The sequence below is a fragment of the Musca domestica genome, unplaced genomic scaffold (genome assembly GCF_030504385.1).
Source record: "Musca domestica strain aabys unplaced genomic scaffold, Musca_domestica.polishedcontigs.V.1.1 4, whole genome shotgun sequence".
In the NCBI taxonomy this organism is placed as follows: Eukaryota; Metazoa; Arthropoda; class Insecta; order Diptera; family Muscidae; genus Musca; species Musca domestica.
Window position 1 is genome coordinate 26,215,015 of NW_026712328.1, and position 144,179 is coordinate 26,359,193.

Genomic DNA, 144,179 nt, shown 5'->3' on the forward strand with positions numbered 1-144,179 from the left:
TGTGATTATTTGTTTATGTGTGGCTGTGTGTGAGTTGTGTCAATGCCATACCTTTATTATACATCTGATGTCTATCTGGAAGCAAGAAGTTGAACATTAACGGCGTATTTAAGTTTGGTTTATTTGGTTTTCATAGAAAGGACATTTAAATTTTTGTGGTTATTCAAATTGTTCTCTCCATTATCTTTGGTGACATCAACCCTAGCCAATGTGCGCAGCTACTAAACTTTGGAAAAATGGACAGTGGGATAAATATTGTTGTTGGTTGCGTTACGATTTGTACAAAACATATTTCTATATTTGATGTGATTAGTTTAAATACATTTTTGGAAAAGGAAAATGTCCAAATTCTTTAACAAAGTGTGGCATCCATACATGAAGGGTATTACTAATAGATCGCAGCGAATCCACGTAAGACTAACAGCAGTAAATACACCGTGTTTTCGATAATATATGAATATTACTCTATGAGTGTTATTTTTATACCCTACTCTACATAGTGGTAACTGTCTTTGTGCATTTGTGTGTAACATGGAGAAGGAAACGAGATAGGCCCATAGTTCCTTTTCGTGATCAGCATAGCATCAGCATTGAGTCGATTTATGCATTTCCGTCCGTCTCTCCGATTGTCTGTGTATTTTTGTAAACAAAATGCAGGTCGCATTTATTATTCGCTTGAGATGAAATTTTCCAAATAACATTTGTTTGGCTCAAGGACGAACCCTATTGAAATTGGTGAAAATCGGACCAACTTTAGATATAGCTCCCATATATATCTACCACCGATTTCAGATTTATTTTGGCCCAAATGGTTAATATCAGTCCGAATGGAGTGAATTTTGGCATTTCCTTCCGAATTCAGCCTATAAGCATGTACTTCAAATTTGGTGAAAATCAGTTCAGATATAGCTATAGCTCCCATATATATGTTTTATCCGATTTGGTGCTCAAGTCCCTTACATTCGTAAAATGCACTCCACAAGACTGATATTTAGCACCAGATATCAGATACAGTCTAGCAATTCATGATTCAAATTCTATCAAGATCGGTTCAGATTTGGATAAAGCTCCCATATATATCTTCATACATTCAGTCAGACCAAATGGTGTGAATTTTGGCACTTCAGACTGAATTTAGTATATAAATATGTACTTTGAGTTTGGTGCAAATCGGCTCAGATATAGCTACATCTGCCATATATATTATTTATTCGATTTGGTGTTTAAGTCCCTCAAATTCGTAAAATGCACTATACAAGAATAATATTTGGTACAATATATCAAATAAAGCCAAGAAATACCTGTTTTGAATTTTGTAAAGATCGGTTCAGATTTGGATATAGCTCCCATATATATCATTATCCAATTTCAGGTTTATTGTGCACCAAATGCCTAATATTAGCCCAAATAGAGTGAATTTTCGCAATTCAATAGAGTTTAGCATAGAAGCAATAATTTCAAATTCGCTCCCATATATATGTTTTATCCGATTTGGTGTTTAAATCTCCAACTTTCGTAATATGAACCATATGAATATGATATTTTGTACCAGATATTTCATAGAGCTCACTATGCGATACAAACCCTAATTTTACGAGAGCTCTACGAAAAATGCATAGTGGTGTAGTGTATCATATAGTCGGCCCCGGCCGACTTTTGGTCTTTCCTTACTGGTTTATTCTATTATAAACTAATCTAAAAATGTTTTTAAGTAATTAAAAACAAAATAAATTAAAATCTATGGTTAGATTGAATGTGCCCGTTTTGGCGACTGACAGTCTATGTCCGATAAAGTACTTTTAGACCAAAAATTCCTCCATTTTAAGAATTTATTTTACTGTTTTTAAAAAAAGAATCTGAAAGTCTATCCGATAATATGCATTGGGATCTTAGAAAAAATGTACATCTGTTAGTACCCACTAGAGAGACAGATGGTCGAACTGTAACTTCGGCAAAAATATACGAAACTCACAAATATTCAAAAAGTCTAGTCTTTGTGTGATGGTACCAACAAGAGCGGTACCATATTGCTAGCTTCTACATCTGACTACTCGAAGGCTCCCTTTCCTAAATATAGGTATACGATTTTTCTTCTAACTAGTGGCTCTGATTTGTACGGGAATAAATACGTATATAGCAGTTAAGTTTGATGGTGCCTAATTTTTTATGCACTCCGCTATTAAGAAAAGAAATCAGTTTTGTCGAGACTCAGTATTGAACTTTTTATGGCAAATTTAAGAACTATATTACAGCAATATGATTCTTATTTCTTAAGAATTCAATAAAAAGTGCAGTGCAAACCATGAAATTTCAATATGGGCGGCTACCGACATAAGTTAGCTTATATAGCGAGCTCAAGATTCCGTTGAAAAGTATGATTTAAATAATCAAAATACCAAAAATTATAATTTACCTCTTTTAGGGGATATATGGAAACCTGACAATTTTCTGCCAGGAGAAGAAGAGCGTTATGTGGAAACGTGGGCCTCTATATAGAATTTTTTTGTTAAAAAAATTGGCACCCATTGTAACCTTCTAAGGTCATGGATGGTTTGGACTCCAGCGTTGTTACACCACTCTGATTATTAATATATGTGCAATACTGCCAAAAATTTAATGTAGCTGAAGCAAATAAGATTTTCATTACTTTCAAATTAGTAGTCACCTTTGGCGCGAATTATGGCCTTCAAACGGCCAATGACACTGTCACACGCTGCCCAAATGTTGATCTGCGGTATTTTGACCCATTCATTCCATTCAAGCGCTTGCTTGAGGTGATCGACACTTTAGTATTTTTTGTGGTGCCAACCTTGCTTTACAAAATACTCCAGACACAATAGTCCAACGAATTGGTATCCGGATATTTTGGTGGCCATTGTTGTTGTTGCTGAGTGCGATGATGCTGAGTCCGTTTTTGAATATCCAAGGTCTGCGGTCAAAATGTTTGCGTGCCCAAGGCTTTAATACAACCTCTAGAATATTTTCACGATAATATTGGGAATTTATTCTGATGCTACCGTTGATTAAAGCGGAGAGCGACCAACGGCTGTTATGGCGGCCCACACCATCACCATGGCCGGCGATTGAGTTCTGGTGGCCAGCCGAGGTACACATTTTCAGTTGACGGTTTTGGCAAGTAGACACCCGATCATTTTGCTTGATTACAAACTATTGGACAACGAATGTTTTTCATCGGAGAAAAACAAATTCGGCAGTTCACCACTTTCGGCCAAGCGAAGAAACTCTTTAGCTCTAAATGGTTGAGGTGTAAGTTCTTGCACTTTTTGGAATTTCAATGGCTTTACCCCGAGCTCATTTTTTTATATTTACCGAATGAAATATTGTGATATGTTCAGCTAATGAGCCATTTTTCGGCCACTGCGACGCGGGTTTCGATCAAGTCGCTTCTTTACTTTTCGAACCATTTCTGCTGATGTTGCTATTTTCTTCCGTCCACTTCCTTGACGTCGAGCTACGCTACCAGTATCACAGTAACGAGCAATGGTACGAAACACAAAATATTTGTTCACATTTGGATGCTGGAGTGCTGTAACGATAGCCACTTGTGGTTTTCCAGCCAAATATGAAGAAATCACACTATCACGCTTGAATTCTATCACGAATAGCTTTTTGTTTCTCACCAAAATGCTTTGGAGCGCTTGTAAACAATGAAATGACCTGTCACTGGAATAATTTTAACAGCTGTCGGACGAGTGGCTTGTAAATGACAGCAGTCTGAAGTTTGTTGCAGTTTTTTATCTCACCCTACATATATATAATTTTTGTCATAGGCTGAAGTACCCATTACGAACTTCAAATACAAAATTTTAAACAATTCCGGTGAATAGCGTCCTAAAGATAATCAAAATAGCGAATATAGGAAGGCGCCGTTATCTGAGGGATTTACCAAGACCTGGACATGTAGTACCTATTGGGAACTTCAAATTCGAGAAATGTCACTAAAATGATCAAAATACCGAATATAGGGAAGTACCGTTATACGGGGCTATACGAAGACGTGGACCTACATAGACAATATTCTGTCATAGACTAAAATTCCATTAGGAGCTTCAAATACAAAATTTTATACAATTACAATCAATTTTATGTCATAGATTGTAGAACCTATTAGGAACTTTAAATGCGAAATGCTGAAATTTTGAATGAGAGTCCCTGATGGAGTAACAAAAGGTTTTGGGATATTCGGTACTTCCAATATGGTACCATTTGGTACTATGTGGACTAAAATGAGAATCTATATTGGAAAGTTTAATGAGTGAACTATCCTAACTGGAAATTAATTTGGAACAGTTTGACATAGGATAAACTATTGAAGCTTGAATTCGGAAATTTTTTATTGGTCTTCCTGTTGTTAGTAGGTTTGTGACAAAAAATTGTTTTTAGATATGTGGATTAAAGTACACAAAAAGTACTAAATTGTACTACATTTGGTGCAATTTAGCATTGGTTCGCTATAGATGTGTAATCTGGACGTATAGAGTTAGTTTCAGAAATGTGAACTATAACTATAGAAAAACACTAAATGGTACTAAATATGGTATTGGTTTAAGGATCAGGGCTGGAATCCTAAAATTTGATTTTGAGTTCTCAGTTGATATTGGAGGTTGTGGCATGGAGATTGTTTTTTGGAAATAACTATACGAGGGTGAAGGAATAAAGATCATATCTTTGAATTTGATTTCAATATCAGATTTGGTATCTGTGGTTGAGAGAGATCTAATTTCGGATATGCGTACTATAATTGTACTTAATGGTAATAAATTTGTTAATGGGGGAAATTAATAAGCTGAAATCCTGTAATTTGATATTGTCTTCGTAATGTGTACTATAATTGTTCGAAAAGGAATGAAATATGTAATTCATTTGAGATATTCCCCGCATATAGTTTGTTGTCTCCAAAATAATTGTATTAATTAGTTAAAACAGAATGGATAACTTAATATTACCCACATGGACTTGTGAACGGTATACAACGGTATAGAGAGGTTAAAATTTGAAATTTGGACAAAATGTAGCTAAGGAATTCTAGGCTATTTCATAGGATATAAAATATTCATAATACAACCAAGCGTGCTATTGATGTGAATCAGACAAACCAATGATTATTTCTAACTCACTTTTTAAAAAGGAACGTATCTAAAACCCACTTCTTCAAACAGTAATAATTCTGGAAAATTCGTTTTTTGCTTCAGTACATATTTTCTGAAGTTGCTGTACTATTGTACACTAATTAAAGCACTGTACATTGTTATGTGTAATGATCTATAATAGAAATTAGGAAAGGCTAAGAGAGGTGACAGTATGAGTGCCCTTATGGATTTGCGTTAAACTCCTTGAAGCACTTTTCCAAGGTAAAGACAAACACAAATATGCCTCAAACATTAACAGATGCTGCCCCCGCACAACTGCACAAAGCTCCCAACACCTGCTGGCTGGGCACTTGTGCATAATACTGGCATAACTGTTTACACATAAGGAGGCCGGTATTAAAGCTAAATATAAAAATTTTATGGTACACATACATGCATACATAGAGTGTAAGACTGCACTAACACTCTGTAACAGAAATATTGACTCACACACTGTGGCCAATGTTGAGATATTGGCCTAACACCAACTGACTAACTGTATCTATACATGAGTACCAGGGCGAGGGGGTTACAGTAAATCTATTGGCAAATAGACACAAACATGATAGTACTCGTGCGTTTGCCTAGCCCATTGAATGGGCCCTTATGCGATGTGATGTTTGTTTATGTGTGTGCGAATGTCTATTTGAATGGGGTAAGTAGATGTGTGTCATCATCATTACTCTTGATGTGATGTTTTCTCTCTCCCCGATACAGACGAGTAGTATAACAAAAGTGACAAAGCAAATAGCAAAACATTCACAATGTTCGATGTTTGTTGTCTTGTCGGTTAGAATTTTACCTATAAACAACAGAATAAACCCTGATGACCACGCACACGTACACAATGCCGGCACAGCCACAGATAAATGTTACGTGCTTATTATATCTCTTCGTGGAGGCGTTTGAAAAGTGGTGAATTTTCAGCAGCTGCATTATACTAAACACACTTGTGATCATTTGAATATGGCTACGGAAATTTGACGAAGAGATTTTTTCGCTGTTATATACAAAGTGAATTTCTGGAGATCTGAAACCCTTTTGACTAGATAGAAGACTCTCTTAAGAAACATCCCATGCCTACCATATAGTAAAAGTACATGTTGACCATAATTGCTCTTATTTTGAAAAATCATTATAGATCTAAAACCATACTTTCCAGAAACATACAATATTTTAAAAGCATCGGTATTTCGCTCTTTCGGATAGTTGAGTTGTGCCATTACACGATAAATAGGACATGCAATTTTTGATCTATTAGAATTCTAAATTAGTAGATTAGTGTATATTCATTGAAAGTCATAAATACAACATTACAGTCGATTCGGTTACGAAATTTGTCACAAGAAGTTCAGTACCAAAATGAAAATAGAGAACAATGTCGAATTTTATTGGAAAAAGTGAATATGAATGAACGAGAAGTTGCCTTTGAAAAAAATAGATGGAAAAGTTTACAACAACGCAAACAGGGTCAGCTAATAATATACAAATTTTAAAAGCATTTATATACCCTCCACCATACATAGTATGGAGGGTATATTAAGTTCGTCATTCCGTTTGTAACTCATCGAAATAATAATTTTAGACCCAACAAAGTATATATATTCTTGATCAGCGTAAAATTCAAATACGATTTAGCCCCGTCCGTCCGTCTGTTGCAATCACGCTACAGTCGAAACGAATAAAGATAGGAAGCTCCTATATAACGGTACCCCTCGATATTCGGTATTTTGATGATTTTAGCCCCATATTTCAACGGAATTGTCTGATACCCTTGTCTTTACCCCCTGAATGAGAATTGTCTATATAGGTCAATGATATCGTATAGCCCCCATATAGCGGTACCACCGATATTCGGTACTTTGGTGATTTTACCCACATTTTCCAACTGAATTGTCTAAAATTTCACACAAGGAGTTCCTTGTGGGTATTTTACCCCCTGCAAGATAATTATCTATATAGGTCCACGATATCTTATAGCCACATATAACGGCACCCCCGATATTCGATATTTTGTTGATTTTACACACATTTTGTTGATTTTACACACATTTTTCCACGGAATTTTCTAAAATTCCACACAAGGAGTTCCTTGTGGGTATTTTACCCTCTGCAAGATAATTGTCTACAGTGGTCCACGATAAACTATAGCCCCCACATAACGGTACCCCCGATATTAGGTATTTTGATGATTTTAACCACATTTCTCGATGGAATTGTCTGAAATTCTACACAAGAAGTTCATTGTGGGTACTTTACCCCCAGACGTAGATTTGTCTGTATAGGTCCACAATATTGTATATCACTAAAATATATCGGCACCTTAGGATATTCAGTATTTTTTAGATTTTAACAGAATTGTTAATGGATATATCGGTGGCCATTGTGCGCTGGAAATAATAATATTCTGCATTTATTCTACTGCCACGGCCGATTAATACGAGCGGAGAGCGGCCATCGGCTGTTATGGCGGCCCACACCATCAACATGGCCGGCGCTTAAGTTCTGATGACCAAACGAAGGTGTACATTTTCAGCTGACCTCTTTGGCAAGTAAACACGATCATTTTTTTTTTTTTTTTTTTTTTTTTTGGTTTACAAAAATCTGGACAACGAATGTTTTGTCATCGGAAGAAACCAAATTCGGCAGTTCACAACTTTCGGCCAAGCGTAGCAACTCTTTAGCTCTTTTGAGTCTATTTTCTTTCCGTTGTGGTGTAAGTTCTTGCACTTTTTGGAATTTCAATGGCTTTATCCCGAGCTCATTTTTCAATATTTGCCGAATGGAATATTGCGATATGTTCAGCTCAAGCGCTATTTTTCGATCACTGCGACGCGGGTTTCGATCAAGTCGCTATTTTAATTTTCGAACCATTTATGCTGATGTTGCTGTTCTTCCGTCCACTTCCTTGACGTCGGTCTACGCTGCCAATACTACGGTAACGAGCGATGGTAAGAGACACAAATGATTTATTCAAATTTAAATGTTGGAGTGCTATAACTATAGCCACTTTTGGTTTTCCAGGCAAATATAAAGAAATGGTTTTCTCCGATGACAAAACATTCATTGTGCAGCTGTTTGTAAACCACTAAAAAAAATTATCGTGTTTACTTGCCAAAGAGGTCAGCTGAAAATGTGCACCTTCGGTTGGCCACCAGAACTAAAGCGGCGGCCATGGTGATGGTGTGGGCCGCCATAACAGCCGATGTTCGCTCTCTACTCGTATTAATCGACCGTGGCATCAGCATAAATACCGCATATTATCGCGAAAATATTTTGGAGAGTGTATTAAAGCCTTGGACACGCAAACATTCTGGTGCCAGTCCCTGGACATTCCAACAGGGCTCAGCACCATCGCACTCAGCACCCAAGTATGGTTACAAAATGAGGTTCCTCGCTTCATTTCCAGCGCACAATGGTATACTTATTCTAAAATTTGATGCTATTTCCAACATTTTTATACCCTCCACAATACATAGTACATTCCGATTGTAAGTTATAGAAATAATAATTTTAGACCCAAAAAAGTATATATATTCTTGATCAGCGTAAAATTCTAAGACTACTTAGCATAGTCCGCCCGTCCGTCTGTTGTAATTACACTACAGTCAAAACGAATTAAGAGAGGAAGCCAAAATTTTACACAGATCTGTCTTTTATCTGCAGGCAGGTCAAGTTCGAAGATTGGCTATATTGGTCCACGATATCGCATAGCCCCCATATAACGGTACCGGCCGATATTCGGTATTTTGATAATTTTAGCCACATTTTTCAACGGAATTGTCTGAAATTCCACAAAAGAAGTTCCTTGTGGGCATTTTACCCCCTCAAAAAGAATTGTCTATATAGGTCCACGATATCGTATATCCCCCATATAACTGTACCCCCCGATATTCGGTATTTTGATGATATTAGCCACAATTTTCAATGGAATTGTCTTAAAATCCACACTACTAGTTCCTTGTGAGTACTTTACCCCCTCAGAGAGAATTGTCTATACAGTTCCACGATATCGTATATCCCCCATATAACCGTACCCCCCGATATTTGGTATTTTGGTGATTTTACCTACATTTTTCAATGGAATTGTATGAAAATCCACACAAGGAGTTCCTTGTGGGTACTTTATACCTCGGCAGAGAATTATCTATATAGGTCCACGATATCGTATAGCCCCCATGTAACGGTACTCCCCTATATTCGGTATTTTGATGTTTTAGCCGCATTTTTCAACGGAATTGTCATTGTGAGTACTTTATCCTTTAAGATAATTGCCAATATAGGTGCACGGTATCGTATATCTCCAATATAACGGTACCGCCCGCTTACCTCTAATTTACTGCTTTTTTACTTGTTTGCTTTCATTCAATGATATTTAAAATTAAATTAAATTTAAAAAATATATAAATATACATATAAAAATAACGGCCTTTGACTTTGTTGCAGTTGTGTTTATCTCACCCTGTATTTTGAATTGCAAACATACCTTATCCTACTAACCGTACTATGGTGGAGTGTATACAAAATAACATATGCCGACCTAACAGAGGACCCGCCGTCACTTATGTATATCTCAAACGTGTTGCTTTTTAAATTGTGGAATCGTCCCTGCCAAACTTTAGTGCTTTTAATACCCTCCACCATACAATGGAGCTATGTTTAGCTATTTGGATTACTTTTTTATTTTAATTGATATTCTGATTTAACATACTCTATTTTTTTCTTCTTATTTTCTTATAAAAAGTTCGGCCGGCCGAGCTCAAAGCCCGTTTTATTTGTTTACTTTCAAACATAACACATTCAAAAAATGTAGTTATGAAGTAGGCGACCAAACTTTAAATATCGTTATATTCGTATTGAGCCCGGACCAAGTGATAAAAAGGATAAAAAAGATGTTCACTATATACAAGCATACATTCAGAGACCTCTCTAAAGTTGACTTTGTTAAAACGACATTTATGTCACATATGTAAACTTTCGCAGTGTTTAATACATAGACCACATTGGGGTATATACATATATTACACTATTAGAGGTTAGATTAATGTACGAACTACTATTTATAGACTTGGGCACGAGTGTGTAAACATATATGCAAGTGTTAATCGATTAAATTAAAGCATTTGCAAACACCAACCAATGGCTGACTGATGTAGGCCAAAGAACATAATAAAAAATATTAGGGTGAATAAAAAGCTGTTCAAGCACTTTTAGATTTGTAAAAAATGTGTCATGTAATTGAACAGCGATTTGGCCTGCTTTCCCTATGATTCTATAACGTTTCCATTTAAACTATAATTTGTTTTTTATTTTTTGATTTATCCATTAACCACCCTAGTGTTTAGGCCTATAAACATTCGAAGGCATATCGTGTTTACGATTTGAGAGCTGTTAATTTCAATTGATGCTTGACACTTTGCCCAATGATGATTTTTAGTGAAAGAGACAATGTGTGTAAAACCAAATAAACTGTAACGTCCGTCTATACAATGGAACGACCGACCATTGGTCGGTTTGCATGGGCTTCGATGAAGCTCTACTAGATATCATTAGAATTTTGTTGTAATTCCCACTGGTAACACATTAACATACATACATATATTATCTATTGTTGTAAGTTTTGTGCGTATGTGTACGCGTGTAGGTCAGTTAACCATCACGCTCACACGTATCACAAGTTGGGAAATTACTTTTTTTTTTTGCTTTTTCCAGTTTCATTTGGTTAATTTGCTTCCAGTAGACATGACACAACGGATGGCCACAACAGATGATATCGAGGGCAATTTTTAGAAGTAGCAGCATAATGTCAACAATGTCGGTCAAATATATTGACAGACTAATTTCGAAACATTGAATTGTGAACGCCAGCTGTGGTCACATAAATGCTGATAGATGCGGGAATAGATCGACACTCAAAAAGGCTACACCATTTTGATTTTCGACACTTTAGGTTATTGTTGGGCATTGTTAATGAAAAGAACTTTTGTTGAATTGAAGAGAACGAATTGCGATATTTTGGCCGTGGTGTGATATGTGTAACAAATATGTTGTTAGAACTGACACTGTTAAGTTTGTTGGCAGGAACATAAATTCAAATTGTTGGAGAATTTTTTATGTATGTTTAGGGCGAAAACAACAGACCTCGCAAACATTAGAATTTGCAAAGTTATTTGGATTATCATTTATCTTTCTGGGCATTAAAAAAAAAAAAAAATATATATATATATATATATATATATATATATATATATATATATATATATATATATATATATATATATATATATATATATATATATATATATATATATATATATATATATACTAGCTGGCCCGGTCCGCGTTGCCGGCCCGTAGTTTTTGTCTATTATGCATATATTCCCAAGCATAATTATTCACAGATATGACTGATATAAGTGTTCACGTACAGGTCGATTTAAAGTGTTTTAAAATACCTGTACCCATTTTTAACCAGTGGGCTTCAATATTTAAACCGTGGGCTTCAACTGTGTGGATGTGCTATACAAATCTATTAAAAAGTATATATCAATCTTATCGCCATATAAGGGATCAAATTAATTTTTAATATGGTAAAAATCGTAGCAAAATCTTCCAGTCAAATGAGCAGTAATTTGGAATTTGCTGTATTTTGTATACTACATAATTGAGGGCTGAATGATTTAAGAATAGCCAAAGTTAATTACTTTTTTAAACCCATTAGCAACTTAGATTGTGCATTAGAGTCCTCATAAGTCCCCCTAACCATGTCAGTCTGTTTGTCCGCCAAAACGTGGACTTGAGAGGGTATTATAACATGGATAAAAATTCTAAAATTTGTAGATATGTTGAAATTTTAGTGTAAGATTTTCACCCCCCTAATACGCATTATTAGCCAAATTCTTTGAAATGTGGTTAAATTAGGAGGTACCTTCTTTATATGGGCACTACTCCGAAACATCGACCTACATTGAAAACTTTCTTCTACCCCTTATAATCCAAGATGACAAATAGAGGCCAAATCAAATAAGTAAAAATAGTTTTATCCACCTCATAATTGAGGGCAGAATGATAAGATGGGAATTAATTTTATTTGCCATTTAAATTGTAAGTTGGAGACCCCTTAAAGTCCATATTTTCATCATAGGATAATTCAATGATGATTAAACAAATATTCGGTCCCGTGCTACTTTCTTATATTTGTAATTTGTTCATGTTTCCACAATTTATTTCATATGGATGCACATCCCAAATCTACGTTCCCAACCAATATTCTCTTGGGGGTTAAAAATTCAATAGAATACAAAATTTTCTTTTCTGACCACACATTAGATGTGAAAGTGGACTTGGGGATACTCCAATGTGGGGATTTTACTTAAATAAATTCCTATGTGGCAATTATCTGTATGATGGTTCCCTACCCCAGGGTGGCATAAATAAAATTTTTTAGCCAAATCAATTGATGAATGTGGTCAATACCAATATGGGCCCTACTCTGAAAATTTCAAATTTTATGCGAAGAGGTTATCTACCCCCTTAGAAACAAAAATGTCAAATAAGGGCCAAAAAATGAAAAAAGCCAAAAATAACTTAAATCATAGATGGTTATATAAATATGAAATCGGGTTGTTCCCTTATCCATGAGTTATGATCGATATAAAGACCTGCAAAAGTGATTTTAGGTATTTTGAATGTTTGGGAAGAATTTCTGGAAGGATATAAAACCTTTTCTTACTAAAAGTCCCATTCGCTCTACTATTTTGCACATTTTATTTCAATATTGGTATATTACTTATTATTCTCCCAAAGAATTTTGCATTTAGAGCTCTTATTGGACGGATCATTGTCACGCTTTGAAATGAGCCCCATTAAGCTTTTTCGGTCATTTTTGTTTGTTTAAACGTGTTCGCATCTTCCAGCTAACCCACGATGTAGGCCCTGGAGTTGAAAGGTAGATGTCAGTTAACATCCTATTTCGCACTTATTCAATTTTTTTAGTGAAAAATTATTCTTTATTTTGTTCACAAAAAAAATTGACAAAAAAAAAGAATAACAAATTGAAAAAGTCTTCAACTTTTTCGCTGATTTTTTACAGCAAATGTTTTAAGATCCTTCCTTACAAAGTTTGTCAATAGAATGTACTATTACTTTAAAATTCGATTCCATTGAAAATGTTTTTTTTTTTGATTTTTGCAATGAGATCTCTTTTTCGTGATTTTTCAGCGATTTAGAAAAAGTAATTATCTTTTAACTTTGGTGTGACCGCGTTAAATTATTTCGATATCATCTATTCCGTTTCGCCACCACATAATTCGCTACTACACTTCCATGTAACCCGCCATCAATTTCAGTTCTCAAGAAATCAAGTCAATTAAATAAATTGGTATAAATATTCGAATTCAAAAATAAAATATAAAAAAACACTACAAATGTACATTAGAAAAAAAGTAAGTCAAAATGGAAAAAAATCATGCAAAATAAAACATTACTATTGTACATTTGAAAAGTCAAAATGAAAATGTTAATATATCACATTTTTACGCGATTTTTTTGGATATTATCCTTTTCGGAGAGTAGACAACTCCGAATTTGTGTGAATCGTTAAAATTAATCCAGCGGTTCTTAAGTTATAAGCGTAGTAACTAACACAACTTACATTTATATATATAGATATATATATAAATGAAAATTTTGAATATATATATATTTGACTTTTGAAGTGTACAATAGTTATGTTTTATTTTGCATGATTTTTTTCCATTTTGGCCATACCACAACGGGAACCTCTGTGGACAATTTTATACATCAAGGATTGTCATCTATCAAACCTTCTAAAATACCAAATTTGAAACAATTATACGCGTAAATGTGTGGATTATAAACATACCCAATATAGGTAGGTATCGTTGTATGTGTTAGACAAATCCGAGGAGAAATGTGGCAAAAATCATCAAAATTCCGAATTTCGAGAGATACCGTTATATGGGGACTAAACCAAAACGTGAACCGATAGATCATTTGCAATACCAACCATCGTATACACATTTAAAATTTAAATTTTGATCCTATACGTCATATAATGTGGGCTGTATCGTAATTTAAACAAACAGACATACGGACGGACAAATCGGCTTAGAATTATATTATGTATATATATATGCATATTTAATGGGGTCTATGACCAACATTTAGTGATGATGATGATTTAGTGGTGATGATTTAGGATGATATAATAGCATTGAAGACAAAAATTACGGGACGACAACGGTATATATATATATATATATATATATATATATATATATATATATATATATATATATATATATATATATATATATATATATATATATATATATATATATATATATATATATATATATATATATATATATATATATATATATATATATATATATATATATATTGTTTACAAGCATACAAAAGAAAGTGAGAATTTTCCCGAAAAAGTTATTCTTGATGGGATGTAAGCGTGATAGTGTGATTTCTTTATATTTGGCTTGAAAATCACAAGTAGCTATCGTTTGAGAACTCCAGCATTGTTTCTCTTGCAATCGCTCGTTACAATGATTCTGGCAGCGTAAGAAAACAGCAACATCAGCTGAAATGGTTCGAAAAGTAAAGAAGCGACTTGATCGAAACCCGCGTCGCAGTGGCCGAAAAATGGCCGTCAGCTGAACATACCGCAATATTCCATTCGGCAAATATTGAAAGCCATTGAAATTCCAAAAAGTGAAAGAACTTACAGCGCAACAGAAAGAATTTAGACTCAAAAGAGCTAAAGAGTTGCTTCGCTTGGCCGTTAAACTGCCGCCACGATAGCCGATGGTCGCTCTCCGCTTGTATTAATCGACCGTGGCATCAGAATAAATGTCGCATATTATCGCGAAAATATTCTGAAGGGTGTATTAAAGCCTTGGGTTGAGTCCAACAGGACTCAGCAACATCGCACTCAGCCCGCGCCACTCAAGAATGGTTACAAAATGAGGTTTCTAACTTTATTTCCAGCGCATAATGGTCACTAAAATCTCCGGATACCAATCCGTTGGACTATTGTATCTGGAGTATTTTGGAAAGCAAGGTTGGCACTAAAAAATACCAAAGTGTCGATCACTCCAAGCAAGCGCTTCGCCAGGAATTGACCAAAATACCGCAGAGCAACATTCGGGCAGCGTGTGACGGTTTCATTGGCCTTTTGAAGGCCATAATTCGTGCCAAAGGTGATCAATTAGAACAAATCTAAACATATTCTAAAATTTGATGCTATTTCCGACATTTTTTTAATTCATTCGATAAAATTAAAAAAAAATGTAAAACTATGGCATTTGACTTTGTTGCAGTTTTTTTTATCTCACCCTGTACATACTTTGCTGGGTCTGACATGAATATTTCGAGTAGTTACAAAAGGTATGACAATGTTAAGCTATGTCTAAATTTGAACCAAAATTGCCAAACGTATTTCTGAACTGAACCTAGTCGTGGGTGCAAAAATTGATTTTATTCGGACTGATATTAAGCATTTGGAGCACACTACTTATGAAATCTGTATCCGATTATCACCAATTTCAATAGGGTTTGTCCTTGGGTCAAAAAATGATTTGTGGAAAATTTCATCTCAATCAGACAATAAATGCGACCTGTACTTTGTTTACAAAAATAAATGGACAGACGGACGCGCATGCATTTGTTTTTAACATACAGAGGAAAACCAAATTTACCCATAGTTCCATCTGATGATCTTCATAGATTTACATTCTGAGCGGATTTATGCCCGTCCGTCATTTACATGGAGGGTATAACAAATGGTGGAACCGATCTAATAAGAAATTCACTTTTTAAGAACTTGTTTGTTTTTTGGCAACAAGTTCTCTCAAGATAGTACAATACAAATTGACGTGGTTTCATTGAAACTCTCCGCTTTATAAGCAACCTTCGATTTAAGGGGTTTTCCAAAACGACATAGATAACGAAGACCAAATCATTTTTTATGATTTCATTTATAACACTTCTAAGACTACTTTGCAATCTCCATCTGGAACAATCTTCCTAAAAGATGTGTTTGAAGATTGGTCTTTGTTTATAGGAATTTTTTTAATTAACGTAGCCAAATTATGTATCTGGAAACGATTTAATACCACTCATGCTATTTTACAGCAAAAAACAATCTATCTTCCATGAGAATGTCTCTCCCCGCCTAATTCAAACCAAATATTTGACAATAACAGTTTCTCAACTAACACATGCAAACAATTTAATTTAGCCATTTCAAATATAAGTGTTAGAAATCATGTCCATAACGAAATTAAATACATGTCGTACAACATGTAGTACAACATCATCAAGACAACTGTTCGTTCGTTATTTGTTAATTTAACATTATTAAATCAAGTGGTCCACTCAGCCAATATGTTTCATTTGATTATCAGATTCGTTGTGCAGCAGAGACGCCGAACTGAGGCATTCTTTCGAACAAGTACACGTACGAACGCGTATGTCGTAACATCGCTCAATATGTGTAAAAACAGAATCATGCTCACATACGCATAGCACGCACACACCCACTCTCGTTTCGTAAATATACAAACTCGTTGGAGAATTCTCCAATGTCCTGTCATAAATATGTAAATGTTCAGGCAAGATTATCTGCTAAATATCATTACGGAAAACTACTGAAACATTTCTGAAACAAAACGACAAACAGAGAGCTTAAAATGGCGATGAGCAAACACAAATATCTGGCATTGGCAAAGAATAAAATGTACCGTTGTTATACAAGCCGACGCAAAACAAGGCGGATGTTTACACATGTCACCATTCTATAGTTTACAAATATTTTGTAGGTAAACATTTCCACTTCTCAATTGTTATATCATAGATGGCAGAATACGTCAATAGTTATAAAATACTCTTTAGGAACAGGGAAAGGCATAGAAATATGTAGGGCAGTACAGGGTGTAATAAAAAAACTACAACAAAATCAAACGCCATAATTTTTACACTTTTTTAAATTTTATATCGGAAATATCGGAATAGCATCAAATTTTAGAATAACTTTAGATTTGTTCACATTGTTCACTTTTGGGACGAATTATAGCCTTCAAACGGCCAATGAAACCATTACACGCTGCCCGAAATTTTGCTCTGCGGTATTTTGGCCCATTCCCGCGATTGCTTGAGGTGATCGACACTTTGGTATTTTTTAGTGCCAACCTTGATTTCCAAAATACTCCAGAAACAATAGTCCAATGGATTGGTTTCCGGAGATTTGGGTGGCCGTGCTGAGTGCGACGGTGCTGAGTCATGTTGGACTGTCCAAGGTCTGCGGCCAAAATGTATGCGTGCCCAAGGCTTTAATACAAACTCCAGAATATTTTCGCAATAATATTCAGTATTTAATCTGATGCCAAGGTCGGTTAATACGAGCGGAGAGCGACCATCAGCTGTTATTGTCAGCCAGCGCCAGCTTGAGTTCTGGTGGCCAACCGAAAGTCCACATTTTCAGCTGACCTCTTTGGCAAGTAAACCTGATCATTTTGTTTGTTTACAAAAAGCTGGACAACGAAAGTTATCTCATCGAAGGAAAGCAAATTCGGCATTTCACCTCTTTCGGCCAAGCGAAGCAACTCTATAGCTCTTTTAAGTCTATTTTCTTTCCGTTGCGGTGTAAGTTCTTGCACTTTTTGCAATTCCAATGGCTTTGCCTCGAGCTTATTTTTCAATATTTGCCGAATGGAATGTTTACGATATGTTCAACGAGCCATTTTTCGGCCACTGCGACGCGGGCTTCGATCACGTCGCTTCTTTACTTTCCGAGCCATTTCTGTTGTTGTTCCTGTTTTCTTCCGTCTACTTCCTTGACGTCGGGCTACGCTACCAGTATCACGGTAACGAGCTATGGAACGAGACACAAAAAATTTATTCACATTTAAATGCTGAAGTGCTCTAACAATAGTCACTTATTGTTTTCCAGCCAAATAAAAAGAAATCACACTATCACGCTTGAGTTCCATCATGAATAACTTTTTTCTGGAAAATTGTCATAAAAATGCTTTTGTAGGCTTGTAAACAATATAAAGATCTGTCATTGGGCTAATTTTAGCAGCTGTCGGACGAGGGGCTTAGAAATGACAGCAGTCTGAAGTTGGTTGCAGTTTTTTCATCTCATCCTGTATATACATATATTCTTGATAGTAAAAAATGCTATGTCTATATAGCGATGTCCGTCGGTCACTCTGTCTTTGGAAATCACTCTAGCTTCCGAACGAAATGAAGTAGGTTAATAAAATTTTACTTAGATGTATTTTTGTTCTGCAAGATTTTTATACCCTACAACACTATGTGTTAGGGGTATTTATAAGTTTGATTGGGCCAAAGATTATGTAACGCCTCGAAATATTGGTTTCCCATATAGGAATGTGTATATGGGTCTTCCTATCTCACCGAGCTGAGTTGATCTAGCTGTGTATGTCCGTCTGTCCATGTTAATTTGTAATCATTCTAGAGGTCGCAATTATGGTCCGATCTTCACGAAACTTAAAATGGAGTTCGGGCTAGAGCCACACTAGAACCCTATGTCTTTTGGAGATGATCGCATAATGAAAAATTTCCAGATTTTGGAATTGCTCTACAGGACGCAATTATGGACCAATCGAAGCGAAAGTTAGCATGGGGCTAGAGCTTCAGGCTGGACAGAAGCCTTCCAATTTTGGTGGTAATCGGGTAATATTTACTGGGTGAAATGGACCATAACATTTCAGTTAAAGTTTTCCATTAAAACGCGAATATTTTTAATCCCGGTGAAATAACAGTTAGGCGAACAGGTAAATTCTGACCATAACGTAGATGCCGATAGTAAATTTATCGGATATATAGCGAAATATATACAATGTGTATATACAAGAGAAGGATATGATAGCTAGAATGCTTATATCTCAAGAATGGCTGGACCGATTTTGACAAATTTTTTAAATTCAGAATGCCCTCTTGGCATAGAAAAAACAAATTAAAAAAAATCGCATAAAAATATGCCAACAATGATGTTTTGTGACATTTTTTTAAATTTTCATATTTTTTATCGCATGCGATTTTTTCAATTTGACTTATAATATTGAATTGTATATTTTGAAATATTTGTTCACCTTACAACACATGTTGGGGTTATTTATATATACAGATTGCAATTATATCCGATCCTCACCAAAATTTTCACGAGGGTAGGGTTAGGCTCAGAAGGGCTAGGCCCATTGTTTTCAAAGATGGCCGCAATATATTTAGGGGTTGAAATGGCCCAACAACTAAAAATGTTTCTGATTTTGCAGCCGTTATAAAGGTCATAAATAGAAACCAAAGGACATGGTACAATGATATCAAGGTAGGGCTATGACACCATATGATTTTAATTTTTATATTTTCTTGGCCTAATACGTCATCTTTTTTTGTTTATGTATGTGTTTTCTTTTCAATAACAAAAAAATTGTTCAGAAAACATTCAAATTCGGGTGTTTTCAAAATGTTCATTTCAACGGATGCATCGACAAAATCTAGAGTTTTTGTAGCGAAATAATCCTTTATAGATATATAGTACATGATTTTGAAAAGAAGTGTTGACCTTTCATTCAGTTATCGCGGTTTTCAATTATTTATTCAAAATAAATGCAACAAGTTGTTTGATTTTTTATTGTTTTGATACTAATTCTGACATTACAAGCCAAACAGGTAGACCTCTATACTTGCAATTTTTTCAAAGTTGACCTACCTTCCCTTCATTGTACCATGCCAAGGTACAATGAAGGTATTTTTGAAAAAATACCTACATTACTTACAGGCGACATCCGAAAGACACAAAAGGCGTACTTCTGGCTTTCGTATGCTGATTTCATATAGATGAGTCTAAATTTTGAGATACAGTGGGATCTCTTGCTTTTGTCCCTGGTCGAAAAGCTAAGGGTAATATCTGGGCAGTGCTCCGTGACATAATTTCAAAAGCGAAATCTTCCAAAATGGATTTGAACGTAAGGGGGCTTCTAACAAATTGTAGTGTTGTAGGGTATCACATGGTCGGCCCCGCACGACTATAGCCTTTGCTTACTTGTTGGTATTGAAAATGGTATATAGGTCCATATTTTAGTGTAGCCCCCATATAACTGTAACGACAGTCTTATTTTTATACCCTCCTCCAAAAAAAGTGTGGAGGGTATATTAAGTTCGTCATTCCGTTTGTAACTCATCGAAATAATCATTTTAGACCCAACAAAGTATATATATTCTTGATCAGCGTAAAATTCTAAGACGATGTAGCCCTGTCCGTCTGTTGTAATCACGCTACAGTCTAAACGAATTAAGATAGGAAGCTAATAAAGTATAGCCCCCATATAACGGCACCCCCCGATATTCGGTATTTTGATGACGTTAGCCACATTTTTGAATGGAATTGTCTGAAAATCCACACAAGTATCTCCTTGTGGGTACTTTATACCTCGGCAGAGAATTATCTATATAGGTCCACAATATCGTATAGCCTCCATATAACGGTACCCCCCGGTATTCGGCATTTTGATGATTTTAGCCACATTTTTCAATTGAATTGTCTGAAATTCCACAAAAGGAGTCCCTTGTGGGCATTTTACCCCCTCAAAAAGAATTGTCTATATAGGTCCACGATATCGTATATCCCCCATATAACTGTACCCCGCGATATTCGGTATTTTGATGATTTTAGCCACATTTTTCAACGCAAGGCGTTCTTTGTGAGCACTTTACCCCCTGACATAGAGTTCTCTATATAGGTTAACGATATCGTATAGCCCCCATATAACGGTACCCCCGTTATTCGGTATTTCGATGATTTTAGCTATATATTCCAATGGTATTCTCTGAAAATCCACACAAGGATTTCTTTGTGAGCACTTTAACCCCTGAAAGGTATTTGTCTATATAGGTCCACAATATCGTATATCCCCCATATAACGGTACCCCCGATATTCGGGATTTTGATGATTTTAGCCACATTTCCCAATGGAATTATCTGAAAATCCACACAAGAGTTCCTTGTGAGTACTTTACCCCCAGACATAGATTTGTCTGTATAGGTCCACAATAGCGTATATCCCCCCATATATCGGCACCTTCCGATACTAGGTATTTTAAAGATTTTAACAGAATTTTCAATGGATTTTATGTTTTTGAATATTTTCTAATTCGTTCCAAATGGTGGAGGGTATTCAAAGTTCGGCCCGGCCGAACTTACTGTTTTTTACTTGTTTTGGGTGTTTTAGTCATAATTTTAACCCGAAACCTTACTGTGTATTGGCGTAGTTCCTATATAATTGTATGTCGAAATATCCGGTATTTTGATGATTTGTGTCACACTTTTCACCGACAATGTTTTTAATTTGGAATTAGAAATTCCCAATGGATACATCTTATGACAAAAACTAGCTCATACAGCTCTACTTTCCTATATTCTGTATTTTGATAATCTTAGCAACTTTATTCACCAACATTGTTTCAAATTTCGTTTTGCGAGTTGAGAACGAGTACTACTACCGGAGACAGAAAATTACCTATACGGGTCCACGTTTTCGTATAGCCTCCAGAGTTTTATAAACTTAAATCATTTCCGATGCCGAAAATAGAGAGGTACTGTTATATGTGGCTATATCTTCATTAGGAGCTCCAAATACGAAATATAATACAATTCCGCACTTATTACCATTTTCATCTTCTTATATGTTTTATGTGTATTGTACCGGGTCTAATTTAGTCAAACATCTGCGTACTGTTCGATACCAAACAATTTTTCTGTTTAAACTCAAGAATATACTGTTTTCTATATACTATTAAAATGTGCATTCATTTCATTCGATTCAATGCCTCATATTAAATTTGGTTAGTGCCATAGTTAATTATTGGATAAATATTCGAAATTTGCATTGCATTTGATCTTTGCAAAAACACTTTTTTCGGTCTGGCTTAATTGTTCACTAAACTATTTTCATTGATTTTGAAGCGATTTCTAATTCTTCACATTTTCTTCTTGGTTCGATGCCATACTTCTTGACAGTTTCTGTGCTTTGAATTTCCCCAGAGTGCAACTACGACAACAACATATTGTGTGTGTGTGTGTGGAACGAAACGTGCTAACCAGTTTATGGGCATTTGAGAATTTATATGATCACAGAGATTTCCTGGTTGCATCGTCTTTCGCATCGACTTGATATCCTTACGAAGCTGATGGTACGTACGTACGTATACACATATGTGTGTTTGAACGTATCGACACTGTTGGATAACTAGCTGACCATAACCCATCCACCCACTGGAATGGACTATCTTATTCGTCCATTGGGCTATCTGTCCATCTAGTCAAACTTTTGGTTTGTTGCCTTACATGTCAAACACTATTCGAGATGGTCGTAAACTGCACGTTTCTATTGCCTGCCAAGATTGAAAGAGAGAATTATCACTTATTTTCACTTTGTACAAAGATGTGTTGCTGGCTGGCTTATGGCTTGCGTATCCTTCAGCCACTATGGCCGTTTACAAACTCTTGGTTGGAATGCGTTTCCAGTTTCCCATGAGTCGGACAAGAAGTTGGCATTATGCCTCCCACCTGACTACTTGATGTTCATCTGTTTGTGTGTATGAGTGGAAAAAGGAAAAATCTTAAAGCAATAGGAAGTCGTTCGTTTCGTTTTTTTTTTTTTTTATTCTTTGAACATATCAATGATGAAACCAACGGATGAACAAACCGAGTGCCGACTTAATGCCTGTCACTGTGGATCTCTGTCGTTGTGACTTTGCTGGGGGGAAATTAAATTCTTATGCAATTCCAAAGGATTATCGAAGATTCACAGTCAGCAAAAGTGGTTGCACAAGCACAGCAACAACAAATACCGAGTCCTAACGCAACACTAGCCCAAGTGACAGTACAATCCTGCATGCCTGGGCCAGTTTTACTCCATCTCCAAGTGTCCATAAATACATGGCATTGTATAACTTAAACAAAATTGTATTGTTGTTAAGTATGTAGTGGTAAGTAGATAGGATGTGTGGTAACCTACACAAGGACAAGTACACAGACACAGTCGTAGGAAATCTGTGGGTGGTTAAAATTGAATTGCTCTGGTCTGATTCGGTTAATGCTGAATGTTGTCTCAAATGGAATGACAATCTTGAAACCACTTCGTTTGGGGTTTTTTTTATTATTGCTGGAGTATAGTGACAGCCAGATGCGGGTACAAACCCGCCCAAGACTCCTAGACACAGAGATAGTTAGTTAGCTAACCAACCATTCTAACCAAAACCTTCACTAGATGTGTCAAGGATTTTTAGTTCACAGTTGAACAGTAGTTCCAAAGATAATATTAAAATATTGATATGAATTGAATTGACTAAAATACTAAATCAACAAATGGATTTGAACTTTGTAGTTCCACGTTATTTGAGATCTTATTTAACAAAATTCGGGATAAATCAAGAAGGGAACATGTTTAGAAAATAAGGAAACAATTACAAAAAAAAAAAAAAAAAAAAAAAAAACAGTAAAGAAAGTCTTAAAGTCGGTCGGGCCGACTTTATGATACCCTACACCACTTTGCTAATTTAGTAGAGCTCCACATAACAATTAAAAGTTTTTATGGGAGAATTCAATCATACACCCTATGATTATAATTATAATTTAAAATTCAAAGGACTTAATATGCCGAAGCATTTGTATCCTTTCAATTCGGACTTGTATTGCCCATTTGGTGCACAATTAATTTGAAATCGGATAAAAATATATATGGGAGCTATATCCAAATCGGAAGCGATTTTGATAAAACTTGGCAAAAATATTTCTGAGCTGTATTTCATATATTTCCCTGAATATCGTTGTTACGGAGTGCATAGTACGGCTGTGGGTAGCAAATATAACAAATCGGATGAACAGTATATATGGGAGCTATAGCTATATCTGAACCGATCTTCAAATTTGGCATACTAGCTTCCACACTCAATTCGGTCGTATGTTCCAAATTCAATCCCATTTGGGCAAATATTAGACGTTTGGTGCACAATAAAAGTTAAATCGGACGGAGTTATATATGGAAGATATATGCAAATCCGAACCGATCTCGATAAAATTTGGCAAAGGTAAAATTTGGTAAAGGTAGCTGGATTTGATATATTTCCCCAAATATTGTTGTTACAGAGTGAAATTACGGCTGCGGAGGACTAAAATAACAAACCGGATGAACAATATATATTGGAGCTATAGCTATATCTGAACCGATTTCGATCAAATTTTGCATACTTATTTTCAGGCCTAATTTGGTTGTATGTGCAAAATTCCATACTATTCGGGCTGATATTACACGTTTGGTTCCCCAAAAAAGGCAAATCGGACGAAGATATATATGGGAGCTATATCTAAATTTTTACCGTTTATCTCCAATTTCAATAGGGTTCGTCTTTGGGCCAAACAAATGATTTGTGCAAAATTTCATTTGGATCGGGCAATAAATACAAACTGTACTTTGTTTACAAAAATACATGGATGGACGGACGAACATGCATAAATCGACTCAGAATGTGACTCTATGCAGATCATCAAAAGGAACTATGGGTCTATCTCGTTTCCTTTTGCCTGTTACAAACAAATGCACAAGGACATAATACCCTGAGCACCTTGTGGTGTAGGGTATAAAAACCGAAACCGAAACATAGGCATTCCTAGCCCTGCAAAACATTACCATCTTTCTCCACATATAAACAAATGTTGTCTTTATAAAATAACAAGTAAGCAAAGGCTACAGTCGAGCGGGGCCGACCGTTGAATACCCTACAACACTATAATAAACCATACAGTTGATATAGGCGAGATACTCGAAAGAATTCCACAAGATTTTGTGACAAATAATAAAAGAAAACCATCAGGTTCCGTTCTCTAATTTTCGAATAATAGCAACTTAAAATAATTTGCTCATTTCCAATTTATTGGTAGATGTTGCACTTAAATGGTCTTCCTAGATCTGGAACCAATATTTCCCAAAAAAATGAGAAACAGACATTTGACTATATTCTTCAACGAAATCAGCGTTAACGAAATAGTCAGAAGTGCGTCTTTCCTGTATTTGTGAATTCTCCAAAAAGTCACTGGAATTTCGTATTTTGTCTACAAAATTTGGCAAACTATTTCACACATTGAATATTTTTGGATGGCCATCCAAAACTGCTTGGCTTTTGTAATGTCCGGTAACCCCCATTCAAATGTGCGTGAGGATCGGGCGAGAATTTTGCAGTTTTTTGGTCCATTTCAACCCCTAAATATATGGCGATCATCCCCAAAAAGAGTAGGCTTCTATTCTGACCCTCATCTTATCTCCATGCAAAATTTCGTAAGGATCAGGCCATAAATGCGATCTGCATATGATATCCTGATATCCTAACTACTTAGGTTTGTTAGCTGTAGAAATATTACCAAATGTTTAATTCAAAATGAAAATATGCCAAAAATATGACAAAATTTAAAAAAATAGGAGAAAATTTTACAAAATCAATATTTTCATCTTTAGAGAAATATTTTTATGAAATTTTTTTATACGCTTTTTCTTTCCTGCCAAGAGGCCATTCTAAACTAATGAGAACTTTCGAAATCAGTTCAGCCGTTCTCGACATATAAGAGATTTTTCAAGCATATCTTCTTTGATAAACATATATATCGCACACATTTTTCTATATATCCGATTTGTTGGATGTTAACATCAATGTAAAGGTCAGAAGTAACCTTGTCATGGCTTTGTGATTTCGCCGGGATTTAAAATATTCGCGGTTTAATGAAAAATTTTGAATTTTTTCAACACAAAAGATATGGTCTATTTTACCCGCTAAATGTTATCCGATGACCACCCAAATTGGTAGGCTTCTTCCCCTAAACTCTAGCTACATGCGAAATTCCGCGTCGATTGGTATATAATTGCGACCTGTATAGCTACTGCAAAATCCGACATTTTTCAGTATTTGGTCCATTTCAACACCTAAACATTTGGCTGATCATCTATTCTGACCCCAGTCCCACCTCCATTCTAAATTTCGTGAAGATCGGGCCATAATTGCGACCTGTAGAGTGATTACAAATTAGCATGGACAGACGGACAGACGGACAGACGGACGGACGGACATACATAGCTAGATCGACTCAGCTCGGCGAGCTAGGAAGATCCATATATACTTTCCTATGTGGGAAACCAATATTTCGAGGTGTTACATAATTTTTGGGCCAATCAAACTTATAATACCCCCAACACATAGTGTTGTAGGGTATAACAATAATGACATTAAGCCAAACTATTTTGAAATAACAAAATACTACGATATACCTAACTAATGGTAGGTGAAATTTCCAATTTAAATATAACGCATCGATCTAGCGACTAACGGTGTCGATCTAGCGACTAAACTCGAGGAAAAATTTTAGGTAAGCTAAAAGTTGGGAAAATAAAAATTTAACGAAAACAATTGTGGTGTCGATCATCAGCATCGGGTTTGTCGGCAACATATCCAGCAAACACAATTATTACAAATCGACTGACCAACAGATCACACGATTAAGAAAATACTTATTTATTGAATTTGGTCTATAAAATTTGATATATAAGTACTAATATATATTTAATGAAAAATAAATGCCAACTTCGTGCGACGTGATCTCTGTTACAATAATGGGTTGGTAATCCGATTTGTAGATAGTTTTTTAAATAATCAAGGCCATTTTATACTGCCAATCTCGCTCCGTTGATAGTGGACGTCTAGTAAAACACCCTCCTGCCAAGTTTCAAACGTTGGATAATACAAATTTATGCATGTGAACTACAGCTATATCTGAACCGATTTATACAAAATCTGATACATTTAGCTCCAGGCTCAAACCAATCCTATTTAGACTAATATGAAAAATTTTGTGGACAATAAAGGGCAAATCGGAGGAGGATATATAGGGTGAGATGAAAAAACTGCAACTAACTTCAGACTGCTGTCATTTCTAAGCCTCTCGTCCGATAGCTATTAAAATTATTTCAGTGACAGCTCAAAAGCACTTTGGTGAGAAATTTCCAGAAAAAAAGTTTTTTGTGATTCAAGCCTATCACGATTTCTTTATATTTTGCTGGAAAACTACAAGCGGTTATCGTTAAAGCACTCCAGCATTTAAATGTGAATAAATCTTATGTGTCTCGTACCATTGCTTGTTATCGTGATACTGGTAGCGTAGCCCGACGTCAAGGAAGTGGACGGAAGAAAACAGCAACATCCGCAGAAATGGTTCGAAAAGTAAAGAAGCGACTTGATCGAAAACCGCATCGCAGTGGCTCGTGAGCTGAACATATCGCAATATTCCATTCGGCAAATATTGAAAAATGAGCTCAGGGTAAAGCCATTGAAATTTCAAAAAGTACACGAACTTACACCGCTACAGAAAGAAAATAGACTCAAAAGAGCTAAAGAGTTGCTTCGCTTCGCCGAAAGTGGTGAATTTGGTTTTCTCCGATTCGTTGTCCAGAACTTTGTGAACAAACAAAATTATCGTGTTACTTGCCAAAGAGGTCAGCTGAAAATGTGCACCTTCGGTTGGCCACCAGAACTCAAGCGACGGCCATGGTGATGGTGTGGGCCGCCATAACAGCTGATGATCGCTCTCCGAAGCAGGTCGCTTAATGAAGCAGTTTCATGAAATGGATGAAACGTTACGTTATGGAGTTCGTTCTTAGACCAATCAAATGATACATGGAAAATTTTATCTCATTTGGACAAGAAAGGAGATCTGCATTTTGTTCATAAAAATACATGGGCAGACGGTCAGACTTACTGACATGCATAAACCGACTCAGAACGTGATTTTATAAAGATCAGCCAAAAAAGTAGGGTTTATCTCGCGTATTTCTACCTGTTACAGACAAATGCACAACGACAAATTACCCTCTACCACAGTGTGGTGTAGGTATTAAGAAGTAAACAAGTAAAAAAGCAGTAAGTTCGGCCGGACCGTACTTGGAATACCCTCCACCATTTGGAATGAACTAGAAAATTTAAAAAAAAAAATCCATTAAATTTTTTTAAATCTTTACAATATCTAATATAGGAAGGTGTCAATATATGGGGGCATATATGATATTGTGGACCTATTAAGACAAATCTAAGTCTGCGTGTAAAGTACTCACAAGGAGCTCCTTGTGTGGATTTTTAGATAATTCCATTGGAAAAAGTGGCTAAATTCATCAAACTACTGAATATCGGGGGGTACCATTATATGGGGGATATACGATATTGCGAACCTTTATAGACAATTCCCTTTCAGGGGGTAAAGTGCTCACAAAGAACTCCTTGTGTGGATTTTCAGACAATACGATTTGAAAAAGTGGCTAAAATCATTAAAATACCGAATATCGGGGGTACCGTTATATGGGGGATATGCGATATCGTGGACCTATATAGACAATTCTCTCTCAGGGGGTAAAGTATTCACAAGGAACTACTTGTGTGAATTTTCAGACAATTCCATTGAATAATGTGGCTAACGTCTTCAAAATACCGAATATCGGAGGGTACCGTTATATGGGTGCTATACGATATCATTAACCTATATAAAGAATTTTCTGTCGGGGGGTAAAATGCTCACAAAAAAACCCCTTGTGTACAATTTCCGTTGAAAAATGTGGGTAAAATCATCAAAATACCGAATATCGGGGGTACCGTTATATGGTTGATATACGATATCGGGGACCGATATAGATAATTCTCTTCCGAGGTATAAAGCACCCATAAGGAACTACTTGTATGGATTTTCAGACAATTCCGTTTAAAAATGTGGCTAACATCATCAAAACACCGAATATCGGGGGTCACAGTTATATGGGGGATATACGATATCGTGGACCTATATAGACAATTCTTTTTCAAAGCGTAGAATGCTCACAAGGGACTCCTTTTGTGGATTTTCAGACACTTCCATTGAAAAATGTGGGTAAAATCATGAAAATACCGAATATCGGAGACAATTCTCTCTCAGGGGGTAAAGTATTCACAAGGAACTACTTGTGTGAATTTTCAGACAATTCCATTGAAAAATGTGGCTAACGTCTTCAAAATACCGAATATCGGAGGGTACCGTTATATAGGGGCTATACGATATCGTGGACCGGTAAAGCCCATCTTCGAACTTGACCTGCCTGCAGACAAAAGAGAGATCTGTGCAAAATTTTAGCTTCCTATCTTAATTCGCTTAGACTGTAGCGTGATTACAACAGACGGACAGACGGACAGACGGACAGACGGACATACGGACGGACAGGGCTAAATCGTCTTAGAATTTTACGCTGATCAAGAATATATATATGCTTTGCTGGGTCTAAAATTATTATTTCGATGAGTTACAAACGGAATGTATGGTGGAGGGTGTAAAAACAGCAAAGTTCGGTCGGACCGAACTTTTAATACCCTCCACCATATTCCACCAATCAATGAAGAATTTAATGAACAATTTCAATGAAACTTTTTTATTTATTCAATGAACCTCTACGTTAATTCAAAATCAATAACAAATTTCATTGACGGAAAGTAGGATTTCATTTATGGTATGAAGCTTTTTCTTTCAGTGTAGTTTATTTTACCTGTTAAATATTGTCTAATGACCTCCAAACTGGTAGACTTCTGCCGAGCCCGGAACTTCCGACTCGGCCACTATTTTGACCCTGTAGAGCAACAGCAACAGGATTTTTTTTTGTTTTCTGAATATTTTGCGATCATCTCCAAAACCAATAGACTTCTATTCTGACCATAACCCCACATCCAACACATAGTGTTGTAGGGTATAATGAGTAATATATAACGAGACTTTGGATATTGTTGAAGGGCGATTATACATGTTAGTTGAACACAAAATGTTAAAATGTCAAAATCAAGTCAATGTTTATGTTTTATAGGATCTTAAATGATTATTCAAACGAGAATACACCATTAAATGGTAGAAGGCAATAAATCGAATATTTTCTTATATATCATTTACTTGCGAACTTTTTGTACCACTGTTCAACTTTTTTAGTTTTGCTGATATGGCAAAACGACAAGAGAGTCGTATAATACGTTGGATAACCATTCAATTCGACAAATGTGTACGCGTTCACCAGTCTGTCTGTCTGTCTGTCAGCCATCCAGCCAGCCAACCAGCCAGCCAGTCAAACTTCGAACTAAACAATTCACTCAGCCATGTAGCTAAGCTGTCAGTCAGTCAGCCAACCAACCAGGCAGATAGTCAGGTGTATGCTGCAACATTGATAAGATTTAGTTGTAGTCGTATTTTTGCTATTGAATTATTAAAAACATAAGACCTCTATTGTGCCCATACCTCGTTCGTTGGCTTCCTCATTCGTTCGTTCGTTTGAATTCAATATTTGCTACTGTTGCACTGAAAAATACGGGTATGATATCGACGAACATGAAGTGATGTTATTGCAACAATTGCAACAACTACAACATCAGCCAACGGAAACGATAGTCCAAGTTTGTTCCCCTTGTGAACCACTTTTTTCTGTTCTTCCTCCCCTGCTGTACTCTTCAATCTCATTCATTCTGCCTTTGGTAATTGAAAAATCAAGTTAATAATTGATGGTGCAAAAAGACAAAATTGATTTTAGAAAATTTATGGTGGATTGGATGAAGTCTCTGCATTCAGTTTTCTGTTCTTGTAGAGAAATATTTACCGAATGAGAGTTAGTATGGATTTTTTATGAATTTCAGTAGAAAGTGCAAACAAACTTTGTGTACAGAGATAGTGAATTAAACTAGTTTCAAAATTACAAAGAAGTTAATAATTCAAGCAGATTAATGAAGAATTCCTGAAACCTATATCGGTGATTTTAAAATGTATATAATGCAAAACGGATTGCAATGTTACCTTGATTGTGACTGTAAGGTTAATAATGATTTTTTGAAGGGAGAACATATTTTAAAATAAAAACATATTAAATCAGATCCAAAAATTAAAGATTACCCAAGAGAAAATTAAAATGGCCTTTTTGCAATTGATTTCAATTTTTTAAACAGGAATGTTGCCTGAAATTTTTATTAAAGCAAATATTTAAAAAAAAATAAGGAATACTACATAGATTGGTTGGTTTTTTAATAGCAGCTAAGAAAAATTTGCCGCTCAAGTGAGTTTTTAAGAGAACGTGCGCAGCACGCGCCACCCAAGAATGTTAACAAAATAAGGTCCCTTGCTTCATTTTCAGCACACAATGGCCAACAAAATCTCCGAATACCAACACATTGGACTATTGTGTCTGGATTATTTTGGAAAGCAAGGTTGGCACTAAAAATACCAAAGTGCCGATCACCTCAAGCAAGCGCTTCGCCGGGAATGGGCCAAAACACCGCAGAGCAACATTCGTCAGCCTGTAACGGTTTCATTGACGGTTTGAGGCCATAATTCATGCCAAAGGTGACCAATTCGAACAAATCTAAACTTATTCTAAAATTTGATACTATTTCCGACATTTTTTGCTTTCATTCAGTAAAATTAAAAAAAAAAAAATGAAAAAACTATGGCATTTGACTTTGTTGTAGTTTTTTTATCTCACCCTGTATCTTTATACTGTACCCTATAGTCGGCCCCAAATATGGTTGTTGTGGAGAGTATTTTATGGGTGTGAGTAGTTATACATAAAATCTGATGAATCATATATGTGAGACCTACAGCTATATCTTAACCGATGTTCCCCAAATTTGACACACTCAAATCCACAATAAAAGGCAAATCGGGCGAAGATGTATAATGTCAAATGAAATAAATTTTGGTTCTGTATTTAAATGTGAGCAAATAAGCTCAAATGTTAAAGATCTAACTTGAATAATGATACATCTACCTCAAGTTCAACAGATAACCAGTAAAGAAAGTCTTAAAGACGGGCTGACCGACTTTATGATACCCTACAACACTTTGTATATTTAGTAGAGCTATACATAACAATTAAAAGTTTTTATGGGATAATTGATTATAATTATAATTTAAAGATCAAGAGACTAAATATGCCGAAAAAATTTTTAAATTTAGGTGCACAATTTAATTGAAATCGGATAAAGATATATATCTGAACCGATCTCAATAAAATTTGACAAAGATATTTCGGAGCTATATTGATATGATTTCCCTGAATATCGTTGTTACGGAGTGCATAATACGGCTGTGGTAAACAAATATAACAAATCGGATGAACAATATATATGGGAGCTATTCCTATATCTGAATCGATCTTCACCAAATTTGACATACTAGCTTCTACTAGACTCGATTCGGTCGTAAGTGCCAAATTCCATACCATTTCGACAAATATTACACTTTTGGTGCACAAATTAAGGCAAATCGGACGAAGATATATACGGGAGCTATATCCAAATCGGAACCGATCTCGATTAAATTTAGCAAAGGTATTTATGAGTTGTATCTGGTATTTTTCCCCAAATATCGTTGTTGCAGTGTGCATATTACGGCTGAGGAGGACAAAAATATCAAATCGGATGAATAATATATATGGGAGCTATAGCTATATCAGAACTGGTTTCGATAAAATTTGGAATACTTATTTTTAGACCTAATCTGGTCGTATGTGCAGAATTCCATAATATGTGGACTAACATTACACGTTTGGTGCAAAATAAAAGCCAAATCGGACGAAGATATATATGGGAGCTCTATCTAAATTTTGACCGATTATCTCCAATTTCAATAGGGGTCGTTCTTGGGTCAAACAAATTACTTCTGCGAAATTTCATCTGGATCGGACAATAAATGCGACCTGTACTTTGTTTACAAAAATACATGAACAGACGGACGGACGGACATGCTTAAATAGACTCACAAAGTGATTCTATGCAGATCATTAAAAGGAACTATGAGTCTATCTTCTTTCCTTTCGCCTGTTACAAACAAATGCTCGAAGACATAATACCCTGACCACCTTATGGTGTAAGGTATAATTTCGCTTTACTTTGATTATCAAAATGTCAAATTACATGTGGCTGAAACCTTCAAAATGTCAAAAAGCTAGAATTATAATTTTTCGAATCAAAATAACACCGCTATTGAACAATTTGACATACATGTCAAATCAAACCTTTAAAATGTCAAATGAAACTTCCAAAATGTGAAAAAGACGGAAGTATAATTTAAAATAATTTTTGGGTCTGTATTTAAATGTGAGCAAATGCAGCTCAACTTTTAAAGATCTACCTTAAATAATGCTGATATATCTACCTCAAATTCAACAGATAAAAATATGAGCGGAGAGGCATACAGACGGATATAGCTTGAATAATTTATAAGTTGTCGGGGCTAGTTTTAATTCATTCTCTAAGACAATTAACTTTCGTTTAATTCTGATTTGGGAGTATGTTCAATTGGAGACGCATTCTCTCGCCCATCTTCTCAAACTACATGCACTTTATAAATTTTATAATCTCTGTCAACTATATTCATAGGGAATGATATTACTGCCTTAATTTGCACAACATATTAATATTCTATCTTGCAACTCATTCAGTTTAATATTTTCATATTTTTTTACATTCCCTTCTGGCCATTTGTATGTTGGCAGGTATGTGCGCAAACATATTTTCCATTGTATTCATTTCCAGAATACCAGCTTAACGAGTTTAACCAAAAATAAGTACACCACTTTGTCTACAAACCTGTCTGTATGTCCAAAACACACACATACCTACCAGCATGCTTACACACATACATATTTACGTATTTACGCTTGGACATATTGTTAAAACAATGTAACAACACTAGAATATGTACATAGAAAACATGTCCATATCCTTGCAGCATCATTGTTTTGTCACACACAATTCGAAAAAGCCTTCAGCTTTTGGGTTGCCACTCAGCATTACAAGATTACAAACATTTCAGATTCTAGTGCAGACTAATTAATGACTTAATAGTCTTCTTATAAGCATTAAGCCATCTAAGGATTCGTTGTGTTTTGTATGGGGAGAGGGGAGAGGAGCTAAATTGGTTTATCAGTGTGTGTATGTGTGTAGTTGTTATTGTGTGCAGTGGTGGTGGGGGGGGTCTTTTGTTGTCCATGTAATTATAACTTTAGCAGGAAATTAAATTATTGCCAAAGAAACTAGCCACACTAGGGTAAATAAATAGTGTTAGTGCAAAAATTAGAAATACGAAAAGGGGACAGCCTAAAACGTGGAGCAAAAGTGCAAACATTTTGGGGTAGCGACATTAGAATGGGTCATAGTAGGTCCATATTTATACGATACACATAAGTTTTGAGGTGCAACTATATAAAACGGTATCTGGTTTCTCTAAATGTGTTCTTAAATGCAATTACATTTGTAATTATTTTATCTATGGAAACATTTGAAATAAGTTTTCACATTTCACAAGACCTTGATATTTTTTTAAAAAAGAGAACCAATATTTTTTCTGATAACAATTCGTACAAATAACGTTATATACAGTTTAATTGGCCCAAAATCTAGGATCTACTTAAAAATGTCTGCTAGGAAGAAGTCCTTGAAATTCAAAAGCAATAAGTTCGGTTTTAATATCCTCCACCGTTTGGAACTAGTTTGAAAGTTTTCAAAAAAATAACATTCGCCAACAATTCTGTTAAAATCTTAAAAATACCGAATATAGCCGTAATTTAAGGGTCTATACAAAGACGTGGACCTACATAGGCAACTTTTGCCATTACAACATTGAAATACGAAACTTGAAAAAAATCCGTGAATAATGTAGCTAAAATCATCGAAATACCGAACATAGGGAGGTACTGATATATGGGGCTTGTACGAAGGCATGGTGCTGCATAGACAATTTTCTGGCATAGACTGTAGTTCCCATTACGAACTCTAACTATGAATTTTGAAATAACTCCGGTATGTGATGTCGATAAAATGATCAAAATACAGAATATTAGGATGTACAATAATATGTAGGATATACCAAGGCATGGGTCTGCATAAGCAATTTTTTGTCATAGGCTATAGTACCTTTTTTTAATCCTAGGTACGCAATTTCGAACAACTCCGGTGAATACCTTCAACAAAATCGCCAAATATCTAATATCTAATATCTTGAACTTATATAGATATTTCTTTTCCATGGAGTTACTTGATTTTTAGACAATTCCATTGAAAAATGTTGCTAAAATCATCAAAATACCGAATATAGGGAGGTACCGTTATATTGGGGATAAACGATATTGTGGACCTATATACACAATAATCTTCCAGGGGATGAAGTTCTCAGAAGGAAAATCTTATGACAATTTTATTGAAAATTTTGGTTACAATCTTCAAAATACCGAATATCGGGGGTGCCGTTGGAAGGGTGCTATACGATATGGTACACTTATATGGACAATTCTCTTAAAGGGGGTAAAGTACTCAAAAGGAACTCCACGTGTTTATTTTCAGATAATTTCATTGAAAAATGTGGTTAAAATAATTGAAATACCGAAAATCGGGAGGTACAGTTGTATGAGGGCTATAGAACTTGACCTGCCTACAGACAAAAGACTGATCTGTGCAAAATTTTAACTTCCTATTTTTATTCGTTTCCACTCTAGCGTGATTACAACAGACGGACGGACAGGGCTAAATCGTATTAGAATTTTACGAATTTAATTTAGAATTTATCAAGAATATATACTTTATTATGTCTAAAATGATTATTTCGATGAGTTACAAACGGAATGTCGAAGTTGATATACCCTCCATACCATGTATGGTGGAGGGTATAAAAAGGACGATTGAGACGTATTTTATCAGATAGGGGTATATTTTATGCAGAGAAGCTATATCTTTATTATTCCTTAGCAACCAAGTGAAATTTATTTCAAACTAATATAAGAATTTTAAGGGAACCCAACTTATTGCTCTCGCCCACTTTGTTGTAGACCGTCTAAATTCTTCATATTATCAAGCATTTAATTGCTCAAGTAGTAAATATTTTTTAGGATTAAGACGTTCATGAGGACTTATTCGGTCTAATTACACATAACTTCTACTTGAAGGTGGCAATTGTTTTGTTGTGCCAATGGACCACTGTACATATGTCAGCAAAACAGTTTAGGATAATTGGAATTTGCGATTCTGAGCTCCCTCAATTTTTTATTATTTAAAAGAATATATGTACATATGTGTTGACAGAGTGTGGCATATTTAATATATCTTTTAAGTTTCCTTCGATTCTTATTCTGTTATAACTTTAACATAATATAGAAAGTCATGGAGGAAAAAATATTGTGAGTCAAAAGAAAAAAAATACTAGAAAAACAAGTAAGCAAAGGCTATAGTCGTGCGGGGCCGACCATGTGATACCCTACAACACTACAATATGTCCGAATCCGAATCCATTTTGGAATATATCGCTTTTGAAATTATGTCATGGAGCACTGCCCAGATATTACAATTAGCGTTTTGACCAGGGACATTTGCCCAATATTTACGCACTCCATCGTGCAGTCAGTTGTTGAGGTCCATTTTACAGCTACATATACCAATGGTTATCCAAAATGCTAGAATTCTTCCCTGTTCTTAACTCTCTTCAATTGTGTGAGCAAGAAATTTTTTCTGTTTTTGGTTCATTTGAACCCCTAAATATTTTGCGATCAACTCCAATAGCAAGAGGCCCCTCTGTATCACCAAATTTACACGCATCTATATGATTTGCTTGTCTACGTTATTTGGCTTCATTCATCGACGAAATCAGCATAAAAAAGCCAGAAGTTGTAAGTAATATTGGTTCTTTTACACAAAAAAAGTGGTCCATTCTACCCGCTATCCTAAACTCGAACATCATGCGAGATTTCCTTTGGATTCAATTTGTTATCTTTATAACGGCTGCAAAATCAGGAACATTTTTAGTTGTTGGTCCATTTCAACCCCTAAATATATTGAGGACATCTTTGGAAACAATATGCCTAGCCATTCTGAGCCTAACCCTACCCTTGTGAAAATGTTCGTGAGGATAATTGCAATCTGTATATAATAACCCCAACCTGTGTTGTAAAATGAAAAAATATAACAAAATGTACAATTCAATATTATAAGTCAAATTGAAAAAAATCGCATGCGATAAAAAATATGATAAAATAATGTCACAAAATACTAAAAATCTATATTAACATCATTATAGGCATCTTTTTATGCGATTTTTTTAGATTTTATACTTTTATGTTAAGAGGGCATTCTGAATTGACAAAATTTGTCAAAATGGGTTTAGCCAATCTTCAGATATAAGCATTCTAGCTAACATCCCACTCCTTTCTCTATATACATTGTATATATTTCGCTATATACATCCGATATATTTACTATCGGCATCTACGTAACGGTCAGAGTTGATCTCTTCGTCTATTTGTAATTTCGCCGGGATTAAAAATATTCGCGGTTTAATAGAAATTTTGAAATTTATATAACACAAATGTTATGGTCTATTTCACCCACTAAATATTATCCGATGACCGTCAAAATTGGAAGGCTTCTGCCCAGCCCTAAGCTCTAGCCTTGTGCTAAACTCCGATCAAAATACAGAATATTCGATTGGTCTATAATTGCGACCTGTAGAGCAGCTGCAAGATCATGAAAATTTTCTGTTTTTGGTCCATTTCAACCTAAATATTATGCGATCATCTCCAAAAAAATAGGGTTCTATTCTGGCCCTACCCCCACCTCCATGCTAAATTTCGTGAACATCGGGCCATAATTGCGACCTGTAGAGTGATTACAAATTAACATGGACAGACGGACAGACGGACGGACGGACATACATAGCTAGATCGACTCAGCTCGGCGAGATAGGAAGATCCATATATACTATCCTATGTGGGAAATAATATTTCGAGGTGTTACATAATTTTTGGCCCAATCAAACTTATAATACCCCCAACACATAGTGTTGTAGGGTATAAAAAATACTAGAAACATGAAGAACGAACGTAGAATCAACCGAAGGTGGAATTAATTGAAGGACGAAATCATCATCATCAAAATACCGAATTTCGGTGAAAAGTGTGGAACAAATCATCAAAATACCGAATAAATTTGGAGGTACGATCATATGGGGCCAATAATAAATCTTAGACCTCTACAGCCAATTATGTACCACAAAAAGTAAGGCCTATTGCGAACTCCAAATGTAACGTAACTAAAATCATCAAAATACCTAATAGATGAAGCCGTGGACATTTTCTGTCATAGGAGATCTTACGCATAACGAACTCCTAATACCAAAATTGAAACAATTCATAAATATAACTATATCCAATATTTTTTGGTACAGTTATATAGGGAATATACCAACACTTGGACCTTAATAGACATTTCTTGCAAGGATGTTTCCTACATACTTAGAGCACAAACTGGCAATTTACTGCAAATTCGGTGACAAAAACGCTCTAAATACCTTAAATTTACAGGTATATGAAGGCAATGACAAAGCGTAGAGCTATTTGGCTCATATCAATCCTGCAGACCTAAAATACATCTAATTAAAAAGTATTAATCTACTTCATTTCGTTCGCAAGGTAGAGTGTGGAAATCACTCTAGACGAACAGGCGGATGGACATAGCTAAATTGGCACAGTACACAATGGACCCAAGCCATGACAAAAATGTACAATAAAATTTAACTTTAGCGTTCTCTTGGAGTATCAAATTTTGATATTCCAACAATATTTTTTACTTTTAGACCACATTTGGCAATCAAAAGCAAAGAATGTTAAATTATTTTTATACCCTACAACACTATGTGTTGGGGTTATTATAAGTTTGATTGAGCCAAAAATTATGTAACACCTCGAAATATTGGTTTCCCACATAGGAAAGTATAAATGGATCTTCCTAGCTCGCCGAGCTGAGTCGATCTAGCTATGTATGTCCGTCCGTCCGTCTGTCCATGTTAATTTATAATCACTCTACAGGTCGCAATTATGGCCCGATCCTCACGAAATTAAAAATGGAGATGGGATTTACGTCGGAATAGAACCCTATTTCTTTTGGAGATGATCGCATGAAATTTAGGGGTTGAAATGAACCAAAAACTGAAAAATTTCCTGATTTTGCAGTTGCTCTACAGGTCGCAAATATAAACCAATCAACGCTGAAGTTAGCATGGGACTAGAGCTTAGGACTGGGCAGAAGCCTTCCAATTTTGATGGTCATCGGGTAATTTTTAGTGGGTGAAATAGACCATAACATTTGTGTTAAATAAAAGTCAAATTTTCTATTAAACCGCGAATATTTTTAATTCCGGCGAAGTCACAAATAACCGAACAGGTCAATTCTGACCGTTACGTAGATGCCGATAGTAAAAATATAGGATATATATAGCGCAATATATACAATGTATACATACAAAGGAAGGGGATGTTAGCTAGAATGCTTATATTTCAAGAATAGCTGGACCGATTTTGACAAATTTTGTCAATTCAGAATGCCCTCTTGGCATAAAAGTATAAAATTAAAAAAAATCGCATTAAAAGATGCCAGTAATGATGTTAATATAGATTTTGTTGTATTTTGAGATTTTTTTTTTATACCCTACAACCCTTTGTGTTGGGGGTATTATAAGTTTGATTGGGCCAAAAATTATGTAACACCACGAAATATTGATTTCCCACATAGGAAAGTATATATGGATCTTCCTATCTCGCCGAGCTGAGTCGATCTAGTTATGTATGTCCGTCCGTCCGTCTGTCCATGTTAATTTGTAATCACTCTACAGGTCGCAATTATGGTCCGATCTTCACGAAATTTAAAATAGAGGTGGGGCTAGGGTCAGAATAGAACCCTATTTCTTTTGGTGATGATCGCATAATATTTAGGGGTTGAAATGGACCAAAAACTGAAAAAATTCTTGATTTTGCACTTGCTCAACAGGTCGCAATTATAGACCAATCGACGCGGAATTTCGCATGTAGCTAGAGTTTAGGGTTGGCAAGAAGCCTACCTATTTGGGTGGTCATCGGATAATATTTAGCGGGTAAAATAGACCATATCTTTTTTGTTGAAAAAATTCAAAATTTTTCATTAAACCGGAATATTTTAAATCCCGGCGAAATCACAAAGCCATGACAAGGTTACTTCTGATCTTTACATTGATGTTAACATCCAACAAAACGGATATATAGCAAAATATGGCCGATATATATATGTTTATCAAAGAAGATATGCTTGAAAAATCTCTTATATGTCGAGAACGGCTGAACTGATTTCGACAGTTCTCATTAATTCAGAATGGCTTCTTGGCAGGAAACATAAAACGTATAAAAAAATCGCATAAAAATGTCTCTCTAAAGATGAAAATATTGATTTTGTAAAATTATCTCATATTTTTTTCAATTTTGTCATATTTTTGGCATATTTTCATTTTGAATTAAACATTTGGTAATATTTCTACAGCTAACAAAACTAAGTAGTTAGGATATCAGGATATCATATACAGATCGCATTTATGGCCCGATCCTTATTAAATTTTGCATGGAGATAAGATGAGGGTCAGAATAAAAGCCTATTCTTTTTGGAGATGATCGCCATATATTTAGGGGTTGAAATGGACCAAAAAACTGCAAAATTGTGGGGGTTACCGGACATTGCAAAAGCCAAGCAGTTTTGGATGGCCATCAAAAAATATTCAATGTCTGAAGGAGTTTGCCAACTTTTATAGACAAAATACGAAAATGTCCATTCCAGTGGCTTTTTGAAGAATTCACAAATACAGGAAAGACACACTTCTGACTATTTCGTTAACGCTGATTTCGTTGAAGAATATAGTCAAATGTCTGTATCTCATATAGATGCGTTTCAGTCAAAAACCAGTAATAAATGTTAATCTTTGGCAAATATTGGTTCCAGATCTAGGAAGACCATTTACGTGCAACATCTACCAATGAATTGGAAATGAGCAAATTAGTTTAAGTTGCTATTATTCGAAAATTAGAGAACGAAACCTGATGGTTTTCTTTTATTATTTGTCACAATATCTTGTGGAATTCTTTCGAGTATTTCGCCTATATTAACTGTATCGTTTATTATAGTGTTGTAGGGTATTCAACGGTCAGCCCCGCTCGACTTTAGCCTTTGCTTACTTGTTATTTTTCATATTTTTTATCGCATGCGATTGTTTCAATTTGACTTATAACATTCAAGTGTACATTTTGTAATATTTTTTCCACCTTACAACACAGGTTGGGGTTATTATACACAGATTGCAATTATCGTCCGATCCTCACGAAAATTTTCACAAGGCTAGGGTTAAGCTCAGAAGGGCTAGGTCAATTGTTTTCAAAGATGTCCGCAATATATTTAGTTGAAATGGACCAACAACTAAAAATGTTCCTGATTTTGCAGCCGTTATTAAGGTCACAAATAGAAACCAAAGGACACGAAATATCGTACGAAGTTAGAGTTTGGGTCAGCGGGAAGAATGGACCACTACTTTTGTGTAAAAAAATAAGAACATTACTTGTAGGCGATATCCGAAATACACAAAAGGCGAACTTCTGGCTTTTTATGCTGATTTCGATGACGAATATAGCCAAATATCGTAGACAAGTAAATCATATAGATGATTCTCAATTTGGAGATAAAGAGGTGTCTCTTGCTCTCGCAAAATATTTAGGGGTTCAAATGAACCAAAAACAGAAAAAAAATCCTGATCACACAATAGATGTCAATCGACACGCCTGAGAAGAGAGTTAAGGATAGCGAGGAAGTCTGTAATTTTGGATGACCATCGGCTTATATTTAGCTGTAAAATGGACCACAACAAATAACAGCATGACGGACTGCGTAAATATTGGTCAAATGTCCCTGGTCAACTAATAACATGATGGAGGTCAAAATGCTCATAAGTGGGCTTCTAAAATATTGTAGTGATGTAGGGTATCACATGGTCGACCCGCACGACTATAGCCTTTGCTTACTTGTTTTTATATGATTTTGGAGACATTTGAAGGGCTTATTGTAGTATAGTCAGTTCGAACCATTGTACAATGAAATAAAAGTAACCTCATTCTGATTTTGTGTGTGTTAATAAATACAGATTTTGACAATGAGATGTTGTCAAATGTATACATTTAAAAAAAATTGTAGACATATGATTACTTGACTTTACCTTCTTAGTTCTACCATGGTTCAAACATTAAATCATATTTGTGTTTTATCTATCATTTTATATTGGTTATATTTAATGATTCTATCAATATTTTGTACTCAAAGACATATTCATATCTCCACATCTAACTTCAGTAGAATTAAAATCTTAGAGTTACAACCTTATTAGCAATCTTCGCAGTATACTGTTAAGGTTAAATTACCTACCTACGGAATTCCTGGAAGATCCTAAACAACTTAGATAGAGTTAACAATCTGAAATTTTCTTTGGGATCACTGCGAGAATATAGTTTGGTATCAAATTTTGAAATGAAACTGGCATTTAAAATATTGGTACTAGAGTACTTGTTATAATATCCTCTATGAATATGAAATGACAAATTATACAGGGTGAGACAAAACAAGTAAAAAAGAAGTAAGTTCGGCCGGGCCGAACTTTGAATACCCTTCACCATTTGGAACGAATTAAAATATTTTCAAAGAAATAAAATCCATTAAATTTTTTTTAAATCTTTACAATATCTAATATAGGAAGGTGCCGATATATGGGGGTATATATGATATTGTGGACCTATTAAGACAAATCTATGTCTGGGTGTAAAGTACTCACAAGGAACTCCTTGTGTGGATTTTCAGACAATACGATTTGAAAATGTGGCTAAAATCATCAAAATACCGACTAGATAATTCTCTGCTGAGATATAAAGTACCCACAAGGAACTCCTTGTGTGGATTTTCAGACAATTCCGTTGAAAAATGTGGGTAAAATTCTCAAAATACCGAATATCGGGGGGTACCGCTATATGGGGGATATATGATATCATGTACCTATATAGATAATTATCTGCTGAGTTATAAAGTACCCACAAGGAACTCCTTGTATGGATTTTCAGACAATTCTTTTGAAAAATGTGGCTAACATCATCAAAACACCGAATACTGGGGGGTACCGTCATATGGGGGATATACGATATCGTGGACCTATAAAGACAATTCTCTCTCAGAGGGTAAAGTATTCACAAGGAACTAATTGTGTGAAATTTCAGACAATACCATGGAAAAATGTGGCTAACATCTTTAAAATACCGAATATCGGAGGGTACCGTTATATGGGGGCTATACGATATCGTGGACCATCTTCGCACTTGACCTGCCTGCAGACAAAAGAGAGATCTGTGCAAAATTTTAGCTTCCTATCTTAATTCGTTTAGACTGTAGCGTGATTACAACAGACGGACAGACGGACGGGCAGGGCTAAATCGTCTTAGAATTTTAGGCTGAATACATATACTTTGTTGGGTCTAAAATGATTATTTCGATGAGTTACAAGCGGAATGACGAACTTAATATACCCTCCATACTTTTTTTAATTTAATTTTTACATTTTTTTTTAAATTTTATTGAATGAAAGCAACGAATTGAATTTAAATTTGTTCGAATTGGTCACGTTTGACACGAATTATGGCCTTCAATTCATTACGGCCAATGAAACCGTCACAGTCTGCCCGAATATTGTTCTGTGGTATTTTGGCCCATTCCCGGCGAAGCGCTTGCTTGAGGTGATAGACACTTTAGTATTTAAGTGCCAACCTTGCTTTCCAAAATACTCCAGACCCAATAGTCCAATGGCTTGGTATCCGGAGATCTTGGTGGCCATTGTGCGCTGGAAATAAAGCGAACAACCTCATTTTGTAAACATTCTTGGATGGCGCATGCTGAGTGCGATGATGCTGAGTCCTATTGGAATGTCGAAGGCTAAGGCTTTAATACACCCCCAGAATATTTTCGCGATAATATTCGGCATTTATTCTGATGCCACGACGACCATCGGCTGTTATGGTGGCCCACGCCTCACCATGGCCCTCGCTTGAGTTCTGGTGGCCAACCGAAGGTGTACATTTTCAGTTGACCTCTTTGGCAAGTAAATACGATCATTTTCTTTATTTACAAACTGCTGGACAACAAATGTTTTCTCATCGGAGAAAAACAAATTCGGCAGTCCACCTCTTTCGGCCAAGCGAAGCAACTCTTTAGCCCGATATGTACCATTTCCAACACTTCCACCTCCATTATGAACACATGTTAAATTTTGTTTTGCGCGAAATTGCTAATATCATGGGCATCTCAAATGGTGGAGTCTATTTAATTCTGAATGAAGAACAACAGATGAAAAAGCTTTCTGCAACATGGGTGCCGCATTTGTCAATCAGTCAGTCGATCAGAAACGCATAAGATTGAACATTTCTTAAGCTTGTTTGGGGCGAAATAAAATGGATTTTAAGCGTCTGTTCGTAACTGCTGATGATACATGGATCCACCACTGTTCTCCAGAGACAAAAGAACAATCCATACAAAGGACTGAAGCTGGAAGAAGTGCCTCAAAGAAGTCAAAAACAATACAATCCACTGGTAAGGTTATGGCAACGGTTGTTTTGGGACTTCGAAGGTATTTCATTGATTAAATATTTGCAAAAGTGTAAAACAATAAATGCAGAGTACTATTGCAAACTTCTGTATCAATTAAATGTGCAAATTCGTGTAAAATGTTTTGGCCTACAACACAAAGAGAATAATTTTTCATCAAGACAATGCACCAGTGAACAAAAGTGTTTTAACAATGGCTAAAATCAACGAATTAAAGTACGAGTTGTTGACCACCCACCTTATTCTACTGATTTAGCTCCCAGTGACTTTTACTGGTTCCCAAATCTAAAAAAATCCTTGTTGGCAAGCATATTACCTCAAATGAAGATGCAATTACAGTTGTAAACCACTATTTTGAAGTCCTTAAGGAAAACTATTTTAATCGAGGCATATAATTGCTGGAAAGCATTGGACAAAGTGTATTGAAGTTTCAAGAGATTATATTGAAAAATAAAAATATTTTTGAAAACCTAACTATTCCCTTTCATTGGTAGGCTAAGAAGTTTCCGAACCGCCCTCGTAGTTGCTGCGCTTATAGCAAGCAAATCTGACCTGATTTTGACTATTAACACCATTTTGGAATTGTCCCTCGGCAAAAAACGATTACATTTGAAAAATTGCGTAAAAATACGCCAATAAAAATGTGATCATTCCTGACTATAATTAATATAGCTTGCTTTCCAACCACAGACCTACATTGTGCTTTAGTTGGGAAGTGCGAATACATGTAAACAAACGAAAATGAACGACACAGTTGTATGCGCCTCATGTCAAAACGTGGACAATTGTCCTTCCAATGAGAACTCAATATGGTAAATTCAAATGTTATAGTCTATTTCATCCACTAAATATTACCTGATGACCAAAATTGGAAAACTTCTGCCCAGCCTTAAGCTCAAGCCCCATGCTAACTTCCGCGCCGATTGGTCTATAAATGCGACCTGTGAAGCAACAGAAAAATCAGGAAAATTTTCAACCCCTAAATATTATTCGATCATCTCCAAAAGCAACAGGTTCTATTCTAGCCCTGGCCCCACCTATGTTCTCAATTTCGTGAAGATCGGGCCATAATTGCGACCTGTAGGGTGATTACAAGTTAACATGGATAGACTGGCAGACGGACATACATAACTAGATCGACTCAGCTCGGCGAGATAGAAAGATCCATATACATATTTCTATGTGGGAAACCAATATTTCGAGGTGTTACATAATTTTTGGCCCAATAAAACTTATAATACCCCCAACACATAGTGTTGTAGGGTATAATTATGTGTGTCTTTTGATTTCAGCTATTTCCAGAGTTTTTGCCAGATTTTTCAATTGATTTGGCCCTAACTTGGCATCTTAGCTTCTAAGCGGATAGAAACCCCCTTCGCATAAAATTTTCAATGTAGTTCAATTTTTTCGGAATAGCGCTAATAAAAAGGTACTTCCTGGTTTTACCTGTTTCGAGGTATTTTTCCCATATAATAGTACCTCTAAGCTCCATAATGTCTATAGTGATTTTAAGTTATTTGTGGATTGTTTGATTGTCATGGAATTTTCTGACATCATTCTGCGCTCAATTATGATGTGGACCGAAATAAACACCACGCAGCACGATATTCTAAATATTGAAAATTTATTTGAATGAAAAATATTTCCAAACTTTTTACCAAACATAAACCTTAGCAGGACTTTTACATGGCGCTATTATAAATTGTTGATTCATATTTTTATACCCTACAACACTATGTGTTGGGGGTATTATAAGTTTAATTGGGCCAAAAATTATTTAACACCTCAAAATATTGGTGTCCCACATAGGAAAGTATATATGTGGATCTTCCTATCTCGCCGAGCTGAGTCGATCTAGCTATGTATATCCGTCCGTCCGTCTGTCCGTCTGTCCATGCTAATTTGTAATCACTCTACAGGTCGCAATTATGGTCCGATCTTCACGAAATTTAGAATGTAGGTGGGGTTAAGGTCAGAATAGAACCCTATTTCTTTTGGAGATGATCGCATAATATTTAGGGTTTGAAGTGGACCAAAAACTGAAAAATTTCCTGATTTTGCAGTTGCCCTAAAGGTAACAATTATAGACCAATCGAAGCGAAAGTTGTCATGGGGCTGGAGCTTTGGGCTGGGCAGAAGCCTTGCAATTTTGGTGGTCATCGGGTTATATTAGTTAATTTACCATAGCATTTTTGATAAATAAAAGTCAATTTTTCCATTAAACCGCGAATATTTTTAGTGTCAGCGAAATCACAGATAGACGAACAGGTCAATTCTGACCGTTACTTAAATGCTGATAGTAAAAATATCGGATATATATAGCGAAATATATACAATGTATATATACGAAGGAATGGGATGTTAACTAGAATGCATATATCTCCAAAATGGCTGGATTTTGACAAATTTTGTCAATTTGAAATGCCCTCTTGGCATAAAAGTATAAAATCTAAAAAAAATCCCATAAAAAGATGCAAATAATAATGTTAATATCGATTTTGTAATATTTTGTGACATTTTTTTATTTTATCATATTTTTTATCGCATGCGATTTTTTCTATTTGACTTATAATATTGAAGTGTATATTTTGTAATATTTTTTCACTTTACAACACAGGTTGGTGTTATTATATACAGATTGCAATTATCGTCTGATCCTCACGAAAATTTTCAAAAGGGTAGGGTTAGGCTCAGAAGGGCTAGGCCTATTGTTTTCAAAGAAGTCCGAAATCTATGTAGGGGTTGAAATGGACCAGTAACTTAAAATATTCCTGATTTTGAAGCCGTTATAACGGTCACAAATAGAAACCTAAGGACACGAAATCTCGCATGAAGTTAGAATGTAAGACACTACTTTTGTGTAAAAAATATCAACATTACTTACAGGCGATATCCGAAATACACAATAGACGAACTTCTGGTTTTTTTATGCTGATTTCGCTGACGAATATAGCCAAATATCGTAGATAAGCAAATCATATAGATGAGTCTAAATTTGGAGACACAGAGGGGCCTCTTGCTTTTGGAGATGATCGCAAAATATTTAGGGGTTCAAATGAACCAATAACAGAAAAAATTTCCTGATCACACAATTGAAGCAAATGGACACGCCTGAGAAGATAGTTAAGCACAGGGAAGAATTCTGGCAATTTGGATGACCATTGGATTACATTTCGCCGTAAAATGGACCACAAAAACTAACAGCACGACTGTGTGCATAAATATTGGGAAAATGTTTCAGGTCAAAATGAAATGTTTCAGGTCAAAAGAGAAATCTTCCAAAATGGATTTGGACATGAGCGGGGGTCCAACATATTGTAGTGTTGTAGGGTATCACATGGTCGGCCCCGCTCCACTATAGCCTTTTCTTACTTGTTAATATATATGTTATAACATATACATTTTCAACTCTCAAATTAAAGCTTATTGCTCGAAAATATGATCAGGGTTGTTAAACCACTTTAAATCGACGCCGACCGAGCCAGCTAGTTTTACCCTACACCACATAGTGGTAAGGGTATTATGTCTTTGTGCATTTGTTTGTAACATGGAGAAGGAAGCGAGATAGACCCATAGTTACTTATGAGGATCTCCATATAATCACTTTCTGAGTTGATTTATGCACGTCACTCCGTCTGTCCGTCCGTCTGTCCATGTATACTTGTGAACAAAATGCAGGTCGCATTTATTATCCGATTGAGATGAAATTTTGCACATATCATTTATTTGGCCCAAGGACGAACCATATTGAATTGGAGATAATCGGTGAAAATTTAGATATAGCTCCCATATATATCTTCGTCCGAATTTTGCATATACAACCAAATTAGGTCTGAAAATAAGTATGCCAAATTTGATCGAAATCTGTTCAGATATAGTTATAGCTCCCATATATATTGTTCATCCGATTTGTTATTTTTGTCCTCCGTAGCCGTAATATGCACTCTGGAACAGCAAAATTTGGGCAACTATAACAAATGCAGCTCAGAAATATCTTTGCTAAATCTTATCGAGATCTATTCAGATTTGGATATATCTCCCATATATAACTTCGTCCGATTTACCTTTTATTGTGCACCAAACGTCGAATATTTGCCCAAATGGGATGAAATTTGGCACTATAGCTCCCATATATATTGTTCATCTGATTTGTTATTTTTGTCCTCCGCTGCCGTAATATGCACTCTGTAAAAAGAATATTTGGGGAAGTATATCAAATGCAGCTCAGAAATATCTTTGCCAAATTTTATCGAGATCGGTTCAGATTTGGATATAGCTATCATATTTATATCTTTATCTGATTTCAAATTTATTTTGCACCAAATGGGCAATACAAGTCCGAATTTAAAAGATACAAATGCTTCGGCATATTTAGTCCTTTGAACTTTAAATTATAATTATAATCATAGCGTGTATGATTGAATTTTCCCATAAAACCTTTTAATTGTTATGTGGAGCTCTACTAAATTAGCAAAGTGGTGTAGGGTATCAAAAAGTCGGCCCCGCCCGAATTTAGGACTTTCTTTACTGATTTTAATATGAATAAAATTTCTTTCAGCATACCAAGGAAGTTTAGAATTTACTTATTTTATCCTCACAGTTAACAGGGAAATATATTTCAGTTGCTAACTCCTGGATAAATTGTAAAACTTACGTAATTTACACTATTCGGGATCAAATTATCTAAAGCTTTCTGAATCATAATCCTTCGCATAACAGTTATTATTTGCACTACTCTAAAAAACTAGAAATTAAAAATTCCACATGTTGTCATCTCCCTTGGGAGACTTTTTATCCATCAGACTACTTTTAATATTCCATGCAGACTAAAAGGCATTCAGTTAACAAAAACAACATACAAAACGGCAATATGTCATATAGTTATTTAATTGTCTAAATATTCATTTCAGTCCCAACTAGCCTACATGGTATAACTTTTTTGTTTTGCATTTAGACCGCAATGGGTTGTCAACAATTTTTAGCAAGTTTAATTACATGGCTTCCTCACATGTCCTCGCACACTCACACACCCTGTAATATGCAAATGAATTTAGCGGTTAAAACATAATTATATATCACACACATAGAGGTGGAGGTAAATGTATAGAAGACACACTAACAATTGCATTTATCCTTGCACGTCGCTCTTAGCCACACACACACAACCACGCACACACACACACACAAACACATGTGAATTGTTTAAGTAAATGACACTTGTTGACGTGTTACGTGTACAAGCAAACATGCTGACGACCAGAGTGCATGTATCTGTGTCCTCAACTAAATTGTGTGACTTGCCGCCATTAGTCTGTCGTGGAAACAAACCAGAGGGGGTTCTTAGGAATGCAAATGATCCAGGGACTTATACCATTAAGATTTTATAACGATTACAATACCAACAACATAATACTCGTCCTTGCGTTACGATAAGCACTAACAAACCGCAACCATCATCAAAGCCCACAAGGACACTCACACATCTGATGAAGAAATTACTAAACTGAAATAAACTGTGGCCCACAGGCAGAAAGTTGGCTATAACTTCTTTAGCGAATTTCATATATTCTACAAAACCTTCTAAGACATGAAAGTAACTTTAATGTTTGTCAGTGAAGTGGAGAGATGCTATTGAATAGACCGATACCTATTAATGGACCTTTGGAAGTGCTTTTATTATTTATCAGGTCAGGTGCAAAAATAGACAACATTGTTGTATTCCTTCTAGTACCTCCACCACAAAACGTAAAAATTTTGAATAATAATATCAGTTTACTTCCAAAATAAAAGTTAAAAAAATGCCCAAAAACTAAATATAATAATAATAACAAGTAAGCAAAGGCTATAGTCGTGCGGGGCCGACCATGTGATACCCTACAACACTACAATATGTTAGAAACCCCCTTATGTCCAAATCCATTTTGGAAGATTTCGCGGTGCACAGCCTAGATATTACTCTCAGCATTCTGAATAGCCTAGATATTACTCTCAGCATTCAAATATTTAAGCACTCCGTCGTGCTGTTAGTTGTTGTGGTCCATTTTACAGCTAAATATAATTCAATGGTCATCCAAAATGCTAGAATTCTTCCCTGTCCTTAACGCTCTTCTCAGGCGTGTCAAATGGCTTTAATTGTGTGATCAGGAATTTTTCTCTGTTTTTGGTTCATGTGAACCCCTAATATTTTGCGATCTTCTCCAAAAGCAGGAGGCCAATCTGTATCTCCAAATTTAGACGCATATATATGATTTTCTTGTCTACGATATTTGGCTATATTCGTCAACGAAATCGGCATAAAAAAGCCAGAAGTTCGTCTTTTGTGTATTTCGGATATCGCCTGTATTCAATGCTGGTATTTTTTCACACAAAATTAGTGGTCTATTCTACTCGCTGTCCTAAACTCTAACTTCATGCGAAATTTCGTGTTCTTTGGTTTCTATTTATGACCTTTATAACGGATGCAAAACAGGAAAATTTTTAGTTGTTGGTCCATTTCAACACCTAAATATATTGCGGACATTTTTGAAAACAATAGGCCTAGACCTTCTGAGCCTAACCCTACCCTTTTCGTGAGGATCGGACGATAATTGCAATATGCATTTAATATTCCCAACCTGTGTTGTAAGGTGAAAAAATATTACAAAATATTATAAGTCAAATTAAAAAAATCGTATGCGATAAAAATATAAAAAATAAAAAAATGTCACAAAATACTACAAAATCTATAATAACATCTTTAGTGGCATATTTTTCTGTGAGTTTTTTTTTATACTTTTATGCCAAGAGGGCGTTCTGAATTGACAAAATTTGTCAAAATCGGTCCAGCCATTCTTGAGATATAAGCATTCTAACTAAGATCCCCTTTCTTTGTATATACACATTGTATATATTTCGCTATCTATAGCCGATATATTTACTATCGGCATCTACGTAACGGTCAGTATTGACCTATTCGTCTATTTGTGATTTCGCCGGGATTAAAAATATTCGCGGTTTAATGGAAAATTTGACTTTTATTTAACACAAATGTTGTGGCCAATTTAACCCACTAAATATTACCCGATGACCATCAAAATTGGAAGGCTTCTGCCCAGCCCTAAGCTCTAGCCACATGCCAATTGCGTAGAGCAAAATCAGGATTTTTTTCAGTTTTTGGTCCATTTCAACCCCTAAATATTATGCGATCATCTCCAATAGGGTTCTATTCTGACCATAGCCCCACCTCCATTCTAAATTTCATGAAAATCGGGCCATAATTGCGAGATAGGAAGATCCATATATACTTTCCTATGTGGGAAATCAATATTTCGAGGTGTTACATAATTTTTGGCCCAATCAAACTTATAATACCCCCAACACATAGTGTTATAGGGTATAATAAATAAAATATATTATTGAGCGAAGGGTGTACCCGATGTAGTTAAAGCTTGGAACATTGTATTATTTAAATAAGACATAGTTCAGGATCGAATTGACAATATTGGTCTACTCATTCCTGTAACTCCTCTAGAAAAAGTCAATATTTTAAATGACAATAACTCCCAAGATTTATGTCTACATTAGACCTAATTTGAAAGTGGAATATATCGGTCTGCTCTTCTTGATATACCCTCCACCATCTATGGAGGGTATATTAACTTTGTCATTCCGTTTGTATTTGTATATTCTTGATCAGCGTACAATTCTAAGTCGATTTAGCGATGTCCGTCTGTCTGTTGTAATCTTTCGAACGAATTAAGATAGAAGGCTAAAATTTTGCACACATGTTTATTTTTCAGTAGGCAGGTTAAGTTCGTAAATGGGCCATGTAGGTCCACGTCTTCGTATAGCCCCCATATAACGGTACTTCCCGATATTCGGTATTTTGATGTTTTTAGCGACATTATTCACCGGAATTGTTTCAAATTTGGTATTTGAAGTTCGCAATGAATACTACAGCCTAGGACAGAAAATTGTCTGTTCAGGTCCACGTCTTCGTATAGCCCCATATAACGGTAACGGTAACTCCCTATACTCGGTATTTTGATGATTTTAGCGACATTATTAACCGGAAGTGTTTCAAATTTGGTATTTGAAGTTCGTGATGAATACTACAGCCTAGGACAGAAAATTGTCTATGCAGGTCCACGTCTTCGTATAGCCCCCATATAACGGTACCTCCCAACATTCGGTAGTTTTATGATTTTATAGTCATAGTTCACCGGAATTGTTTCAAATTACGTATTTACAATTCGTAATGGTATCTACAATCTGTGACAAAAAATTGTCTATGCAGGTCCAGGTCTTCGTATAGGCCCCATATATAAGAACCTCCCTATATTCTGTATTTTGACGAGTTTAGGTACAATATCCACCGAAATTGTTTTGAGATGTCGTATTTAAACTTCGTAGTGGATGCTACAGCCTATGACAAGAATTGTCTATGCTGGTCCAGGTCTTCGCACAGCTCCAATATAACGGTACCTCCCTATATACGATATTTTGATGATTTTAGCTACATTATTCACCGTTTATATCATGTTTTCAAATTTGAATATGGTAATGGTTTATGACAAACAATGCCTATGTAGATCCACGTCGTATAGACCCCAATAAAACGGCTATATTCGGTATTTTTAAAATTTAAACAGAATTTTTTAAGGATTTTATTTTTTGAAAATTTCCAAATTCGTCCCAAATGGTGAAGGGTATTCAAAGTTCGGCCCGGCTGAACTTATTGCTTTTTAACTTGTTTTATTGTTTACAAGCGTGCAAACGCATTTTAGTGAAAAAATTCCAGAAAAAAAGTTATTCGTGATATAATTCAAGCATGATAATTTGATTTCTTTATATTTGGCTGGAAAACCACAAGTGAATAAATCGTTTGTGTCTCGTACCATCGCTCGATACCATGATATTGGTAGCGTAGCCCGACGTCAACGAAGTGGACGGAAGAAAACAGCAACATCAGCAGAAATAGTTCGAAAAGTAAATAAGCGACTTGATCGAAACCCGCGTCGCAGTGGCCGAAAATGGCTCGTGAGCTGAACATATCACAATATTCCATTTGGCAAATATTGAAAAATGAGCTCGGGATAAAGCCATTGAAATTCCAAAAAGTGCAAGAACTTACTACGCAACAGAAAGAAAATAGTCTCAAAAGAGCTAAAGAATGGCTTCGCTTGGCCGAAAGTGATGAACTGCCGAATTTGGTTTTCTCCGATGAGAAAACATTCGTTGTCCAGCAGTTTGTAAACAAAGAAAATGATCGTATTTACTTGCCAAAAAGGTCAGCTGAAAATGTGCACCAAGCGCAGCCATGATGATGGTGTGGGCCGCCATAACAGCCGATGGTCGCTCTCCGCTCGTATTAATCGACCGTGGCATCAGAATAAATGCCGAATATTATAGCGAAAATATTCTGGAAGGAGCAACATTCGGGCAGCATATGACGGTTTCATTGGGCTTTTCAAGGCCATAATTCGTGCCAAAGGTAACCAATTCGAACAAATCTGAACTAATTTTATGCTATTTCCGATATTTTTAGCTTTCATTCATGAATTTATTGCAGTTTTTTATCTCTTCCTGTAAGATTCAATAATGTTCTAAAATAGTGCTTAACTTCTAAAATGGTACCATTTGGTATTATGTAAATGGATAGAGCTAGCAACTTGGAATTTGGTATGAGACATAAGTTTGGAAAGTAAGTTTGATATATGATGGTGGTTTAAAGAATGTGTCCTAAGTGTGCGAGCTACACTAAATGGTAACAGTTTGGTCTAGGGTGTAAGAATAAAGTTGGAATTTTAAAATTTTATTGTGGGCGTCCTTGTTGGCGGTAGTTTTTTTTAAGACAGAGGTGGTTTTGGAAATCTGTACTACAAGTGTACAAAAAGTACTCATAATTGCTACATTTAGTACACTTTGGTATTGGGAGAAGATATAGTGCATGACATCTGAAATTTTGTATTAAGATTCTAATTCTAAGAGGCTATTCATGTGTAGCCTCGACATATAGAGAGAGTTTATTGAATGAAAGCAAAAAACATCGGATATAGCATCAAATTTTAGAATAAGTATAGACTTCTTCGAATTGGTCACCTTTGGGACGAATTATGACCTTGAAACGGCCAACGGATTGGTATCCGTAGATTTTGGTGACAATCGTGCGCTGGAAATGAAGCGAGGAACCTCATTTTGTAACCACTTTTGGGCGCTTGAGTTCCGGTGGCCAACCGAAGGTGCACATTTATAGCTGACCTCTTTGGCAAGTAAACGCGATCATTTTGTTTGTTTACAAACTGCAGGACAACGAATGTTTTCTCATCGGAGAAAACCAAATTCGGCAGTTCATTACTTTCGGACAAGCGAGGCAACTCTTTAGCTCTTTTGAGTCTATTTTCTTTCCGTTTCTGTGTAAGTTCTTGTACTTTTTGGAATTTTAATGGCTTTCCCCGAGCTCATTTTTCCATATTTGCCGAATGGAATATTGCGATATGTTCAGCTCACGATCCATTTTTCGGATACTGCGACGCAGGTTTCGATCAAGTCGCTTCTTTACTTTTCGAACCATTTCGAATCCACTTCCTTGATGTCGGGCTACGCTACCAGTATCACGGTAACATGCGATGGTACGAGACACCAAAGATTTATTCACATTTAAAAGCTGGAGTGCTCTAACGATAGCCACTAGTGGTTTTCCAGCCAAAAAAAAATCACACTATCACGCTTGAATTCCATCACGAATAACTTTTTTTTCTGAAAAATTCTCAACAAAATGCTTTTGTACGCTTGTAAACAATATAATGAGCTGTCACAGGAATAATTTTAACAGCTATCGGACGAGTGGCTTAAAAATTGCAGCAGTCTGAAATTAGTTGCATATTTTTTATCTCACCCTGTATATTTCCTTTTAAACAAATAGTTTCAAATATACCTTAAGCTCCGTTATATGATTCAGCCGATTTTATAATTAAGTCTTCTCAAAGTCAAAGTCTTTTCCAGTAAGGAAAAGTCAAAAGTCGGACAGTGCCGACTATATAATACCCTACACCACATTGCATATTTAGTGGACAAAATAATTTATTTCAAGTAGATCATAAATCCGACATGTATTTTGTTCACAAGAATACATGGACGGACGGTCTGACATGCATTAATCGACTCAGAAAGCAATTCTATGAAGATCCTCAAAAGTTACCATGGGTCAATCTCGCTTCTTTCTCCATGTTACAAACAAATGCACAAAGACATAATACCCTTACCACTATGTGATGTAGGGTATAAAGACCTGCGTAAAAAGTACGTTAACTCGATTAAGACTAAGATATGTCTTCCGAATTTTAGTCCTATTCGACTCCAAATTAAAACCGCTCTGAAAAATCATAGTTGGTACGAACATGGTAAACCTTTACAGGGTTGCCCATATTCGACGGACCCATCTGGCAACGCCATAACTTTTGACAGAGATGTCATATCGCTTAATGACATACCGCGTTTGAAGCGTCAGTCCAAACAGATTTTTACCATGAACCAATACACGCCACGCGAGCGCTCTGAAATAGTTGAAATTTACATTCAAGTCAATTGTGAAAACTCAATGTGCTTTTAAAACATTAAAAAATGTGAAAAGTGCGCCTTCTAAGAACACCATTAAGCTAATCCTAATCCGAATAGGCTATATAAAAGTCGACCAAGGCGATCGGCCGAGAATATCGCTGCCGTACGAGCCAGTGTTGAGAGGTCCCCAAGAACATCCCAAAAACGCCGTTCTCAGCAGTTGGGCATGGCTCGGTCCACTTTACAATGGATTAGTCGCATTGATTTGCATTTGTTCCCGTACAGAATTCAATTGACGCAAAGAATGTTGCCTGCGGACAAGCCCAAAGGGCCCAAAAGTCCGTCGAATGTGGGCAAACCGTATTTGTTACGGTTCGGCCCAACCGGTTTTTGCCCTTTCTTCACTGATTCAAAATTTTACTTGTAGTGATTTTAAATTATAATCAATGGTAGGATGATCGGTTTTTAAAAAGAAGCCTTGATATTAAATAGGTGAGCTCCATTAAAAATGTCTTTGCATGCATTTTTGCTATATGTACCAAATAGTCAAGATGTTTGTAAAAAAAATCTGACAGAGTAGACCGGTTTGAAAAATGTGACAAAAAACTTCCAAGCATTCTAGATAGAGATATTGGATGAATGATTAAAAACAGTCATATTTAACAAGTCAATTTCTTTCGAATTTGTTTTAAGGAATTTTATTCTCATTTCTTTAAAACCCATCATTATTTTTACAAATAGGTATGAAATGTGGGGTCTTTTTCCCATTAAACTCATATTCTCTTTTTCGGTTCGTCAAAAATAACAATTAAAAAAAATGTCCCATGACCCACTGTTTTAAAACCTTACAGTAAACATATACAATGAAAACTTGAATAATATTAGTTTTACCGACTAATATCCATAACATTTTCCAGTCTTTTTCCGCTTCTTATTTTCTGCAAAAACTGAATACGGCTAGTCTTCGTTCTTTGCTAACAAGAAGAGTTTAATAAAACCTCCTATGTAAAAGCGACAAAACTGAAAATTATTGAATGAATTTACATATGCAAATATGGATGGTGGTGGGGAGTAAAGAGCGGAGTACAATGTTGAAGAGAAGTAGAGGAGGAGTTCTTTGGTTGTCACTACCAGCCATAGGTTTTTGTTTAAACAGGCCTGCGTAGATCTAACAGGGTGTCATGCGATAATCGACAAGTCAAGGCTTTAAAATTGGTCGGTGTTAGTGTTGCGGTGCAAAGCCAATGTATCCGACAAACCTCAAACACAATAAGACGAGTTGATGTGTGTAGCTATGTGTCGGGTCACATTTATGAGACTGTTGCTTTTTCTACGACAACGAACATACACATTCACCTAGAGATGCGATGGGACATACAACTGTTCTGGGAAATCTTCAGTTGCATTGGGGCCTTTGTAAAATAATGAATTAATATCGTTTCTACTCAGATGTATGTGTGCACAATAGTATTACCTAGCAAAGACAATTTAAGCTGAAATATAATTGTAAATCACTTAATTGTTTCCAAAATATTCTCAGTGCTTGATACTACTATTGATATGGTCTCAGCAGATGCCAAACTTTTTCTTATGCCCTCCACCATACATAGTATGGAGGATATTTTAAGTTTGTCCATACGTTTGTAACTCATTGAACTAATCATTATAGAACGTATAAATAACATATTCTTGATCACGGTTAAATTCTAAGATGATTTACTAACGTATTGTCCAAAAGATCCACAGAGATGAAAAAAATGGACTATGATCATACTATGCCTGTAAGATTTATATGCAGGTTTTGTAATTTTCCCCATATAACTGTGTGGCCGGTTTTCAGATATTTTGAAGGAATTGACCATATTTTCCAGTGAAATTAGTTATAAATTAATATTGGGAGTTCCATATAACGGTTCCGCAGCATTTTAAGCATTTTATATAATCTTCACTTCCTTTAAAACTGTATTTTTTTTTAATTTACCATTTAGACTTCTAAATGGATATTTAATATTGTAGCACAAATTATTCGATACTGGGCCAAGTTGCAATATAGCTCTTTATTATTTTAGTGCCAACCGATATTCGGTGTTTAGAAGGAATTTACGACATTTTACTACCGTAGTGACATTTACGACTGTTAGCAATCATACATGTCTTCTAAAAATATTAAGTATGTGTATGAGGATCCATATTTACATTACTTCGTGGGGTAAATTGCCAAAAGTTCCGTTCGGATTACCTGCAACAAAAAAACAGTTAGCAAAATTCAAAAGTCAGGCGGGAGCGACTATATGATACCCTACACCACTATGCATATTTAGTAGAGCTCTCCTAAAAGAAAGGTTTATATTGGGCATTTCTGAGCTTTATGAGATATCTGGTACAAAATATGATTATGGTAGAGTGAATATTCCGAAAGTTGGAGATTTAAACATCAAATCGGATGGAACATATATATGGGAGCAAATTTGAAATATTTGCTTCTATGCTAAATTCGGTTGAACCTGAAATCGGATAATGATATGGGAGCTATATCCAAATCTGAACCGATCTTTATAAAATTGAAAACAGCTATTTCTTGGCTCTCCGATATCTGGTACCAAACATTATTCTTCAATCGTGCATCTTACGAATTTGAGGGACTTAAACACCAAATTGGGTGAAACATATATATATATATATATATATATATATATATATATATATATATATATATATATATATATATATATATATAACTATATCTGAACCGATTTTTGATGTATTTGCTTCTAGGCTAAACTTTGCCGAATGTGCCAAACTTCAGGCTGTTTGGGCTGATATTGGCCATTTGGTGCTCAATTAATCCGAAATCGGCTGAAGTTTTATATGAGAGCTATATCCAAATCTGAATCGATTTCCACCAAATTAAGGTACTCATTTCTATACTAAATTCGGTCAGAAGTCTCAAAACTCACACCATTTGGACTGACATTAGCCATTTGGTGCACAAGAAACCTAAAATCGGATGAAGATATATATGGGAACTATATCCAAATCTGAACCGAACTTGATAACATTTGATCTGTGAATTGCTAGGCTGTATCTGATATCTTGTGCATATAACGAATGTAAGGGACTTCAACACCAAATTCGGATGAAACATATATATAGGAGTTATAGCTATATCTGAACCGATTTTCACCAAATTTGAAGTACATGCTTGTAGGCTGAATTCGGTCGGATGTAGCAAAATTCACAACATTTGGACTGATATTAGCAATTTGGTGCACAAGAAACCTAAAATCAGATGAAGATATATATGGGAGCTATATCTAAATTTGGACCGATTTTCACCAATTTCAATAGGGTTCGTCCTTGAGCCAAACAAATATTATTTAGGAAATTTCATCTCAATCGAATAATAAATGCGACCTGCATTTTGTTTACAATAATATATGGACAGACGGACGGACATGCATAAATAGACTCAAAATGTGATTCTATGCTATGGGTCTACCTCCTATCCTTCTCTATGTGGTGTAGGGTATAAACAGTAAAGAAAGATCAAAAGTTGGGATGACTGACTTTATGATGCCCTACACCACTATGCATATTTAGTAAAGCTACCCGTTACAAATAATCATTTATATTGGGAATTATATCAATTATAAACCTATTTTAAATACGTATACAATTTGGAATCAGAGGGCACTTGCGTGCCAAAATTTAATTAATCCGGGCAGTTTTAAACATTTGGTGAAAAATACTTATGAAATCGGATGACACTACATATAGGATCTATATCCAAATATGATCCGATTGTCACCAATTTCAATAGAGTTCGTCCTTACAAAAATACATGGACATACGAACGGACAGATGGACGGACATGCATAAATCAATTAAGAATGGGATTCTATCAAAATCATAAACAATTCAGTTTGTAACTCATAGAAATACTAATTTTAGAACCAAAATGATATATATTCTTGATCAGCGCAAAATTCCAAGTCGATTTCGCCATAATGACGCTAGAGCTCAAACGGCATGTAATAGGAAGCCAAAATGTTGCATAGAGTTATCTTTTGTCTGCAGTCTGGTCAAGTTAGTTTCCCATATTCGTTAATTTGATGATTTTGGTTGAAATTAAATTAAAACTGACGCATACCCCTCGAATACTGAAATTTCTCCATTTAAACACATATTTTTACATGATTTCCTTTCTAAATAGAGCAGGGTATAAAAAGTTCGGCTCGGCCAAACTTAATTGTTTTTTATCTGCTAATATTCAATGTGGATATCGCCGCCATTGTGGATCAGCTAATAACTGCATGTAACAATTTGAATTTTTACTAAATTGTTCTTTTATTGAGTGTTATATGAGCATGTCGTTTAGTTATCAATACTTGTGAGCGCTCTTTTCTTACATGGAATTCCGAAACAAAAATGTAAGTACCTATAAAATGTGTCAGAGATGGATATACCAATTTCTGCTAACGTGGATGAGAAAATTTAGTGGATCATTGTATACCATTAGTGTCAGGAACCATTATCCTTAAAATATGTAATCCGAAAATCTGTATAGTCGAATAAAATGATTTCTTTCTTGTGAAAAAAAAACGTAATAATATCATCCACCAAGTCGTCGGCCACGCTATTTGGTACACAAACTTATAAACGAACAGCAACAAGCTGTTCTTCTTTAGGACCATCTTAAGACCCCGCATCAACACAATGAAATACCGATGATTTAATAAATGCTAGGTTTTCATAGACACTCCCAACCAAATTGTCATCATATGGATTGACAATCTCTGTTCAAGCTCTTTGGCAAACTTTCAAAAAGTATACATATAGGAACCGATACAACAGCTTTTAGATAAACAGTACGGGATAGTGCTCACATTTTACAACCCCGGAAACTATATTAGAATACAGAGTAAGTCAGAATGAGCACAATCGACAAATACAGGAGTAGGCGAAGAGATCCTTAAAATCAAGGGACTTAATTTTTTATACGAGTTTTGGGAACAGTTTAAAGATTTTCTGGCATATTTTTTATTTAAAAACATACAATATTTAGTTTTTTTACTCATTATTAAATTGTTTTTATTATACCCTCCACCATTTTTTAGAGGGTATATTAACTTTGTCATTCCGTTTATAACTCCTCGAAGTATTCATAATAGACCCTACAAAGTATATATCTTTTGCATCAGCGTAAAATTATAAGACGATCTAGCGATGTCCGTCTGTCTGTTGTAATCACGCTATCTTTCGAACGAATTGAGATAGAAGGCTAAAATTGTGCATACACGCATAGTTAACATGTAGGCAGGTTAAGTTGGTAAATGGACCATGTCGGTCCACGTTTTCGTATAGCCCCTATGTAGCGGTTTCTGTATTTTCGTGATTTTTGCGACATTATTTACAGGAATTATTTAAAATTTCGCATTTAAAGTTCGTAATAGGTACTACAGCCTATCACAACAATTTTTGTATGCAGGCCCAAGTTTTCGTATAGTCCCCATATAACGGTACCTCCCGATATTCCGTATTTTGATGATTTCTGCTACATTATTCACCGTAATCGTTTCGTACTGGAAAGAATTTTGTATGCAGGTTCAGAGCTTCGTATAGCCCCAAATATAACGGGTTTCATTTAAGTGGTAGTTTTCGGATTTTTTTTTTATACCCTACACCACATAGTGGTAAGGGTATTATGTCTTTGTGCATTTGTTTGTAACATGGAGAAGGAAACGAGATAGACCCATAGTTACTTTTGAGAACCTTCATAGAATCACTTTCTGAGTCGATTTATGCATGTCAGTCCGTCTGTCCGTCCGTCCGTCCGTCCGTCCGTCTGTCCATGTATTCTTGTGAACAAAATGCAGGTCGCATTTATTATCCGATTGAGATGAAATTTTCCAAACAATATTTTTTTGGCCCAAGGACGAACCCTATTGAAATTGGTGAGAATCGGATCAAATTTAGATATAGCTCCCATATATATCTTCATCCGATTTCGGGTTAAATGTGCACCAAATATCCACTATCAGTCCAAATTACCTGAATTTTGACACACCTAACCGAGTTCGGCCTAGAAGCAAGTATATCGAATTTGGAGAAAATCGGTTCAGATATAGCTATAGCTCCCATATATATCTTTCATCCGATTTGGTGTTTAAGCCTCTCACATTCGTAATATGCACTCCACAAGAATGATATTTGGTACCAGATATAAGATACAGCCCAGAAATAGCTGTTTGTAATTTTATCGAAATCGGTTCAGATTTGGATATAGCTCCCATATATATCTTCATCCGATTTCGGGTTAATTGTGCACCAAATGGCCGATATAAGTCCAAATGGACTGAATTTTAGTACATCGGACCAAATTCAGCCTAGAAGCAAGTATATCAAATTTAGTGAAAATCGGTTCAGATATAGATATAGCAACCATATATATGTTTCATCCGATTTAGAGTTTTAGTCCCATACATTCGTAATATTCACTCCACAGCCGTGATATTTGGTACCAGGTATTAGATGGAGCACAGGAATAGCTGTTTTAAATTTTATCGAAATCGGTTCAGATTTGGATATAGCTCTCATATATATCTTCATCCGATTTCGGGTTAAATGTGCACTAAATGGTCAATATCAGCCCAAATCTCTAGACTGGTGATTTGGGCTGATATAGCTAATACGTAAAATTTGGAGAAACCCGGTTCAGAGATAGCTATAGTTCGTAAAATGCACGATAGAATTAGATAGATTTTGATTTTGTACCAAATATCTCATAGAGCTCTGAAATGCCCTGTATAAACCTTTTTACGAGAGCTCTACTAAATATGCATAGTGGTGTAGGGTATCATATAGTCGGCCCCGCCCGACTTTTGAGCTTTCCTTACTGGTTTTTTTTTTTTTTTGAAAATTTCCTTCGGAATGGTGGAGGGTATTAAAAGTTAGGCCCGGCCGAACTTAGCTGCTTTTTTACTTGTTAGCATTCAAAAATGAACAGCGTTTTGTCTAATTTACTTCGAAATTACCAAATGAGACATTTCTTCGTCTGTATCATTTGCCTATGGACTTCTAGCAGCTAGAAAAACAGTTTCCATGAGCGATTCTTTGTAAATGGAAATGTAACCTCCAATTTAATTTACTGATAAAAAGTTGCGTTGCAAACTCTTTCACCAAATAGCGTTGAGCAGAGATTTAAGTACTAAAATATTACGAGTACTAAAATATTAGTTGTTTCCAATTTTGGAAATCTGTATCGATGATTATTATGGAAAAAAAAATCAAGGTAGCGTCGTATTTGAAAAGAACAGTCTAAGACAAATCGCGAGTTTTACATCGCGAATTGACAATACATATCAAATTTTAATCGGTTTATTTTCCTCTTTCGTTCTCATAACCAAATTGATCATACACTTCGGGACACTTTAGGACGTTTTCGCTTCAATTACCTAACGAATATTTAGTCAATAATACAAATTTTAGCTTTTTCGGTTAAGCTTTAATTTCTTACAAATATTTCACTGCGATAACGAAGCGGCAAAGGTTTGTCCGACCATCCGCCGTCGTGTTCATTCCCAGTGTTCCGTAAGAAATTAATGCTGCGACAAGCACCTTGTCTGCGTTTGACTTTACCAATATGTGTGGCCATAAGTGTGTGCATGTTCAAGGGTTTGTAAACTACTTAATGGTGTGTAAATTTACATCTTTGTCGCTTACCAATATTCTCGTTCTGGTGGAATGTAAAACCTTTGTCGTTATGGTAAAATAGTAAAGTAACAAATGGTTATTGAATTTTATATGTGTATTAAATATCAGCATATTGTAGATACGAGAATAAGTCACACAAAAAATTTTGTTTTACACAATTGCTTTTAGAATCGATAGTTCTTTGTTTCTGTTTGAAGCAATATTTTGTAACACTAAAATGTTATGTCTCAAACATCTCAATAAAATCAATGAACCAAATTATGTTTTATTTAAAACCAACCAAAATAGCGTTATATTTATGGTTTGTGACATCAAGGTGCAATCCGTAGGAAGTTCGTTGGCTTCGAAAGATTTATATTGTCTGATGTGGACAAAACGTGTCATTCCATCCTATTCGGACTTTAATCTCAAATACCAGTGAGATAGGTAGACGAATGCAGTTACAATTTTAGAAGACAACAAGTAAAAAAGCAGTGGAACGAATTAGAAAATTTTCAAAAAAAATAAAATCCATTAATTTTTTTTAAATCTTTACAATATCTAATATAGGAAGGTGCCGATATATGGGGGGATATACGATATTGTGGACCTATTAAGACAAATCTATGTCTGGGTGTAAAGTACTCACAAGGAACTCCTTGTGTGGATTTTCAGATAATTCCATTGGAAAAGTGGCTAAAATCATCAAACTACTGAATATCGGGGGGTACTGTTATATAGGGGATATACGATATTGCGGACCTATATAGACAATTCCCTTTCAGGGGGTAAAGTGCTCACAAGGAACTCTTTGTATGGATTTTCAGACAATACGATTTGAAAATGTGGCTAAAATCATCAAAATACCGAATATCGGGGGTACTGTTATATGGGTGCTATACGATATCATTAACCTATATAAAGAATTCTCTGTCGGGGGGTAAAGTGCTCACAAAAAACCCCTTGTGTACAATTTCCGTTGAAAAATATGGCTAAAATCATCAAAATACCGAATATCGAGGGTACAGTTATATGGGGGCTATACGATATCGTGGACCTATATAGATAATTCTCTGCCGAGGTATAAGGTACCCACAAGGAACTCCTTTTGTGGATTTTCAGACAATTCCGTTGAAAAATGTGGGGTACAGTTATATGGGGGATATACGATATCGTGGACTTATATAGACAATTCTTTTTCAGAGGGTAGAATACTCACAAGGGACTCCTTTTGTGGAATTTCAGACACTTCCATTGAAAAATGTGGCTAAAATCGTCAAAATACCGAATACCGGGGGGTACCGTTATATGGGGGCTATACGATATCGTGGACCTATATAGATAATTCTGTGCTGAGGTATCAAGTACCCACATGGAACTCCTTGTGCTGATTTTCAGACAATTCCGTTGAAAAATGTAGGTAAAGTTATCAATATACCGAATATCGGAGGCACCGTTATATGGGGGATATACGATATCGTGGACCGATATAGATAATTCTCTTCCGAGGTATAAAATACCCATAAGGAATTTCTTGTATGGATTTTCAGACAATTCCGTTGAAAATTGTGGGTAAAATCATCAAAATACCGAATATCGGGGGGTACCGTTATATGGGGGATATACGATATCGTGGACCTATATAGATAATTCTCTGCCGAGGTATAAGGTACCCACAAGGAACTCCTTTTGTGAATTTTCAGACAATTCCATTGAAAAATGTGGCTAACATCTTCAAAATACAGAATATCGGAGGGTACCGTTATATGGGGGATATACGATATCGTGAACCGATATAGCCCATCTTCGAACTTGACCTGCCTGCAGACAAACGAGAGCTCTGTGCAAAATTTTAGCTTCCTATCTTAATTCCCTTAGACTGTACCGTGATTACAACAGACGAACAGACGGACGGACAGGGCCAAAACGTCTTAGAATTTTACGCTGATCAAGAATATATTTACTTTGTTGGGTCTAAAATAATTATTTCGATGAGTTACAAACGGAATGACGAACTTAATATACCCTTCATACTATGTATGGTGGAGGGTATAAAAAAGTGGGTGGAATCTTTATATAGGGGCCATACCAAAACAGAAACCATTTTCTTCTACAAGTATGAAATCTGTTGCAAATCTTAGATATCACATTCAAAACACTGTAGAAAAATGTGCCTAGGATCATTAAATCACCGTATGTCGGTGTTATTTGAAACACATGCAATAAAATGTGTGACCTAAATTGTAAAAATACCGAATACATGCAGGTACCGTTATATGGCGCAATAGAAAAACGTACATCTGCATCTTGATATGCCACAGAAAAATAAAAACATTAAAACCTGTTACTACCAAAATATGGGTAAAAGAATCAAAATACGGAATATCGGAAGATACCTTTATATGGGTTCTATACGCATACGTGGACCGATATATCTGATTTTCTATACCAACCATCCTAGACATAATACAAATATTGTGCAAATTTCAAAGCTATGAACAATTTTTGGACTGTATAGCGATTTTAAAAGACAGACGGATAGACGAACATAGTTAAATCGACTTATGTACACTCATTATATATAACAATATATTTAATAGGGATTACTCGATTTCGGATGATATAAGCCATTATTTGCACAATAAACGTGAAATTAAGGATAAACGATAAAATTAGCCAAAGGTTTTTCTTAGCCCTAAAAGATATCTGGTACCAAATATCATTGTTGTCGAATGAACATTATGAAGGTAATATTCCAACCAATTCGGATGAAACATGTATATGGAACTATAGCTATATCAGAACCGATTTTCTCCAATTCGAATTTTGTTGGATGTATCAAAATGTAGTACTTTTTGACAGACTTTGGCCATTTGGTGCACAATTAACCCGAAATCGGTTGAAGATATGTATATATGGCAGCTATATCCAGATCTCAACCAATCTTGATAAAATTTGGCAGAGGTATATCCGAGCTCTATAAAATATCTGGTACCAAATATAATTTTTTGTCGAATGCATATTACGAATGTGAGGGACTTAACTACCAAATCAGATGAAACATTATTAAAAACTTGACCTCCATAACAAAGAATAGTAATTACAATTATCCGATGAAACTAACTAAAAACAAGAAAGCAAAGGCTATAGTCCTGCGGGGCCGACCACGTGATTCCCTACAACACTACAATATGTTAGAAGCTCCCTTATGTCAAAATCCATTTTAGAAGATTTAACTTTTGAAATTATGTCACGGAGCACTGCCCAGATATAACCCTTAGCATTTTGACCAGGGATATTTGCTCAATATTTACGCACTCTGCCGTGCTTTTAGTTGTTGTGGTCCATTTTACAGCTAAATCTAATGGTCATCCAAAATGCTAGACTTCTTCACTGTCCTTAACTCTCCTCTCAGGAGTATCGATTTGCTTCAATTGTGTGATAAGGAAATTTTTTCTGTTTTTGGTTCATTTGAACCGCAAAAATTTTGCGATCATATCCAAAATCAAGAGGCCCTTTTGTATCTCCAAAATTAGACTCATCTATATCATTGCTTGTCTGCAATATTTGGCTATATTTGCCAACGAAATGAGCAAGAAGTTCGCCTTTTGTGTATTTCGGATATCGGTATTTTTCCACACAAAAGTAGAGTCCATTCTACCCGGTGTCCTAAATTTTAACTTCATGCGAGATATCGTGTCCTTTGGTTTCTTTTTGTTACCTTTATAAGGGCTGCAAAATCAGAAACATTTTTAGTTGTTCGTTAATTTCAAAACCTAAATATATTGTGAACAATAGGCCTAGCTCCTGGGAAAAATTTTTGTGATGATCGGACGATAATGGCAATCTTCATATAATAACCCCAACCTGTGTTGTAAGGTGAAAACTATTACAATGTGTATACTTCAATATTATAAGTCAAATTAAAAAAATTGCATGCGACAAAATATAGCAAAACAATAAAAAAATGTCACAAAATACTACAAAATCTATATTAACATCATTATTGACATCTTTTTATGCGATTTTTTTAGATATTGTTCTTTTATACCAAGAGGGCATTCGGGATTGACTAAATTTGTCAAAATCGGTCCAGCCATTCTTTAGATATAAGCATTCTAAGCTAATATCCCCTTCCCCTGTATACATTGTATATATTTCGCTATATATATCCGATATATTTACTATCGGCATCTACGTAACGGCCAGAATTGACCTGTTAGACGAACGCCGTGATTACAAATATTCGCAGTTGAATGGAAAATTTTACTTTTATTTAATACAAATGTTATGGTCTATTTCATCCACTAAATATTACCCGATGACCATCAAAATTGGAAGGCTTCTGTTCAGCCCTAAGCTCTAGCCCCATGCTAACTTCGATTGGTCTATAATTGTGACCTGTAGAGCAACTGCAAAATCAGAAAATTTTTCAAATTTTTTGGTCCATTTCAATCTCTAAATAATATGCGATCATCTCCAAAAGCAATAGGCTTCTATTCTGGACCTAGTCTCACCTCCATTCTAAATTTCGTGAAGATCGGTCCATAATTGCGACCTGTAGAGTGATTACAAATTAACATGGACAGAGGGACATACATAGCTAGATCAACTTAGCTTAGCGAGATAGGAAGATCCATATATACTTTCCTATGTGGGAAAATAATATTCCGAGGTGTTACATAATTTTTGACCCAATCAAACTTATAATACCCCCAACACATAGTGTTGTAGGGTATAACAAGTAAGCAGAGTCGTACGGGGCTGACCATGTAATGCCCTGCAATATTTTGAAAACCCCCATATGTTAAAATCGAACTTGAAAGATTTCAGGAAATTTTTTCTGTTTTTGGTTCATTTGAACCACTAAACGTTCATCTTCAAAAACAATAGGATTCAATTCTGACCCTATCGTACGATAATTTCGACCTGTATATAATACCCTCAAACATAGTGTTGCAGGGTGTAGACCATTCCGGGAGCTTTCCGAATTTATGAGAATTTCGAAAATCAGTCCAGAGGTTATTGACTTATAAGCGGAATAAATAATATATATTTCTTTTACATATATCTTGTACCTACTTTACTATATATCCAATATCTTGCCTATAAGCATCACTGAAATGGTCAGAAGTGACCCTTTAATGTACTTGTGATTTGGCCGGACAGGGGGACGGCCGGATATACATAGCTGGATCGACTCAGCTCGGCAAGATAGGAAGATCCATATATAGTTTCCTATGTCGGGGACCAATATTTTGAGGTGCTACATAATTATTGGCCCAATCAAAATTATAATAAAAGTGTTGTAGAATATAATTAGTATATGGTGTTTCTGTTGAGAGCCACAACTCTGTACAAAAAAATAAAATAAAATAAAATAAAATTGGATTATTTTGGATTTGTATTATAAACCACTGTTATTTTCAATTTGCTATTTTACAAACTATTTGCTATTTTGAGGGTTTACAGCAGTCAAAGAGTGTATGGAATAAAATTTCAAAAGAGTACACTTCGAAATATTTCTAATTATATAATTTACTCATGTTAGAAAATGACGCCTTTTTAATTGTGATTGGCTGATGTAATTTAATTTAAATTTTCACTGTTTGATTTATATGATTCGGAAGATAGGCAGCTATAACCTATACATGTTATAATTAAACATTTATCGTAAGCGTAAGTTCCTATCACAGAGAGGATTTATTTGAAGTAAAAGTAATGGGTATGACAATTTAAATCCAAATCCAGTGGGTTAACCCTCATATATATAAACGTACTATAAGATAGAAAATTGTCTGTGCAAGTCCATGTCTTCGTATAGCCTCCATATAACGGTACCTCCCGATATTCGGTATTTTGATTATTTTAGTAACATTATTCACGGGAATTGTTTCAAATTTGGTATTTGATGTTCAAAATGGATACTACATCCTAAGACATAAAATTGTCTGTGCAGGTCCACGTCTTCGTATAGCCCCCATATAACGGTACCTCCCTATATTCGGTATTTTGACGATTTTAGGTACAATACCCACCGAAATTGTTTGAGATGTGGTATTTGAAGTTCGTAATGGAGCCTGTGACAGAAAATTGTCTATGCTGGTCCAAGTCTTCGCACAGCTCCAATTTAACGGCACCTCCTTATATACGATATTTTGATGATTTTAGCCACATTATTCACAGTTTATTTCAAGTTTCGAATTTGAATATGGTAATGGCTTATGACAAACAATGCCTATGTATGTCCACGTCGTATAGACCCCAATATAACGGCTATATTCGGTATTTTTAAAATTTTAACAGAATTTTTTAAGGATTTTATTTTATGAAAATTTCCAAATTCGTTGCAAATGGCGGAGGGTATTAAAAGTTCGGCCCGGCCGAACTTACTCCTTTTTAACTTGTTATATTTACAAAACAGGCCATCTCCAAAAGGCCCAGACAGACATATGGTCTAAAACTGTTATTTCCACGCGGCACACTTTGGTCTATGTGACTGTAAAGCTAAGGTTATAAGAATAACTTTTTTAAAGATTTTCGTCCCTACACATACTAATTCCGCATGTCCTAACAAATTCTACACTCTCTAAAACAAAACAAACGATGTACAGTTAATATAACACAACCATCATTAAATTACAATATATGGTGGTTTTAAACAACTTACTCTTTTAGTATCTGCAGGAGATTTTTTTTAAACATTTCCGTTGCCATTTAATTAGGTGGCTGTGGTTTTTTTCAACACTGTCGAACGTACATACTCTCGTACATACTTTCATCAATGAAATGTAAGTCCAACATAGCTACATACATATGTGTGTATGCGTATTTTATGTTATTGTTTTCTCTTACTCCATTGTTATGACATATAATTGCATTTAATTGTGACTTCCAGTGTCGGCATTCGGTCTAGCATTTAATTACGATAACATATTGTCATATTTTATACACCGAGCTAATTATATAGATATGTTTGACAAATGTCTGTATGCAATATTTATTTATCATATAAGATGTATTATTTATTATTAAATATTCTCTCCTGCGTAAGAAAAAGCAGGATATATGAGGGAAAAATAAATTTTGTGAGATGGACAATCATTACATCTATATATATAAAAGAAAGTTATATTAGTTGCTATGCTTATAACTCAAAATTTTGATTTTGACAATTCACACCAATTTGGAATGGCCTTTCGGCAGAAAAGGACAAAATGAAAAATCCGAGCAACTGAAAAATCAGGAAATGTTTCAGTATTTGGTCCATTTCCCCTAAATATTATGCGATCATCTCCAACAGCAATAGGCTTCTATTCTGGCTCTAGACCCATCTCCGTTCTAAAGATCAGCCATAATTGCGACCTGTAGCGTGATTACAAATTAACATGGACAGACGGACGGACGGACATACATAGCTAGATCGACACAGCTCGGCGAGCTAGGAAGATCCATATTTACTTTCCTATGTGGGAAACCAATATTTCAAGGTGTTACATAACTTTTGGCCCAATCAAACTTATAATACCCTTAACACATAGTGCTGTAGGTTATAAAAATTACGAATATTAGAAAATAGCACGGGACCGAATTTTTTTTCATCGTCATTGAATTATTCTATGCTGAAAAATATGGACTTTATGGGGTCTACAACTATTTAAATGACAAAAAATAATTCCATTCTTACGTTAATGGGTGTAAAAGAATAATTATCTTAGACTATTCTGAAATCATTCTGCCCTCAATTATGATGTGGATAAAACTAAATACCACGCTGCAAGGCATCCTAAACATTGAAAATACACATTTCAAATTACAGCTAATTTGAATGCTCTTTAAAATACCAAAAATTGAGCTCAGTTTTCACATGGGGCTATTGTAGATGTTATATATCATATAGGTTTTTAACATTCAAATTAAAGGCTATGGCTATTCAAAATATCCAAAAAACCGACGGTAGGTGAACAAATATTTATATATATTTAGAAATTACTATGGAGTCATTACTTATAACATAAATTGTGCCGCTTACATAAGTCAAATGTGTGATTTATTATGCTTTAAAATATGTATTAAAGACTAGAAGAACGGGCCGGCATGGTGGACCGAGCCATCTAGTGTATTATAGATTTAAATTACCACATTTTTCTTTTTAGTTTTAACAAGGGGGAATTTTACATTAGAACATATTCATGAATTTTGTCACAATACTTTAGTTAAAAATTTTTTTTTTCGTTCCTGTTCGAACTACTGCTAGATTATTTTCTTTTTAATTATAATGTGAAAACTTAGCGCCCCTTTTAATAATTTATTAATAGTTGTTTGTGCTCACATTCGATTCCATGTTTTCAGATTCTCTTGACCGAAAAACAATCCACAAAAACTATATTTTATACTTCTTCATTACTGTAAAACTTTGTTTTATTTCAGTGGCAATTTTTTTAGCAAACAAAATTTAGTCTTTTGTCTTATTAGAATGTTGTAATTTTGAGGATCATTGTAGATCTCTGTCTAAGGCTTGATCCTGTCCATGTCTAGCAAGGAGTTGTCACCGTCATTTGAAACAACCGTAGCTGTCATAAAAACTGGTAATTTTTAGTGAGTATCCAATAACAATCACTTTTTATACCCTACACCACAAGGTGGTCAGGGTATTATGTCTTTGTGCATACTTCCATAGTTCCCTTTGATGATATGCATAGAATCACTTGCTGAGTTGATTTATGCATGTCAGTCCGTCTATCCATGTATTCTTGTGAACAAAATGCAGGTCGCATTTATTATCCGACTGAGATGAAGTTTTCCAAACAACATTTGTTTGGCCCAGGACGAACCCTATTGAAATTGGAGATAATCGGTAAAAATATATCATATATATCTTCGTCGGATTTGCCTTTTATTGTGCACCAAACGTGTTATATCAGCCCGAATAAAATGGATGATCTCTGTAACAAAAATATTTGGGGAAATATATGAAATGCAGCTCACAGCTACCTTTGCAAAATTTTAACGAGATCGGTTCAGATTTGGATGTAGCTCCCATACATAACTTCGTCCGATTTATTTTTATTGTGCACCAAACGTCTAATATTTGCCCAAATGGGATGGAATTTTGGAAAATACGACCGAATTAAGTCTAGAAGGTATTATGCCAAATTTGGTGATGATCGGTTCAGATAAAACTTTAGCTCCCATATATATCTTTATATGATTTCAAATTAATTTTGCACCAAATAAGCAATATAAGTCCGAATTTAGAAGATATAAATGCTTCGGCATATTTAGTCCTTTGAATTTTAAATTATAATTATAATCATAGGGTGTATGATTGAATTCTCCCATAAAAACTTTTAATTGTTATATGGAGCTCAATTCAATTAGCACAATCACAATCCCAAATAAACTTCAAATTTAATTAGAAGCCTCTGCGACTATTGATTGCAATACATTGCAATTGCAATACATTCTCTCCTATTATTACAATTATTAGAAAGGAGTTGGAACTCTCCTAAAAAACAATATTCAATCTAATTTGTAGCAGATGACCAAACGGAACAATAAGTCTGCGTATTTCCTTTCACATGTTAGTAAAAAATATAAGATATTTCCAAGTTCAAGCTAATTTTTCCAAAATCTCAGGTATACAGAGTGAGATGAAAGACTGCTGTCATTTCTAAGCCACTCATCCGACAGCTGTTGAAACTATTCCAGTGACAATTTATTATATTGTTTACAAGCGTACAAAAGCATTTCGGTGAAAATTTTCCAGAAAAAAAGTTATTCGTGATGGAATTGAAAAGTGATAGTGTGATAAGTAAGAAGCGACTTGCTCAAAACAGTGGCCGAAAAATGGCTCGTGCTCTGAACGTATCGCAATATTCCATTCGGCAAATATTAAAAAATGAGCTCGGGGCAAAGCCATTGAAATTCCAAAAAGTGTAAGAACTTACACCGCTACAGGAAGAAAATAGACTGAAAGAAGCTAAAGAGTTGTTTCGCTTGGTCGAAAGTGGTGAACTGCCGAATTTGGTCTTCTCCGATGAGAAAACATTCGTTGTCCAGCAATTTGTAAACAAAAAAACCAGTAAAAAAAGTCCTAAAGTCGGTCAGGGCCGACTTTTTGATACCCTACACCACTTTGCTAATTTAGTAGAGCTCTACGTAACAATTAAAAGTTTTTATGGGAGAATTCAATCTTACACGCTATGATTATAACTATTATTTACAGTTCAAAGGACTAAATATGCCGAAGCATTTGTATCTTTTAAATTCGTATTTGTATGGGCCATTTGGTGCAAAATTAATTTGAAATCAGATAAAGATATATACGGGACCTACATACAAATCTGAACCGATCTCGATAAAATTTAGCAAAGGTATTTCTGAGCTGTATTTGATATATTTCCCTGAATATCGTTGTTACGGAGTGCATATTACTAGAAATCGGATGAACAATATATATGGGAGCTATAGCTATATCTGAACCTATATTCACCAAATTTGGCATACTACCTTCTAGACTCAATTCGGTCGTATGTGCCAAATTTCATCCCATTTGGGCAAATATTAGACGTTTGGTGCACAATCAAAGGTAAATCGGACGAAGTTATATATGGTAGCTATATCCAAATCTTAACCGATCTCGTTAAAATTTAGCAAAGGTGTTTCTGAGCTGCATTTGATATATTTGACCAAATATTGTTGTTACAGAGTGCATATTACGGCTGCGGAGGACAAAAATAACAAATCGGATGAAACATATATATGGGAGCTATAGCTATATCTAAACCGATTCAGATCAAATTTGGCATACTTTTTTTCAGGCCTAATTTGGTTGTTTGGTTGCAAAATTCCATACTATTCGGGCTGATGTTACACGTTTGGTGCACAATAAAAGGCAAATCGGACGAAGATATATATGGGAGCTATATCTAAATTTTTACCGATTATCTCCAATTTCAATTGCATTCGTCCTTGGGCCAAACAAATGTTGTTTGGAAAATTTCATCTCAATCGGACAATAAATGCGACCTGCATTTTGTTCACAAGAATACATGGACAGACGGACTGACATGCATAAATCAGCCCAGAAAGTGATTCTATGGAGATCCTCAAAAGTAACTATGGGTCTATCTCGCTTTCTTCTCCATGTTAAAAAAATGCACAAAGACATAATACCCAGACCACCTTGTGGTGTAGGGTATGAAAATGATCGTATTTACTTGTCAAAGAGGTCAGCTGAAAATGTGCACCCTCGGTTGGCCACCAGAACTCAAGCGCCGGCCATGGTGATGGAGTGGGCCGTCATAACAGCCGATGGTCGCTCCCCGCTCGTATTAATCGACCGTGGCATCAAAATAAATGCCGAATATTGGGTGTATTAAAGCCTTGGGCACCCAAACATTTTGGCCGCATACCTTGGATATTGCAATATGGTTACAAAAAGCATGGTTAAACAAGTAAAGAAATCCCACTTTGCTAATTTAGGTGAGCTCCACATAACAATTAAAAGTTTTTATATTAGAATTCCACCATACACGCTATGATTATATTTAAAATTTAAAGTTCAAAGGACTAAATATGCCGAAGCATTTGTATCTTTTAAATTCGGACTTGTATTGCCCATTTGTTGCACAATTAATTTGATTAATCGGATAAAGATATATGGGAGCTATATCCAAATCGGAACCGATCTCGATAAAATTTGGCAAATATATTTTTGAGATGTATTTGATATGTTTCCCTGAATATCGTTGTTACGGAGTGCATATTACGGCTGTGGGTAACAAATACAACAAATCGGAATAACAATATATATGGGAGCTATAGCTATATCTGAACCGATCATCACCAAATTTGGCTACTACCTTCTATACTCAATTCGGTCGTATGCGCCAAATTCCATCCCATTTGGGCAAATATTAGAGTTTTGGTGCACAATAAAAAGTAAATCGGACGAAGTTATATATGTGAGCTATATCCAAATCTGAACCGATCTCAATAAAATTTTACAAAGGTATTTCTGAGCTGCATTTCATACACATATCCCCAAATATTGTTGTTATAGAGTGCATATTACGGTTGCGGGGGACAAAAATAACAAATCTGAACCGATTTCGATCAAATTTGGCATACTTATTTTCAGGCCTAATTTGGTTGTATGTGCAAAATACTATTCGGGCTGATATTACATGTTTGGTGCACAATAAAAGGCAAATCGGACGAAGATATATATGGGAGCGATATCTAAATTTTTACCGATTATCTCCAATTTCAATAGGGTTCGTCCTTGGGCCAAACAAATGTTGTTTGAAAATTTCATCCCAGTCGGATAATAAATGCGACCTGCATTTTGTTCACAAGAATACATGGACAGACGGACTGACATGCATAAATCAACTCAGAAAGTGATTCTATGCAGATCATCAAAAGGAACTATGAGTCTATCTCGTTTCCTTTTGCCTGTTACAAACAAATGCACAAAGACATAATACCCTGACCACCTTGTGGTGTAGGGTATAAAAATGAGGTTCCTCGCTTCATTTCCAGCGCACAATGGCCATCAAAAACTCCGGGTACCAATCCGTCGGTCTATTGTGCCTGGAGTGATTTGGAAAGCAAAATTGGCACTAAAAGATACCAAAGTGTCGATCACCTCAAGCAAGCGCTTCGCCGGGAATGGGAAAAAATACCGCAGAACAACATTCGAGCAGCGTGTGACGGTTTCATTCGCCATTTGAAGGCCATAATTTGTGCTAAAGGTGACCACACATTCGAACACATCTAAACTTATTCTAAATTTCGATTTTAATTCCGACATTTTTCGGTTTCATTCAATAACTTTTAAAACAAGTAAGCAAAGGCTATAGTCGTGCGGGGCCGACCATGTGATACCCTACAACACTACAATATGTTAGAAGCCCCCTTATGTCCGAATCCATTTTGGAATATTTCGCTTTTGAAATTATGTCATGGAGCACTGCCCAGATATTACCCTTGGCGTTTTGACCAGGGATATTTGACCAATATTTACGCATTCCGTGGTGGTGGTAGTTGTTGTGGTCCATTTTACAGCTACATATACCATAGGTTATCCAAAATGCTAGAATTCTTCCCTGTTCTTAACTCTCTTCAATTGTGTGAGCAGGAAATTTTTTCTGCTTTTTGGTTCATTTGAACCCCTAAATATTTTGCGATTAACTCCAAAAGCAAGAGGTCCCTCTCTATCACCAAATTTAAACTCATCTATATGATTTGCTTGTCTGCGATATTTGGCTTTATTCATCAACGAAATCAGCATAAACAAGCCAGAAGTTCACCTTTTGTGTATTTCGGAAATCGTCTGTAAGTAATGTTGGTATGTCATAAACTCTAACTTCATGCGAGATTTCCTTTGGATTCAATTTGTTAACTTTTTAACGGCTGCAAAATAAGGAAAAATTTTAGTTGTTGGTCCATTTCAACCTCTAAATATATTGCGGACATCTTTGAAAAAAATAGCCTAACTTTACCCTTTTTCGTGAGGATAATTGCAACCTGTATATAATAACCCCAACCTGTGTTGTAAAATGGAAAAAAATATTACAAAATATACACTTCAATATTTTAAGTCAAAATGAAAAAATCGCATGCGATAAAAAATATGAAAAAATGAAAAAAATGTCACAAAATACTGCAAAATCTATATTAACATCATTACTGGCATCTTTTTATGAGATTTTTTTTAGATTTGATGCTTTTATGCCAAGAGGGCATTCTGAATTGACAAAATTTGTCAAAATCGGTCCAGCCAATCTTGAGGTATAAGCATTTTAGCTAACATACCCTTCCTTTGTATATATGTGTTTTGTATATTTCGCTATATATATCCGATATATTTACTATCGGTATCTACGTAACGGTCAAGATTGACCTGTTCGTCTTTTTATGATTTCGCCGGGATTAAAAATATTCGCGGTTTAATGGAAATTTGACTTTTATTTAACACAAATGTTATGGCCTATTTCACCCAATAAATATTACCCGATGACCATCAAAATTGGAAGGCTTCTGCCCAGCCCTAAGCTCTAGCGCCATGCCAACTTCCGCTTCGATTGGTCTATAATTGCGACCTGTAGAGCAGCTGCAAAATCAGAAAATTTTTCAGTTTTTGGTCCATTTCATCCCCTAGATATTATGCGATCATCCCCAAAAGAAATAGGGTTCTATTCTGGCCCTATCTCCACCTCCATTCTTAATTTCGTGAAAATCGGGCCATAATTGCGACCTGTGGAGTGATTACAAATTAACATGGACAGACGGATAGACGGACGGACGGACATACATAGCTAGATCGACTCAGCTCGGCGAGCTAGGAAGATCCATATATACTTTCCTATGTGAGAAATCAATATTTCGTGGTGTTACATAATTTTGGGCCCAATCAAACTTATAATACCCCCAACACAAAGTGTTGTAGGGTATAAAAATGTAAAAATTATGACGTTTGACATTGTTGCCGTTTTTTTAACTCACCCTGTATTATCTTTCGTCATTTGTATATTCGACATTGTCAGTTCCTTGTTGCGTTGTTTTTATTGCTCCAATCAATAAGCAATGCAAGCTGTGCAAAATGAAATTTGAAGTGTTGCGAAAGAAGTTTTCGTAATAATATATTATCTGCGAAACTTCAATATTAATATTCATGAACCCTATAACATATTCCTAGTTCGCCAAAAATAACCTTACAAATACCCTTACCATATACAAACATATATGTGCCATTATTTTGGTAAACAATTTTGGTAAATTTTCAAAGCCACGCACGAATTAATTGTGCAGAATTAAAACTCGATAGAATAACTTAAACGTTAATGTTCAAATTTAACGCAATTACAAGCATCTAAAAGACGACATAATGCCTTTTCAATATAAATACAAATTCGTATTGTTATTTCATAAGACTTTAATGGTCGATATTTCGGTTTTGGCCTATTGTGCTACCAAAACAGTAATCAGACTGATATCATCACAAAGACAATGTTATGATGACACTCTGATCGGTGGGGAAGAGATGTTGGTGGCGGCTGCGGAGGTAGTTCAGACATTGCGACAACATAAAAGCTCATTTAAATGCATTGGAAAATATAAAATAAAACTGTAAACGCAATATTAAGCAGTAGTATCTATGACTTATCAGGGATTAGGCGTCAGAAATGTAATAAACATGAGAGAGAGAGAGAGTGAGCGAGCGCAACCAGAGTTCTAAATGTGGTAGCTGCCAAATAAAACGCACACAGACACAAATCTTGCAATATTATACATGTGTGGGTGTAAATAAATGCTTACACTCGTACTCATACAAGTTTCCTGCCAGCAAGTCGATTCGCCTGTATTACAGACCGACCGACCGACCGACAGACGGGATAATAAAGCCAATGCAAATGAAGAGGAAATGAATACTTCCACACATACTTACGCTTACATTCATGCTTGAATAAAAATCCGCATGAAACAGCAGAGATACACTGTCATAAATGTTCAGATAAGCAGCGACATAAGCAGCCATAGCACCAACCAAATGAAGAAGCTGCAGAAGAAAAGAAAAACGAAATATAATAAACAAAGGCCGAAAAGAATATTAATTTAATAAATTCGTTGGAAGAAAATGCATGCAAACGAAATGTAATCTCAACACATTCATCCAATAAGTACACTGTGAATACAGTCTTATCTTATGAAGTGTTATTCGGTATGAGCGGAATATTTTGCACACGATAGTGTGTGAGCACAGTGTCTCAAAGTAAACGAAAAAACCAGTAAGGAAAGACAAAAGTCGGGCGGTGCCGACTTTATGATACCCAACACCTCTTTGAGTCTCTAGTACAGTCTCGTGTAACAAATGAACGTTCAAATTGGCAATTCATACCTGATATCTGGTACCAAATATCATCTTTGTGTAGTGTATACTACGAATGTAGGGGGCTTAAATACCAATTCGGATGAAACATATATATCTATATCTGACCGGTTTACAACGATTACTTCAGGACTGAGTGCTAAAATGCATTTTCTTCGGATTCATATTACGCAATTGATGCACAATTCTTATGAAATCGGACAACGCTATGCATGGAAGCTATATCCACATCTGAACCGATTATCACCAAATTCAATAGAGTTCGTCCTTGTGCCAAAGAAATGATTTTTTAAAAATTCCCTCTTAATCAAACTATAAATGCGACCTGTACCTGGACCAGGAATTCAAGCGTGATAGTGTGTTTTCTTTATATTTTTGGCTGGAAATCCGCAAGTGGATATCGTTAGAGCACTCCAACATTTAAATGTGATTAAATCTGTTGTTTCTTGTACCATCACTCGTTACCGTGATACTGGTAGTGTAGCCCGACGTCAAGGAAAACAGAATCATCAGCTCGTGCGCTGAACATATCGCAATATTCCATTCGACAATTATTGAAAAATCAGCTCGGAACTTACATCTCAACAGAAAGAAAAAAGACTAAACAGAGCTAAAGCGTTGCTTCGCTTGGCCGAAAATAGTGAACTGCCGAATTTGGTTTTCTCCGATGAGAAAACATTCGTTGTCCAGCAGCTTGTAAACAGAACAAAATAAACGTGTTTAATTGCCAAAGAGGTCAGTTGAAAATGTCCACCTTCGGTTGGCCACCAGAATTCAAGCGCCAGCCATGGTGATGGTGTGGGCCGCCATAACAGCCGATGGTCGCTCTCCGCTCGTATTAATCGACCGTGGCATCAGAATAAATGCCGAATATTATCTCGAAAATATTCTGGAGGGTGTATTAATGCCTTGGGCACGAAAACATTTTTTGGACATTCTCAGCACCATCGCACTCAGCACGAGTCACTCAACAATGGTGGCGTTCCTCGCTTAATTTCCAGCGCACAATGGCCACCAAAATCTCCGGATACCAATCGGTTGGACTATTCGGTCTGCAATATTTGGGAGGGGAAAGCGAGGTTGGCACTAAAAAATACCAAAATGTCGATCACCTCTAGCGAGTTCTTCGGCGGGAATGGGCCAAAATACCGCAGAGCAACATTCGGGCAGCGTGTGAAGGCCATAATTCATGCCAAAGGTGACCAAATCGAACAAATCTAAACTTATTCTAAAATTTGATGCTATTTTTAACATTTTTTTCTTTCATTGAATAAAATTAAGGCGTTTGACTTTTTTGCAATATTTTTTTTTTTTTTTTTATCCTGTATTGATTTCTAATCAAAACCGCTCTAAAACCAAAACACGCATTCAAAAAAGGTTCATAGTTGGAATTTGTTAAGGGTAGCTTTACAAATATACATAGGGTTGTAGGTTTTTATATTGTCGGCCCGGCCTATATTCGCTTTTCCTCACTGGTTTTTGTATGATTCACGTCTTCTAAGTGACAAGTTTTCGTAAAAATTGAATTTAATGTTTGGGCTCAATCTCCAATGATGTGCATTACATTTTCTACAGGGGAAATTACCTACTTTATAATCAGTCATATTAAAATTATCTTTAGCAAATCTCAATTGTTGTTTTTTTAGCATTTTAATTTTAAAATAATTACTATTGCAATCAAGCCAAAAATAAAGTTTTGTGGTTGTATAACGATTTTTCCCACACCTTTCTCCAGAATTATTTCAAATTCGTGTAACGACTTCCAATACTTGGTATTTTGATGATTTTACCTACATAATGCAACATAATTATCTTAAACTTGTCGTTAAGAGTTCGTCAGAGGCACTTACTTTTCCTGCAGATAATTGGCTGGAAATATCCACGTTTTCGTATAAACCCATAAACCCGCAACAGTGGAATTTTCAAGTTTCGTTCCAGAACTTTAAAGGCGACTAAAGTACCTTGTCATATAACACTATACTTGGGAAATAATAATAAATGTTTCGAAGGAATATAACTTCCTCCTTTAAATTTTGTACCTTCCATTACACTGAAATCTGCAAAAAATACAGGTTAAGATGAAAAAACTGCCATCAATTTCAGACTGCTGCCATATCTAAGCCACTCGTCCGACAGCTTTTAAATTTTTTTTCAGTGACAGCTCATTATATCGTTTACAAGCATACAAAAGCATTTTGGTGAGAATTTTCCAGAAAAAAATTATTCGTGATGGAACTCGATCGTGATAGTGTGTTTTTTATATTTGGCTGGAAAACCAGAAGTGGCTATCGCTAGAGCACCCCAGCATTTAAATGAGAATAAATCTTTACCGCACAGCAACATTCGGGCAGCGTGTGGCGGTTTCTTTGGCCGTTTGAAGGCCATAATTCGTGCCAAAGGTGGTCAATTCGAACAAATCTAAAATTATTCTAAAATTTGATGCTATTTCCGACGTTTTTTTTGTTAAAAAAAGAAAAATTATGGCACTTGACTTTGTTGCAGTTTTTTATCTTGCCCTTTACAGAATTGTCTTTCATATAAATGGTAACCCATTTAGTTAAAATATTTGCTAGGAATTCAAAAATAACAACAAAGCAAAGAGGCTTTGTATGGATTAGGGGTTTGTATTTTTGCAGGATAATTTTCGAGTTTCTAATTATTTGCAAAACAGCTACTAAAAACCGCAAATTCTCAAATTTATTTTATGGAATGAAAATCACCAACATATTTAAAACAAGTAAAAAAGCTGTAAGTTCGGCCGGGCCAAACTTTTAATACCCTCCACCATTTGGTACAAATTTAGCAATTTCCAAAAAAAAAAAAAAATTAAATCCGTTAAAAATTCTGTTAAAATCTTAAAAATACCGAATGCCTATACGTCGACGTGGACCTTTTTGTCAACTTTTGTCATAAGTTATTACAATATTTAAATGCGAAACTTGAAGAAAAATCTGTTTATAATGTAGCTAAAATCATCAAAATACCGAATGAAGACGTGGACCTACATGGCTCAGATGTAGCTTAAGATGTAGCATCCATTACGAACTTCAAATACCAAATTTGAAACGATTCCGGTAAATAATGTCGCTAAAATCATCATAATACCGAATATCGGGGGGTACCGTTAATGGGGGCTATACGAAGACGTGGACCTGCCCAGATAATTTTCTGTCTTAGGCTGTAGTATCTATTACGAACTTCAAATGCCGAATTTGAAACAATTCCGGTGAATAATGTAGCTAAAATCATCAAAATACCGAATATCGGGAGGTACCGTTATATGGGGGCTATATGACACCTTGGACCTACATGGCCCATTTACGAACTTAACCTGCCTACTGGCAAAATATACATGTGTGCAAAATTTTAGCCTTCTATCTCAATTTGTTCGAAAGATAGCGTGATTACAACAGACAGACAGACAGACAGACAGACGGACATGGCTAAATCGTCTTAGAATTTTACGCTGATCAAAAATATATATACTTTGTTGGGTCTGACATGAGTATTTCGAGGAGTTACAAACGGAATGAAAAAATTAATATACCCTCCATAGTATTGTGGAGGGTATAAAAATAAAAGAATGTGTGCTTATATCGTTCGCAAACTTGAATTCAAACAAATTTCCCAAAATGGTTATGACACTGTGCCACAGCATTCGTTGGTCTTTCTCCTGCTTCCTACGTTATATTAATAGCGATACCAACAAAATAAAATCACAAAATATGCTCAACACGTGTACGAAATAAATGATGCTAAGACAGACAAATGGTGAAGTATGTGGCAAATTAAAATCCACTGTTTGTTGTTTTGTTTGTTGGTCACCACGAATCTCGCGTGTCCTTCTCCGCCTTCAACATTGTGCGAGGATACGAGTGTGACTTCATGACAGATAGATGGTTGACCACATGTCACAGGCATAAACTGGACACTTTTATGGCTAGGCCGCAACTTTAATTTAGCTGTTGAAAATGAATGTCAGGTCAGGTTAAATTTGAGGTGTGAGCATGAAGCGTTTCGCATAAGAAAATAGCATCAGATTTCAACCGCAACGCATTCAATGGCCGTCTGCTGAACAAAAGCCTGCAGTAATTAAACGTCAACAAATATAAATAAAATTTTGGAAAAATACACGGATGCCGGAGGAGTGGGGAAGTACATTTTCTTGTATGTTCCGCAATGGTTTTATGAAGATTTTAAATCAGATACTGAGAATAATAGTATTGCTTGATGAAAACTGCGTCTAGCACCAATAATGCGGTGTTCGAGTCAAACAAAATTCTATACTTTCTATACGGAATAAGAATGCTCAGATTGAACTTCTTAAATGTGATGTGTGGCGTACTCTTAATTTTACATTTTCTTGTTTGATGAAATTTCGGGAGGCATTGGTACTACTCGTACCAAATAAAAGATAAAAACAAGTAAGCAAAGGCTATAGCCGTGCGGGATCGACTATGTTATACCCTACAACACTACAATATGTTAGAAGCCCCCTTATGTCCAAATCCATATTGGAAGATTTCGCTTTTGAAATAAGGATTTTTACTAGGGACATTTGCCCAATATTTAGCTCTCTTCACAGGCGTGGCGATTGGCTTCAATTGTGTGATCGGAAAAACATTTCTGTTTTTGTTTAATTTGAAACCCTAAATATTTTGCAATTATCTCCAAAAGCAAGAAGCCCCTCTGTATCTCCAAATTTAGACTCATCTATATGATTTGCTTATCTATGATATTTGGCTATATTCGTCAACGAAATCAGCATAAAAAGTCATTTGTGTATTTCGGATATCGCCTGTAAGTAATGCTGGTATTTTCTCACACAATATTAGTGGTCCATTGTACCCGCTGTCCTAACTCTAACTTTATGCGAGATTTAGTGCCCTTTGTCCAAATTTGACCTTTATTTAACACAAATGTTGTGGCCTATTTCACCCACTAAATATTACCCGATGACCATCTAAATTGGAAGGCTTCTGCCCAGCCCTAAGTTCTAGCCTCATGATAACTGTCGCTTTGATTTGTATATAATTGCGTCCTGTAGAGCAACTGCAAAATCAGGATTTTTTCAGTTTTTGGTCCATTTCAACCCCTAAATATTATGCGATCATCTCCAAAAGAAATAGGGTTCTATTCTGACCCTAGCACCACCTCCATTCAAAATTGGGCCATAATTGCTACCCGTAGAGTGATTACAAATGAACATGGACAGACGGACGGACATACATAGCTAGATTGACTCAGCTCGGCGAGATAGGAAGATCCATATTGGGAAACCAATATTTCGTGGTGTTACATAATTTTTGGCCCAATCAAACTTATAATACCCCAACACATAGTGTTGTAGGGTATAAAAATATATCGGAGTAATAAATACAAGGGAACTGAGTTTTAACAAATGTTGTATTCGTTTCCGTGGTAATATCAGTTTTGCAATGTGCAAAAAACCCATCCAATTTGAGCTGATATTGCATATTTGGTACTTAATGCACTATATCCAAATCTGAATCGATCTTAAATCAAAATTTGAACCGATATCCACCAAAATTACCAGACATACCTTTGGACTGAACATACTTTGGACTGATATTTGGCACACAATACATGTGAAATCAGACAATACTATATATGGGAGTTATATCCAAATCGGACCCGATTAGCACCAATTTCAATAGGGTTCGTCGTTGGATTGTATTAATTTGTGGAAAATTTCATCCCAGTCAGATCGTAAATTTAACCTGTACTTTGTTTACAAAAATGCATGGTCAGAAGGACAAAAGGAAATCGACTCAGAATGTGATTCTATGGAGGTAATCAAAAGAAACTATGAGTCTGATTCCCATCCTTCTGCGTGTTACAAGCAAATGCACAAATACATAATACCTTGTACCACAGTGTGGGGATGGGGTATACAAATGTGCCTCCAACTACAGTCAATCTAACAAAACTCTCCAATCAATAACTCTGAGGCTTACAACATTTCTAACAACTTCTACAAATGATCATTTTCAATAAAGGTCTAACAGGGAGACCTTTACTTACTACTTTTAGTAGTTTTGATGGTTTTACATAGTCAGTACAAGAAATATCGAATGTTGCTCTGTGGTATTTTGGCCCATTCCCGGCGAAGCGCTTGCTTGAGGTGATCGACACTTTGGTATTTTCTAGTGCCAACCTTGCTTTCCAATATACTCCAAACACAATAGTCCAACGGGTTGGTATGCGGAGATTTTGGTGGTCGTTGTGGGCTGGAAATGAAGCGAGGAAGTTCATTTTGTAACCATTCTAGGGTGGCGCGTGCTGAGTCCTATTGAAATGTCCAAAATGTTTGCATGCCAAAGGCATTCATTCACACTCCAAAATATTTTCGAGATAATATTCGGCATTTATTCTGATGCCACTGTCGATTAATACGAGCGGAGAGCCACTATCGGCTGTTATGGCGGTCCACATATTCACCATGACCGGCGTTTGAGTTCTGATGGCCAACCGAAGGTGCACATTTTCAGCATCTTTGGCAAGTAAACACGATCATTTTGTTTGTTTACAAACTGCTGGACAACGAATGTTTTTTCATCGGAGAGAACCATACTCGGCAGTTCACCACTTTCGGTCAAGCGAAGCAAATCTTTAGATCTTTTGAGTGTATTTTCTTCCTGTTGCGGTGTAAATTCTTGCACTCTTTGGAATTTGAATGGATTTAGCCCGAGATCATTTTTCAATATTTGCCGAATGGAATATTGCGATATGTTCAGCTAACGAACCATTTTTGGGCCACTTCGACGCGGGTTTCGATCAAGTCGTTTCTTTACTTTTCGAACCATTTCTGCAAATGTTGCTGTTTTCTTCCGTCCACTTCCTTGACGTCGGTAACGAGCGATGATACGAGACACAAAAGATTTAATCACATTTAAATGCTGGATTGCTCTAACGATAGCCATTTGTGGTTTCCCAACCAAATACGCTTGAATTCCATCACGAATAACTATTTTTCTGGAGAATGCTCACCACAATGCTTTTTGATAATGAGCTGTCACTGGAATAATTTTAACAGCTGTCGTCCGACTGGCTTAGAATTGACAGCAGTGTGAAGTTGATTGCAGTTTTTTCCTCCCACCCAATTTTCTAAAAATTGGTATTTGTAGGTCATAATGGGTTCAAGCTCCTGTGGCGGGACATAGTATGTATAGATCCACGTTTTCGTATAGCCCCAACATAATGGTACCTCCGGATATTCAGTATTTTGATGATTTTTGTCACATTTTTCTACGAATTTGTCAATTTTATTATAATTTGTTCTTGCTCCTGTGGCACAACATTGAATATTTAGGTCCATGTTTATACCCTACACCACAAGGTGGTCAGGGTATTATGTCTTTGTACATTTGTTTGTAACAGGCAAAAGGAAACTAGATAGACCCATAGTTCCTTTTGATGATCTGCATAGAATCACTTTCGGGGTTGATTTATGATCCGATTGATTGGTATGATTTATTATCCAATTGAGATGAAATTTTGCACATATCATTTGTTTGCCCCAAGGACGAACCCTATTGAAATTGGAGATAATCGGTAAAAATTTAGATATAGCTCCCATATATATCTTCGTCCTATTTGCTTTTTATTGTGCCCCAAACGTGTAATATCAGCCCGAATAGTATTGAATTTTGCACACACAACCCAAATTAGGCCTGAAAATAAGTATGCCAAATTTGATCGAAATCGGTTCAGATACAGCTATAGCTCCCATATATATTGTTCATCCGATTTGTTATTTTTGTCTTCCGCAGCCGTAATATGCACTCCGTAACAACGATATTCAGGGAAATATATCAAATACAGCTCAGAAATACCTTTGCTAAATTTTATCGAGATCGGTTCAGATTTGGATATAGCTCCCATATATATCTTTATTTCAAATTAATTTTGCACCAAATGGGCAATACAAGTCCGAATTTAAAAGATACAAATGCTTCGGCATATTTAGTCCTTTGAATTTTAAATTATAATTATAATCATAGGGTGTATGATTGAATTCTCCCTCAAAAACTTTTAATTGTTATGTGGAGCTCAACTAAATTACCAAATTGGTGTAGGGTATCATAAAATCGGCCCCGCCGGACTTTAGGACTTTCTTTACTGGTTTCCTATGGCGCACATATAACGGTATTTTGATAATCCTATTCATATTTACCCACGAAATTGTTTCAAATTCGGTATTTAAGAAGATTTGGTAGATGACAATCTATGGAGGTTCCCGTCTTATTATGGCCCCTTTATAACAGCATTATCCAAACCGTCTTACTAGTATTTGTAGTTTAAAGTGGAACACGCTTAAATTCAGATAATTGTATATAAAAATGTTTCGTTTACCCTAAGATGGAGGGTATTAAAAGTTAGGAATGTCTGAATTTAATGTTTTTTACTTATTTTTTAAAAAATCGTATTCTGAATAAAGCCTTCGAAGTATTCATATTAATATGTGTCATTGTACATACTCAACTTCAAGCATTAAACTGTCGACCTATCTTTTTTTGCATGTAATTCAAACTTGTATACAAGTGGATCAATTCTCATTTTGTTAAAAAATATCCACTTTATTATACCAGCTGTACGTGAAGTGTAATTAAGGAGAAGTCTTCCACTTGATGTCCGATGTTTTTCACTGCAAAATCTTATAATTATTTGCAAGTGGAAGTAATGTTTTTAAGATTAAATTATTCATTATTTCATTAACTTTTTTGTATTAAACAGAAATAATAAATTATAGAGACAGAAGAAAATTTAAGTAAATAAAAAATAAGCAGAATTTTTAAGTGTAAAATATCTTAAGGAGGTAAGGGAGAATTAAGTGTCCCCAACTCTTATTCCGCTCAAATTCATGGTGTCTATGATGGGGAATAGGTCTGAAGCTATGATAACACCTTGTGTCGTAATCCATCCTTTTCCGATAATTACAAGAAAAATCCAGTGGATTATGAAAGGAAATAGTTAGTATCAGTCGATTTTGCTGACAGATGTATACCCTCAGCCAATGTTCGTTTATTTTAATATATTTTGACTTTGGTTATGAGTTGATCAATATTGTCAATTTCATATTCGGCATAAGTCTGATATAAATATTACAATGTCACAGATTTCAACTGTATCGACTATTTCATTTAACGTATATGGGATATGTGATAATATTTTCGCAAATTCTGAAATGTGCGTGAGGTAACTATATCTGTTACCGGAATATTTCACTTAATCGAATACAGATAAAAATATTGTAATGCGCAATATTTAAAAAAGTCGAACATTTATTTCGAAAAACCCAAAAATTTTACCTTTTGGGGGGAGGTACCAAAAGGAGTGGACCGGTGGATTCAATATCACATAATTCCCATCAGATTTATGGTTGAGAGATATATTTACATATACCGAGAATTTCTGACTTGTTTCGCAAGTCATGAGAGATATAATTATGTGGGGGGAGGATCTTCCACTTTCACATCACCTTTTTCGCATTTAATGAGCATTTTGTTTTTCAAAATGTTGGCCTCTTTTTGAGACAAGTACCCGAAGGACTGGTCTGATACATTCAATCTTCACAGCAAGTCTTGTGTTGGTAGAAATTTTGGAAAGAAATGTACTGTCTTTCAAGTCTTCAAAATCGTTAATTTTCAAGTTTCCCGATAAGGACCATTGGACCCACATCAACTTTTCTATTTAAAGCTATTTCATCATGTCCATTCAGCACTAACCCTTCATCCAATACCAAATTAAGTAACATTTCGTACTTTTCGTATAATTTTAGTACACATAATAAAAACCACCCCCACATCCGAATCACAGATACCAACCAGAGACCTCAATATCAAATTTCGGGACTCTAGATCTAGTCCTTCCCCCAATACCCAATTAAGTCTCACTTAGTACTTTTAAAATTTCAGATTTCAAGTACTATCTGTTCAACAAATACCAAATATATTACAATTTATAGTTTTTCTACACTCGTTGTACACATTTTCAAAATCAGTTCTTTATCAGTCACATTCCACCAACGGAGACCCCAATACAAAATTTCAAAAATCCATCTTTCAGCTTACTTTGTATATATCTCCCATATATAACTTCGTCCGATTTACCTTTTATTGTCTAATAGTCTAATATTTGCCCAAATGGGATAAAATTTGACACTTACGACCGAATTGAGTCTAGAAGCTAGTATGTCAAATTTGGTGAAGATCGGTTCAGATATAGCTATAGCTTCCATATATACAGGGTTGCCCATATTCGACGGACCTTTGGGCAAATTCCAATCGACGAGGCTTGTCCGTAGACAACATTCTTTGATTCAATTGAATTTTGTACAGGAACAAATGCAAATCAATGCGAATAATCCGTTGTAAAGTGGACCGAGCCATGCTCAACTGCTGAGAACGGCGTTTTTGGGATGTTCTTGGGGACCTCTCAACACTGGCTCGTACGGCAGCGATATTCTCGGCCGATCGCCTTGGTCGACTTTTTTATGGATTCTTCGGATTAGAAAGAGCCTTACCAGTCGAAATTTTTTCGTAAAAACGCTTAATGGTATTCTTAGAAGGCGCACTTCTCACATTTTTTAATGTGTTAAAAGCACGTTGAGTTTTCAGAATTGACTTCTTCTGTTGAATGTAAATTTCAGAGCGCTAGCGTGGCGTGTATTGGTTCTTGATAAAAATCTGCTTGGACTGACGCTTCAAACGCGGTATGTCATTAAGCGATGTGACATCTCTGTCAAAAGTTATGGCGTTGCCAGATGGGACTGCTGAATATGGGCAACCCTGTACTGTTCATCTGATTTGTTACATTTGTTACCCACAGCCGTAAAATGCACTCCGTAATAACGATATTCAGAGAAATATATGAAATACAGCTCAGAAATATCTTTGCCAAATTTGATCAAGATCGGTTCAGATTTTATATAGCTCCCATATATATCAAATGGGCTATACAAGTCCGAATTTAAAGGATACAGATGTTTCGGCATATTGAGTCTTTTGAGCATTAATTTATAATTATAATCATAGCGTATATGTTTGAATTCTCCCACAAAAACTTTTAATTTTTATGCGAAGCTCTACTAAATTAGCAAAGTGGTGTAGGGAATCATAAAATCGGTCCCGCCCGACTTTAGGACTTTCTTTACTCGGCGTTGTTTCTAGATAAGTCAATTATTTTACTACTAGAACTAGAAATATAGCATCAGGAGCGGAGATACCTACAAAGCATTTAAATTTAGTAAAATCATAGCTATTCATTGATTACAGATACAGTCTTCGAACTTGGAATGTGCAACGCAATTTGGAACGAGCATGAGTTTACCAAAATATATTTAAATCGGTTCAGATTTGGATATAGCCCCTATTTATACATTTTCGGACAATTTCACATATTTGATGCATCAACCATGCTATGTATCTCCAATTTCAATAGAATTTGGAATGTATGATGAAATTTGTTCTACAAATGTATTCGGTTCATTTGTTCGGTTCAGATTTGGATATAGCTCCAATATTATTCATGTATGCAGAAAACTGGCGTTTGACTTTGTTGCAGCTTTTTATTTCATCCTGTATATTTAATGTATTTTTATCCCCATTAAAGCATAGGCATAAAGAAGACGACGAAGAAAAATATTTTTTGAGGACGGACTTTGACCCACCTACACATAATGTTAACTTACTACCATTAACTAGTTATACCCTACACCACAAGGTAGTCAGTGTATTATGTTTTTGTGCATTTGTTTGAACCAGGTAAAAGGAAACGAGATAGACCCATAGTTCCTTTTGATGATCTGCATAGAATCACATTCTCAGTCGATTTATGCATGTCCGTCCGTCTGTCCATGTATTTTTGTGAACAAAATACACTTCGCATTTATTACCCGATCCAGATGAAATTTGGCACAAATAATTTGTTAGGCCCAAGGACGAACCCTATTGAAATTGGACATAATCGGTAAAAATTTAGATATAGCTCCCATATATATCTTCGTCCGATTTGCCATTTATTGTGCACCAAACGCATAATATCAGCCCGAATAGTATGAAATTCTGCACATACAACCAAATTAGGCCTGAAAATAGGTATGGTACTAAAAATCGGTTCAGGTATAGCTATAGCTCCAATATATACTGTTCATCCGATTTGTTATATTTGTTACCCACAGCCGATATTCGGGGAAATATATCAAATACAGCTCAGAAATACGCTTGCCAAATTTTATCAAGATCGGTTCAGATTTGGATATAGCTCCCATATATATCTTTATCCGATTTCAAATAAATTGTGTACCAAATGGGCAATACAAGTCCGAATTTAAAAGTCTTTTTAACTTTTAATTATAATTATAATCATAGTGTGTTTGATTGAATTCTCCCATAAAATCTTTTAATTGTTATGTGGAGCTCTACTAAATTAGTAAAGTGGTGTAGGGTATCATAAAGTCGGCCCTGCCCGACTTTAAGACTTTCTTTACTGGTTTTTAATTTAGTTCCCAAGGAGACACCACGTGCCTGTTAGACTAAGCTTTCTTTAGAAAGGAAAACATTAGTTTTTACAAGAAATTAATTGTTTAATTTATTCGATGACATAGTCGTATTTGCATATTATGCAAATTGGTAGATCCCACAAGTAAATGATTTATTGATTAAAAGGCATTTTAATAATTTCTTGACAAGACAATATAGTTTTTCGAAAACTTTCCGTAAAAAGAAAACATTTATAATAAAAAATATTTCCAAATTTATGTGACACTTTAGGTAAATCATTTCCATGGAATACATTACGAATACATGAAATCTTGTAGAACAATTTTGCAACATTAAAAGTGACCCACGCTCTGTATTAACTTCAATAACTTTGTGGCATAGGACCACAACACGTGTCACCGATAAAATACAATAACACTTCTCCCCTTAAATAGTCAGTGTTCATGGCAGTATCGAAGCTATTACCGCATTCATGAATCGAGGGTCAACACCTCGCACAACAATGGCAAACAATAAAGCAAGAAAATATTTTTACAACTTTGTCCAACTAATCCCCATTGTTGCTATTGTAGTATCTAAGCTATATGAGAACTATTCGTGTCATCCATGTTATAAAAAAGGCCTTATATGAGACTGTGTCATATCTTTTCTGGAACATCAAAACGTCGTAATGAAGAACCAGCATCAACTGAAAGCATTTAATATCAGTTAATTAAGTGGAAATATAAGGATATTGTTAATACCAAGCAACGCCCAGTGTTTATGCGTACAACGAATTCATTTGAAGCAATAGAAGCTGAAATTCCTGAATTTAAGTAATAAATTAGTTACATTGAAAATAACAAAAATTTAATTATTTTGCCGTCGATACTGCAATAAACTCAAATCCATCTCTTTTGTGTGAAAATGTGTTCAAGACTACCAAACAAAACTGAAATATTCCACAACATTTTTCAATAGACGAACAGAGTAGAATCATTATCGACGACCCAGAGGTAGCCCACTAGAAGAGAAACTTAATAGGTGGTTCCTTAGTCTTTACAGAACGATCAGATCAGAAGAGAGCCTTATAAACGATCAGAAGAGAGCCTTTCTAGACGGTCGATTGGAAGTTTTTATAACAACCAAAATGTCCGTCTGTCTGTATGTTGAAATCACGATAGAGCGAAATGTGGCACTAGGCCTTATGGTATTGAAAATGGGCTATACTGATTCACGTTTAGGTATAGCCCCGATATAACGGTACCTCTAAATTTTCGGTATTTTGGAAGTTTCTTCCCTTCCAAGCAAATCATCTGAAACAAAAATATTCGCTGAAAAAAAATTCTTCTCTTCAAAGCAAATCATCTGAAACAAAAAGTATTCGTTCGCACTAATTCCAATGCAAGAGTGGCGGAATTTGGCGTAAGGATAAATATTTTAAAATTATATTTAAATCGCATCAGATTGGGATATGATTTTAATAAGAACCAATGACCCACAACGCCTTAGGCTAACAGTAAAAAACTACACAACAATTAACCTCGAATTCACTAATTGCAATAGAAATGCCACTCAACTTCAAAAGATTGCAGTTTCCTGCAAGCTTGGTATTTTCTATGAAATAAATAATTCCGGAGGACAAACCCTTTGTGTATGCATGTCATGTTACTGCTTTTCTAATGGTTTTATTTGAAAGAGATGAAATTTTCCAAACAACATTTGTTTGGCCCTAGGAAAAATTAGATATAACTCCCATATATATCATCGACCGATTTACTTTTTATTGTGCACCAATGTGTAATATCAGTACGAATAGTATGGAATTTCGCACATGCAACCAAATTAGGCCTGAAAACAAGTATGCCAAATTTGATCGAAATCGGTTCAGATATAGCTATAGCTCCCATATATATTGTTTATCAGATGTGTTATTTTTGTCCTCCGCAGCCGTAATATGCACTCTGTAAAAACAATATTTGGGAAATATATCAAATGCAGCTCAGAAATACCTTTGCTAAATTTTAGCGAGATCGGTAGCTCCCATATATAACTTCGTCCGTTCTTTTTTTTTGTACAGCAAACGTCTAATATTTGCCCAAATGGGATGGAATTTAGCACATGCGACCGAATTGAGTCTAAAAGCTAGTATGATTAAAAGATACAAATACTTCGGCGTATTTATTCCTTTGAACTTAAAATATAATTATAATCATAGAGTGTATGATTGAATTCTCCCATAAAAACTTTTAATCGTTATGCGGAGCTCTACTAAATTAACAAAGTGGTGTAGGGTATCATAAAGTCGGCCCTCCCGACTTTAGGACTTTCTTTACTGGTTAAATTTGTGTTTTTCTTTTAACCAACATATATTCGTAAATAAAATTTTAAATGCATATAAAATCAAAAGGGGAAGCTCACCGGGTTCAGGTAGTATATATCTATATATATAAAAGAAAGTTGTGTTAGTTACTACGCTTATAACTTAAGAACCGCTGGACTGATTTTAACGATTCATACAAATTCGGAATTGTCTCCTCTCCGAAAAGGATAATATCCAAAAAAATCGCGTAAAAATGTAATATATTAACATTTTCATTTTGACTTTTGAAATGTACAATAGTAATGTTTTATTTTGCATGATTTTTTTCCATTTTGACTTTCTTTTTTCTAATGTACATTTGTAGTGTTTTTTATATTTTATTTTTGAATTCAAATATTAATACCAATTTATTTAATTGACATGTTACATGGAAGTGTAGTACCGAATTATGTGGTGGCGAAACGGAATAGATGATGTCGAAATAATTTAATGGAATCGAATTTTAAAATAGAAGTACTTTCTATTGACAAACTATATAAGGATCTTTAAATATTTGCTGTAAAAAATCAGCGAACAAGTTGAAGATTTTTTCAATGTGTAATTCTTCTTTTGTCAATTTTTTTTCAATTTGTATTATCTAATTGAATTCAGTAAATTTTTTGTGAACAAAATAAAGAATAATTTCTCACTATATACAAATTTTCACCAAAAAATTAAGTAAGTGGCAAATATGATGTTAACTGACATCTACCTTTCAACTCCAGGGCCGTTATCGTGGTTCAGCTGGAAGATGCGAACACATTTGAACAAACAAAAATTACCGAAAAAGCCTAATGGGGCTCATTTCAAAGCGTGGAACTACTTCTTTCCTGTCACAATAATCCGTCCAATGTACAATCAGAAAAATACCAAATATAAAGGGTGGAAATTAGTAGAGCCAATGGGACTCTTAGTAAGAAAAGGATTTCTATCCTTCCAGAAAATCTTCCCAAACATTTAAGATACCTTAAATCGCTTTTGCAGGTCATGATAACGATCATAACTCACGGATAAGGGTACAACCCGATTTCATATTTATATAACAATCGTAGGATTTAAGCTATTTTTGGTGTCTTGGTCACTTTTTTAATATTTTGGCCATAAAGTTTGAAATTTTCAGAGCAGGGCCCATTTTGGTCTTGACCACATTCATCAATTGATTTGGAAAAAAATTGTATTTATGGTATGTACGGAACCATCATACAGATATTTACCACCTCGGAATTTAAGTAAGTAAAGTCCCCACATTGGAGTATCCCCAAGTCCACTTTCACATTGGTGGTCAGAAAAGAAAATTTTGTTTTCTATTGAATTTGTAACCCCCAAGAGAATGTTGGTTGGGCCACGTTATGGTATAACCCTTATATAAATGTATCCCTGATTTCAGCTGTGACCGTGGTCTTGGCCACGTTTTTCAACTGATTTGGACATTATTTGCTGTATTTAGGCTACTTTGTGAGTAGAGAACCATCTTACAGAAAAATGTCAATACATACAATATTTTGGTACAGTCCCCATATAGTCCCCAGGCCCGCCGATCTATAGTGATGTTTACCGATTGGCGGACAACAACGCGGGTATTGTTTAATCGTCATTGAATTTTACTATGAACAAAAACATAGACTTTTTGGGGACTCTAATGCGCAATTTGAGGTGCTATGGTAATGGGTGTAAAAGCGTAATTAACTTTGACTATTCAGAAATTATTTTGCCCTCCTTCCGTAGTTATTTATTTCTATTTAGTCGAATCAATATTTATATTAAAATTCGTTCACCTTTATGAGCTTGATTTGTGAAATATTATGCTATGTAAAATTTGCATTAAAGACTAAAACTACGGGCCGGCAACGCGGACCGGGCCAGCTAGTATCTATCTATATATATAAAAGAAAGTTGTGTTAGTTACTACGCTTATAACTTAAGAACCGCTGGACTGATTTTAACGATTCATACAAATTCGGAATTGTCTCCTGTCCGAAAAGGATAATATCCAAAAAAATCGCGTAAAAATGTGATATATTAAAATTTTCATTTTGACTTTTAAAATGTACAATAGTAATGTTTTATTTTCCATGTTTTTTTCCATTTTGACTTACTTTTTCCTAATGTACATTTGTAGTGTTTTTTATATTTTATTTTTGAATTCGAATATTAATACCAATTTATTTAATTGTCTTGAAATTGATGGCGGGTTAAATGGAAGTGTAGTACCGAATTATGTGGTGGCGAAACGGAATAGATGATATCGAAATAATTTAACGCGGTCGCACCAAAGTTAAAAGATAATTACTTTTTTTAAAATCGCAGAAAAATCACGAAAAAGAGATTTCATTGCAAAAATTCTCATATCGGGAAGAAATCGAAAAAAAAAAATTCAATGGAATCGAATTTTAAAATAATAGTACATTCTATTGACAAATTTGTAAGGATCTTTAACCATTGTGTGCAGCCAACTAGAAGTTGCCGTCTCTACGTTCAGAGCCATTAACCCGTCTTCCTAAAGCAGCACTAAAACAAGTGTATGCATTGGAAGCAATGTAATTGTTGTGGAAAAAAAATCCATCACTACAAAAACAAAACGTTGCTGTGAAAAAGATCTGCCAATAGAACTTGAGTCGAACCTGGAGAGTTTCTAGTGTATAATTCGCATATGCTAATTTGCAATAAGTTCGAAATATATACTACTAGCTGGCCCGGTCGGCGTTGCCGGCCCGTAGTTTTTGTCTATTATGCATATTTGCCTAAGCATAATTATTCACAGATATAACTGATATAAGTGTTCACGTACAGGTCGATTAAAAGTGTTTTAAAATACCTGTACCCATTTTTAAAGCCATGGGCTTCAACTGTGTGGATGAGCTATACAAATCTATTAAAATGTATATATCAATCTTATCGCCAGTCAAATGAGCAGTAATTTGGAATTTACTGTATTTTGTATACTATATAATTGAGGGCTGAATGATTTAATAATAGCCAAAAATAATTACTTTTTTAAACCCATTAGCACCTTAGATTGTGCATTAGAGTCCTCATAAGTCCCCCTAACCATGTCGGTCTGTTTGTCTGCCAAAAGGTGAACTTGAGATGGTATTATTACATGGAGAAAATTCTAAAATTTGTAGATATGTTGAACTTTTTGTGTAAGATTTTCACCCCCCTAATACACATTATTAGCCAAATTCTTTGAAATATGGTAAATTTAGGAGGTACCTTCTTTATATGGGCACTGCTCCGAAACATCGACCTACTTTGAAAACTTTCTTCTACCCCTTATAATCCAAGATGACAAATAGAGGCCAAATCAAAAATATAGCAGAACAATATAGCATGTCATAGCATTTCGCGTGATTAAAATAAGTAAAAATAGTTTTATCCACCTCATAATTGAGGGCAGAATGATAAGATGGGAATTAATTTTATTTGCCATTTAAATTGTAAGTTGGAGACCCCTTAAAGTCCATATTTTCATCATAGTATAATTCAATGATGATTAAACAAATATTCGGTCCCGTGCTACTTTCTTATATTTGTAATTTGTTCTTGTTTCCACAATTTATTTCATATATATGTACATCCCAAATCTTCGTTCCCAGCCAATATTCTCTTGGGGGTTATAAATTCAATAGAATACAAAATTTTCTTTTCTGACCACATATTAGAAGTGAAAGTTGACTTGGGGATACTTCAATGTGGGGACTTTACTTAAATAATGTGGCAATTATCTGTATGATGGTTCCCTACCCCAGTGTGGCATAAATAAAATTTTTTAGCCAAATCAATAGATGATTTTGTTCACAAAAAATCCACTGAATTCAATATGATAATACAAATTGAAAAAAAATTGACAAAAAAAAAAAATAACAAATTGAAAAAATCTTTAACTTGTTCGCTGATTTTTTAAAGATCCTTACAAAGTTTGTCAATAGAATGTACTATTATTTTAAAATTCGATTCCATTGAAATTTTTTTTCGATTTTTTCCCGATTGGAGAATTTCTTCAATGAGATCTCTTGTTCATGATTTTTTAGCGATTTTGAAAAAGTAATTATTTTTTAACTTTGGTGTGACCGCGTTAAATTATTTCGATATCATCTATTCCGTTTCGCCACCACATAATTCGGTACTACACTTCCACGTAACCCGCCATCAATTTCAGTTCTCAAGAAATCAAGTCAATTAAATAAATTGGTATTAATATTCGAATTCAAAAATAAAATATAAAAAACACTACAAATGTACATTAGAAAAAAAAAATTCAAAATGGGAAAAAAATCATGCAAAATAAAACATTACTATTGTACATTTGAAAAGTCAAAATGAAAATTTTAATATATCACATTTTTAAGCGATTTTTTTGTATATTATCCTTTTCGGAGAGGAGACAATTCCGAATTTGTGTGAATCGTTAAAATCAGTCCATTGGTTCTTAAGTTATAAGCGTAGTAACTAACACAACTTACATTTATATATATAGATTTTCCAGAGAACGGCCCTTGTAAGCCATCATCCACATCAAATATGCCTGATGAGCCGCTTAACCAACGGCGAAACGCGTCGCATAGTGGTGAGTGTGTGATAGTGTCTATCTGGCTTTCCTTTTCACTGCAAATTTCAGATCATTAAGCTCGTCTCAAAAGAGAAAACAAACACTTAAATCATAAAACATATGATTTTCGCCTTAACAAGGCAAAACTCAGTAATGATTTATATTGCATATTTTTTTATCCATTTTGACTTACTATTTTCGAATGTACATTTGTAGTGTTTTTTTTTTTTTTTTTTATTCTAATATGATTTGTAGGTTTTTTTGGGTAATATAAAGCCACAACGGATAAAACTGTTATTTCTAGATTTTATGTATTTATTCGTAATACCCAATAAATACATAAAATCTATAAATAACAATTTTATCCGTTATAGCTTTATATGAAAATTCTAGAAACGGGAAAAATCGACAATTTTTCAATGGAATCGAATTTCAAAATAATAGTACATTCTACCGACAAACTTCGTAATCACCTTTAAAATTTGCTGCAAAAAAATCAGCGAACCAGTTGAAGATTTTTTTCTTTTTTCTATATTGGAGTGTACCTTTTTTATTGGTTTGAATTCTGAATGAATAATATTAAAAATGAAATGAGGGCGCAATACGATGTTAAATGCTTTCTACTCCAGGACCTACATCGTGCTTTAGCTGGAAGATGCGAACACATTTAAACAAACAAAAATGACCGAAGAAGCGATATGGGGTTAATTTCAAAAAGTGGACCTGCTTCTTTCATCTGACAATAAATTGTCAAATGAGAACACAAAATGCAAAATACATTGGGACTGCAATCAGTCAAATACCGACTATAAAGAACGCAAAATAGAAATTCTACCTAAACATTCAAGATACCTTTAATCGCTTTGGCAGGTCATAATATGGATCATAACCCCTGATAACGGAACAACCCGATTTCAAGTATATTCTACATTTTAACCATTTTTTTCGTACTAATTTTAGCTTATGTTGATAATTTAAGAAGAAACCATCTTTGCAAAAAATTATCACGTTTTAGTATCACCATCATATGATTTAAGGTATTTTCGGGGTCTTGGTCACTTTTTTCATTTTTTGGCACTTATTTGACATCTTTGTTTCTAAGGGGGAAGAAAACCTCTTCTTATACATTTTTATTTTTCGAAAAAGTGCGCATCTTAGTCTTGAGGCTACCTGGGGTAAAAAACCCTGGGGTAGAAAATCATCTTACAGATAATTATCCTCATAGGAATTTATTTAAAAATATAGTCCCCACATTAGTATACCCCCAAGTCCACTTTCCCAACTAATGTGTGGTCAGAAAAGAAAATTCGGTATTCTATTGAATTTGTAACCCCCAAGAGAATATTGGTTGGGAACGTAGATTTGGGATGTACGTCTATATGAAATAAACTCCGAAATGTCAATCTGGGACTCATTCAGTCGGAAATTGTGGCAGAAACATGAAAAAAAATACGAAATTATAAAGTAACTTTATTGGATCTCCGCCGCACAATTTAAATGACAAACAATTAATGCCCATCTTATGGTAATTGGAGCAAAGGAGTATTTTTTTTTTTTGGCTATTCTGAAAACATTCTGCCTTCAAGTATGAGGTGGACAAAACTAAATGCCACGCAGTACGGGATTTTAAACGTTAGAAATACAAATTTCAAATTATAGCTCATTTGAATGTTTTTTACAATATCAAAACATGAGCTTAATTTTCACATGGGGCTATTATAGATGTTGTTAAATCACTCAAATGATTTTTTAATATTATTTAAATTTGATTTGTTGCTCAAAGAGCATTTTTGAAAACATAACATTAATTAAATTAATTATTTTCAGTACTTAATATTTTAACGCTACAAGAGCCACCTTAATGTTATTTTTTCTGTTTTCCCTTTTCTATTATTTACTTTGAATTCGCCCTAAAGAGAATCCATCATAACTAGCAATGTTATTGTAAATATGGATGAGCAGTCAGACGATCAAGTGATAGGCAGAGAACGCACATACGTACAAACATACATACATACGTTGGGTGCATCATCTCTGTTTATGTTATTGCTCTGCCTCTGCTGATCGGTCTGCTGCTATTCAATGCAAAAATATTGTCCCGCTATTCTTTTGGTTGTTAAACCAGAATAGAAAAGAAATAAAACATTCTTATTTGAAACAATTAAAGAGTGAAGAAGTGTTTTAATTTGGTGACGGGCTAGAGGCAAACAAAAAAGGAAAAAATAACCCAACACAGTGATGAGTAAAAATTGCAAATTAATTTTGGAGAAAATTGCATAAAAATTAAGCTAAAAGTGGAACTAAACGAAGGCGAGAATTTTGGCGTGTCTCAACAGAGGAAGATAATATTTGGACAAATTGCTCTTCCAGGAGAAAGAACTTGCTCAGGGAATTCTACTTGCTGTTGGATAACCGTGGTCAGATTAAAGGCGGAGAGGTGTATTAAAACACTTTTGTCGTAAGTGGCCCTATAGACAACACAATTGCCCAGAGTAAGTCAATTTACATACTCAAGTCGAACCCTTGAGTTAGGAGTGTGTTTAATTACATATGAAACATATTCCGGGGTTGTCAAAATAGGCAATCCTCAAACATTGGCGACCGTGACAGGACACTTGTGTCTTTTTAACCTAAAAATTTTGCTCCATTTTACCCAAGTGCATTTGGATTTTGTTTGCCCGCCTTTTTACTGTCAGCCATTACTCCGTCATTTTGCGAAAGAATCGAAGCCATTTTTATAAGCGATAAGGAATATTGCTGAATTGAAAATTTAGAGTGAGACAGCATTCTCGCGTACTTTTCAGCTAATTTTTTGCTGCAATTTCTAAAACTATCGTATTGCTTCTTTCTCAGAGGGAAATTGTTGCTCAAGTGGCTGAACTTGAAAATTAGACTGAGACGGCATTCTCATATACCGGCTTCTCTTTCTTGCGCAACATAATCCTATCATCGGTAAACAACGGAAAACATTTTTACACAAATTTATAATAAATTATAATTCCAAATGACTGATGAACAAGTCCAGGGTTCCCAAAGGGACACAACCATTGAGGAATTGAAACAACAACGTGGCTCGTCAAAGGGGAGTATGACCCGAATTAAAAATATAATTGAATCCAACACTTCATTGTCTCATACAGAACTTGAGTGTCGGTTGGGAATTGTAGAATCCCACTACAAGCAAGCTTCTTACTACCAAAGTCAGATAGAAAGATTGTCTCCCAGAGATAATGGAAGAGCCGAAATTGAGGAACTATATGTTTCAATTAAAACAAAAATTCTTACTCAAATTGGGCAAGATAGACATCCTAGTGTAACTGATCAATCTTTTGTGTTGCCTCATGTCCCATCTAATAGATTACCCAGCTTAAAATTACCGAAGTTTGACGGGAAATATCTGGAATATAAGAACTTTATAAATACGTTTAACAATTTGGTCCACAATGACCCAAATATTTCTACTTCGGAAAAATTCAACCACTTACTCTCGTGTCTTAGTGGGGAAGCGCTTGCAACCATAAAGGCATTCCAAGTCACTGATGAAAATTATTCTAGTGCCCTTAAAAGATTGAAGGAGCGGTACGATAATGACACACTAATCTTTCTTGAAAATGTGACATCAATGTTTGAACTTCCGAAGTCCAATAAACCTGTTCCAAAGCAATTGAGAAATATTGTGGATACAATTTCTGCTCTCTATAGCTCTTTGAAATCCCTTGGCTCCTTTGAACAAATTTGTGATGCCTTCATAATTCATCTCGCAATGAGCAAGGTTGATTCTGAAACCAAACAACGATGGGATGAATACATCGATTACTCTAAATTACCCTCTTGGACTGAATGTTGCTCCATGTTGGACAAGCGTTGTCAGCAATTGGACGCACAGTGCCGACGGTCTTCAAAACAGCATAACCCTACCATAACAACAAATTACTCACATAGTAATAATCAAAAACAACATTCATTCGTAACAAAAAATGTGGCTCAAGATTTTGTGTGCAGTCATTGCTCCAAATCGGGTCATATGATATCAACTTGTCAGCGGTTCATCGTTCTTACTCCTAATCAACGAATTGAACAAGCTAAGCAACAAAAACTTTGCCTCAACTGTTTATCAAAAGGGCATGGTTACATACAATGCCCCTCAAAATATTCATGTAGATTTTGTAAACAACGTCATCACTCGCTTCTTCATAAGCAATTAGAACCAACCTGTCCCCAGAAAGAAGAAGAACCGTCATCATCATCTGCTGCTACACATAGCACCTTTCAAAACAAACCCAGTCCCCAAGTGAGTGCTGTTATTCTTGCTACTGCATTAGTATTGGTTCGTGACTCAGAGGGAAAATATCAATTGGGCCGTGCTCTGCTTGACTCTTGCTCTCAAGTTAACTTCATAAGTGAGACATTATGCAAATCTCTTAATCTCAAGAAATGCACAAATTCAACAGATGTCTCTGGAGTTGGCTCTTCGAAGTTGAGAGTCACTCATAAAACACAAACGACAATAAGATCTCGTCTTAATAACTTCAATATGTCATTAGAGTTCCTGGTTTCTCGCAATATAACTGGTTATCATCCTGATGAAAATCTTTCCGCTAATAATTTCAATTTGCCCTCCAACATAGAGCTAGCCGATCCAGAATTTCATCGTCGACGAGGAATCGATATTTTACTCGGAGCAGAATCATTCTTTTCGCTCTTATCCGTTGGTCAAATTAAACTTGGAGAAAATTTGCCCACTTTACAAAAAACTCTCTTGGGATGGATTGTCTCTGGAAAGTATACAAGTCAAACGGCAATATCATCACAAAGGTCTACTTACTCCATTGTACAACACAAAGATATTTTCCAAGAGATAAATAAAAATATTGAAATGCTATGGAAATTTAAAAAATTTAACAAAAACCCTGAATTAAAAGAGGATTACTCACAATTTCTTAAAGAATATGAGGAATTGGGCCATATGTCTCAGGTGGACGACACTAATATTTCAGTTCCCAACTATTACATACCACATCACTGTGTTCTTCGCCCCAGCAGTGTGTCGACCAAGTTGCGTGTTGTTTTCGACGCATCATGTCGAACCTCTTCACAAACATCCCTGAATGAAATTATGATGGTGGGTCCAACAATCCAGAACAATTTATTAATTACTCTGCTTCGTTTCAGGTGTCATCGTTACGGAATGACAGCTGATATCGTCAAAATGTATCGTCAGGTTTTGGTTCACCCTGAGGATAGACAACTTCAGCTTATACTGTGGAGAGATGACTCCACCAAACCGATAAAAACATTTGCCCTCAACACCGTTACATACGGGACAGCTTCGGCACCATATCTCGCAATTCGAAGCCTACATTATGCCGCAGAACGTTTTCCCAACCCATACGAAGTAGGAAAGGGCATAATCATGAATGATTTTTATGTCGACGATATGGTTACTGGAGCGGATGACCTTGTATCTTTAAAACGCATTAAGAACGAAGTCACCGAAATTTTATCTTACTCGAAATTTTCACTCTCGAAATGGCATAGCAATTACCCAGGTTATGTCTCAAGTGAAGATGAAGTAAAAGAAATGAAGCTAAATGATGACGTCACAAGTACTTTGGGTATGACATGGCACTCAGATAATGACATATTCCATTTTGAGTTTCGCCCATCCAAATCGTATGCACATAATACGAAAAGAAACATTCTTTCCCTGACGTCGACGCTATTTGACCCAATGGGTTTAATAAGCCCTCTCATCATCAGGTCAAAAATATTGCTCCAACATCTTTGGATCATAAAATGTGATTGGGATGAATCAGTTCCTCAAGAAATTGAATCAGCTTGGGAATCCATCATGGCTGATTACAATAATTTGTCCCAAGTAAAGATTCCTCGATACATTCGACTACCAAATTCAACTAACATAGAGGTCCATGGATTTGGAGATGCTTCAATAAAGGCATATGGTTGCTGTTTATATCTTCGCTGTGAAGATTCTTTGGGAACCATAGCAGTAAATTTAATCGCATCAAAGTCAAGAGTTGCGCCTTTGAAAACGAGAACATTGCCTCGATTAGAGTTGTGTGCTGCTCATTTACTCGCAACCTTCTGGAGCCAATTAAAGCAATATTTTAACTTCCCGATTTCTCAAATCTACTTCTGGTCGGATTCTCAGATTACTCTTCATTGGATTAATTCCCACTCTTCAACCTTGTCTACTTTTGTGGGTAACAGAGTAGCTGAGATTCAAGAAACTTGCCCTGATGTCCTATGGCAATATGTTCCTACTGAACACAATCCCGCTGATTTAGTATCCAGAGGTTGTTCTGTCTCCGATATATTGGTTTCGCCTTGGTTCGTAGGCCCTTCCTTCCTTATGGGTCCTTTTTTCAATTGGCCAAATTATTCTGGCCCAAGTCTAAGCGAAGCGGACATGCATCTTGAAAGACGAAAAATTACATTGATAACAAAAAAGGAGGACTTACCCTATATCCTAAAAGCAGTCCATAAATTCAGTAACTATTTAAAATGTCTCAGAATATTCTCATATATATTTCGAATTCGTTCAAGGAAATCGCTCCACTTGCCCTCTATATCTCCAGATGAGTTGACACATTCTCTCCATAGGATAGTCTGGTGCATTCAACAACATTATTTTTCGGAGGAATTCCTTGAAATATCAAAGCATGGATTTGTCTCTGGTCAGCTGTCATCATTGGCTCCATTTATAGAAGATGTCTCTGGAGTGCAATTAATAAGAGTTGGCGGCCGATTATTAAATGCCGAGCTTACACCAGAGATGAAGTTTCCTTTGCTCCTGCCCAAAACCGATCCCTTCGTAAAAATCATGGTGATCTACCTTCATCGCTCTAATTACCATGCTGGTCCAAGAGCCTTAGTATCTTTGGTTCAGCAGCAATTTTGGATTGTTAATTGTCGGTCTTTGGCCCGAAAGGTGGTTCATCAGTGCATACATTGCACAAGATACAAACCGAAATTACTCACTCAGGTAATGGGCAACTTACCCAAGGATCGAGTTACCGGTTTCCGCCCATTTGATGTTGTTGGAGTTGATTTTGCTGGTCCCATACCAACGTATCTCAGGATTCGAGGGAAAGCTCCATCAAAATCCTACATTGCTGTCTTCGTTTGTTTCGCATCAAAGGCAGTACACCTAGAAGCGGTATCCGACTTGTCCAGCGAGGCCTTCATAGCAGCATTAAAGCGGTTTGCTGGCCGCAGAGGTGTACCGTCAAGAATTTATTGCGATAACGCTACCAATTTTGTTGGAGCAGAGAGGAAATTGAGTGATTTTCATAAATTTTTCCACCTCGACAAAAATAAGGAAGCAATTGCTCATTATTCATCTGCGAAGTTCATAGAATTTTCCTTCATTCCTCCCATAGCTCCTCATTTTGGTGGACTATGGGAAGCTGCTGTGAAATCAGCTAAAGGCCACTTGCTCAGAACGCTCCCTAGTGCTCGTCTTACATTTGAAGAGCTATGCACAGCCCTTGTTGAAATAGAGGCAATTTTAAATTCCCGTCCTATCTGCCAGATATCCACAGATCCCAACGACTTAGAAGCGCTTACTCCAGGGCATTTACTCATTGGTTGCCCGTTGCAGTGTATTCCAGAGAAGATAAAATATGACTCTGACATTTCTCATCTACAACAGTGGCAACGAATCTCAGCCATAAAGTCTCATTTCTGGAGCAGGTGGCACACAGAATACTTGGCTCAGTTACAAAATCGTTATCGCTGGAAAAACCCACAACAAAATCTTCAAGTCAACGATATGGTGCTCATACACGAAGGCAATGTTCCCCCCATGAAATGGGCCATCGGTCGTGTTACCAAACTTATTCCAGGAGCAGACGGTTTTGTTCGAGTGGCAGAAGTCAAGACATCACAAACTACATTAAAGCGTCCCGTGGCAAAGTTAGCCGTACTTCCTAAAGAATAAAGCTTGATTGAAACCAGGGTTTCAATGGGGCCCGGGATGTTAAATCACTCAAATGATTTTTTAATATTATTTAAATTTGATTTGTTGCTCAAAGAGCATTTTTGAAAACATAACATTAATTAAATTAATTATTTTCAGTACTTAATATTTTAACGCTACAAGAGCCACCTTAATGTTATTTTTTCTGTTTTCCCTTTTCTATTATTTACTTTGAATTCTAGCATTGTTATTGTAAATATGGATGAGCAGTCAGACGATCAAGTGATAGGCAGAGAACGCACATACGTACAAACATACATACATACGTTGGGTGCATCATCTCTGTTTATGTTATTGCTCTGCCTCTGCTGATCGGTCTGCTGCTATTCAATGCAAAAATATTGTCCCGCTATTCTTTTGGTTGTTAAACCAGAATAGAAAAGAAATAAAACATTCTTATTTGAAACAATTAAAGAGTGAAGAAGTGTTTTAATTTGGTGACGGGCTAGAGGCAAACAAAAAAGGAAAAAATAACCCAACACAGTGATGAGTAAAAATTGCAAATTAATTTTGGAGAAAATTGCATAAAAATTAAGCTAAAAGTGGAACTAAACGAAGGCGAGAATTTTGGCGTGTCTCAACAGAGGAAGATAATATTTGGACAAATTGCTCTTCCAGGAGAAAGAACTTGCTCAGGGAATTCTACTTGCTGTTGGATAACCGTGGTCAGATTAAAGGCGGAGAGGTGTATTAAAACACTTTTGTCGTAAGTGGCCCTATAGACAACACAATTGCCCAGAGTAAGTCAATTTACATACTCAAGTCGAACCCTTGAGTTAGGAGTGTGTTTAATTACATATGAAACATATTCCGGGGTTGTCAAAATAGGCAATCCTCAAACAGATGTTCTTTATCATATAGGTATTTAACACTCAAATTAAAGCCTATAGCTGAAAAACAAGTAAAAAAACATTAAGTTCGGCCGGGCCAAACTTTTAATACCCTCCACCCTAGGGTAAAAGAACATTAGAAGAAATGTGGCAAAAAACATTAAAATGCCGAATATCGGGAGGTACCGTTATATAGGGGCTACACCAACACGTGCACCTATAATTACAATGTTTCGCCACACGAACTAGAACCCATTATGACCCACAAATACCAACTTTTACACAAATCAGTGAAAAAATGTGGCATAAATCATCAAAATACCGAATATCGGGAGGTACCGTTATATGGGGACTATACCAGAACGTGGACCTATACATGCAATGTTTTGCCACACGCTCAGCGACCCGTCAAGACCTACAAATACCAATTTTCAGATAAATCCGTAAAAAAATGTGGCATAAATCATCAAAATACCGAATATCGGGAGGTACCGTTATATGGGGACTATACCAGAACGTGGACCGATATATCTCATTTTCAATACCAACCATCCTAGGGACAATACACACACTTGTGCCAAATTTCAAAGGTCTACGTCAAATAATGTGGGCTCTATCGTGATTTCAACAGACAGACGGACAGACAGACGGACAGACAGACAGACGGACATCGCTAAATCGTCTTAGAATTTTATGCTGATTATGAATATATATACTTTATGGGGTCTACGACGAATATTTAGAGGTGTTACAAACGGAATGACAAAGTTAATATACCCTCCTACCCATGGTGGAGGGTATAATAAGATCAGGCTATTCAAAATATTTAAAACCGGCAGTAATTATAATTTTTGCCATGAATATTAATTTATATTTAGTCATGGAGTCATTTCTCATTATCAAGTCATTACTTATAATCAAAATTGGAGTCATTACTTATAATCAAAATTGTGCCGCCTACATTAGTCAGATTGTGATTTATTATGCTTTAAAGACTAAAAGTACGGGCCAGCAACGCGGACCGGGCCAGCTAGTATATATATATATATATATATATATATATATATATATATATATATATATATATATATATATATATATATATATATATGAGAATTCGGGGACAGACCTCAAATACCGAAAATGTCCCCAGAAAGATCGGTGTATCCAAACTTAGTCCCTGAATAGTTCTCCTCACATATATATACATATATACATATATATATATATATATATATATATATATATATTTCATTCGATTTGTTATTTTTATCCTCTGTATCCATAATATGCACTCTGTAACAAAGATATTTGGGGAAATATAATAAATACAACTAAGAAATACCATTGATAAATATTATAGAGATCGGTTAAGATTTGGATATAGCTCCCATATATATCTTCATCCGATTTGTCTTTTATTGTGCACCAAACGTGTATATTGGCCCAAATGAAATTTAATTTGCACTTATGAGTCTAGAAACAAGTATTTCCAATTTGGTGGAAATCCGTGTAGATATAGCTATAACTCTCATATATATTGTTCATCCGATTTGTTGAATTTGCCCTGCGCAGTCGTAATATGAACTCCGTAGTAACGATATTTTGGGTAATATATCAAATACAGCTCAGAAATACCTTTGTCAAATTTTATCGAGATCGGTTCAGATTTGGATATAGATTCCATATATATCGTTATCCGATTTCAGATAATTGTGCACCAAATGGGTAATACAAGCCCGAATTGAAAAGCCGCAAATGCCTCGGCTAATTTAGTAGAAATCAATTTAGAGGAGGATATCCTCTCATATATTAGTTCATTCAGACTTTAAGTTATAACTATAATCATGGTTGGTATGATTTAATTCTTTCATAAAGTCGGCCCGCCCGACTTTAAGACTTTTGGACAAAATTGGAGACTCTCTGTTTGGTTAAAAACTGGATCAAAATACTATGACATAAATTTTTATATGGGAATATACACTTCGCTGAGGTGTATCCATATCGTTGAGATATATCCATCACATTGGTAAAAAAAGTATCAGACAAGGTTACCTCACCCACAAAAGTTGTGTAATTTTCCATGTGACCAAAGAGACCACAAGTTTATCATCCCATCCCCGCCTTCCTTCGGAACACCACCAATATTAAGACAATCATAAGATTTTTTCCTATCTCCAATACACAAAACACTGCCCTTCAATAACATTCACTTCAATACTAAGCCCTGCAATCTGTTTTTAGTCAACAACTTGCGTGAGATTCTGGAGGGATTATGCATCTTTGTTCGTATTTCTTTCCCCTTTTCCCTTGTAATATTTCGTTTTCCGCCTTCGCACAATAATACCCCATACTATATTTCAAATAAATCTATGACTAACATACAAACATAAATATTTTTTGACTTTTCATATTACGTATTGTCCTCATTTCTATTCATTTTTATTCATTCATTTTGTGAGTTTATATTAAAAGGACAATGAATGAGAGAATGAAGAACAAGAACGAGAAAAAAGCGCACGCAATAAAGCTTTAGATGCCAGTAATAGTATTTATACATCGTCGTCGTCGTCGTCGTCGTCTTCTTTGTTATTGTTATTTGTTGTTCGAAGTCTATAATGCAGAAAACAACAGAAGGACAAAAAGACAACAGCATTTAATAGGTTTTTGAATGTGTTTTTTTACGTGTCGACGGACAGTTGTGGCTATGGAAATAGCAATATGTTAATGAATTTTGTAGGTCATACTCATAGGTTGAAACGCTGTATTCTTGACATATTTCAAAGCAGGAGCACAAATAATAATTTAATTTTCCCATATGTCCGTAACAGAAAGAAATATTGACCTAAACTTTATCCAAATTATAGGATCTCCGGACTTAATGACTAGAACTATAAATTTTTCGCTTCCTAAAATTGCGATAAGGTGAGATATTGTGTAGTTGGCAAGAAAATTTTATTGATTTAATTATATGTTGGAATTATCCATCTCTATTTTTAAAGGAAGCTCTGATCTACAGGGTAGAATGAAAAAACTGCAACCAACTTCAAACTGCTGTTATTTTTAAGCCACTCATCCGACAGCTGTTCCAGTGACAGCTTATTATATTGTTTACAAGCGTACAAAAGTATTTTGGTGAGATGGAATTCAATTCAAGTCACCGTGGTACTGCTAGCCAAGCCCGACGTCGAAAACAGCAACATCAGCAGAAATGGTTCCAAAGGTAAAGAAGCGACTTGATCGAAACCCTCGTCGCAGTGGCCGAAAAATGGCTCGTAAGCTGAACATATCGTAATATTCCATTCGGCAAATATTGTAAAATGAGGTCTGGATAAAGCCATTGAAATTCCAAAAAGTGCAAAAATTTACCAGCAGCAGAAAGAAAATAGACTCAAAACAGCTAAAGAGTTGCTTCGCTTGGCCGAAAGTGGTGAACTGCCGAATTTGGTTTTCTCTAACAAAATGATCGTGTTTACTTGCCTCACTTGCTTGGCCACCAGAACTCAATCGTCGGCAATGGTGATGGTGCGGTCCGCTATAACAGCCGATTGTCGTTCTCCGCTCGTATTAATCGACCGTGGCATCAGAATAAATGCCGAATATTATTGCGAATATATTCTGGAGGGTGTATTAAAGCCTTTTCATTTTTGCCGCAGACTTTGGACATTCCAAAAGGACTCAGCACCATCGCACTCAGTACGCGCCATCAAAAATGGTTGCAAAATGAGGTTCCTCGCTCTATTTCCAACGCACAATGGCCACCAAAATCTCCGGATACCAATCCGTTGAACTATTGTGTCTGGAGTATTTAGGATAGCAAGGTTGGCACTAAAAATACCAAAGTGTCGATCACCTCAAGCAAGCACTTCGCCGGGAATGAGCCAAAATACCGCAGAGCAACATTCAGGCAACGTGTGACGGTTTCATTGGCCGTTTGAAGGCCATAATTCGTTCCAAAGGTGATCAATTCGAACAAATCGAAACTTATTCTGAAATTTGATGCTGCTTTCGACATTTTTTGCTTTCGTTCAATAAAATTAAAAAAAAAATTAAAAATTATGGCGTTTGACTTTGTTGCACTTTTTTATCTCACCCTGTGTTACAAACGGAATGTCAAATTCAATATACCCTCCTTTTCAAGTTGGTTGAGTATATAAATCTGTTAAAAAATGCTAAACGAAAATTCGAAATATTCGGAGGCACCGAAAAGTTTTCTGCCACAGAAGGCAGAACCCAGAATACCGAATATTGCGAGGCGCCGAAATATGGAGCCTATAGGAAAAAGTAACCTATATACACAATAATCTGCCACATAAGTAAAAGCCCGAATTTTCAAGAATTTCGTTGGAAATATTATCACATCCTATTACAGGGCAGTACTATTTTTTGTTTTATATTTATTTTTTTTTTTTATATATCATTTTCTTCTTTTTAAATACATTCCTTAAGTACCAATACGAATTTCCGCGAACCCGGGCTTATCTTACCTTTACCCAGCATCAGAGGACCACATTCAAAATTTCCTAATTCTAGCTTCACTTTAAAAAACCTAAGAAATAAATGTCATTGCTATCAGCTTGAACACAGCTGTCAAGCAAAGTATTATTTTTACTGGCTATATGAATAAGTCTAGAATAATATCTTTGTGTGTATGTGTGCGAAAACTGAATTTGTGTAAATTCTATTTTTTTTACATTGTGGTTTTTGTAACACGCACACAGTCACTAACACACACACACATACATACACTTTCATTTACACTTATAGTTAGTTTATTTTTGTTAGCACCACAAAGCTATCAGATAAAGTTATACCAACAGACACACCTACCATCCACCCACCCACATATACACACACACACAAACCCTCCGACTATTGGAAGTGAAAAAGTACGCAGTTAAAATGGATTAGTTACATTGTGTTAAGAGGGTATGCGCGTATCCCAATAGAGTAGAGCAGACGAGGAGGGGCAAGTAATATAAAATTCACTAGTAGTTGTGGGAAAAGAAAACAAAGTGTGAAAAGGAGCAATTGTCTCCAAATCCTAGAACCTTTTCTCCATCCACAACACGCCAAAACAAAGAGAACAGGACAGACATCGACAATATCAACATAAATGCGTTTTTCTGTTCGTCTTTTTTTATTAAAACATTACCAAAGACCGTAAAAGGAAATTTATATTTTTACACCAGAAAACTTGTTTCAACACAGATTCCGTGCCGTGCATGGAATGGAATCTTCACATTGCTACCCACAACCGCATCTAGAATGGAGGTAGTCAGTTCAGGCCCCATGTACCACGCAACCAACGGGCAATGGGTGTTAATGGTTTTATGAACAGCGACGATGACGGCGACGACGTCCATTCAAAGACTTTTTGTTGTCTTTTCAAAAGAACAATAAAGAAACCACTCTGTAAACGAGAGCAAATTAAAATATGAAGAGCGAAAAGTTGAACGCCGCTTTTTAATAAAACGTCAAGAAGACCATCAATTACAAAAGTCGAAAGATTTTCATATAAAGGACAATGAATGGAAATTTGCACAATAAAGCCGGAGAGGAAGACTAGACCAAATGAACCAAATTTACTATTCCTAGAGACTCCAGTGAATTTGGCGGAAAATGTAAAGAATAAAACTATGCGCATACTTTATTGTTGCTCTAAGAGACGAAAAATGTTAAGTTTTATTAATTAAAGGAGAGTGACTAACTAAATATTTACTAATTAAGGCTAATTACTTATTTATAAATATAAAACTGATTTCAAAATGTGTGCACGTGGGTGCATTTATGTTTTAAACTGAAATGTTTGGCTAGCATTTCTTTTTTTATACCCTCCACCAAAAAAAGTATGGAGGGTATATTAAGTTCTTCATTCCGTTTGTAACTCATCGAAATAATCATTTTAGACCCAACAAAGTATATATATTCTAGATCAGCGTAAAATTCTAAGACGATTTAGCCATGTCCGTCTGTCTGTCCGTCCGTCCGTCTGTTGTAATCACGCTACAGTCTAAACGAATTAAGATAAGAAGCTAAAATTTTGCACCGATATTCGGTATTTTGATGATGTCAGCCACATTTTTCAATGGAATTGTCTGAAAATCCACACAAGTAATTCCTTGCGGGTACTTTATACCTCGGCAGAGAATTATCTATATAGGTCCACGATATCGTATATCCCCCATATAACGGTACCACCAGCGTATTCGGTATTTTGATGATTTTAGCCACATTTTTCAATGGAATTGTCTGAAATTCCACAAAAGGAGTCCCTTGTGAGCATTTTAACCACTCAAAAAGAATTGTTTATCGTATATCCTGTAGTAGCGCTTGCTCTTGTAAAAATGTAGTGCTTTACAATTTTTATGATTGTGGTATGCCTGTCCATATACTTAGCGCCATCTATATATCAACCGGTTCATTGTTGCAATATACCTATCAGTTCGTTGACGTTTTTCCCACCTTTGTTGCCAATTGTTTCCTCTTTTTAACTGGAAGAACAATTATGTATTATAGGCGGATCCAAGTTTTCCTTTTCGATGAAATAGCAGCATCCGTCCATTTTGTCAAAAGTAACACCAAGGGTAGGCATCGATATAAGGTATTTCTACATCGCTGCCTCGTTTTTTTTAAAGTGAATTGAAGAAAATTAAAAAATTAAAAAAAAAAAAAAACTACAAAATTCTGATAAGGATTTTTTTTTCCTGGTTGGCTGAAATATTTTTGTCACTGAACCACTTGACTTAATGTGAGTTTTGTACCCTGAAAATCTTATTTTTTATATTTTATATCTGGCTTCAACAGATTAACCTGATAGCCGAATCTTACATCAATTAATTCAAAGATGAAATCACCATTCCATTAAGTGCCTATGGTTTCGTTTGAGTTGCATATGATTTCAATTGAAAGATGCTTTACATGATTTTACATTGGATTGGTCTGGAAATTGAATAATACCACTGGTAATAGCTTTCATTCTCTATTTTTTTCATAATGCTTATAATTCAATTACTTCTTAATAGAATTATGCAAGCTGAGTGCCAAAGCTTTATTAGGACACGACAGAAAGCATAACACAAAAAAATTCAATAACTGTTCTCATAACATCGATCAGACTGTGCAATTGATTTTGATACAGTTGTGTTTGATCGTCGTGTGTTAAGCATCTCAGCATTTATTTGGGCAACGGTTAAGATTGACCGAAGTTTCCTAAAATTTCCATGTGATAATATTCATAAATTATTCACCAAAGATTTGTGAAGAAGTGATGTATACAGAAGTGGAATTGTTGGAAACTTAACATCGGCAGTGGTTAATGAAGTGAACCTGCAAGGAACGGGAGTGATAACCTCACATTTCGGTGAAAACACATTATAAATTAAAAGAAGTTAGAACTAGCTGCAGTTTTAGTCCTAAAATCATAATTTTAAGTAATTATTTTTATTCTAAAAGTCCTTAAATTAAGTGTTTTGAATAAGTGATATTTTTTGTATATAGAATTTATATTATTGGCATAGTGAAGTTAGTGTAACTTTTTCTAGAATAACCCCTAAGTCAACCATAAAAAATTGACAGTGCCAAATAATTCGTAAAATTTAAAAGAAAAAGAAGTGTGTACCGTTGATTTTGCAAATCACTTCCCAACACTCATGCCCCTCGAACATAATAATGGTCATTTTATTATGGTCATAATTATGGCTTTAAGGGTTTGGGTTGTGGGATAATGATGTTGGTAAATGTTAAAATGGAGTTTGAAGAAGCACAAAATGGAGTCTTAATGAAGTTAAAACAGTGTTCTAAATGAAATTAAAATATTCAATTGCATCTGAATGTGAAAATGAGACAGCAACATTTACCCTTGCAAAATCAACGTGTTGTGTATAACAGTTGGCGACAAATTTGCTACTCCCATATAACAACTTTATTTTAAGAGCATCAACAGCAAGTGATCGAATTTTGGATTGCCGTAGAAACAGCGCATTCAGCAGCGCAGCGACCATCAATGCCTCTGCGAAAGTACTTTCGTCGTGGGATCGTGATAATTGAGTGAGTTATTGATTTATTTCTTCTTGGTTTTGCTATGTTTTTTTTTAAATGAGAGTTGGATATATGAGTCGCCATAATTGGGTTGTCATGGAGCAATAATGTTGATTATTACTTGGTATTTAAGCAGTAATAGAAAAAATTACAGAGCTTTTTTTTTTGATTTGTATGCTCTATTTTACTCTCCATCTCATATCTTTAAAACATTATTACGAAGTGCTACCCAAATGTTGATACACACTTTGCTGGATTTGGTTTATGGCCATCGAAAAATAAGCAACAAAGAGAATAAGAAAAAATAGAAGCACAACCACTATTTTTTTTCTTTTTGCTTATCAATTCTTGTTCAATTCATTTGTTTGAACCTTTGAGCATTTTTGCACCCTACCAACAGTATGTGTTAATTAACAACTATGAATGAATTTAGTCTTATTTTTATATTTATACAACCTAATTTAAAATTGCTGATATTTTTCGTTTTCTCTTATAAATTATTTAAATCTTTTTAATTTCATTTCATGATTTTTTTTACTATACATTGTATAAACTCGATGTCATCATATTATTTATTCCAAATAGTTTCATAAATTTTTCAAAGTTAACTGCTAGTTAAAGTTCTGCCCCTGGGATAATAATATGTCTAGTTTAGTTTTGATAAGTATACATGAATTTCTTTTTATTTATTATAGTTACTAATATGAATAAAACTTGAACATGATTTGATTGACCCTTTGTAGTCATTGTAAAGGCTGGTTGAATTATACATGGGGTCATACCGAAATTTTTGCTTCAGGATACGTTTGGCAGGTTATGACAATGGTTGGGAGGGCAATGCGAGCAACAAATGCCACCTTGTTGCTAAAGTTTTTTGACATTCTAGAACTCTTTTACTTTCTCTTACATCCTATCTTATTCCCTAGTAGTGCTATTTCATCTGTTAATCTGTCTACATATTAACTCTTAAATACCTTTTAAAGTCTCTAGAAAAAATTAATTATTCTGTTCTCGCACGCAAAATCAAAATTGTTAAATCTTCTGTAGCCCAATGGTATAAGGGACGTTGATGCCAAATGAACCCCCCCCCACCGACGAGCCACAAGGCCGGCAGCAACGCGTGCAGGTGTCACACAGTTCCATAACTCCATCTACCACCAATAAGAAATCGTTGTATGCTACAGAATAAAATAAATGGCGCCCAACGTGGGGCCCGAACATGAAATTTTCCGCAAGGATATATATTCTTGACTACACCTGGCTATATGCATTATATTGTTCGGCTCCGATTTTACTTTCTACCCTAAATTTTTCTTTTTTATATTTTTATTTCACATCACTCTTTTCGGGACATTCTGTTGCTATTTGGATTTTGTTTAAGGTCGTATTTCCATTAATCCTTATACTCCCAATGGTTACATCTGTTTCATCTGAACATATTAAGTACTGTTCTGTAGTAATCGATTATGTTATGGTTGGAATTTATTTTCTGGATTATTATTTTGTGCTAGATATAACCACATGCATAGTTACTGCATTACTTTACCCTTTATCATTCGTTTGGATTTATAGAGTGACTTCATCTATACCAAACAGTGAAACCTTTTTTTTTTTGTTCTATCATTAATGCTTTTATTTGTCAAAAGACTTAGTTTCTCTTCGCCAGCCTTTTCAATCTACATGGGATCAATCAGATTTATCAGTAATAGATTTTTTTCTCGAAATTTATATCAATATATATTAGAAAAAAAAACTTAGGCTTTAGTCGGAAAAGTATAATCTGCTTGATTATTTGATAATTCCGAGCCGTGCATTTATTTCGAAGTATATAATATTTTTAAGCGTTGGAATTAGCTTCTCTTTTATTTCTTATCTGTTTTCTGAACAACACTTATTCTAATTCATAAAATTTATTTTATACACTGCATGAATTCATTTAGTCAGACCGCTTTTCACTATATTCCATATCTGATTTGGTAATTTCATTTTTTTGCTATATTGGACCATTTTTTTTTTTTTGTTTTGCTGGTGTCCGCAACAAGGCCTCTTAGCGGATTTGTTGCTGTTGTACCCTTCATATTTATTCTGTGTTCCCATAAGGCAAAATGTCTCAGGAAGGACGTGGTGATGACTTGGCCTCGGAACAGGCCAGTGATACGAATCCCATTTGTGGTGGCTGTGCTAATCCAATCACATCTAAATCACATTTTGTACGCACAAATTGTGGCCATACTTTCCACAAATCGTGTCTCTCACAATGTATGAAGTCGCGTCCTTTCTGTCCAATTTGCAATGTACGCGTCCTTAGTGAACCTCCTACACCAGGTACTACTACCAGATCACAATCTAAGTCTCAAAATACAATATCAAATAGGATCCCAGAAAGCCAGCCATCTCAGCCAGTGCCCTCCGTTACCCAGCCGTCAACACAGAATACAGGGGAATCTTCGATTCGTCCTGAGGATTTACAGGGGATGATTTCGTCCATAGTCTCTGCACAACAGGCCCAATTACTCGCAAGTCTCAGTGATCAGATTGCTCGACTTGTCCAGACAAATATAGAGTCCAGGTTATCTCGTAGTGATCTAAATGGCCGTCCTGCATCTCCTGCTGCAGCGGTCCAGACACAACACACCTCACCCAGACAAATTCAGACGTTACCCTCAGTTGAGGAGAGGACATTCCGCGAGATGTTTGGAATTTCTTTAAATAATACGGGAAACCAAGCCCAGCTTAATAGTAGTCGTACGGGTCCCTCTGTTTCAGTTTCCAATAGTACTTCGTCTGATCTTACATCTAGGCCAGACAAGGTATTACATATTATGTCGAATTGGAAGATTAAATTCAATGGGAATATAAACGGCTTATCTATTGAAAATTTTATCTACCGAGTGAAAGCTCTTACTTTGCAGACCCTACAGGGAGATTTCGATCTTCTATGCCGTAATGCTAGTTCTTTATTTGAGGGCAAAGCTGCCGATTGGTTCTGGCGTTACCATCGGTCAGTACCAGTAGTTTCTTGGCAAGAACTATGCAGAGCTTTACGTCAACAGTATAGTGATTCTAGGACGGATATAGACATAAGAGAGCTCATCAGGGACAGAAAGCAAAATCGTGGGGAAAGTTTCGATGTTTTCTACGAGTCGATTGTCGAATTAACAGATCGATTAAAGGAACCTCTTTCTGAGACCATGTTGGTAGAGGTATTGCGAAGAAATTTGCAGCCTGAAATTCAACATGAGATTTTAAATTTACGTATTAATTCACTCCAGGAATTGAGAAATATATGCAGAAAACGAGAATTCTTTCTGCAGGATGTAAGAAGAAAGCAGGGAATATTGCCAGCAAAGTCAAATATAGGTTCGAGGAGGATGGCTGAATTGGACGAGGTAGTGGATACGGTTTTGCTAGATTCCCAGGATGATGTTGATGATCAGGTTTCTGGAATATATCTTTGTTGTTGGAATTGTCATCAAGCAGGACATCGGTACCAGGATTGCCTCTCCGATAGAACTGTGTTTTGTTATGGTTGCGGTGCTCCGAGCACCTATAAACCGAACTGTTTAAAATGCAATCAAAAAAACGGTCGATTGGGTGCACAGAAGAGTGCACCAGGACAGGGGAAGTTGCCGGAGACAGGGCTAAGGTAACTACTTTAAAGAGGAGGATTGATAATAGCGACGTAAGTGATTCCAACTCATTTCCACGTTCAAAAGCCCAACCAACTCATACAATTAAACCTTTTCATGTTCGGTTGAAGGAGTATAGGGAAGCCAAAGAGAGAATTTTTGGTAGTAAAAGAGTAGCTTCGAGGTCAGCAAATCGAATGTGTCAATTTTGGAAGAAAGTTAGAAGTTTTAAGATGAATTGCATATCCTCTGTTTTAGACAAACCCTCTGATGTCAGGCCTTATGCTGAAGTGACACTTTTTGGGGAGAAGGTTTTGGGGCTTTTAGATACGGGGGCATCCTTGAGCTGCATAGGGTCAAAATTTGCTAAATCCTATCTTGATTCGGGGCGTCCTTTTAAAATGCTTAACTCTTCGGTAAAAACTGCTGATGGGCAAAGTCAGAAAATCTATGGATGCGTAGAAACCACTATAATGTTCAGAGGAATTCAAAAACCAACAACTATTTTTATAGTTCCAAGTCTCGACAAAGATCTATTCTTAGGTGTTGATTTTTGGAAGTCCTTTAACCTGCTTCCGCCAGGATTGTCCTCGCCCGATTATGTTTCAGATAATGTTTCCTGGATATCCGAATTAGCTCCAAACATTCATCTCTCTGAACTCCAAAAGCACCAGTTGGATCAGATAATCAACTTATTTCCTTCATTCTCGAAACAGGGGTTGGGCAAAACTAATATTCTCTGCCATTCCATTGACACTGGTTCCGCAAAACCCATAAAACAGAGGCATTTCCCAGTTTCGCCAGCTGTGGAAAAGCTTATTTACGAAGAGTTAGATCGTATGCTAGAGCTAGGGGTTATAGAGGAGTCCACAAGCGCCTGGTCCTCACCGGTGGTGCTTCATCGAAAACCAGGAAAAAATAGACTCTGCCTTGACAGTCGTAAGCTCAATTCCGTTACGGCGGGAGATGCGTACCCTTTGCCTCATATTGAAGGAATACTAAGCCGTCTTCCGAAAGCAAAGTATATTACCGCCTTAGATCTTAAAGATGCCTTTTGGCAAATTCCTCTTGACCATGAATCTAGAGAGAAAACAGCATTTACAGTCCCCGGAAGACCCTTGTACCAGTACACCGTAATGCCTTTTGGGCTTTGTAATGCACCGCAGACAATGTCTCGATTAATGGACAAGGTGATTCCGGCGGAACTTAGGACGGAGGTATTTGTTTACCTCGATGATTTGTTGATCATATCGGAATCGTTCAATAGACATCTTGAGGTTCTAAGGTTGGTAGCACGAAAGATTAGGGAATCCGGCCTTACTATAAATGTTGAAAAAAGCAATTTTTGTGTATCGGAGGTTCGATACTTAGGACATTTGATAGGCAATGGTGTTATTAGAACAGATCCCGATAAGGTTTCAGCGATAACTGAGTTTCCAGTTCCGCGATCTATCAAGCAGGTTCGGAGATTTCTTGGTATGACTGGATGGTACCGCAAGTTCATCCGAGACTATGCTTCTATTGCCACGCCTTTGACGGATTTAACGCGTGTTAAACGGAAATTTGTTTGGTCTGAGGAAGCTCAGAAGTCATTTGAAATGTTAAAGTCCCATCTGAGCACCGCTCCCGTCTTACATAGTCCTGACTTCACACAGCCGTTTTTTATACACTGTGATGCAAGTAGGACGGGGATAGGAGGAGTACTGGTCCAGAAAGATGCGGAGGGTGAAGAGTTTCCAGTCGCCTTTATGTCAAAGAAACTCAATCAAGCCCAACGCAACTATTCAGTGACCGAACAAGAATGCTTAGCAGCAATGCTAAGCATTAAAAAATTCAGAGCTTATGTGGAAGGACATGAGTTCACCGTCATCACTGACCATGCGTCCTTGAAGTGGCTCATGTCCCAAACTGATCTCAGCACGCGGTTAGCTCGGTGGGCACTTAAACTACAAGGTTACAGATTTAAAATTGAACACAGGCGTGGTAGTCAAAACATAGTCCCGGATGCACTTTCTCGTGTTAATTCTGAGGACCTGTCTTCTCTTACCTTTAATTGCTTTTCACTTTCAGAGGTAAATAATAGTGGATTTTTTGTAGATGTTAATTCATCACATTTCAAATCAGAAGAGTATAGAAGGCTGTTAGAGAAGGTTGGAAACAGCTTAGATAAAATGCCTGATCTAAAAATTATAGATGGATTTTTATATAGGAGAACAGAGCACGCGATCGGGGAACAGTTAAATGACGATTTGTCATGGAAGCTTTGGATTCCCCGTGATTTGGTCCCGGAGGTCTTGAAAAATGCGCATGACGACCCCCTGTCTTCTCATGGCGGCATAAATAAGACACTCTACAAAATTAGGAGATTCTATTTCTGGCCGAACATGGCAGTAGATGTTAAGAAATACGTCAACAATTGTGACATATGTAAATGTAGCAAACATCCTAATCAGCCACTAAGACCGCCAATGGGCAGGACCTCTGATTCTGACAGATTCTTTCAGAAAATTTATATTGATTTTCTCGGACCTTATCCGAGATCCAAATCTGGTAATATAGGTATATTCGTTGCACTCGACCATTACAGTAAATTTCCTTTTCTTAAGGCGGTGAAAAAGTTTACATCTGATGTGGTAATTAATTACTTAGAAACTGAATTGTTTCACACATTTGGAGTGCCTGAAACTATTGTCTCCGACAATGGTTCTCAGTTTAAATCAAATTCATTTAGCCAGTTTTTGAAACGATACAAGGTCAATCATGTCTATACAGCCATACATGCCCCTCAAGCAAACGCGTCTGAACGCGTCAATAGATCCGTCTTGTCCGCTATCAAATCCTATGTATCCCCGAACCAAAATAACTGGGACCAATTACTAAGTAGCATCGGATGTGCATTAAGGTCCACTACACATTCTGCGATTGGGACTTCCCCATATTTTCTTGCCTTTGGCCAACAAATGATCACTAATGCTTCCGTTTATCCACTTCTTCGCCAGTTGCAAATGTTAGATGACAGGACTGTTAGGTTTAATAAAAATGATTCGTTGGCTATCATGGGGAGCCGAGCGAAAGAAATCATGAGCAAGCAGTTTGATAGGAATCAAAGGTCTTATAATCTTCGCTCTATGGAGGTCACCTATGCCGAGGGACAGGAAGTATTTCGGAGAAATTTTAAGCAAAGTAGTTTTGAGCGTGGTTACAATTCGAAATTAGCTCCTACTTTCCTAAAAGCGCGGGTTCGGAAAAAGCTGGGGAATAGCTATTATGAGCTTGAAGACCTGCAAGGAAATATAGTAGGCAAATATCATGCCAAAGACATGCGTCAATAGCTATTGTCCATTGCAAGCGTGATCAGCCTTAGGTGATTATTGTCACCCCTAAGCCTGATTTTGGCGGGGGAGAATTGTAGTAGCGCTTGCTCTTGTAAAAATGTAGTGCTTTACAATTTTTATGATTGTGGTATGCCTGTCCATATACTTAGCGCCATCTATATATCAACCGGTTCATTGTTGCAATATACCTATCAGTTCGTTGACGTTTTTCCCACCTTTGTTGCCAATTGTTTCCTCTTTTTAACTGGAAGAACAATTATGTATTATAGGCGGATCCAAGTTTTCCTTTTCGATGAAATAGCAGCATCCGTCCATTTTGTCAAAAGTAACACCAAGGGTAGGCATCGATATAAGGTATTTCTACATCGCTGCCTCGTTTTTTTTAAAGTGAATTGAAGAAAATTAAAAAATTAAAAAAAAAAAAAAACTACAAAATTCTGATAAGGATTTTTTTTTCCTGGTTGGCTGAAATATTTTTGTCACTGAACCACTTGACTTAATGTGAGTTTTGTACCCTGAAAATCTTATTTTTTATATTTTATATCTGGCTTCAACAGATTAACCTGATAGCCGAATCTTACATCAATTAATTCAAAGATGAAATCACCATTCCATTAAGTGCCTATGGTTTCGTTTGAGTTGCATATGATTTCAATTGAAAGATGCTTTACATGATTTTACATTGGATTGGTCTGGAAATTGAATAATACCACTGGTAATAGCTTTCATTCTCTATTTTTTTCATAATGCTTATAATTCAATTACTTCTTAATAGAATTATGCAAGCTGAGTGCCAAAGCTTTATTAGGACACGACAGAAAGCATAACACAAAAAAATTCAATAACTGTTCTCATAACATCGATCAGACTGTGCAATTGATTTTGATACAGTTGTGTTTGATCGTCGTGTGTTAAGCATCTCAGCATTTATTTGGGCAACGGTTAAGATTGACCGAAGTTTCCTAAAATTTCCATGTGATAATATTCATAAATTATTCACCAAAGATTTGTGAAGAAGTGATGTATACAGAAGTGGAATTGTTGGAAACTTAACATCGGCAGTGGTTAATGAAGTGAACCTGCAAGGAACGGGAGTGATAACCTCACATTTCGGTGAAAACACATTATAAATTAAAAGAAGTTAGAACTAGCTGCAGTTTTAGTCCTAAAATCATAATTTTAAGTAATTATTTTTATTCTAAAAGTCCTTAAATTAAGTGTTTTGAATAAGTGATATTTTTTGTATATAGAATTTATATTATTGGCATAGTGAAGTTAGTGTAACTTTTTCTAGAATAACCCCTAAGTCAACCATAAAAAATTGACAGTGCCAAATAATTCGTAAAATTTAAAAGAAAAAGAAGTGTGTACCGTTGATTTTGCAAATCACTTCCCAACACTCATGCCCCTCGAACATAATAATGGTCATTTTATTATGGTCATAATTATGGCTTTAAGGGTTTGGGTTGTGGGATAATGATGTTGGTAAATGTTAAAATGGAGTTTGAAGAAGCACAAAATGGAGTCTTAATGAAGTTAAAACAGTGTTCTAAATGAAATTAAAATATTCAATTGCATCTGAATGTGAAAATGAGACAGCAACATTTACCCTTGCAAAATCAACGTGTTGTGTATAACAGTTGGCGACAAATTTGCTACTCCCATATAACAACTTTATTTTAAGAGCATCAACAGCAAGTGATCGAATTTTGGATTGCCGTAGAAACAGCGCATTCAGCAGCGCAGCGACCATCAATGCCTCTGCGAAAGTACTTTCGTCGTGGGATCGTGATAATTGAGTGAGTTATTGATTTATTTCTTCTTGGTTTTGCTATGTTTTTTTTTAAATGAGAGTTGGATATATGAGTCGCCATAATTGGGTTGTCATGGAGCAATAATGTTGATTATTACTTGGTATTTAAGCAGTAATAGAAAAAATTACAGAGCTTTTTTTTTTGATTTGTATGCTCTATTTTACTCTCCATCTCATATCTTTAAAACATTATTACGAAGTGCTACCCAAATGTTGATACACACTTTGCTGGATTTGGTTTATGGCCATCGAAAAATAAGCAACAAAGAGAATAAGAAAAAATAGAAGCACAACCACTATTTTTTTTCTTTTTGCTTATCAATTCTTGTTCAATTCATTTGTTTGAACCTTTGAGCATTTTTGCACCCTACCAACAGTATGTGTTAATTAACAACTATGAATGAATTTAGTCTTATTTTTATATTTATACAACCTAATTTAAAATTGCTGATATTTTTCGTTTTCTCTTATAAATTATTTAAATCTTTTTAATTTCATTTCATGATTTTTTTTACTATACATTGTATAAACTCGATGTCATCATATTATTTATTCCAAATAGTTTCATAAATTTTTCAAAGTTAACTGCTAGTTAAAGTTCTGCCCCTGGGATAATAATATGTCTAGTTTAGTTTTGATAAGTATACATGAATTTCTTTTTATTTATTATAGTTACTAATATGAATAAAACTTGAACATGATTTGATTGACCCTTTGTAGTCATTGTAAAGGCTGGTTGAATTATACATGGGGTCATACCGAAATTTTTGCTTCAGGATACGTTTGGCAGGTTATGACAATGGTTGGGAGGGCAATGCGAGCAACAAATGCCACCTTGTTGCTAAAGTTTTTTGACATTCTAGAACTCTTTTACTTTCTCTTACATCCTATCTTATTCCCTAGTAGTGCTATTTCATCTGTTAATCTGTCTACATATTAACTCTTAAATACCTTTTAAAGTCTCTAGAAAAAATTAATTATTCTGTTCTCGCACGCAAAATCAAAATTGTTAAATCTTCTGTAGCCCAATGGTATAAGGGACGTTGATGCCAAATGAACCCCCCCCCACCGACGAGCCACAAGGCCGGCAGCAACGCGTGCAGGTGTCACACCGTTCCATAACTCCATCTACCACCAATAAGAAATCGTTGTATGCTACAATCCCCCACGATATCGTATATCCCCCATATAACGGTACCCCCGATATTCGGTATTTTAATGATGTTAGACACATTTTTCAATGGAATTGTCTTAAAATCCACACAAGTAGTTCCTTGCGAGTACTTTACCCCTTGAAAGAGAATTGTCTATACAGGTCCACGACATCGTATATCCCCCATATAACGGTACCCCCCGATATTCGGTATTTTGATGATTTTACCCACATTCTTCAACGGAATCCATTCTGTAAATCCGCACAATTAGCTCGTTGTGGGTACTTTATGCCTCGGTGGAGAATTATCTATATAGATCCACAATATCGTATAGCCTCCATATAACGGTACCCCCACGGTATTCGGTATTTTGATGTTTTTAGCCATATTTTTCAACGGAATGGTCACAATGGGTTCTTTGTACACAAGGGGTTCTTTGTAAACAAGAGGTTCTTTGTGAGCACTTTACCCCCCTACAGAGAATTCTCTGTATAGGTTAACGATAACGTATAGCTCCCATATAACGGTGCTCCCCTATAATCGGTATTTTGATGATTTTAGCCACTTTTCCAATGGAATTATCTGAAAATCCACACAAGGAGTTCCTTGTGAGTACTTTACACGCAGACATAGATTTGTCTTTATAGGTCCACAATATCGTATATCCCCCCACATATCGGCACCTTCCTATATTAGATATTTTAAAGATTTTAAAATAATTTTTAATGGCTCTTATTTTTTTGAAAATTTTTTAATTCGTTCCAAATGGTGGAGGGTATTCAAAGTTCGGCCCGGCCGAACTTACTGCTTTTTTACTTGTTTAAATTTCAAAATGTTTTTACTATTTGGCCGAAAAAAATCTGAAATTACAACTGTCGTTAGTTGATATTGATAAATGCAGTGCCAAAGATAACAACCTTTTAAAAATTATTTGTAAAACTATTAAATTTTAGAAAAAATGTCCGCTGCTAATTCAATTTTGGCAGCAAGAGGGGTGTGTATTATAATATTTACGAGGTTTTCCTCAGTCAAAAAAAGTGTTTTTTAACTTAAATTAGGCAAAACTACATGTTATGACCATATGTAGTATCAGATTGAAACTAAACGATAAAATTTGAAACCAATGTTAAACGTTTTACTACTCCGACTCCAGCAAAATTTGTCGATTTCGACATCGTAACCCTGCAGTTTTAAGGAATTTCTAAGATCTAAACCGTATTTTGCAATATATTTCAGTGTCATTCATCATTCGGTTGGCCACCAGAACTCAAGCGTAGGCCATGGTGATGGTGTGGGCTGCCACAACATTCCCATGTTTGATCTCGGCCCGTATTAATCGACCGTGTCATCGGAATAAATGACGAATATTGTCGCGAAAATATTCTGAAGGGCGTATTAAAGACTTGGGCACGCAAACATTTTGGCAGCACATCTTGGACATTCCAACAGGACTCATCACCATCGCACCCAGCATGCGGTTACAAAATAAGGTTCCTCGCTTCATTTCCAGCGCACAATGGCCACCAAAATCCGGAGTCCAATCCGTATTGTATCTGGAGTATTTTGGAAAGCAAGGTTGGAACTAAAAAAAGTGTCGATCACCTCAAGCAAGCGCTTCGCCAGGAAATGGCCGTGTGATGGTTTCATTGGCCTTTGAAGGACATAATTCTTGCCAGAGGTGACCAATTCGAACAAATCTAAACTTATTCTAAAATTTGATGCTATTTCCGACATGTTTTGCTTTCATTCATTAACATTAAAAAATGTAAAAATTTTGACATACATAATTATGGGTCGTCGTTCATTATTGAAGTGTTCTACACGGGTTATAATACGCTCCCAAGTATGTAATTTTTTGGACACATAAAATCTTGTATATTTCCACAAAATCCACATTGTTTCAGTATCATTATTAAATCAGTTCGTTCTAAAATAAAATTGGAAATGTTAATTCTTTTAAATTTACAAAAACCAAAAAATCCCTTACAATACACACCCAGCATGAACTTTTTAACTTTCGCAGCACATTAGGGGTACAAGATAAATAAATCTTTCTATCCAACATATAAGCGAAACATACATATCTACAGGTGGCCCTTAGGGTATTCCTACCATTAAACTTAAAGCCAAACACACTCACACACGTTTTCAAAGTTTGGCGCAAAAAGTGAATCAATCCTCTTAAGAAAAAAGGTTAAAATAAATAACATTTTTTTATTTCGGATGGAACATATCATCCGAAATACTGAGGGAATTTGAGTACCCCAAAAAAAAAAAAAGTTTTTTGTTGGCCAACCTTGAAACCCCAAAAGTTTTCATATCTTGGTAAAGGAGTTGAGGCTGTGTGTGTTTGGGTGCGAGTTGCGAATGCGGATGCGCCATCCTACTCCACCACCACACCTGCCACGTAACAAATAACACGATTAGTGGAGTATGAAACAGCATTTAAATATTTACGCATTCATAAATCACTGTAAAGAGAAATGTAAACTCAATAAAGATTTGCGTAAGACAGCTGGAAAAAAGTGATTTGTTAAGGAAATCGTGCAAGAAATGTACAAAATGACGAAATTAGGGCAAAAGCCAAGTGGAATTTAAGTTTGTTTCTGCGCTTATGGTGTTTCCATAAAACTTCAACGAGCCAGATAAATGCACGAGTATGTGTGTATGTACGTCCATGACAGCAGCAGCAGCAGGTGAGTGTGGTAACTTTTGATGATAACTAAATTTTGGTGTTCGCGGTAAAAACATTTGACGTTTTTATTTGATGGATATGGCAGAGTTGTATGTTGATGGTATGTTTGAAAAATGAATGCCAGGTGTTACAAAAAAACACATATTCATTATTTCTTTAACACTTTAATTCATTTTTTGAATTTCAAAAATGGGAATCGCTTTAAAATTTACTCAAATTCAATCATTTGAATAATACTTTCAATGAAAATGTATCTTTTATTTCTGTGCCACCTCGAAATATTGGTCTCAGACCCACCATATAGCAGTTCGACATTCCTGTCTCGCCAACCTAAGCTATGTGTACCTGTCCGTCGACTTCCGTTGAAGTCAGATGTACATGATATTGTCGGACGTTGACGAAATTTCCCGATATGGGTTATATATTCAGGAATCTTAATTTTCACAATAACAGGCGTAACTATAGGGTAATTTGCACGATATTTTGCATGGTCTCGTAGCACGACTTTATGACTTTCTTTCAAGCATGAAATAGACCAGAAACATTTATAAACATGAAACACATGAAACATTTTCATATAAAAGACCTTTGAATGTACAATTTGTAATCTTTTCCCTTAGGCAAAATTCGGTTTTGTACTTACATCATTAAAAACCGGAGCTTTACTATTATAATTTTTAGAGGTCATAGGATTACTATGAGGATTATTCAAAATGAGCACCTAACACTCAACAACTTATTAAAAATCGATATTGAAACTCTATATATAAACCCTATTAATAGAAAACTTTGCGAATTCTGATTGTTTTTTAAGTGGTCTAATTATGTCCCAACACTTTGAGGAATTCGTTAATTCTAGTGAAAGGGTATCACATTTAAAGAAACATTGCCGTAAATTATAATGTTGTTGGGTATCATATGGTCGGCACCGCCTGACTGTAGCCTTTGCATATTTGTTTCTTTTTTTGTAATATCACTTAGGACGCTCTGTAGCGTGTTTTCAAGACACATTCCTTTAGGCAATTAACAAAAAAAGTTCTTCCTTTACCACAAATCCAATGAGGTATATAAATGCAATGGCGACGAGTCTATCATATGCAACAAAATATATGTTGGGACAATAGAAATAACATTAACCAGTAAGAAAAGGTCGAACGTCGGGCGGGGCCGATTATATGATATCACCACTATGCGTATTTAGAAGAGCTCCCGTAACAAAATAGTTAATTCTGGGAATTTATGGGAAGTACATCATACCAACATTATTTAAATGCGTATCATGGCTTAAGAGTAGTCGCCATATGGGAACTATATCCAACCCTGAATCGATTTTCAATAAAATTGACGGAGGTTTGTGAACATCTAGTACCAAATAAAATTGCTGCATAGTGCGACTTCGATAAGAAATAAATGAAAAGAAAAATTTGGAGCAGTAGATCTACCGGACCGACATTCACTAAATGGAAAAATTCGGTTGAATATGAAAAAATCTACTTAATTTGGGCTGATATTACGTAAATGGTGGAAAATAACCATAAACTTGGATGAAGATGTATATCGAAGGTATATAAAAATCTGAACCGATCTCTATAACATATAATACATATATCGACACAGAAAGTGATTCTATGATGATCCTCAAAAGTAACTATGCACAAACAAATGCACAAAGACATAATACACTTATCACTATTAGTTTAAAGTTCTTAATTGTGTCAAATAGATTATTTAAGCAGATAGTATTATATAAACGGTTATAAATTACACAAAATATTCCCTTTGGGTTATTAAGTTCCGTCTAAAGATCATTTAAACGGTGCGAAATTTTGAGTTGTACGAGAAGGGACATTATGGTTTATTTCACCTCAGAGAAATGTAGTATCCATGAGACCACGTATTAGTTTAATAGTTAATTAGCTAAAGAAAACATTTTCATATCGGTTGGGGAATGCAGTTGAAGTTTTCAAATATAAATAAATTGGGTGGGGTCGCTATATTGATAAAATTTAAAAAAAAAATCCTTGGGTAAATGCAACTAGGATCATCAAAATACCGAATACCGTTGTATGTACCGAATACTTTTGTATGGAAACCTTGGACGAGATATGGAAAATGTTTTGACACCGATTGTTGAACAAATTGTGAACTGCAAATATTAACTTTTAAAAAAATCCGTTAGAAAATATGTTTAAATCGATAAATTACCGTATAGCCGAAGGTACCGTAATATATACGCCATTAAAAACTACAAATACCAATGTTACAAGAAATCCTTAGAAAAATGTGGCTAAAACTATCAAAATACCTAATATGGTGAGGTACCCTTATATAGGGGCTTTACTAAAACTTACACCGATATAACTCTCTTTTTCAATACCATCCGTCCAAACACAATACCCACATTTGTGACAAATTTCAAAGCCCTACGTCAAATAATGTGGGCTTTATCAATATTTAGAGGTGTTACTTACGGAATGACAAATTTAATATGTATACCCTCATTTCCATTATGGAGGGCATAAAAATGATCTTAACATAAAACGTCTTTTTTCAAGGGATAGAAAATCAATATATCAACCACGTAAAGAGAAAGTTAAACAAGTAAAAACGCAGTAAGTTCGGCCGGGCCGAACTTTGAATACCCTTCACCATTTGGAACGATAATTCCATTGGAAAAAGTGACCGTTATATGGGGGATATACGATATAGTGGACCTATATAGACAATTCTTTTTCAGGGGTAGAATACTCACGAGGGACTCCTTTTGTGGAATTTCAGACACTTCCATTGAAAAATGTGGCTAAAATCGTCAAAATGCCGAATACCGGGGGGTACCGTTATATGGGGGCTATACGATATCGTGGACCTTTATAGACAATTCTCTGCCGAGTTATAAAGTACCCACAAGGAACTCCTTGTGTGGATTTTCAGACAATTCCGTTGAAAAATATGGGTAAAGTTATCAAAATACCGAACATCGGGGGTACTGTTATATGGGGGATATACGATATCGTCCGTGATTACAACAGACGGACAGAGGGACGGACAGGGCTAAATCGTCTTAGAATTTTACGCCTATCAAGAATATATATACTTTGTTGGGTCTAAAATGATTATTTCGATGAGTTACAAACGGAAAGACGAACTTAATATACCCTCCATACTATGTATGGTGGAGGGTATAAAAATGGATTGTACTGATTCAATTTTATTAGAATAAAATGTATAAAGTGGGCTCATAATATGCTGCCATATTAGACCGAAGGACCAATTCCTTCGAAATCAACCATTGATTTTAAAACCACCGTGTCATTTTTACACCCTCCAGCTTAGAAAGGAGGGTATTGTCATTCCGTTTGTAACATCATCGTAGACCCCATAAAGTACATATATTCATAATCAGCATAAAATTCTATGTCGATTTAACGATGTCCGTCTGTTGTCTGTCTGTCCGTCTTTCTGTTAAAATTACAATACAGCCCACATTTTTGGACGTAGGCCTTCAACATTTGGCAGAACAATTTGTATTGTGCCTAGGATGGTTGGTATTGATAATGAGATATATCGGTCCACGTTTTGGTATACCCTATGATATTCGGTACATTGCATGTATAGGTCCACGTTTTTGTATAGCCCACATATAAATTACACAAATTCGGTATTTTGATGATTTTTGCCATATTTTTCCGCGTATTTGTCTAAAAATTGGAATTTGTTGGTCATGATGGGTTGTAGCTCCGGTGGCGAAACATTGTATGTATAGGTCCACGTTTTGGTATAGACCCCATGTAACGGTACCTCCCGATATTTGGTATTTTGATGATTTTTGAAACATTTTTTCGTGGATTTGTCTAAAAATTTGTATTTGTGAGTCAAAATGGGTTCTAGCTCATACGGCGAAACATTGTGTGTAAAGGTCCACGTTTTGCTAAAGCTCCCACATAACGGTATCTTCCTATATTTGGAGTTTTTCTTTTTTTTTTTTTTTTTGATTTTAGCGATTTAGCTTCAGGTTTATGTCTTCGTATAGGCCCCAATAAGACAGCAACTCAATATATTCAGTATTTTTATCAATTTAACAGTATTTTTCAACGGACTTTTTTGAAAATTTGAAAATTCCTTCTAAATTGCTATTCAAAATTCGGCCCTGCCGAGGTTTCTGCATTTTTACTTATTATTTTACCTAATGTATTGTTAACAAATTGGTGTACAATTTCGTAATACCACACTTCTCCACAACGCTAACTCTGTTTTGCATTTTGCAAAACATTGTATGTAAAGGTCCACGTTTTGCTAAAGCTCCCACATATCGGTATCTTCCTATATTCGGAGTTTTTTTTTTTTTTTTTTTTTTTTATTTTAGCGCTTTAGCTTCAGGTTTATGTCTTCGTATAAGCCCATAATAAGACAGCAACTTAATATATTCAGTATTTTTATCAATTTAACAGTATTTGTCAACAGACTTTTTTGGAAATTTGAAAATTCCTTCTAAATTGCTATTCAAAATTCGGCCCTGCCGAGGTTTCTGCATTTTTACTTATTATTGTTCCTAATGTATTGCTAACAAATTGGTGTACAATTTCGTAATACCACACTTCTCCACAACGCTAATTCTGTTTTGCATTCCGCTAATATGCCTTTTGTGTTGAAGGCAAAGTTGAATTGTTCGTGTTTTGTTTGTCTTTTTCGTAGAAGGGTCCAATTAAATCAAGTTGCCTTTTCAGATCTTTCTTCTTTTAGTTCATATTTCCCACAGCTGTTGATGGCATACATTTCATGTTGATGTCTCCAAAATGTCTCCGGTTTCTCATGTTACGCAGTGTTCTGCTTATGAGTAAAACATAACAAATAACCCCCAGTTCCTATTTGGGGGGCTGGGGTAGGGTTTGTTTTGATTTAATTTAAAGTTTGTAGAATTTTCTTCCGTTGAAAGTTTTTTTTTCCACAACGTAGTGTTATTTTTAACACAATACGAGAGGGAACTAGTGTTGGAATGTTCAACGGAAGTTTAAAAGTTCATATAGAATTTATTTGAACCCACAAACGAGTATAAATGAACCGATCAAGTTATATCCTACAATTTTGCTACGCTGAATTCAAATAGTGATGAAGAGTATAATAATTTTGGATATTGCAATATAACGACAAGGCATGTGGTCTACTGTCATGGATTTTAATTCAACTAAAAATACCGGAGACAGAATAAATATAATAAATTAAATACAGAATGACGTTCATAATTAAGTATTTTAAATAAATTTTGCTAAAACCGTTTTTATACCCCCCACCATAGAATGAAGGGTATATTAAGTTTTCCATTCCGTTTGTAACATTTCGAAGTATACATTTTAGACCGCACAAAGTATATATAAATACTAGCTGAACCCGGTGCGCTTCGCTACCCCTTTTGATTTTATATGCACTCAAAATTTTATTTACGAATATATGTTGGTTAAAAAAAACATATTTAAAAAGTAAAAAAATAATATTGCACTACTTTAATGCGTAAATAACCCAAACCATTAGAAAAGCAGTAACATGACATACATACACGAAGGGTTTGTCCTTCGGATTTATTTATTTCATAGCAAATACCAAGCGTGCAGTAAACTGCAATCTTTTGAAGTTGAGTGGCATTTCTATTGCAATTAGTGAATTTGGGGTAGCAACATACTTCGCCGTATAAGCGTATTTCAAATCAATTGTTGTGTTGTATTTGAGTGTTAGCCTAAGGCGTTGTTGGTCAATGGTTTTTATTAAAATCATATCCCAATCTGATCCGATTTAAATATAATTTTAAAAAAATTACTTTTACACCAAACTCCGCCACACCTTTCATATTTCATTGAAATTGGTGCGTCAAATATGTGAAATCGGCCGAGAATATATATATATATGGGAGCTACATCCAAATTTCCAATTAATTTGTCACATTTATTATTGTAACCAAATTCCGCCACACATTCTGAATTTCATTGGTATCGGTCATATATATCATGTTTGGTGCATAACATGTATGAAATCGGCCGAAATATATATGTTAGCTATATCCAAACTTCAACTGATTTCAATATAATTTGGCAATTTTTTCTGGTGCCAGATTTTGTCTCTCTCGCTTTGCGTGCATCAAATATGTGAAATCGGCTGAGTATATATATATAAGCTATAATCAAATCTGAACCGATTTTAATATAATTTGACTTATTTATTTTCTAATCAAAATCCCGTTACATATTCCACATTTCTTTAGAATCGAACATACATATCGTGTATGGTGCATAAAATACATGAAATCGGCCGAAAATATATATGAGAGCTATATCCAAATCTGAACCGATTTTAATATAATTTCACAAATGTATATTTGTTTTAATTTCCGCTACACATTCCAAATTTCATTGAAATTAGAGATATATAGCGTGTTTGGTGCATCAAATACATGAAATCGGTCGATTATATATGGTAGCTATATCCAAATCTGAACCGATTTCAATTTAATTTGACAAATTCATTTTGGCTCCCAATTCCGTTACTTATTTTAAATTTCATTACAATTGAAAATACATGTCGTGTTTGGTCCACCAAATACATGAAATCGGCCGAAAATGTATATGGGAGCTATATCCAAATCTGAACCGATTTCAATATAATTTGGGAAATCAATTTTTTAGATAAAATCTATCACACGTTTCAAATTTCATTGAAATTGGGGATACATAGCGTGTTTGGTGCATCAAATGCTTGAAATCGGCCGAAAATATATATGGGAGCTATATCCAAATCTGAACCGATTTCAATATAATTTGACAAATTTATTTTCGGATCAAATCCCGTCACACATTCCAAATTTCATTGGAATCGAACATTCATATTGTGTTTGAGGCATCAAATGAACGAAATCGGTCGAAAATATATATGGGAGCTATATCCAAATCTGAACCGATTACAATATAATTTTTCAAACTTATTTTTGTTCCAAATTCCGTTACGTATTCCAAATTTGGAGACTGTATCTTCAACCAATCAATAGATATGTGCATGTAAAATCGAAATTTTTGGGAGGTACCTCCGATTCTGATGCTATATCTCCAGTTCCAAGTGGAAATTCAAAAATGTATATAGCCTATGTTACTTTCAGGCGATGTTGCAGTATATATGGAAATTTTCAGGAAAATTTATTCAGCGGTTTTCGAGTCCATAAATTACAAACAAACAAACAAACAAACAAACAAACAAACAAACAAACATACAAACATTTTCCTCTTTTATAGATATAGATATTTTTGATCAGCATAAAATTCTATGTCGATTTAGCGACATCCGTCTATCCGTCTGTCCTACTGTAGAACTCACCCTAGCTTCCGAACGAAATTAAATAAGTTCATAAAATGTAACTTAAGTGTATATTATTATTATTATCTGCAGAACTTTTCGTATTGAAAATGGACCAGGTAGGTCCACTTTTGGTATAGCCCCCATATAACGGTACCTTTCGATATTCGGTATTTTGATGATTTAAGCGACATTATTCACCGAAATTGCTTCAAATTTGGTATTTGAAGTTCGTAATAGATACTACAGCCCAAAAAAGAAAATTGTCTGTGCAGGTCCACGTCTTCGTACAGGCCCCATATAGCGGTACCTCCCGATATTTTTTTTATGATTTTAGCGACATTATTCACGGGAATTGTTTCAAAAATGGTATTTGATGTTCGTAATGGATACTACAGCCCAAAAAAGAAAATTGTCTGTGCAGGTCCACGTCTTTGTATAGCCCCCATGTAGCGGTACCTCCCTATATTCGGTATTTAGATGATTTTAGCGACGTTATTCACTGGAATTGTTTCAAAATTGGTATTTGATGTTCGTAATAGATACTACAGCCTATGGCAGAAAATTATCTGTGCAGGTCCACGTTTTGGTATAGCCCCCATAGTACCTCCCTATATTCAGTATTTTGATGATGCAGGTCCGCGTCGTCGTATAGACCCTAATGTGACGGCTACACTCGGTATTTTTATACCCTCCACCAAAAAAAGTATGGAGGGTATATTAAGTTCGTCATTCCGTTTATAACTCATCGAAATAATCATTTTAGACCCAACAAAGTATATATATTCTTGATCAGCGTAAAATTCTAAGACGATTTAGCCCTGTCCGTCCATCTGTCCGTCCGTCCGTCTGGCCGTCTGTTGTAATCACGCTACAGTCTAAATGAATTAAGATAGGAAGCTAACATTTTGCACAGATCTCTCTTTTATCTGCAGGCAGGTCAAGTTCGAAGATGGGGTATATCGGTCCACGATATCGTATAGCCCCCATATAACGGTACCCCCGATATTCGGTATTTTGATGATGTTAGACACATTTTTCAATGGAATTGTCTGAAAATCCACACAAGTAATTCCTTGTACTTTATACCTCGGCAGAGAATCTATATCTATAAAAGAGGAAAATGTTTGTATGTTTGTTTGTTTGTTTGTTTGTTTGTAATTTATGGACTCGAAAACCGCTGAATAAATTTTCCTGAAAATTTCCATATATACTGCAACATCGCCTGAAAGTAACATAGGCTATATACATTTTTGAATTTCCACTTGGAACTGGAGATATAGCATCAGAATCGGAGGTACCTCCCAAAAATTTCGATTTTACATGCACATATCTATTGATTGGTTGAAGATACAGTCTCCAAATTTGGAATACGTAACGGAATTTGGAACAAAAATAAGTTTGAAAAATTATATTGTAATCGGTTCAGATTTGGATATAGCTCCCATATATATTTTCGACCGATTTCGTTCATTTGATGCCTCAAACACAATATGAATGTTCGATTCCAATGAAATTTGGAATGTGTGACGGGATTTGATCCGAAAATAAATTTGTCAAATTATATTGAAATCGGTTCAGATTTGGATATAGCTCCCATATATATTTTCGGCCGATTTCAAGCATTTGATGCACCAAACACGCTATGTATCCCCAATTTCAATGAAATTTGAAACGTGTGATAGATTTTATCTAAAAAATTGATTTCCCAAATTATATTGAAATCGGTTCAGATTTGGATATAGCTCCCATATACATTTTCGGCCGATTTCATGTATTTGGTGGACCAAACACGACATGTATTTTCAATTGTAATGAAATTTAAAATAAGTAACGGAATTGGGAGCCAAAATGAATTTGTCAAATTAAATTGAAATCGGTTCAGATTTGGATATAGCTACCATATATAATCGACCGATTTCATGTATTTGATGCACCAAACACGCTATATATCTCTAATTTCAATGAAATTTGGAATGTGTAGCGGAAATTAAAACAAATATACATTTGTGAAATTATATTAAAATCGGTTCAGATTTGGATATAGCTCTCATATATATTTTCGGCCGATTTCATGTATTTTATGCACCATACACGATATGTATGTTCGATTCTAAAGAAATGTGGAATATGTAACGGGATTTTGATTAGAAAATAAATAAGTCAAATTATATTAAAATCGGTTCAGATTTGATTATAGCTTATATATATATACTCAGCCGATTTCACATATTTGATGCACGCAAAGCGAGAGAGACAAAATCTGGCACCAGAAAAAATTGCCAAATTATATTGAAATCAGTTGAAGTTTGGATATAGCTAACATATATATTTCGGCCGATTTCATACATGTTATGCACCAAACATGATATATATGACCGATACCAATGAAATTCAGAATGTGTGGCGGAATTTGGTTACAATAATAAATGTGACAAATTAATTGGAAATTTGGATGTAGCTCCCATATATATATATATTCTCGGCCGATTTCACATATTTGACGCACCAATTTCAATGAAATATGAAAGGTGTGGCGGAGTTTGGTGTAAAAGTAATTTTTTTAAAATTATATTTAAATCGGATCAGATTGGGATATGATTTTAATAAAAACCATTGACCAACAACGCCTTAGGCTAACACTAAAATACAACACAACAATTGATTTGAAATACGCTTATACGGCGAAGTATGTTGCTACCCCAAATTCACTAATTGCAATAGAAATGCCACTCAACTTCAAAAGATTGCAGTTTACTGCACGCTTGGTATTTGCTATGAAATAAATAAATCCGAAGGACAAACCCTTCGTGTATGTATGTCATGTTACTGCTTTTCTAATGGTTTGGGTTATTTACGCATTAAAGTAGTGCAATATTATTTTTTTACTTTTTAAATATGTTTTTTTTAACCAACATATATTCGTAAATAAAATTTTGAGTGCATATAAAATCAAAAGGGGTAGCGAAGCGCACCGGGTTCAGCTAGTTATCTATATAGATCCACAATATCGTATTGCCTCCATATAACGGTACCCCCCGGTATTCGGCATTTTGATGATTTTAGCCACATTTTCAACGGAATTGTCTCAAAATCCACACAAGGAGTTCTTTGTGGGTACTTTTACAAGGAGTTCTTTGTGGGTACCCCCGATATTTGTTATTTTGATGATTTTATCCACACTTTTCAATGGAATTGTCTTAAAATCCACACAAGTAGTTCCTTGTGAGTACTTCACCCCCTGAGAGAGAATTGTCTATGCAGGTCCACGATATCGTATATCCCCCATATAACGGTACCCCCCGATTTTCGATATTTTTATGATTTTACCCACATTTTTTAGTGGAATTGTCTGAAAATCCACCAAAGGAAAAGCCACAAGGAGGTACTTTATACCTCGACAGAGAATATATAACGGTACCCCCGGTACTGCATTTTTACTTGTTAAAATTTTAACAGAATTTTTAACGGAATTTGTTTTTTTTTTTTGTTTTTTTTTTTGAAGTTGCCAATTTTGAGTTAACGAATATGGTTGAAACTTCCCACTTTAAAATTTTTGTTTATCACCGAATTAAAGTACGAAGTTGAACCCACTAAAACTTGAGACCCTAAATAAAAGCATATATTGGAATTTTCTCAAAATTCGGTAGAATTCATGCTCAAATTCTCGATCTATTATAAGTTAATTTGGTTCACCGTCTGGTAGTTTTAGATTGATAAACAGCACTTTACCGTCTGACGCTTCCTTTTGTAGGGTCAAAGGTTTCTCCATTATAGGTCTATAAACTTAAAGATATGTGCACGTCTTCTCCCAGAAGCAAATCGTTGTCCTCAAATGTTGTCGTATTTGTAAGAGATTAACAAGCCGTGGGAACAATTTGATCGCAATCACTAATGTAGCACATCTCGTGGTAACACCACACCATAACTATACATTTATTGAAGTTTGCAAACCTTCAAGACTTCAACTTCAAATAATAGATCTCAATTTGGTAATCTTATACCGTCAATATTAATGCTGCGATTATGAAAACCATTTGCACTGGTATCTAAACTGTTCGCAAAGGTATATATTCAGCACAAAAGTAAGTATTAGGTTCAAATCCGCTACTTATTTCGCCTTAAAATTACACATTACAAAAAAATAATTGCACTTACATTGTTATCAGATAAATCCACAAAGTTTTCTTAGTTCGGTGTTTAATATCCTTTGATTTATTATGTTTTCGCCACTACCCCAAATTACGTATTGCTTCTATATTTCACATACGTTTTTTTTTTTTTGTTTTTTGAAATTCTCTTAGAGAGAAGATGGTACAATTGGGAACTCAAAATACCGACTTTGCAACAACACCCTTTAAAAATGCTGTCAAAATCATTTAAATATCTAAACTCTAACTCATTTTTTGGAGCCAAAAATTTTGATATAAAAAAAGTTAAAGCCTACTTTGATTTCATCACAAACTTACAGAAAATTATCGTTTATTACCTCAATTATATCATTTTAATTTTACAGACTTTTGTCGATTACTAAAAGAAGTAAAGGCAGTAAAGAAAAGTCAAGAGAAGGGCGGGGCCGACTATACGATACCCTGCATCACAATTTGAAAAAATTTTGGTGAATAAAGACGCTAAAATCACTAAAATACCGAATATAGGGAGGTACCGTTATATGGGGACTATACGAAGACGTGGACCTGCACAGGCAATTTTCTGTCTTAGACTGTAGTATCCGTTGCGAACTTCAAATACCAAATTTTGAACAACTCCGATTAATAATGTCGCTAAAATCATCAAAATACCAAATATTGGGAGGTACAGTCATATTGGGGCTATACGAAGACGTGGACCTGCACCGACAATTTTCTGTCTTAGGCTGTAGTATACATTTCGAACTTCAAATACTAAATTTGAAACTATTTCGGTGAATAATGTCGCTAAAATCATCGAAATACCGAATATAGGGAGGTACCGTTATATGAGGGCTATACGAAGACGTGGACCTACATTTATTTTGCCTACCGTAAAAATAAACCTGTGTGCAAAATTTTAGCCTTGTATCTCAATTCGTTCGAAAGATAGCATGATTACAACAGACAGACAGACGGACAGGCAGACAGAGGGACAGACAGGCAGACGGACATCCCTAAATCGACTTAGAATTTTACGCTGATCAAGAATATATATACTTTGTTGGGTCTGACATGAGTATCTCGAAGAGTTACAATCGGAATGACAAAGTTAATATACCCTCCATAGTATTGTGGAGGATATAAAAATGTCGGAAATAGCATAAAATTTTAGAATAAGTTTAGAATTGTTCGAATTGGCCTTCAAACGGCCAATGAAACCGTCATACACTGCCCGAACGTTGCTCTGCGCTATTTTGGCCCATTGCCGGCGAAGCGCTTGCTTGAGGTGTTCGAATTGGTCACCTTTGGCACGAATTATGGCTTTAAAACGACCAATGAAAGCGTCTCACGCTGCCCGAATGTTGCCCATTCCTGGCAAAGCGCTGGCTTGAGGTGATCAACACTTTGGTATTTTTTAGTATCAACCTTGCTTTCCAAAATACTCCGGACACAAAAGTCCAACTGATTGGTATTCGGAGATCTTGGTGGCCATTGTGCGCTGGAAATGAAGCGAGGAACTTCATTTTGTAACCATTTTGGGTGGCGCGTCCTGAGTGCGATGGTGCTGAGTCCTGTTGGAATGTCCAAAGTCTGCGGCCAAAAAGTTTGCGTGCCCAAGGCTTTAATACGTCCTTCAGAATATTTGGCATTTATTCTGATACCACGGTCGATTAAAACGGGCGGAGAGCGACCATCGGCTGTTATGGCGGCCCACCCCAAAACCATGGCCGGCGCTTGAGTTCTGGTGGTCAACCGAAGGTGCACATTTTAAGCCGACCTCTTTGGCAAGTAAATACGATCACTTTTTATTTGTTTACAAACTGCTGGACAACGAATGTTTTCTCATCGAAGAAAACCCAATTCGGCCGTTCGCCACTTTCGGCCAAGCGCAGCAACTCTTTAGCTCCTTTGTGTCTATTTTCTTTCTGTTGCGGTGTAAGTTCTTGCACTTTTTCAATGGCTTTACTTCGAGCTCATTTTTTAATATTTGCCGAATAAATTATTGCCATATGTTGAGCTCACGAGCCATTTTTCGGCCACTGTGACGCGGGTTTCCATCAAGTCGCTTCTCTATTTTTCGAACCATTTGTGCTGATGATGCTGTTTTCTTCCGCCTCCTTCTTTGACGTCGGGCTACGCTACCAGTGTCACAGTAACGATGGTACGAGACACAAAATATTTATTCACATTTAAATACTGGAGTGCTCTAATGATAGCCACTTGTTTTTTTTCCAGCCAAATATAAAGAAATCACACTATCACGCTTGAATTTCATCACGAATAACTTTTTTTTTGGAAAATTCTTACCAAAAATGCTTTTGTGCGCTTGTAAACACTTAAATAATTTTAACAGCTGTCAGCGAGTGGCTTATAAATGGCAGCAGTCTGAAGTTGGTTGCAGTTTTTTCATCCCACCCTGTATATACTCTATGGGGTCTATGGCGAATATTTAGATGTTAAAAACGGAATAACAACCCTCCATCTTGTAAAGTAGGTTATATAAAAATAGATTAGAGGTATTAAAATTTGTATACCGCATTTTTAGTGGCATTGTTTTTTATAAAGACAATTATTATTTAAAAGCTTAATTTTATGGTGAAAATTACTTTTCACATGTATAATTGGTCATAATTTTGATTTGTTAATATTCGATTTTTGTTAGTGTATAATACAATAACAACGCATTCCACCAACAGAGTACAAAAGGGGTGTATAGTTACAAAAATAAGAAAAGATTAAAATGAATACCCTATTTTGCCCCCTCCAGGAAGGAAACGCATTTTGTTTCCTCTCGCTCTCGCCCGGAGTAGCATTATGATTTCCCCCATTTTCGGCGATCTCAAATTGCTCTACAAAAGCCACACAAGCGAACAAACATACAGTAAAATAAAGGAAAACAACAATAGTCTCAAGTAGAGGAAACATGATGACGGGCTACGGCATACCGGAACGGAAGTTATCTTAAGAAAAGAAGAAAGCCAACAATAATAACAAACAATCTGCATCTGTACATTTGCGAGGGGTCCTTTTACTTAAAGCTGTCGCTGTTGTTGTGTTTTTTTCCAGCTTTCCCTTCGAGTTGTGTTTCGATTGTGAAAGTAGGAAACAGATAATAAACGCGACTATTAAAAAAAGATCTACAGCCACAAAATCCCACTTATAACAATGTGAAAAACAACACCGTGTACAACAACAACAACGACGACGACATCGTAGCTACCAGACAATGACGTGAATGCCACAAAAATGGAAAATTATGTGTATGGTGGCATCACAAGTGAAAGGAACAACACAGCAAGCAATAACAACAACAAAATCAGCAAACATTTGGTCCTTTTGTCAGCCACCACCCCAGCGTGTTAATGACAGCAGCTCCAGCAAAAAAAAACACTCGTACTCAGGGCGACACATCGCAGCACACTTTAAAGAGCTTTAAAAGTCCGGATGCTACGAAGAATGCTGCTATGAATGCTCCAATGACACACATTAAATGCATCGTTAAAGCTGTTTAGCGGATGTTAATCTTGGTGTCTTCACCTAGGTGCAAATAACGGGGAATTGCAAATTGTGTCTTAAATTAAAAACCAACCAGGAGAACTATACAAGCGGAAGGGAGGGGGAAGACATAAGGTACAATAAGACATTTTCAGATTTTGCATGTATGTTTCCATGATTGTACATATTGGCAAAGTGGTTATGGTTGCAAATAAGTCGTTTAAGAAGCGTAAAACGATTTTTAGTAAATCAAACGTAAAGTTTTGTAAAAACACTAGCTAAAATTAAAAGATTTAGACAGGCATTAAGTAAGAACCAACATCTAGGGTATTTGTAGTAACCGTGTTAAAAACAACAAGTAAAAAAGCTTTAAGTTCGGCCGGGCCGAACTTTTAATACCCTCCACCATTTGGAACG